Source organism: Epinephelus moara, chromosome 24 (assembly GCF_006386435.1).
Source record: "Epinephelus moara isolate mb chromosome 24, YSFRI_EMoa_1.0, whole genome shotgun sequence".
Classification (NCBI taxonomy): domain Eukaryota; kingdom Metazoa; phylum Chordata; class Actinopteri; order Perciformes; family Serranidae; genus Epinephelus; species Epinephelus moara.
The window spans coordinates 30,535,204-30,675,183 of record NC_065529.1 but is presented as its reverse complement, the minus strand read 5'-3'; the positions used below and the strand labels follow the sequence as shown (position 1 = coordinate 30,675,183).

At 39.9% G+C, this 139,980-nt stretch overlaps 14 protein-coding genes across 21 annotated transcripts in view; 5 read left to right on the top strand and 9 right to left on the bottom strand.

Annotated features, from left to right (window-relative positions):
* Positions 1-5,240, bottom strand: part of LOC126386724 (ADP-ribosylation factor-like protein 8B-A) — a 9,051-nt gene extending 3,811 nt beyond the window's left edge. Inside the window, exons 1-4 of the mRNA XM_050039270.1 lie at positions 5,025-5,240; positions 535-615; positions 322-395; positions 85-178 (exon numbers count right to left, since the gene is read on the bottom strand). Coding sequence (XP_049895227.1) covers positions 85-178; positions 322-395; positions 535-615; positions 5,025-5,147 — 372 coding nt within the window. The 5' untranslated portion in view covers positions 5,148-5,240. The remainder of the gene's footprint in view (positions 1-84; positions 179-321; positions 396-534; positions 616-5,024) is intronic.
* Positions 5,241-7,960: 2,720 nt separating this feature from the next.
* On the bottom strand, positions 7,961-12,074 carry LOC126385553 (tumor necrosis factor receptor superfamily member 5-like). Its single transcript, XM_050037325.1, has 6 exons — positions 11,948-12,074; positions 11,665-11,790; positions 11,392-11,523; positions 8,923-9,018; positions 8,708-8,833; positions 7,961-8,275 (listed from the first exon to the last, which is right to left on the bottom strand). Exons 1-6 carry the CDS (start codon positions 12,072-12,074, stop codon positions 8,103-8,105), a joined length of 780 nt encoding a protein of 259 aa, XP_049893282.1. The 3' UTR covers positions 7,961-8,102.
* A 9,021-nt stretch (positions 12,075-21,095) lies between these two features.
* On the bottom strand, positions 21,096-26,433 carry si:ch73-361p23.3 (tumor necrosis factor receptor superfamily member 4). The gene is made up of 7 exons (XM_050039264.1): positions 26,355-26,433; positions 26,108-26,224; positions 25,774-25,908; positions 25,627-25,693; positions 25,227-25,516; positions 25,050-25,142; positions 21,096-23,189 (listed from the first exon to the last, which is right to left on the bottom strand). Exons 1-7 carry the CDS (start codon positions 26,431-26,433, stop codon positions 23,107-23,109), a joined length of 864 nt encoding a protein of 287 aa, XP_049895221.1. The 3' UTR covers positions 21,096-23,106.
* A 5,928-nt stretch (positions 26,434-32,361) lies between these two features.
* On the top strand, positions 32,362-48,541 carry ddi2 (DNA-damage inducible protein 2). 2 transcript variants are annotated; one of them, XM_050039226.1, is made up of 10 exons: positions 32,362-32,494; positions 32,650-32,821; positions 35,840-35,969; positions 36,571-36,879; positions 36,982-37,108; positions 39,142-39,269; positions 39,738-39,866; positions 41,684-41,787; positions 41,922-42,114; positions 45,920-48,541. In XM_050039226.1, the coding sequence occupies exons 2-10, from the start codon at positions 32,684-32,686 to the stop codon at positions 47,422-47,424; spliced, it is 2,763 nt and encodes a 920-aa protein (XP_049895183.1). In that variant the 5' UTR covers positions 32,362-32,494; positions 32,650-32,683; the 3' UTR covers positions 47,425-48,541. The 2 variants fall into 2 exon arrangements, with proteins under 2 accessions (XP_049895183.1, XP_049895184.1); XM_050039227.1 differs by adding an exon at positions 44,703-44,751 and having other exon boundaries at positions 32,396-32,821; positions 45,920-46,020.
* Positions 48,542-50,393: 1,852 nt separating this feature from the next.
* On the top strand, positions 50,394-55,855 carry si:ch73-15b2.5 (rho guanine nucleotide exchange factor 19). Its single transcript, XM_050039234.1, has 12 exons — positions 50,394-50,726; positions 50,813-50,980; positions 51,058-51,119; positions 51,207-51,505; positions 52,368-52,528; positions 52,614-52,766; positions 52,841-52,970; positions 53,079-53,153; positions 53,396-53,488; positions 53,600-53,748; positions 53,881-54,045; positions 55,076-55,855. Exons 1-12 carry the CDS (start codon positions 50,497-50,499, stop codon positions 55,119-55,121), a joined length of 1,731 nt encoding a protein of 576 aa, XP_049895191.1. The 5' UTR covers positions 50,394-50,496; the 3' UTR covers positions 55,122-55,855.
* Positions 55,133-58,036, bottom strand: cplane2 (ciliogenesis and planar polarity effector 2). The gene is made up of 5 exons (XM_050039268.1): positions 57,655-58,036; positions 56,675-56,827; positions 56,459-56,583; positions 56,193-56,332; positions 55,133-56,112 (listed from the first exon to the last, which is right to left on the bottom strand). Exons 1-5 carry the CDS (start codon positions 57,764-57,766, stop codon positions 55,890-55,892), a joined length of 753 nt encoding a protein of 250 aa, XP_049895225.1. The 5' UTR covers positions 57,767-58,036; the 3' UTR covers positions 55,133-55,889.
* A 1,720-nt stretch (positions 58,037-59,756) lies between these two features.
* On the bottom strand, positions 59,757-61,148 carry LOC126386731 (heat shock protein beta-7-like). 2 transcript variants are annotated; one of them, XM_050039280.1, is made up of 3 exons: positions 61,043-61,148; positions 60,681-60,814; positions 59,757-60,250 (listed from the first exon to the last, which is right to left on the bottom strand). In XM_050039280.1, exons 1-3 carry the CDS (start codon positions 61,056-61,058, stop codon positions 60,116-60,118), a joined length of 285 nt encoding a protein of 94 aa, XP_049895237.1. In that variant the 5' UTR covers positions 61,059-61,148; the 3' UTR covers positions 59,757-60,115. The 2 variants fall into 2 exon arrangements, with proteins under 2 accessions (XP_049895237.1, XP_049895236.1); XM_050039279.1 differs by having other exon boundaries at positions 60,980-61,142.
* A 2,919-nt stretch (positions 61,149-64,067) lies between these two features.
* Positions 64,068-79,953, bottom strand: epha2a (eph receptor A2 a). The gene is made up of 17 exons (XM_050039225.1): positions 79,780-79,953; positions 78,875-78,942; positions 76,513-77,149; positions 70,317-70,472; positions 69,878-70,210; positions 68,671-68,798; positions 68,383-68,560; positions 67,943-68,045; positions 67,618-67,670; positions 67,403-67,528; positions 67,123-67,308; positions 66,953-67,014; positions 66,607-66,816; positions 66,263-66,412; positions 65,809-66,002; positions 64,732-64,887; positions 64,068-64,285 (listed from the first exon to the last, which is right to left on the bottom strand). The coding sequence occupies exons 1-17, from the start codon at positions 79,853-79,855 to the stop codon at positions 64,177-64,179; spliced, it is 2,925 nt and encodes a 974-aa protein (XP_049895182.1). The 5' UTR covers positions 79,856-79,953; the 3' UTR covers positions 64,068-64,176.
* Positions 79,954-90,985: 11,032 nt separating this feature from the next.
* Positions 90,986-110,241, top strand: h6pd (hexose-6-phosphate dehydrogenase (glucose 1-dehydrogenase)). Of its 2 annotated transcripts, none has more exons than XM_050039229.1 (5): positions 90,986-91,030; positions 102,867-103,533; positions 103,637-103,754; positions 105,178-105,447; positions 105,560-110,241. In XM_050039229.1, the coding sequence occupies exons 2-5, from the start codon at positions 102,892-102,894 to the stop codon at positions 106,903-106,905; spliced, it is 2,376 nt and encodes a 791-aa protein (XP_049895186.1). In that variant the 5' UTR covers positions 90,986-91,030; positions 102,867-102,891; the 3' UTR covers positions 106,906-110,241. The 2 variants fall into 2 exon arrangements, with proteins under 2 accessions (XP_049895186.1, XP_049895185.1); XM_050039228.1 differs by lacking the exon at positions 90,986-91,030 and adding an exon at positions 99,914-100,096.
* Positions 110,056-112,917, bottom strand: LOC126386727 (uncharacterized). Of its 2 annotated transcripts, XM_050039273.1 has the most exons (6): positions 112,696-112,917; positions 112,526-112,588; positions 112,347-112,426; positions 111,897-112,027; positions 111,743-111,809; positions 110,056-111,003 (listed from the first exon to the last, which is right to left on the bottom strand). In XM_050039273.1, the coding sequence occupies exons 1-6, from the start codon at positions 112,767-112,769 to the stop codon at positions 110,924-110,926; spliced, it is 495 nt and encodes a 164-aa protein (XP_049895230.1). In that variant the 5' UTR covers positions 112,770-112,917; the 3' UTR covers positions 110,056-110,923. The 2 variants fall into 2 exon arrangements, with proteins under 2 accessions (XP_049895230.1, XP_049895231.1); XM_050039274.1 differs by lacking the exon at positions 112,526-112,588.
* A 172-nt stretch (positions 112,918-113,089) lies between these two features.
* rbp7b (retinol binding protein 7b, cellular) lies at positions 113,090-114,844 on the top strand. The gene is made up of 4 exons (XM_050039277.1): positions 113,090-113,311; positions 113,729-113,907; positions 114,253-114,354; positions 114,612-114,844. The coding sequence occupies exons 1-4, from the start codon at positions 113,239-113,241 to the stop codon at positions 114,663-114,665; spliced, it is 408 nt and encodes a 135-aa protein (XP_049895234.1). The 5' UTR covers positions 113,090-113,238; the 3' UTR covers positions 114,666-114,844.
* Positions 114,845-114,863: 19 nt separating this feature from the next.
* Positions 114,864-120,858, top strand: cenps (centromere protein S). The gene is made up of 5 exons (XM_050039278.1): positions 114,864-115,065; positions 117,358-117,481; positions 119,918-119,951; positions 120,134-120,200; positions 120,400-120,858. Exons 1-5 carry the CDS (start codon positions 115,036-115,038, stop codon positions 120,511-120,513), a joined length of 369 nt encoding a protein of 122 aa, XP_049895235.1. The 5' UTR covers positions 114,864-115,035; the 3' UTR covers positions 120,514-120,858.
* Positions 120,859-122,462: 1,604 nt separating this feature from the next.
* On the bottom strand, positions 122,463-127,106 carry tardbpb (TAR DNA binding protein b). Of its 2 annotated transcripts, none has more exons than XM_050039247.1 (5): positions 126,320-127,106; positions 124,743-124,906; positions 124,503-124,652; positions 124,225-124,395; positions 122,463-124,134 (listed from the first exon to the last, which is right to left on the bottom strand). In XM_050039247.1, exons 1-5 carry the CDS (start codon positions 126,558-126,560, stop codon positions 123,643-123,645), a joined length of 1,218 nt encoding a protein of 405 aa, XP_049895204.1. In that variant the 5' UTR covers positions 126,561-127,106; the 3' UTR covers positions 122,463-123,642. The 2 variants fall into 2 exon arrangements, with proteins under 2 accessions (XP_049895204.1, XP_049895205.1); XM_050039248.1 differs by having other exon boundaries at positions 124,512-124,652.
* A 1,793-nt stretch (positions 127,107-128,899) lies between these two features.
* Positions 128,900-139,980, bottom strand: part of LOC126386715 (guanine nucleotide-binding protein G(I)/G(S)/G(T) subunit beta-1-like) — a 14,531-nt gene continuing 3,450 nt past the window's right edge. For 2 of the 3 annotated variants that reach the window (XM_050039260.1, XM_050039258.1), the window contains exons 2-11: positions 137,248-137,356; positions 137,076-137,114; positions 136,888-136,994; positions 136,524-136,587; positions 134,236-134,398; positions 134,070-134,136; positions 133,754-133,955; positions 133,402-133,618; positions 133,170-133,285; positions 128,900-130,636 (exon numbers count right to left, since the gene is read on the bottom strand). In XM_050039260.1, the coding sequence (XP_049895217.1) occupies positions 133,179-133,285; positions 133,402-133,618; positions 133,754-133,955; positions 134,070-134,136; positions 134,236-134,398; positions 136,524-136,587; positions 136,888-136,994; positions 137,076-137,114; positions 137,248-137,304 (1,023 nt within the window). In that variant the 5' untranslated portion in view covers positions 137,305-137,356 and the 3' untranslated portion in view covers positions 128,900-130,636; positions 133,170-133,178. Of the gene's footprint in view, positions 130,637-133,149; positions 133,286-133,401; positions 133,619-133,753; positions 133,956-134,069; positions 134,137-134,235; positions 134,399-136,523; positions 136,588-136,887; positions 136,995-137,075; positions 137,115-137,247; positions 137,357-139,980 lie in introns of all 3 variants that reach the window. The other variant, XM_050039259.1, reaches the window with a different exon arrangement.

Here is a 139,980-nt window from a genome sequence, read left to right as displayed (position 1 = left end):
CGTCGTCAGTACCCACACACAGTTTTGCATGGCTACTGCAGGTATTGCACAAATCTTACAAACTGGTTTTTGCAGAACACTTACAGGAATTCCTTGCAACTGAGGTTTGTCTAATAAATTATGAAGCTCGTTTCTAGAAGCCTCCACCTTTTCTCGATCTGCTGCGTCAACCATGTACCTAAAAAACGAGAAATGCGAAACAGTTAGTAAAAGGTGTTTTACAGAAATGTACATTATGTCTGGTTCAGCGCCAAGTGCTTACTCGATTTCCTCTCATTTGTTTTTTCAGACAAACATGAAAATTGAAACTGAGATACTCACACGATTGCATTTACTCCCCGACAGTACCGCTCCCACATGCTCCTGAACCTCGGCTGCCCCCCTATATCCCAGATCTGCAGAGTGAAGGGGCAAATTATCACGCAATATCTTTGTTTCAATCATTATCACCTCCATGTAAAACTAGCACGCTACTTTTTTCAATTTTTTATTTATTGCAGTTACACTGTGACAACAGCAAAAAGATTTACATACCTTGATGGTGACGTTTCCTTTGGTGACCTTCCTCATATTGAACCCGACTGTAGGGATCATGTCTTCACTGAAATGCCCAGACTGAAAGAAAACACGTAAGTATAAGTCATTTGTCATAAAATGGTGTGACTTTCAACTGTTGAAAGTATCACAGCAAATCACTGCAGAGAGCTTTGTGGGTTACTAGAGCTGCAACTAACGATTATTTTCATTGTCAGTTAATCTGTTGATTGTTTTCTCGATTAATCGAATAGTTGTTTGGGCTATAAAATGCCAGAAACTGTTGAAAAATGTTGATCAGTGTTTCCCAAAGCCCAGGTGACTTCCTCAAATGTCGTGTTTGGTCCAAAACCCAAAAGGTATTCAGGTAACTGTGATAGAGGAGTAAAGAAACCAGAAAATATTCATATTTAAGATGCTGGAATCTGAGAATTTATTTATTTATTTTTTTTACTCAAACAGATAAATCGATTATTAAATTAGATGGCGATGACTTTACTTGCTGACAACTAATCGATTAATCGTTGTAGCTCTAATATGCACCTGTAGACAATTAATTCATGAGTCTCACAGTATAATCAAGCAACATGTAGCCACTCCTCACATTCTAAAATATTAATACTATATGTTCTGCCCAACTTAAACTAAAACTAGGTGGGGAAAAAACACAAAAGCAAACTGCTTACAAAACTAACTTCAATAAAAATGTACAGGAAATGTCCTTAGTTTTAGTCTTTCAAAATTTGGTGAGATGTGTCAACACAACAAGCATCAGGAGGCACTAGTATATATGTTCATTAAGACAGAGATGTCTAAGTGACTGTGAGTCAATTACCTTCACAAAGTGTTGTGTTTGTATTGTAACACGTATTCTGAACTTCTGAAATCCTGCCCCGACACACCCCCATATTATAATAAAAAACAAACCAGTACTGAAACTAATCAAAACTAAACCACAGCTAAACATTTCTTAATAATAAAAACTAAACCGAAATGAGCAAAGCCACTCTGAAAACTAAATGAAACTCGAATGAAATGAAAACAAAAAATAAAAAATGAAACAAAAATAAAAACCACAAAAAAACACAACACTATAATAATTCTAGTTCCAGCCCAGTAAGATGACGGAAAACAAAACCTAACAGTGTAACCGATCACTTAACTGTATCATACATTCCTATTAAAGTATAAAGAAAGTTTCCAACAAGGAAACAATAAGAGTCATATGCGCAGCTGTTTGTAACTATTAGAAAAAATCAATATAATTATGACATGCTGCACTCTTGTACTCAGAGCATCTACAGGTATCTTCATCTTCTAACCGCTTCATCCTCTTGAGGGTCGCGGGGGGGCTGGAGCCTATCCCAGCTGACATCGGGCGAGAGGCAGGGTACACCCTGGACAGGTCGCCAGACTATCGCAGGGCTGACACATAGAGACAAACAACCATTCACGCTCACATTCACACCTACGGACAATTTAGAGTTATCAATTAACCTAGTCCCCAATCTGCATGTCTTTGGACTGTGGGAGGAAGCCGGAGTGCCCGGAGAGAACCCACGCTGACACGGGGAGAACATGCAAACTCCGCACAGAAGGGCTCCCACGCCCGGGATCGAACCGGCAACCCTCTTACTGTGAGGCGAGAGTGCTAACCACCACACCACCGTGCCGCCACATCTACAGGTATGGGACACTTAAATTTAATGCTTTTAAAAGACATTTTCCAGATAATTTTGATCAAATTTAAGACTGAATTTTGGACAAATCATTTTTCCTTAATCAAGCAGCATAGGTAAGAATAAAGGTAAATAAGGTAAGTGTATTTGTGAGCCCGTGCAGAGGAAGGTTCCTTGTTTTTTGGAAGGTTTTTTTGTTTGTAGGAGTTAGGTCAGTCTAGATTTTGCCAAAAGCTAAGTGCAAGTATAAAGTAAAGACTTTAAATATTTTTAACATCACAAATGTGGACTTTTACACAGAAGAGCTTGATTCATTTTAACAAACAGAAATTAAAAGATAGATTAAGAAGATCAGATAAAATGTTTGTGGTAATGTTACTGACTTTAATGACTTATAAGTTTTAGTATTTTTAAAATTGAATTTAAGACATTTTAAGGCTTTTTAAGGACTGCAGACACTCTACTTTTAGTTTAACAGTTTTAATTACTTTTATGAGCATATGAAGTGGCTGTGCAGTGGCTCATTACACAGTACTTCAGATTTTAATGGTCCCCAGAATCTGTTCATAAAAGTTGCAGACAATATGCTGCAATACATGACTCTAAAAAAGTCTAATTTAACTATGAAAGAGTGGCTTGTTCTCTTTAAGCTAAAACAATAAACAGAATAAATCATTTAACATGAAAGCAAAACATTGTGTCTCCACATGTTCTGGCTTTTTTTTTGGCATTCCCCTTTTAACAACAAATCTCTCAAGCTGTGTCTTTTCCTTCTCCCTGCGCTGCTTTGTCAACCCGAAATCATGCACTGTCTGCTGTACACACATTTTACAGCACATGACTCGCCGGAGTCACCTGATGAAGCTAAGTGGAAATGACTGCAGCGGTCTTATGACCGAGGAAGGAGGAACCATCCCTTTAACAACCATTCACTCAGTCTTTTGTGTCACTGCCTGGTGGTGCATTTTTTTTTATCTTTTAAAAAGGAAAGATCTGGGTTATGTTCCAACCCCAAACCCAAACCCAAACCCAACTTCCTCCACAGATGCCAGCACTGTTACCCGATGCTTAGAGTGCACTGAAATCCAGTTTGACAAACTGCTAACTTTTCTATAAAGAGATCATTGTCTGAATGCACAATAAAATATGCACTGGTGGTTTGCTCTTTCTTACATCAACACTGGTAGTAATAACTCCCGCCTGGTAAAAGTAACACAAGTTTCTAAAGTAGATATTGCTCCTGAGATTTTTATTGAAATTCTGTGTTTCTTTAATTCAATTATCAATTAATCTACTAATAAATTTCTTTATTAGTTGTTCTTTTGAATGCATAAAAATTGCCTGGCAGTTTCCTAAAGCCCATGGATACATCTACAGATGACTTGCTTTGTCCAACTAACAATATAAGACAAAATTATTCAATTTAAGAAACAGAAAAGTAGAAGATCGTATCAAATGAGAAGCTGGAATAATTGAATTTTGGGCATTTTTGATGATAAACTGATTTACAAAACTGCTGCAATAATTATTTTTCAATTAATTTTATTCAGTTAATTAATCAATGTATTGTTTCAGTGTTTTTTATAACACACTTGTGAAAAAACAACAATCACTCAGGCCAGAACAACAGAACAGACTGCAATAGTCTCAACAGAAATTTGAATGGTTGCTGCATGTTTGCAACATATCATCACAACCACAACCCCATAAACAACTTCACAGAAAACCATGAAGCTCACGTTTGCTGCTAAAAACTCAGCTGCTCTCTAGTGATTAGCCAAGGACAAATTGCCCCACCAGAAATGGCCAGTTTTGAGAAATCCCTGCAAAGTTGCACAAAGTTGCTCAAGAGAAACATCTTGCAAAAAAACAGATGCTCTGCAGCCTCAGTCACAGGTCACAGCTAAAGATGCAATCTGTGTGTGTGTGTGTGTGTGTGTGTGTGTGTGTGTGTGTGTGTGCGCGCGTGTGTGTGTGACTTTATCACAAATTTGCATCCAAAGCCTCTGCAGTGTGAGTCATGTTAGATGGTTGCAACAGGAGACATCAACTACTGTTTACATTATATGCAACATTCAACTTCTTTATGCCACTGGCCACCTGCATTAAGGCAATAACTGAGAAAATTAGACGTAGAAGGTTTAAAAATACTTAACCCTGTGTGTGTTTACTGTCAGTGAGCCAGCTCCAGTTTTAACTCTTTGAAACAGCCTCCTAAAATCTGAATTTCCACCTGTTGCAGGACACCTGAACACAACACACACTGGGTTGTAATGTGAAATTGCCTGAGTGTGACCAGTTGTAAATGGTCAGCATGTTTTTAGGTTCACTTCCTGGTGGCTGACAGCTCTGAGCTCAGTGTAAAATGACCCCACTGTTTGTAAGTGATAATCTAACTCAAAACAAAGCTAATATGTGGTGCTGTTTAGCATGCTACATATATATATATATATATATATATATATATATACACATATACATATACACACACATATATATATATATATAGATATATATATAGATAGATATATAGATAGATATATATAGATATACCACAGTATGCGACTAGCCGGCAAGGAGGATCCACCAGCAGGATACTCGTTAGCTCAGCTGACTTGTTGACACAAGTCCAACAACCTGACTCAGTCTCAGGTTTGTTTGCATGGATGCTGAGCTCCCAACAGAGTCACCTTACACCGTTTCCGGACCCGAAAACCAGACAGTTTAGCATTAGCTTGACTCTTATCCCATTATTAGCGCTAATAGTATTAGCACTACACCTAGCAAGGCGGCTAGCAGCTGAAGACTTACAGCGATCACGTTTACAAATGTAGTTTTCCCCGAGTATTGGAGGCCGACCAGCGTCAGCTCCATCTCCTCCTTCCAAAACAGAGACTTGAACCAGTCCAGCAGCCGGTTTATTAGTGCCAGCATCTTGAGGTGTCGGTGTTCACACTCCCCTGCGGTTGTGTCTGTCTCTCCCTCCCTGTCAGATGTGGCGTCTCTCCAGCGAGGAAGGGAAGTGGGACGAAGGCAGCTGTCATATGACCGGTCTGCCGAGACGTGCGCCACAGCGCCCCCACGGCCACATAGGGGAACTACACCCAGTTTCACACAGCATTAAGACCTTCTGGATTTCTTTTTGTTAATGACATTTATTAGATACAGAAATATAACACTTTTCATTAAGAAAAACTACGACGGAGTATTAGGGCCACATTGAAGAAAAAAAAATCGGAGATTTCGAGAATAAAGTCGAAATATTACGAGGAAAAAACTCGTAATATTTCGAGAATAAAGTCATAATATTACGAGAAAAAAGTCGAAATATTATGAGATTAAAGTCGTAATTTAACGAGATTAAAGTCATAATATTACGCACACCTTCAAGCAGGTGGGCCTGCTGTGCTGGGCTGAGGGCTCAAACTAAACCACACCAAGCCAAGCCAGCCCATGACTGTTGAAAAGGGGTATAAGTAGCCTATTTACTCTCTTGATATACTGGCTCCTTTTCCTCCAACATTTCCAGGAACTTTTAATTCCAGGAATTTATTCACCTGGGTAAAATAATTCCTGGTAATCTGTGTGGTTTGCGTTTCCACCACACCTTAAAGTTTTAGAAAATGTACTCAAATCAGGATGATGATGATGAAGCCGACAGGCATGTCAGCTATTCTTCCATGGACTCAGTCGTTTCGAGTCGCCGACATAAAGTCCCGCTGAATTTCTTACCCAGCAAATACGCTCAAAAGAGCCTAGATCTTGTCATCCATCCACTTCTCGTAGCTTCTCTTCTTTTGCTCCATTTTCCAAATGATCAAAACACAAACGAAGTGAAGCTCAAAGAAATGTATAAAGTTTGCAGCCACACTGGCACGGAAGTGCGGAATGCTGCAAGTGTGTGTTCCAGTGGGAACGCGCCGAGGGGATCAGCGGGGGTAGGATGTGGTCAGTGAGACGTCACTGCTACCCGTTTGTTTTTGGAGTGGTTGGAAGATGTTTGTAGATACAACATTTTATAAAAATTATGGATTAGTTAAGACATTTAAAGGTCCAGTGTGTAGGATTTAAAGGGATATATTGGCAGAAATGAAATATATTGTAATATAGTAAGTATGTTTTTTTTGGTGTATAATCACCTGATAAGACATATTGTTGTGTTTTTGTTACCATAGAATGAACTGTTTATATCTACATAGGGAGGGGCCAGTCACATTTTTGTATCAGCCACTGAAGTCAGAAGCCCCTCCACGATGAGAGCGGTGAAAAGATTTTATTTTTACAGGTTTAAATCACTGGGTCCATTTGTAAAGAGAAAGAGACTTCTGCAGATAATGTGTCTCCCAGTAAAAACCTACTGAACATCTGGATCTTAAGTTATCAGAGAAAAAAGGTGAGCACAGGTTAGCAGGGGCTGACCTAGCGGCCCATCTTCAATGTGCTAAACAACGTCCAAGAAAGATTTGTAAAAAATTTGTGAAACAGCTTTATTTGTGAAACTGCTTTATTCGATCTTCTTACCAGTTTAAATCACCAGTTCTGTTCTGTTTTTTTTTTGAAGAAGGGGAGACCTCTACTAATAATTCGGCTCACAGTCCAAACCTCCTGGACGTCTGGATCAGACATGATGTGAGCACACATCACCAAGTTATCAGAGAATAGATAGCACACATTACCCGATGCTGGGCTAGGGATCCGTCTCTGACACTCATCTCGGGTCTCATTTTTAAAACAGTGCATAGGATCCACACTAAATTTGTGCATACAGACAAAAGCCAAAAATGGCGTGCGCCAAAAAATATTTGACAATTTCTACAGTCAGGCTTCCACCTCACCAACTCATCAATTCCCTGTCTCCAAAATGTTGTAAGCATGGGTCAAAGTTTCTCCCATCAAGTCTGTTTTTATAGATAAAAACTTTTCCGTGGGAAGTGGTGTACACCTCTTTCAGGCCTCGTTATGTGTGTATGTAGTGTTTATAATGAGACCTCTGGTGTGTTTGTGTTGGAGAGGAAGAGACCTATGTGGATAATTCAGCTCCTGTCAAAAAACTCCTGAACAATGAACACAGAAGGAATCCTAACTTAAGTTTCAGCTGGTTGCAATCTGCAATCTTCACCACTAGATGCCACTAAATCTCCCTAAATCTTACACACTGGACCTTTAAGTGCACAGCATTGCTTTAAAGCATGTGTTTTACAGTGTTTACATTAGAATATAAGACTGTTAATCACCTTTTAAGAAATTTGTCTATAACAGTAAGCCTTCCGATGAGTATTTTTTTTTAAATCAAAGCAGGCAAAGCTGGCCGCTTATCTTGTTAGGAGTGGCAGAGGAGCTGCAGCTTATTACAGCTGACATTGGGCAAGATGATTTGAGCAGGGTTTTTTTCATAGAAGCTGGTACAATAAACTTTTCTCAATATAAAGATAAGCAGATTCTTTCATGTGGTTTTGGTAGAGTGCAAGTTTTCCTGTTACTCTACATAAAATGCAGGCCCAACAAGAACTGTCTTTTTGATGTTGGTTTTAGAATTGGTGTCACTGTCGTAGTTGTAAAGCACAGTTTTGTTTATAGCACTAGGTCATGGACAGAAATGTTTAATACAGGGAGGATGTTTTTTAGACCACCATAACACCATAATGAGCCCAATGAAACTAAACTTATTAATAGTGCAAACTTTAAACATCTGTGAGTGTATAAATTATTAAATATCAGACACAAAAAAAGAATTAGGAATGTCAGTGTTTTGAAAAGTATTAATATATTTATTCATAGACTTAATAAGTTTTACAAAATAATCTGTACAGTCACACCACAGCCCTCCTTGAGACATTTTTGTGACACTGAGTAGCTCTACTGGAGCAAACAAAGAGTTAAGTGCCACCCTTAAGGGACACCTGAGCAGTTGGAACTGCTGACTTTTTCCAGATCTGTGAGGCTCAAACTGTTGCTTTGCTTGGTTTCATCCTGCATGATGAACGCGACCCCGCTCTCCTCCTTCGACAGGTGAAAGTCACTGGTGTTGGCGGAGATTGCTAAGACTTCCACTGGAGTTTTATCTGGAGCAGACAGAATATTTATATTATAATATATATATATATATATATATATATATATATTATTTAACTGCAAACCAAGGGTGGTTCAGTGACTTTGACATTTCTTTGTATTCGTGCTGACTTGTGCTTCTCAGTCACTTTGTCACAGAGTTACTTGGTGTGTTCCTTTGTCCTCATGGTGTGTGTTTAATCATAATACTAACTGATTAAAAGTTGGAAGTTCAGATACTGTGCAAGTGTATTTACACCTAACCCTTGACTACACAAGCTACTCTGCAGTGATCTGTTTTTACTCAAACATTAAAGAGTTGATCCTTGCAAAAACATGAACAAATATTTATTTACAGATCTGACACTTTTGAAAACTTTCATTGATGTGTGAAAATTTGTTTATCATATTCATCATATGTGTTTCCATTAAGGCAGACTTACATGTTTTGTGCTTCCTCAGGGTCTTTATAAAGGCATTAGACAGAAACACAAGGAGGATGAGAGAGAGCAAAACAAAGCCGATGCCGATGATCAAGTTAACGGAGTCTCTGCCCTCTCTGTGTGTCTCTGGTGAAACATCAAATCAGAGTCAAGTTAGTTCAGCTCAGCTACATACACTGTCATCAAGCAAAAGCATTTATTTTGCACCCACTTACCGCAGATTCCCTCTTTCTCATTAAAACGTGTGTTATCAGTGCATGAAGGCTCACACTGATATGAATACTCTATCAACCCGTCACTCTGGAGACTGGCTGCAACAGACAGATAAACAGTCAGACAGATAAACAGTCAGACAGATAGATAGATAGATAGATAGATAGATGAGTCCACCACCATGTTTTCTATCAACAATTAATTCTCATTTTTAGTGTAATATTGTCCCAAATTTGCTCCAGACTTAAAGTTTATTTGCAATATAGTAGCCAGAGCATGAATTAATGATCCCCTGTTTTTAGTTGGCAAATGTTAGCATGCTAATACGCTAAACAGTACAGTGTGGGAACTATAGCAGGGCTTTCGGGTGAAGCATTAATCATGGAAACATTAGCTGCAAGCATGTGGCCTTATTGCTTTATGTCAGCATATAATAATCAGTTGATCACATAAAACCTCCACATGGATATTGAAACCAAACATCACAGCTCTCCGCTGACACATGTGATACATATTGCCAACTAAAGGCGGGTACAGTGTAGTCTGCAGAGTGATGTACTATATGTTTATCAGCACAAATAACCTATGGGTGGGTCAAATAGGAAATCAGCCAATAAACACACATTTGTGTGAACATTAAATCAAAATCAAGTCGAGTCCTCATCAAAAATGGTTAAACTTACTCATCACAGATGAGAGCAATAATTTCCCACTCATTATCATCAATCAATTTTACATCAATAGTAGCCTAATTTTATGCATTATCCATGATAATGAAGATACAAAGAAAATAGAAATGCATGGCAAAAATAACACACTGTCAATATGTTGGAGACCCCCTAAATCTTAGCAAATCATGTTTATAGGGGAGCTCCTGTCTTATTCCTGAGTTATGAGAACGAGAATCACCCTGGTGATTACCCAATCACAGCATATTCACCTTTGTTTTAATGAGACAGATCAAGACAATCAAAGCAGCAAGAAAATGTGTGTGTAAATGGTATAAGCGGACTTTGTGTGCTTTTTTTTTACATCTGTGGGAGCACCTTGTCTGTCATGTTTGTCTGGCTACAGGCTACAGGCCTGTTTCCACCAAACGCTTTCGGTATGGTACCTTTGGAACCAAAAGTACCCTTCAGACATGGTACCTAGACATCTGCGTTTCCACTGCATGCCCTACCATTAAATGTGGGCGGGGTTGTTGTCACTCACTGCTCTGTCCAGCACTTGCTGTATTTCCTTATTATCAGTGACACAGATGAGCCAGCTCTCCCTGACTCCCCTGCTGTTCGCACTCCAGCATGTTAACATTGTCATTGTGAACACATTAGCATGCTGACACAGAGTGTTCCAGAAATGAGTCCTAAAACCAAGAAATGAGTGAGTATTTTAGCACTCCACTTCCCTGGTCTCAGAATCAATGGGTTTTTCGAATGGGTTTTTGGTTAGATGCCTAAAATAGGGTCTGTGGTTAACACAAGCTTAAGAGACTTTCAGCTTTTAGGTGTCTTAAAAAAATGTGGTTGCCGAACATGGCTTTTCAGCTTCGTTGTGGTAGGGATGGTTATTCATGCGACCATGGTGTAGTAAGTTTATAGCCCAACGTTAGCTTTTTACTTCTCGCGATTGCATTTAGTCTTAAGTTATAAGTCTGAAGTATAAGTATATCTATAGTATCTGTATAAGTTCATTTGTGAAGATTATCTTGCTGGACAAAATATAGGCTTTTTGACAGGGGAACCAGGGCAATGGTAACTCCTGGTCGACCTATAGAAAAACATCATTCCTTGTGCACTCTATTACCTTAACATCTGACCTTTAGTGCAGCCTCAAAGAGCCACCAGCATGACTGCGGACTCTTGCTCAAGTCAAACCACAGCTGACACAACTGGTGAAAAGTCTTGTGATGATAAGTATGTGTTGTCTTCCCCTTATCGAATGCTCCCAAAACTCAACACAGAGATTAATGTGTGATCATGGAGCAGGAACAGCCAGCACTTCTTGCATTACCTGAGACTTCTAAACACTTTGGCAGACACCTTGGGGCTTCCCTGACATTATGAACAGCTCTCATTTTACTCATTAAAAGTCCAAGCAGTCACACAGGACCACTTTAACCCATATTGGTGTTTGAGTGACAGATGTGACAACAATTAGGGAAAACCTTGTGTTAACTGAGATATTAATAGATTTCAAAGTATTGCATGTATACTCAAATATCATTTTTAAAGTCTGAATTAATGATGTGGCTTTGAATTAGATTTACCAGGTGGAAAAATGGGTTGGGTGCATTAATCCAGCCCACAGTTCTAGTACATAGCTGTGTCTAACCCACATTTAATTTCCATTGTGCACCTCAACACCCACAGACAAACACAGACAATACTAATCGACATATTAAAACCAGATTTGTGCCAGCTGCAGTTCATTTTCAAAGCACAGTTTATTTCTTTGATGTATAAAAACCTCACCTGTTCTCATCGGTTTCTCCCCGCTGACGCATTTGTTTTCCTCACACTTTGAACAGACATTGTTGGAGCACAGGAAACCAGGGAGGCACGAACAGTTCGCATTTGCGGTCGGTGTACATTTCTCAGCATATTCTAAAGACAGTCAAGAATTCAAACCACAGGACTTTCAGATGACAACAGTGTGCTTTTCTTCTATCTTCTTTATCCACTATTTCACTAGAGAGCCTCAAAGAGCATCAAAATCAGATCTTTCGTCAGTAACTTCAGCCTTACTTTGTTGACACGTCCTGCATTTCTCACATCTGTCAAACATGTTGGATTGGTCGGCGAAGTAGCCCTCCTTGCAGGGTCTACAGACGGTCTGCTTGTGCTCTGAGCAGAACTCAGTCATATATTTACCTTCAAAGTAAGAAACAAATCGAATCAGTCACTCTCAAGATTATACATAACATTCACTCACATCTGATTAGATGAAACAGATAAACATATTGATATAAAACTATACAACAATACAACATTCTATGTGAGTGTTTTAAATATTAATTATGTGTTCTACCTGAGGGACACAGGTCACAGCATCGACCATCCACCTCATCCTGCCCATCACCACAGCCTGCGGCGCGTTCTATAGTCCAAATACTCAGTAGGCACAGGGCTGCCAGGGGAGAGCTCAGATGAATCATTATGACCAGTGCTCAGCTTGTGTCTTCAGGGTTTTATATTGGCTGTTTGGCTGACGTCAGATGCGAGTGTGGTTTACTCGCCAACACATTGTGTGAGAGAGATGCTACGTTCAGGAAGTGAAAGACCACTTGCACATGATTCAACAGCAGCATAAGGTGAATGACAACAGTAAATACTTAAGTTAAGTTTTTGTATTGTCTAGATGCTCCTTCTGATTTTATTTTCTTGTAAAATTGAATTTTTTATAAATCTAAATTAGGGCTATGGCTTTCACGAGGGGAGCCAGGTGTTTGTTCATTAAGAGCAGACAGTATAGGTGATGCGTATAGGTGGGACATGTTGGAATATAATGATTTTAATGTGTTTGCTATTTGAACTTTAGGTAATGGCTTGATGTTAAATATTGTGATGAGTTCGGCTAATCTGAATGTGAGCACATACCGCAATGCTTAGATAATTAGTTTCATATATGGTAAAAAGAATAGAAAGTTATATACAGATAGTAAGGTACAGCACGTGTAGGGAGTTGTGTTGTTCTCTTGTCTTTCAAAACAGGAACCACGCCCCCACCGCCAGCGGGAAGGAGTCAGATTAACACGAGGCAGGGGCGTGGTGTGGTGAAGGAGGAAGTGGAACTGCCAATGAGAAGAGGACAACGCCTTGCGTGCACAATGACATTCTGTTACGCTCAAATATACTGGGTCGGGAAAGGACAGGAGGTCAGACTTCGCGAACTGACACACCTTTGTTGTTCGTCAGGGACGTGAAGTTGAGACCCAGAGCTCTATAATTTTATTCCTTTACTGCTTAATAAACTACATTAACTGAGACCGAATATCTTCTCCTATTGCTTCATTAAAGAACACGCAGGACTGAGCTCACACATAGCACATTGGAGAGTAGGATGAGACTCTTAGTCCAACAGACAAAACATTACGAAACAACATTATGGATTTGATAGAGCACATGGGGTCGTTGGAGGTGTCATTTCAGGTTCCGTTACGTCGAACACTTCTGCAGAAACTGTGGATAGAGCAGTGGAGGTTAAACCACCAGACTCAATAAGTGCTACAGAAATATCGTCAGACTCTTGAAACTATGATGAGTGTGTGATGTTGTGTGATGTGAGTGTGTTCCTTTGTCCACGTGGTGTATTTTTAACTGTGATACTGACAGATTTGGTCACATAGAAGCAGAGATGGGACCAGGTCATTGTTTTTCAAAGCATGAGTATGTCTCAAGTCTTTGGAATGAAGTCCTGAGTCAAGCCCCAAACCAAGCCCCAAGTCCTTAACTTTGAGTTAACAAGTCATAATGCACTCCTCTCCAAATGTAATGCCATTTTAACAACAGAGTAATAAACTTTGCAAAATCAGTGCTTCTCAATATTTGCATTTGTTGTTGTCCTATTGTATTTAACTCGTCTCATATTGGAAAAATGTCCATAACTTTCTTTTCCCAACGGTAATTTCTGTAAGACGGCTCTTCATTTAAAGGGATATTTTATGTGTCTGCATGGTTTATGTTTGATGTCTAAATGAAATAAAAAGATCAACATTAAGATTAGATCACTCAGGAAATATAAGAAAACGAACTGATTTAAAGCACAGTTTTAAAATAACATATATTTGGGGGAAGGAATCACATATTTTCAAGTCAAAAGGCCCAAAACCAAGTGTTGTCACAAGTTACTGGTGTGAAAGTCTGAGTCAGGTTGCAAGTCTTTTTGATTTTGTTGAGTCTAAAGTCATCAAATTTGTGACACTAGTCTGACTCTGCATAGAAGTACGCAGTCCACTCATCTTTGATTTACAGTGTTGACTACTTTTTGTCCTTGAAGGATCCTCTCCAAAATAGCCGACAAAAATAGTGGCACAACATAATTTTTAAAGTGAAAATCCTTTCTGCGAATGTGGAGATAAGGTTTCACTTGTGTCTACTTGTTTACTGCTGAAAAGCTCATCAAGGTTTATATGAGAGAGAAAGTAAGCTATGCAAACTACTGAATGTGGTTAAAGAAAACAGGAGGAAGACATTTAAAGTGTTGTGCTGAAGGTTTCGATTGTGGGTTTCAATGTGGATCTGTTTCCAAGTTGGTCAAATGCCAGGGTTTTTTAAGGGCTGAATGTAAAGAGTGTTGAATGTTTTATCTACAACCTGTCAGCTAAATGACACGTGATTGAATGAATCTTTTACTTTAAGTTCTTACATTGATAAGTTCTTACATTGATAAGAGTAATTCATGTATTCTTCTGTTTTTTTTCTATATTCATAACATTGAAACATCCATAGATTTAATTTACATAGTTTGAAACTGGACTCTGATAAAATGACATCAAGGCCTTCCAGCAGTCCTTTTCTGACTTGTGCTAGTCCACAAGTAGCACCTGATCACTCCTAACAGACAATAACACTATTGTCGAGATTAGACAAGACTGCAATTGTAGCAGCACAAACCCTTAGAAAAAAATATATTTTCCTACTTATCTGTTATTATTCAGTATTTGGTATTAGTCAGAAAGATGTATTTGCTGAGGGACTGAGACATCCACTACTGTGTGATAAGTGGGATTATATCTCTGTAGGTAACATGCATCGATCTATATTCTTTTATCTGCACCAGGTTGTAGTGGTCAAGATCAAATCTACAAAGCATATACTGGAACATGGAGTAGTTTTATAGTTTTGGAAATTGGGGGGAAAAAATCATTCATTAAAGCAAGCTCAGCTCATATGTCACTTTGCTGTGTGCCTATGTAAATGAATGGTGTTAAACATAAGACACTAAACCAGCACTGATCCTTTTTTTTAAGCTAAATGACAACTAACATCAGTAATCATTAAGCCATACAGTGAACGTGACATTAAGAAGCCAAGTAACTGACACATACCATATTCTGAATATGACTCAGTGTGGTTCCTGGAAAACCCGTAACCTGCAGCAGTGGCTCTCAACCTGTTTCATGTCAAGGACCCCTACATTAAAACACATTAGGTCACAAAACCCCATTTGATAAAGATTTCGCTCCATGGACCTCCATCTGAAAAGACGCTGGTGGTTAGTTATGATTAAGAGCAGGGGCCAGGTGCATACAGGATGTGTATACACAAAAACCACGCGTACGCCTTTTCCCACACATGTGCACACCTCACGAATTCTTCAAACCAGGTGTACACACGGTTTTAGTCAAAACAGCTGTGGGTGATATGATACGGACAATATCAATATACAAAGAGGTGTTTAAGGGTGTTTCCAAAAACATTTATTGCAAACAGTGGGTGTGGAAATGACGCTCATGTCCGACAACTTATAAAACAGAATCAGGTGTATGCACGGCTTTATAAATCTGACATGCGCATTTCTGCCTTTCTGCACACACACACTGTTACTGTAATGAATCTACAGTTTTATGCATCTGGCCCCAGAATTCTAGTCGTCAGCTCCATTTGGGGTGATAACTCTGAAGGAAGTGAAACCTGTGATCAAGGTATCACTCTTATGACGCTAAATAGTGAAACGTAACTATTCCCCATTTTTCAGGGGACCCCCAGAACCCACCTAACCACTGGTCTACAGGGTGAGCACACAATAAAAGCAGCAGCTGTGTAATATAATCTTACTATATAATGACAAAAACACTGTCTGTGGGTGTGTCTGTGTCTGTGTGTCTGTTCCACGTTTTTCTCCTCACTGACTCGGTCAATCCATGTGAAATTTGGCACAGTGGTAGAGGGTCATGGGAGGATGCAAATGAAGCAATATTACATCAACTGGCCAAAGGGGGGCGCTATAGCAACCGATTGAAATTGCAAACTTTGAATGGGCATATCTCATGCCCCGTATGTCGTAGAGACATGAAACTTTGCACAGAGATGCCTCTCCTCATGAGGAACAAATTTGCCTCAAGAACCCATAACTTCCGGTTATGCAGATTTTACGCCATTTTGAATTTTTTGAAAAACACTTAAAATCGATCTCTTCCTAGGAAGTTTGACTGATCTGCATGAAACTCAGTGAACATAATCTAGGGACCAATATCTAAAGTTCCCTCTTGGCAAAAGTTGAAAAACTTACTAAAACTGAGCTTCTATAAGGCAACGAATATTGTGGAGGGCGTGGCTCATCACATAAAGGTGTATAACATCTCAAGGGTTTCACCGATCACCACGCAACTTTGTAGGCATATGACCACACATAATCTGAGGGGACCCCTCCATTATTGACCCGATCAAACAAAATGGGGGCGCTAGAGAGCTAATTTCTTATCTAGGCCTAACCGCCATATCAATTTTTACTAAATGTGGTAGATATGTAGAACAGGATGCCTCAAGGTGACTGGAGAAATTTAACTCTAATTGGCAACTGGGTTGCGCTTTTTTCTAATTTTTGGTATGACTGAGTCATGGTATGGTATGCTGTACATAATCACGGAAACTGTCACTGTGTCATTCTGTCAGTCAGTCATTCTGTCTGTCCCACGTTTTTCTACTTACTGACGTGGTCAATCTATGTGAAACTGCACATAGGCATTGAGGATTGGCATAGGTAGAAGGTGACAAAGCTACCAATGGGTATGGACTAGTATAATTTAATCTAAAAACAAATCCTTGTACTACTAACCCCACAGCATGGAGGGGTTTCCTCAAGGTTTCAGCAGCAACACAGAAAACCACAGATATACAGTTATCAGTGTGAATAAGGGTTCAAACAACTACGTATATATATTTATAGTCCACTCAAAGAGTCAAATGCTGTGAGTATTTCAAAGATGGTAACCCTGGATTCCATTTTTCTTCTGACAAGTGTGAAGTGTGGTTGAGCTTGCACCGGGTCTTCTGTTTGTTTGCAGCACACTGTGTTGTGTGTAGCCCCCCTGTGTAGAGTAGGCAGCCTCAGCATGTGACTGTGCATACTAATTATGTCACTTGCATGGTGCAGGAGGGACCTGTGCATTATGATGTATAAAGAATTTTACTGCTGTCACCTTACTGTAGGTGTAGTGTGATTGGGTTTGTTGACATTTAGTGCGGGAGAGGTGGAGTTTCCTGGCAAATGCAACACGGTAGTCCTGAGATTACAGAAGAAGATTACAGAAAATGAACAATCAACAATAAAAGAAATGATTAAATTATTTCTCAACTTGTAAGATGTGAGAATTGGTCGTTTTTATCTGTAATTTCATTGCACACTGAATGTTTTTGGGTTTTGTGCAGTTGGAAACATAACCTTGGGCTCCTGTAATGGAACATTTTATATACCACATAATAGATTAATCATAACATAATCAAAAGACTGATTAAAAACAATCATTGTCTCCACAGAAACACTGATTAAAATATCTCTGATTATGTGTCCACACTGACTCATTCTGAAAGCACACATAAGTAGGTGATAAATAGTGACGCATGACTTGCGGTCCTGTACGTTTTTAATGGCAGAGCCTGATGTTTGCTGTGGCATTTATTTGGAAGGATTCCAAATATTCCAAGGATTGGGCTTTTTTCTGTAGAATTATGGCTGCGATCGCCTTAGATCACTGGTTCCCAATCCCCCTAAGGATCATCGAAGCTTCACTGGGGGTCGCTAGCCCTTCTGTATTTTCAGGACTGTCATTAAACTTTGATAAATAAATTCAGTAGTTGCTCATTTATGTGAGGAATTCTAAATGAAAGTGTTATTTTTAAAGTTAGGGGTATTTTTCAAGATATAAACTTATCATAAAAAGGAAAAGTACAGAGTTAAAGCAACCAAAGAACGAACTGAAGAAGAAAGTGTCAGGGAGAGGAAAACACTGACTTTGTCAAAACAAAACAAAAAAAAGAAGAAGCCTATTAAGTATGCATGATTGTTTAAAGTAAAAATTTTACACAATAGAGAGAACTTTATAAAAAGTTCCTGCAGATATCAGGGAATCTCATCTCTGATTAAATATTCACAGAAAATAATTTGCTCAGAGTTCATCCAAATCGCTTGTTGTGCAGTTTATCAGTTGTTCTGTACTGTTACTTTACGCATTGAGTATGATATGAAAGATCCATCAGATATATCACTTTGTCAGGGGTCTTCAGTTTAGGCTACTCTCTCTCTGTCATCTACACTCACACAACCACATGGTCGCATGTTTGAAACCTCCTACAGGATGTGAGACAACCATAGACGTACTTCCACGTAGTTCTCAGCAGCGTGAATCGTCACCGTGTAGCCACAAAGGCTGATACAGACACTGCAAACAGCTGGATTTCCCTTTACAATGCACTACACAAGAGCCACCCACTCTGTAGGCTTTGTGGTGAGGGTGGGTGGAAGACATGTGCACTCCTTGAGACTTCAATGTGACCATATGAAAACTCACAAAAGGTTAGCGTACAGTGTGGCATTTAATGGCACGGGATACAGAAGTATAGTAGGCATTGCCCATCATTAGAGATGTTATTTGTAGTATGAAAACACACAACCACAAAACCCACAAGGCTTAATATGAAGATACAGGAAAGTATTCTCCGCCCAAAATGTTCATGTTTCATTGGCTGGAGGGGAACTCCACTAAATTTTCCACAGCACGGTCTGTTTACAGGTCGTGTGCAGTATGACTGCATGCGGGGAAAAGATGTTTGAAGCATACTCTGTATTAAAAAGATGGACGACACAGCTCCTCAAACATGAAGCCAAAACATCCTCACTGCCCCCTGGTGGCTGGCTGCAGTATAGGCCATAAACCCCGCCCCCTTATGTTAGCAGATGGGACATGGGCCAAATTAATCAAAGTACTTCTTATTCCCAAAAATGGTTTCCGTAATTTACTTATGTATGTTCAAGTTTTCATATTTCTGATAAGTTTGGTTATAATTAGTTATTTGATACTCTGAAGATGAGGTTTGATGCCATGATTGACAGCTGTGTGTGCCAGTCGATGTGCTCATGATCAATTGCGCTCTTTGAGTTTACCAGCTGTTAGCGGCCCGAAGCTACATTAGCTGCTATTAGCGCAAGGGCACAGTCACACATAAGCAAATGAATGTTGTTGACTATGAAGCAATATTCACGTTGAATTTTGGAGGTGCTCGGTGTGACTCACACGGAGAGCTAGCTTGCTGGCTAGTGTTAGCTAGCTTGCTAATAAATACCACAAAATATGATGTTATTGGTACATTTTCCATTATCATATGTTCCATGTCTGTCTTCTTCATTGCAGCCAAGCACAGTCTCTTATGTCGCACAGTATTTTTCATTGCCAGTATCATATAGTAGCCCGGTAGTTTTCAAACTTTTTGTGCCCAAGGCACACCAAAGAGCAAGCCAAACTCTCATGCACACCTGTATTTGTATCTGTGCACAATAGCTTCTATAACGTGTGTTATCGCTCTTATCATCATATAAGACAGTAAAAATAAGGAAAATTATAGCTGCTGCGCAGCGATGGGTCGGCTCCGGGCATTTTTAGGCAATTCTGAGCAACCTCTGGAACCTAAGAGGGTCATCTACCGCTCTGAGCTAATTGGCAAGTAGCAACTCAACAGTGGCTTCACAAATTGAGTAAGCCATTCACTGTTGTGTAGGAAAGCAGCCATCCGTGCATGGAAAGGCAGATTTGAAACCACTGTAAAAAATTCAGTTATTAAGACAAAAATCTGAAAATACACATATTGCATCTAGACAGCATGGAGATGTTGTAACAATGATTGATTTGCTCCATTAGTGAAAAAGTGATGTTTAAAATTGCCATTTTTACATTGACTCCAATCGTTCACATTAGAGGAAAATTCAAAATGCTGTCAAAAATTCAGTTTTTGAGATAAAATTCTGAAATTTGCCACACATCATCTACCATGACTCTAGAATTTTGTCATTTTTTTCATGAACATTGAAGATTTATTTAGCAAGAATTTGCATGTATATGTTTACAGTACCGTTTACAGTCAAACATTTTGATGCACTGTGCACTATTGGCTTGAGTTTACAGCTGAGGATATCTGGCATGAGACTGGACCTTTGTGCAAAGTTTGGTGAGTTTTCACCCATGGGAAGTATGATTTCCTCGGAAGAAGAAAGAAGAAGAATACCTAGGATTACAATAGTGTCCTGGCAGCTTAGCTGCCCGGACCCTAAAAAGACAGGTAGCTTTCATGATACTGTCTACTCTTTTCTTTAAGCGGTAGGTTGTCTTCGCTGTTGCTTTGTTGTAATTTGCTCCATACACTAAAGCGATCCATTGTCCCCATCACGGCTTTCTTCCTTTAAATGTTATCATCCCTCACACTGGCACACACTTATAATTCCCATGTGCAAACGTTGCTTTGCTACCTGGAAGCTAATGTTTTATTCACCACTTTGCTCGCATTGAATGGAAATGATTGGGAGAAGAATATTTGCCAAGGTAACATCACACAATCATAACCCACTGAACTGTTGGTGGCCCAGATACATTGTGAGTAATGTAGGCACCAGTTTTTGACAAGGAAGAAGAATGTGTGCGATTAAAAAACGACTCGGACTATCCATCGTGAAAATGACAGTGTTACAGGAGTGCAGTGCCACATTGGTTGAGTACTCTATTAAAACAAAGAGGTGTTTTTACAAGGATGGCATGTGGTGGCACCACCCAGAAATGGGATATTCAGTTTTATAGCAACAGAAAAAAGACACTTTAATGTCAAAGTGAAGACAAATGCAACAGATATGTAGGTCTGTATGTACTATGCACAAAGGATATGTGTTATCTATAATCAGTTGGTGGCGTGTTGTTCACTGACTGAAGGTATTTCTACAAAAAGAGAGGGTTTGGTTAGTGTGTTGTTTATATTTCTTTGAAACCACCCACTGACTTCCTGGATCACTGACATTTACTGAAAGTATCTGCAGGGACTGTTTCCAGTGTGCAATATCTGCATAGCACTTTAACAACTGCCCAGACTCAGTTTATTAGTTTAATTATACAAGAGCCAACTTTATTTAGAAAATCTTTATTCACACACTCTCAGGGTATTATAGTGCAAAATCAAAGAGTGGACAAAACAGAGAACAAATACCAGAGACAAAATACATGACAGAAACAATACGAGTACAATAAGAGTGACATACTAACTCCAGGAACTTAAATACTCTACTTAAGTACAATTTTGAGGCACTTGTTCTCAGTTTGAGTATTTCCATTTTATGGCACTTAATACTTCTACTTTACTGCATTTCAGAGGGAAACACACTTTTTACTATATATATATATATATATGAAAATATTCATGATGAATTTACAAAAATGCAACACACTGTCATCAAATCAAGGGTTTACATCCTTTCTGGGGCTTCTTGTCACATTTCAGATGTCTTGGAGATATTAGATCTAACAAAGGGACACTTCCTCTCTAAACTGTTCAGATTTCAGTGTTCAAATTATCCAATATTTTACACATAAAAAAAATCAAAGATTAGAGAAAGGTACAAAAGCTGACAACAGATTTGCATCACTGATTGTTTGTTTTCTTTTCTTCATATTTCCGAGCCCTTAATAATTTCACAACCCCTACAATTTATCTGGTGACCCCCGAGGACTAAATTAACTGACTGCACAAACAAACTTAAACAAGCTCTGCTTCGGCCAGCAACAACAGTAAAATGCTGCTTACACACTGATACATATATATTAACAATCTCATTAAAGTATGTGATGTATGATAAAACATATAATATCCTTTTTTTTTTTATTTTTGCCGAGTACTTTTACATTTAACATAGTTTGACATTTTTCTGCTATACTTCTGTACTTTTCAGGACTTAAACTTGTCATGGAGTTTTTTTTACATTGTTGTATTGATGCTGGTGTGTGACTGAAGGGTCACAATACCTTGTCCACCACTGTTTTTAGACAGGAAACAACAGTTGAAGTATTCCAGCAGAGGGCGCTGTCAACAGACTCAATCAGGTGGAACAATTAAAAGCATTTTCCAAGTTTCAGTCCCACAGTGCTAGACAGATACCAGACGCCACACCAGAGATTCGAGGGCCTCTGTATCTGATTTCTCAGTGAAACATCAGTGAGTACAAATAACGAGGGCATGCTTTCATAACTCCTCTGACTGAAGTGAACTGGGGAAAGTCTCTCCGGTGAGGTATAAACAACATGAAAGTCTTCACATTTAAAACATCAATCTTTCCAACGGCTGAAGCGAAAACATGACAGGAAGTATCTCTCAGTGGGAAAAAGAGGCATATTTAACTCCACATGGGGAACTCCCCCAACCCCACACACTAAGCATGTTTTTTTTAAAAACTCCTCTACCTTTACAGATCTGCTACCGCAACCCAGCTACCGGTGGAACAGAACTGAATAAACAAAACATGCTAAAAATAGAGACCGAAAGTCTGCATGAAGAGAGTAAAATGTTTTTCTTTTCTAGTAGTTTTTTTGTTTGAATAAGTGGTACTTATTGTCACTACCTATAGCCACCTGCTCATACTGTATATTTCTCAGAAACCTGTCACTCGCCCCATTATATCACATTATATAACACTATAGGGCTTTAAAAAGCAGCAAAACATATGTATATATGTGAATTCTAGCAAGAGTAAAAAGGACTGTTAACATTAAATACTGTAAGGTATTCAGTGGCATAGTTTCTGAGGTTATTATGAAAAGAATCTGCATATCCAAATTTTCAATAAATATTAAGGTTACACAGAAAGTACATTTTTTGAGTAAAATTATCTTACTGAAGAAAGTATAACATCTGAAGTAGTACTATTTAACTTTAAATTGATTTTCAAATGACAAAAAGTGAGGTACGATTTAAACAAATCTTTCACATGATTCTTCTGATATTCTATTAGAAAAGAACAAACAAAAGTCAAATATTGACTATACTGCAAATTACGAATACACCTGCTAAAATACAGATACAGTAGATGTTTTTGTATGATGTATTTTCTGATTTAAAATCAACAGAGTATGGAAGAAATAAGTGATCAGTCTAAAATGATTCATATGATGATTAACTGATCTCACAATTCACAGTCAAAAGCTCACGAGTTTCACCTCATCACTCCACAGGATTCAGTTTGAGAGAGGACAGGCTGCCATCGCCACTTTCCTCAACCGGCCTCCGACACAATGAGTCCTTTTCTGAAAACAAACATTAAAGCATAAATTGAAAAGATATCATTTACAACACATCCACAATTAATATCTATATTACCTGTCTTTTAAAAGAGCAGAGCAGGGGGCAGAGCCAAGAATAAAGGAACACAGGTGGGCAGTGTCATATGAACCAGTAAAAAAGAACAAAATGTTTCCTACAACAATGAAAAACGAAAGAATAATGTATTTCACTTTAGCGTGTGCATGAAGTTTAATGTTAAAAGGAATAATCTGGCAGGAAATATGCTTAATATACCTAATTTATATCTGTACAGCAAATATAAAAACGTCAGCTAGCAGCCTGTAGCTTAGCTTAGCTTAGCTTAGCTTAGCTTAGCAGAAAGACAGTAACCAGGAGTCCAGGAGACCCTGCTGGTTGACTGTGACTGTGGTGGGTTGCTGCAGCTAGCCAAGAAATAGCTTCTAACTCCCCATACAAACACAATGTGTCATTTGTACACTTTGATTTTTGAATTATACAAACAAGATATAAGATGTCAACTAGTAAGCTTTAGAAGTGCTGGTGGAACAGTAGGTTGAGTTTGCTACCATTGAACAGATCGAGGCTGTTTCCTGCTGCTTCCAGTCTTTGTGCTAAGCTAAGCTAAGCTAAGCTAAGCTAACTGGCTGTTGGCTGTAGCTTCATATTTAGCATACAGTAGACTGACACATAGAGACAAACAACCATTCACGCTCACATTCACACCTACGGACAATTTAGAGTTATCAATTAACCTAGTCCCCAATCTGCATGTCTTTGGACTGTGGGAGGAAGCCGGAGTGCCCGGAGAGAACCCATGCTGACACGGGGAGAACGTGCAAACTCCACACAGAAGGGCTCCCACGCCCAGGATCGAACCGGCAACCCTCTTGCTGTGAGGCGAGAGTGCTAACCACCAGACCACCGTGCCGCCCCACAGTGGTAAATTATTTTATGAAATGTATCCGGAAAATGCTTCAAACTAGGAAGCTGAGAAGAACCGCACCCGCAATTATTTTCGAATGCCATATTGAGTGGTATGAGATCGGAGCACCAACAGTTTGGTGAACGGCAGTAAACAGTCGGTGCGTGGATGCTTTGCGAGCCAGACACTCACACTTAAGTTTTGAGCTTTAATTCCGCAGTAAGCAGCTGTGTGTGTCTGACTGTGAATGGTGGAGCTACTGAACAGATTTGTGGAGCTGTTAGTTGCAGTGCTGGCTGTTAGCAGCTAGCTCCGCTTGTTAGCTACTGAACCGCAACAGAGTGAGCAGCAGCCAGCCACCAGACAAAGTCCAGTTTAAATCACAGACCCTGTGAGAAGCCCTCCAGACTTACATTGCAGATTTACAGAGAATTCAAAGTTATTTTTCTGCCTCTTAACAGTGACTGTGATAAATCAGTTTACAGTGAACCTGGGTACAAATCCTAGTTGTCCAGTCGTCTCAAACTAGGTCTCAAAGTTTGAGATTTTGAGCTTTTCAAATGATGGTTAGTAAGTATGTCCTCATAAATCCTCCCTTAAACCTGCTATAAACTCTGCAGAAGAAATACAAGTTTATAAATGTGTAGCAATTATTTGCAGTTGTATAAAAAACATGTCTAAATGGAATTTCAACACTTGATACCCTCTGATACCTGTATTAGCCTGATTAAATGAGTTCAAAGAGCAAAACATTTTGACTAAAATGTAATGACATTTCATCATCAATACTATAACTATGAAGACTAAAAATAACTAAAATGTGACTAAAACATTAAGCATTTTCAAAAATAGTTGCACAAAATTAACATTCTCATGCTAGTAGTAGCAACCTTCTCATAAAACTCCCAGCAAGAGACCAAATTTTAATCTTGCAACATACGTGGTACAGCTGGTTGAGAGGTAATGTTCAGCTTGCAGGTCACAGCGGTCAGTACGAGCAGTCCAATAATTCCCAATATGAGGAGGGTCATACCTGAACAAGAAAAGCAAGCCATAAGTTACCTAATATTACTCATTATGAGGTTGTGTCATAAAAAGATAGCAGCAAATGTTCTACCTGGACCAATGTAGGCGGCTGTGTCTGGCGTGTGGGGAGGCTGCCCTTTGCTCGTTGGGGGGTCTCTGTATCCCAGAGCAGCTGTGGTGATGGAGGTGGGGGTGGTAGTCGGGGTAGTAGTGGTGGTGGTAATTATCCTCGGAGTTGGACGCTGAGTTGTTAAACGTTTAATTAGAGTAACAATTTTGTTTAATGTGGAGGTTGTATTGATGGAAGGGTTACTCTCCACATCTGGATTACAGATGACATCTGCGGTGTTGCTTCCTGCATTTGTCTCTCCTGATTTACATCTAAAATGAAGCATAAAAGATACAGCTGTGACTACTTTAGAATCTGTTGAAGTTACATTTTCATAATGCATATACAGAGTTTTTAAAACACTGGAATACAGGAGACATACTCTTTCCATTTTCGACAGGACGAGTTGATGCGTGTGCTGAAATATCCGTGTTCACATTTTGAACATTCTGGCAAGAAAAAAAAGAATTAATGCAGAGACAATCTCTTCAATATGATGAACGCAGTGTTGTGTGATCCTTCTCCGTACCTCCGGATTTTAGTTCAAATCCAATTTCACATTTGCAAGTGGAAGAATCACTCTCCGCGGGAACGAATTCTCCACGGCACTGACATTTTGTGTTTGTCTCTTTCGTGCACGCCTCTTTAACGGCACTTCCATAATCTACAAACAAAACCAAAAAAAAATCAGATGAAATGGGCCACTTCCTTTTTGGCTCTGATGAAAGATTCATTTGTAATTCTGTTGCCAGAATGTGTGAAATAACACAGTCTGGCTAAGTTGCTCAGCTACTGCTTACAGTATATTGTTCTATTTTATGTATTTATTGTAAAGTAAACCATACCAGAGCCTGAACACTTACTGCTATCACACTTTCTACATGGTTTGCAGATGTGGGAATCGTTATCTTCAGGATTATAATATCCAGTGGGGCAGTCTTCACAAGGTTGTGCAGCTCCACCACGTGTTCGTCTTTGACCTTGATTTCAAGTTCAGAGGCACACAAAGATTAAGAGAACGTTGTAAAGCCAAAAATGTCAGTATATTCTACAGCGTTATGCTGAATGAAGAGGAAAATTACAGCGCGGTACAAGAAAGTCATACTTTACCTTTTGGGCATTTCTGAGCATCCAAAACAACGAGCTGATAAAAAGTTAAAGTGACTATAAGCAGTTTGAGCAGAACCATGTTGAGTACTTCAGAACCGACAGGTGCTACTGAGCGTTTCCTTTGTGAAACAACGCAGAGTGCCTGACACCACAGATATGGGATTCCTGTCTTATATAGAGCTGACACCCACGTGTATTTTCATTCACGAGCCAGCCACTCAATCTTTGTCTATTTCAGATGGAATCCTTTAAGGTTTGGTGTTTGATGAGGACACTAATTAGCCCAAACTTACAATGTATTTTAATGACATGTATAAAACTTTGCAGTGAGAAGAAAAAGCATTAATGTAAGAAAAATTGTTTGTAAGCTAATAAGATCCAGTTTGTGAGTGGCAGTTATAGCCTACATTATTCTGTCTATGTGTGCTGCTTCGGTCCCAGTTCTCTTGTACACAGTTACATATGATAACGTCACTTTTTCTATTTTAATTGTGTTGTTGACAGATTTTGTTTATAACAATGCATGTGGACAGGAGTTTTTTTTAGAACAAATGGAGGGGAAAAGCCTGTTTACACATGTGTGAGCTAGGCCTAATGCTGTGTTCACATGGAATCAGACACACAGTAGACGGACAACGCTTTCTGGATGCATGCATGACAGTATGTTGCAAGAGTGTTGCTGTATTGCTTACAAAGAATGGACTAAAATATTTTGAATAAAATTATTTCATGTTTACTATTTTATGTCATTTTTCTTGTAATGTCTGGTAATTTGTTCCGATGGCCAGTGTTTTTGCCTTCTGTGGAGGAGCTTCGTAACATCCAGTTGTAAATCTAATTGCGGAGGACGACAAAAAACTTGAAAAAATATTCTAACTTTATCAGCAATGTTGTATACCTTTAAAGCGGGATTTATAGTTGTGCGGCAGACCCTACGCTGTAGCCTATGCACGTTGCCTACGCCGTTGTGAGCATTTATACTTGTGCTGGTATGTCTGTGTCACTCTGCAGTTACATCTCCGAAACACTAGTTGGCGACGGACGTTTCTGTGAAGTGCTGTAAAGTTTAGTTGATTCAAAACACACCCAAAAAACACATTAAATATGGCTTAATAGAGACAATTTCAAACACAAGGATTTTTAAATCAGCAGAAAATTTCACATTACTTTTTACAAAGCCTTTAGTCTCTCTTTTCTTTGTCAGAGTACTTTTTCTAATGTCAAGAATGGACTTTGACACTAAACATTTTTTTAATTGTCCTCATTTGCAATGTTGTGATTTGTTTACAGTAGTTCTTTCTGTTTTAAACAATATACGTTAATGTATATTACAATAAATTGCAAACTTGTGTTTATCTACATAACAATATCCTTAAATTAGAAAGAACATTTTATATAACATATATGCATGACATTTTAGTAAAGTGAATCAATTGTGGTTACACATTCTGCTAATTTGATTGTTCAAAAAGCCTTTACATGTCTGACTCAACTTGTAACTAAAATATATACTTTGGTGATGGATCTAATTCATTATGCCAACAGACATCAAAACTTAAAAAGTGACAGTCATTTTCCATCTTTACAGGAGCAGCCTGCTCCATTGTAAATGTTTTTAGGAAACAGAACATTATCATCTATAACAGCTTAGAGCTATTTTAGCATGTTTATTAACCTTTATCTAGGTTTTTTTTGTATTCTTTCAGGACTAATAGGGAAAAAAAAGTCTGCGGTTAAACTATCGGAAACTATGCAGCTTTATGCTTTTTTGCCAGTAAGAACATGACATAGTACCTTTGCATATAAAAGTCAAAGAGCGAATGGAAATAACCACATGCATATGATCAACCTGCAAGATACAACCACACAAATGCTAGCTTGCTTCTGAAAAACGGATGTTGAAAAATCCGCCTCTGCTCAAGTTTTAGCTGGCTGTCGTTTAGTGAAATTACGAAAAACATTTTAATAGAGGGTGGCAAAATTCTTAATGTGTTCTTTATCAAGAGACTGGTTGTCATGTTGACTCAATATCAACAAGAACTAATCTATAAAGATTAAAATTAACGCACATGATGTGATGAGTCAAGCTGAGCTGGCATCACTGAAATGAAGTTCATTTGATGGCAAGAGCTCAGAGTGAATTTCTATATTTGTCAATATGTTTATCAGAAGAGAGGCCCATTGTTTGTGTCTAAGTGACATCATAAAAGGTTATCATCAGGCTGGCATGTCTAACCACACAGGAGATAAACTCCAAGACAAGTTTCATAACATTTCAAGGAAGCACAACTTTAAACACTACTACTGCTACTAGGGACAGTTGTAAAAAAACAAAAAAAAATCAAAAATATACATTTTTCATCTTACCCGTAGTGCTCTTTATCAGTAGGAACAGGACAAATATGTCCAAAAATAGCCAAAAATGGCCATTACAAGTTTCCAGAACCCAGGGGGATGTCTTCGAGTCTCTTGATTTGTCCGACCAACAGTCTAAAACCCAAATAATTACAATTTATAGTCATACAGCAAATCCTTACATTCAAGAAATAGAAACCAGAGTTTGGCATTGTTGCTTGACATTCAATTTAAAGGGATAGTTCACCTCTAAATCAAAAAACACATATTTTTCCTCTTACCTGTAGTGCTATTTATCAGTCTAGATTGTTTTGGTGTAAGTTGCCGAGCGTTGGAGATACTTTCCATAGAGATGTCTGCCTTCTTTCAAATACAGTCAAACTAGATGGCACTCATCTTGTGGTGCTCAAAGCGCCAAAAAAAAATACATTTTAAAAACTCAACAGCAATGTCTCTTTCCAGAAATCATAGCCTGGTTACTGAAGATAATCCACAGACCTTGTTGTGAGCAGATTCATGAAGGAACTATTTTCTTTCTGCTGAACTACACCCAGCAACTGTATCACCATGCAGAAGTAATGGACAAGGGGCTCGAGCTCATGGCAGCACAGGATAGAAACATTAATGCCGTCTTCAAGTTCATAGGCTTTATTCTGGATTCTGGATCATCCCCTCCAAATATGACGTGACGTTAATTACACTGTGTCACCAGACTCTGTAAAGTTAAAAAAATAATAAAAGTGTAAATTGTCCCACCCAAACAGGCGCAACAACTCTAACTGGGGAGTGAAGGAGATGTCAAACAAGCACAGTCTGTACACGCACAAGCAATCATAAGAAGAGGACTGATCAGGCAACATACTGTGTTGGTGGACCATCAGTGTGTAGGGTTTTTATAATACATTCTACCATATATGCTTTCGCATGAACATACACTTTTGCATTCTCCACATTTTGCAGTAAGAAGAAGCATGTGGAATGAATGTTGTTTCCGCGAACACACAAACACATGAGACTGATAAGGTAATAAATGAGCAAGCATTGTGCGATCTTTTCATTTTCATTGCCTATGCACAGAAAACTAACCCTATAGAGACTGGGACTGCACCCAGGTTGAGGTAACACAGAAATGAAAACTGAACATTTTGTGTGTCAGCATGATGAGTAAAATACAGATATACAGCTGAAAGAAAGGAGATAGACAGTAGTTAGTGTCTAAGTCATTCAGGTTTTGTGCTCAGACTTGGCTTAGATACACCCAAATGAATGAGTCTACTATATGTATGGCTACAAGACACTTGATTTTGAGTCATAAATTCTCATCAATATATTTGTACTGCACAACAGTGACTGCAAAACTAATTTATAGATTGAGCTAACGAAAGTCCTCAAAGGGTTTAGAAGTCCTTTAAATCTCAGTTTGCTTAGTTATTATTAAGATGAATTAAGATGCTTCAAAGAAGACAGTTCCAGTACAGTTGTAGTAAACTACCATCATTTGTAGATTTGTTGAGTCAACAAAGTGTTTTACCATAAATTTGACAAAACCATAAACTTTCTGTAAGGGAGGGAGATCAAGTCCGATCATTTGTTGAACGACCTCGATGTGCCTAGCGGACCTCTCAATGAAATATCTTTTTCTTTCTTTTTTGCTCATGGGCTCAAAATGTGTTGCCCTTCAGCTGTATAGTGTTAAAAGTTCTACAGAGCAGATGTTTCATGCTTACTAGAGGAGAAAGTAATGGGATTTTTAACAGATTTTTCCAGCTGCATGTTTCTAAAATCTATATTAAGGTCACCGTCTAAATGATGCTTGTCATGTAAGATCTCTTCACCCTCATCCTGCCAACATATTTAATAGACAGGGACTGCAGACTGGGGTCCCTGGGGACCCTAAGCATAAACTACAGTAAAGTAGAGCCATCATAAGAAAATGCTAACTTATTTCTTCTCAAAATACTATTAGATATGTAAGTAATGTCATCTGACAAAACAAAAAACATACAGATTATTGCTGTTTTGGAAAAGGTATTGTCAATTTGTATATTGTCTAAAATGAAAATATATATATATTTTCTTTAATACAAACTATCTTTTAGCCTACTCTAAATACAATCCACCCTCCTTTTCCGAGCAGATTTTTGGACGCCTACAGCAGCAGGTGCAGTTTTCCTTGAATTGATTGATTAAATTTGATAGTCATAAAACATTTTATACATCTGATTTTAATGCCATCTTACCTCAGAGAAGAGCAGTATTTAGGGTCATCATCAGAGCATATGAGGAAATCTGTGTGCTGCAGCTGTCTGTTTGTCTCCTTAAGAGTGACTGACCTTAACTGAGTGATAAGTGCCTCTACCCCACCTGAGAGAGAGTGAGTGAGGGAGTGATGCACGATATTGGATTTTTTGCAGATATCTAATATATCGATATATAACAACTTATTTGGCTGATAACTGATACCAATATCGATATAACATCTTTTTTCCCTCACCTAATTTTAGCGATCATCGAGTCTCTTCTGTAGTGGAATTAACATCATATTATGCATGCATACTCTTATTGTGATGGCCCACCAGCAGATACAACACTTTTCAATGTATATCATATTCAAAATAAGAAAAAGCATGTTGGACGACTGATACTTCATTTTAAAGCTGATATTGGCTGATACCAAAGATGTGCTGATATTATCATGCATCCCTACATTAAATTAGAACCCATGGCAAACATGAACTCAGTAAATAGTTCCCTCTTTTAAAACTGCATAGGAGAAATTTGGTGCTTTGGACTGGGGCCCCCAGGACCCCAATACATTGGTGCTTTTAAAAAGCAAAACAGAAACAAAAAACACAACGATATGATGTCATTAGGAACATACTGACTGACAAACTCATGACAAAGTGGAAGGATAGGATAAAGCACCTGTGAGATATGAAAATAATATACCCCTAGTCTGCACACAGGACGTGCTCTGATTCATGTTTCCTGTAGTAGCGACATTTGCTTGGAATACAAAAGAACTGGTTAGCACAGTGCTCGGTTACTGCGGTTGAGTACAGAGGAAAAAAACCGAAAAAATCCAAAGAAACATGCAGCACAGTAAAGACCAATTTTTGCATGAAGATATAATTCTTGCCCTGACTTTGAGGCTTAAATCCAGGCTGAACCTGCACTCACATCTTTACTTATTTTTATGTCTTAGTTTTCTATATATATATTTTTTATTTATGTATGCCCTTTTTATTCATGTTTGAATGCTGAAAGTTGTAATATGCCATATTTCCTTCAAAATGCATTATGTAAAGCATTCTGAAACGAGTTACATAAATTAACTTTGGTTTGGTTTTCTGTCACAGTGAGATTAAATGCAAACTCCAAGTCACAGCACTGACTGTTGCCTCCTCAAAGGCAGCTGTTGCAGCTTTTATGTAATGAACTCTGCTGTTTCATAAAGTAGAGATAATACTCAAAACATAACTATGAATAGTTTCATTTATACTAAATGCCGTGAGCCAAATACATAATGTTGCCGTCATATTAATTAATCAAAGTTTCATTATGCCTCGTCTTGATGTGTGTGTAATTCCATAAGGCTCCAGTAGGTGGCGATAGGACTGTGGCTTACAGTGTTTTAAGAGTAGAAGAAGAAGAAGTACTCACGACTGCAACTGCCGTAATGCGACATGTCGAAAAACAAACTGGATGAAATGCGGCACTACTGAGCAATACTTGATGTTGTTTAGTTGTTAAAAGAGAAACTGTCACACCAGGAATTTTACCCAGTAAGTGCAAAGCAGCCACCATCTTTCGGTGTACTATCAGTTTCCCCTTTGGCGCTTTTTGTACTGAAACACGTCTTAAAATTGGGAAAAATCCGAGTAACAGTTGGGTTTTCCTGTGTATAACAAGGAACTACACTAACCGCATTCTGTTGCAGCGGGTTCGTCTAGTGATCCTGCCCCAAAAAAGCGATGCTGGTCACCGTTTTCTGCGCGCCGAGGGATCGCCCAGAAACCACCTTCGCCCTCGATGTGTCCCCGGAGCTGGAGCTGAGAGACTTTGTAGCACTTTGTGAACTGGAATCAGGAATCCCAGCAGGGGAAATTCAGGTAGGACCCGGGCTATCTGTAGCCAGGGAGCTAACGGAGCTAGTAGCTAGCTAGCTGACGTGCTAGCATGAATCGGACTTTTGATGGACGGGGTGTTGCGAAACTTCGTTTATGAACAACAGAGAAATTTGTCGACTTGTTTCCCTAACGGTTATTAACGGCTAAATGCTGTTAGCCACACTTGGTGACTTTAAGCTAACTGAAAGTCAAACTGAAAGCAAATTAACGAAGCTAACTGTTGTCATACTAGTTTACAATCGAAAACGATACTTGTTCAGGCTAACGGTAACGCTTACACGAAGTCAACCAAAAAAAATGATATTCTTATAGCTTTAATGAGACAATTTTTGTGTATCTGGTGCCCCAGTAACGTTAGTTAACGGTTTCGTCATGTTAACGTAAGATAAGAGGGACACGCTATCTTGACAGATTAAAATATGGTCTCAAAAACAAACCTTAACGTTACCCCAATAAACTGCATCCAGTTTGAACAGTGATATAGGTTACAGGGTGTGTGAATAGTTTTATTAAAACCTCAATGAGAGTTTTAACTGCCAGTTTTACGTTTATTGTGAAAGTGGAGCTATCAGGTTTCTAGTCTTAAAATACACTATAACTGAACCATATTCAGTGTGGCCATGCCATTAAAACCAACTCAGAAAAGCCTCTATTTCCGGTTGTATTGAGACCACCCTAAAACTTCAATTAAAAGCCTGGTCCCAATTAAACGCCCAGTCCCTTTTACTGAACCGGTGTGGCTACACATTTTGGCAAATAAAGGCCTGTCTCAATTAGAAGCCTGGTCTGGTTGAAAAGCAGTTCATTTGTATATAACTGGGCTGTTGGTTACCTCAAAGTATGGGTCCATTACTCGATTACTGTGCAAGTTATTCATATTCCTTTAGTCCATAAGGGTCCTCAGATCAAAAGAATCAAAAGGGTTTTTCATAAAAATTAATCCAAGTTGCAAGTATTGTTTTACCAGGATAAAGTGGTGTTTTGTCAGTATGCAGGGTGCCATAAGCCGCAAGTGCCGTAACTCACTTGATTTGCTGTCTGTCAGAGCTAGATCAAATGATTGATTCATAATTGATATATTATCTGAAGCCTAATTTTTATACAATCAATACTCATACTGGTTTAAATAAACATGTTTAATTGTATTTCCTGATTTTTTCAGAGCAACAGTTTTGAGTGAAAGGAACCGAGTTTACATTCAACTCTACTTTTGCTTTAAGAGCAATAGGTAATGTTGGAGTGAGACAAAATAACATGGAACTGAATAGCTGAGGAATCAGCCGAGAGATAGACTGGTCAGTCATTAAAGTTTAAGGGTCCAGTGTATATGATTAAGGGGGATATATTGGCAGAATTGGAATATAATATATGTTTTCAAGTATGTTTTTTTTAATCACCTGAAAAAAAAAAGATCATTTATTCAATACTTTAGAATGAGCCGTATATATCTCCATAAGGAGCCGGTCCTCCATGTTGTTTCTACAATAGCCCAGAACGGACAAACCAAACACTGGCTCTAGAGTGGGCCAGTCACACCATAGTTAGCAGCCTCTCAGTGATGAGCAGGGTTGGAAAAACACTGATTTTATAATTTGAAATTAATTTATTCAGTGTTTTTACCAGCTTAATCACTGTGTCCATTTATATTGGACATGAAGAGACCTCTGCAAATAATTTGGCTCCCAGTAAAAACCTGAACAATGAGCACTGAAGGAAATCTAACCAGAGGTTTCATCTTTTTGCAATCTGCAATCCTCACCTCTAGATTAGGGATGGACGATATTTGATTTCTTTCTGATATGTAACAACTCATTTGACCGATAACAGATATCAGTATATCCACATCTTTCCCTACGTAATTTAAGTGATTGTCAAGTCTCTTCTGTGGTGGAATTAACATCATATTATGCATGCATACTCTTATTGTGATGGTCCACCAGCAGATGAAGACATGAAATACAGTACTTTTCACTATATCTAATATTTATTCATTGTGTAAATTAAGAAAAAGTATGTTGGCCAATTCCGATATTTCGTTTTAAAGCCAGTACTAGGCGATACCGATGATGTGGCAATATCATCGTACAGTCCTACTCTAGATGCCACTAAATCTCACTCAATTTTACACGCTGCTCCTTAAAGTTAATCTGCAATTATGGAAATTTGGTTAATGGTTTAGTTTAAATTCAATTTCCAAGCAAAAATGCCACCCCCCCCCCCCCCCCCACATTAGGATTAGCCACTTTTTCTGACTGTACAGTGCAATCCATTACTACTTAGGGGTGTAAAACACAAGTGTAATCACAACTGGATATTATATCGATTCTTTGAACAATGATACAATATTTGCTGATATCACAATGTCTGCCATGATACGATTTTAATTCAGTTCATTTCAGTGGCTTGCATTCAGTATGGGACGGTATCAGTAAATATCCTCACTGTCTTTTTCTTAGCTGCTTACCTTTGTCTGCCTGGTGCTAGGCAGCTAGTACTGTTTAAATATTTAGGAAGGAGGTGTGCTTAGACAGAAGTGACACAGACACGCCATGGGAATTTAAAAACAAAGGCGTATCTCAAAGATGACAATGTGCAGCGATGTTTTCACTCTGGATCATTGATCATAAACTGGATATGTTACTCCCCTATTACTGCTGTCTTAAAAATCAGGGTTCCAAGATCGCCTCATTTCCCTTCATAAATAATACAGCTTGGTCAGTTTGTTATAAAACGTGTGTGGGTTGGCAGGAAACAAAGTGAGGATGATAAGTTAACCTAAAACAAATACATTGACACCACGACACCAGTCAAGTGGCTAGCAGTAATATAACCTTGTAGATCTGGATTGTAAGGTAGTTGCTGCTGTCAGGTAGATCTCCCAGTTGACCAGCCAGTAAAGCTATATAACATATTTTAGTCTGTTTTACTTACAGGAAAATAGAGCTTGCAAAATGATGAAGACATGATATAAAATTCAAATCTGTATATTTCTGTAAACAGATCACCTATGTAGAACAGCCCCTAAAAGACCCTACTCGTGCCTTGGGGACCTATGGCGTTAAGGATGGAGATGTGGTGGTTCTCAGGCAAGCTGACAGAAGGCCACCACCAACTCAGCCAGCCTTTCCAGGTAACCCACGTGTTTGTTGAAATAATATAAATGCTATTGATTTGGATCTGTTGCCATATTCCCCTTAAGATGTCAATCACTGTACATTAAGTTCCCATGAAATTGCTTTCAGGGTGTAATATTCCTCCGTGGTTTGTTGTTTTTCCACAAGATGACGACTGATGGGTTGGGACTTGACTTTGAGACCAACATAAATTGAGAGTTCAGAAATAAGCAGGACAAGAACAAAAAAAGGACACAGATGGATAACAGCGACTGCTTATTTCACTATTTAATAGTTTGAGCATTTGACAGTGGAACATTCATCTAACCTGTGTTACTGCTGCTAGTTCTAGTTAGTGACAAGCAGGTATTTTTTTTATCATGGGAGGGGTTGGACGGTTGCTCCAAAATCAAGATAAGATAGCAAAAGTATGAGGAAAGTATGTGCAGGTTACAGGATGAGAAATGTGTTGATTTTAAAAAGCAGAGGTATACATCTAGGAGCACAAGACAACACTATTGAAAAGACATGAAGATGAATGCATCATCTATTTAGTGAGCAGAGTTCTTGCACATGCAAAATGCTAACCTATCACCATTTATCCTCCACGCTCCTTAGGTCTGCCCCATATTGACTTTCGTTCGATCACAATCCCCGGCACCTCTTCTTCAACTAGTCAACGCGGTGCGATAAGGCCACAGCAGCAGCAGCAACGGGCTCCACCAGCGCCCTCGTCACAGCCACAGCCTCAGCAGCCGCAGCGCGCCTCACAATCTTCCACGCCAATGGCCTTTCGTGGTTCCTCTCCTCAGGGGCTGGATGACCCTGCCTTACTCCAGCAGATGCTATTATCTAATCCACACGAGCTTTCACTCCTCAAGGAGCGAAACCCACCGCTTGCTGAGGCCCTGCTGAGCGGAGACTTAGGTAAACAAAAAAAAAAAAAAAGAGCTGTTGATTGTCACCTGCCACGATTTATGTTCACCTGTAATCAGATTTGAACTGGTCTTGTTACTGTAACTGTCTCAGAGCGTTTCACCAAAGTGCTGCTGGAGCAACAGCAGGATCGAGCCAAGAGAGAGCAGGAGAGGATCAGACTTCTGACTGCTGATCCTTTTGATTTGGATGCCCAAGCGAAGATTGAGGAGGACATCAGGTATAGTGCTGAGACCATACATTTTTTTTTGTTGAATATTCATTATGCAACACATTATACCTCTTGTCTTTAGCATGGTACAGCCTCAGTTTTACTTCCATAATGAGATATTGTGGTGTAATAATTAAAGGGCTGGGTATCATTTAAAAACATTACGACACAAGCTTAAAGTGATACCGATACCAGTACATTACTTCATGCAGTTCCCATCATGTGAATGAAGTGGCGTGTAACATAGCCATACTTTCAAATGTTTTCATGGCATCTCAGCATGCTGAACTGTCAACTTCTTCAACAAACCACATCAGGGCTTGACGCTAACTTTTTTCCCAAGGAGCACATGTGCTCCTAAGTTGAAAAAGTAAGGAGCGCACAAAGAACTTTAGGGGCACAATGTAAATTGATCAAATAATGTGTTTTCCGTAATAAATGTGATGCAAATAGACATTTACAAGCAAAATTATGTAATGAATTTGTATACAAAATGTACAGAAAGGTAAAATCATCAAGTTTTGAAAAAGTAGGCCTATTGCAATTTAATTTTGTCTTTAATGTTATTATCTTATATATATTATCTTTGCAATATGATTATCTTATATAATGTTATTACTATCTTAAAACATTCTCCAGGTCCTCTGAAACTCTGCAGGACTTAAGCCTCTTTCACACAGAGCTTTCGCGGCGCCCACCACGGGGTAGGGCGCAGAGGACAGGATTTGGGGGAGTACAGGCTCGTTCAGGAGCTACAGCTCCATGGTGACCGCTTCCGGGTCTACTTCAGGCTCTTCTCTGCTATTGGACACGCAGCGCCGAGGTGTCGTCACAACGTGCAGACGCCGCAACATGCGCCCTCTCGCGTGCCGCTCAGCTCGGTGGCAGAGCAGTGCACACTTGCGCCGCGGTAGCACATACACAATGAATGGGTTCATCGGCGGAGGTCTGCGCTTTGCACGCTCTGTGTGAAAAGGGCTTTATTTCCACCCTGCCCAGCAGCGGTACCGTGGCAAACGGTCCCTAAAGACCTCTACACATGATCAGCTGTAAAACCACTTTGCGCTGGCTGTCACATTGTTTGTCTATGGAGAGGGCAGCAACGCCTGACAAAGCGGCACCGCTACCCTTGGCGTCGCGCACCGCTCTGATTTTCCGCCCGAGCGCTGCGCTCAGAGTTGAAATTATTTGAACTACGGGGAGAACGGAGCAGGCTTCCCCAGAGGTCCGCCGCTTAACTTGGTACATCACTTTGACTTATTTCCATGCTGCCAGTGGACTTAAGCCCTTTTCACACGGAGCGCGCAAAGCGCAGACCTCCGCCGACGAACCCATTCATTGTGTATGTGCTACCGTGGCGCAAGAGCGCATTGTGCCGACAGTGGCTTGGAAAACCGCCCATAACCGTGTCACACGGGGAAGAGGGAAGAGGGAAGGCGGCTGGAGTTCCTCCAACATTTGCGGTTAGAGTATCATATTTTTTTATTGACAAAAATATAGGCTGCTTCGGCTGATTTTTTTTTATGCGCACATGTGCCCCTAAATATTTTTTACAGTTCTCACACATCTATTTTTAGTCGCAAATGCGAGTGAAACGCTCGCACTGTCGAGCCCTGCACATACTGTATGGGTTGTAGCTGCTGCTGCAGGAGTGTGAGCTTTTCCCTGCTGACAGTTGTGAGAGTCTGCTCAGCCGCATGCACAATGACGGGACTAACTGTTAGCCGCTGCTGCTGTATTAGCTCGTGCTAACTGGGCAGACATTGAACTGATCGTTTGTCGGAAGGGGAGGGGCTCTGGAAACGGCAGCAACAGAAAGTTTGCTGATTTGGACGGTCCTAGATCAGACCCCTTGCGCAAAAAGGATCGAATGTTGTTATCATTCGATAGTATGATAGTATCATACCCAGCCCTAAATTATTTTGTAATGTAATGAAATTTGCAATTTTCCTGAATTTGACGAGGTTGTTCACCAAAGTAAGGCAGCATGTTTTCATTTGTTTTAAAAAACTCAAGCCTCTTCTTCTTTGTGAATATTCCAGGCAGCACAATGTGGAAGAAAACATGACCATTGCAATGGAGGAGGCCCCAGAAAGCTTTGGACAGGTGGTTATGCTCTACATTAACTGCAAAGTCAATGGGCACCCTGTGAAAGCTTTTGTTGACTCAGGTAATGAGCATTAAATCCTGATCCCATTTGTATACGTAACAAAATTCTGGCCGTAAATGGGAATGGTACTGAAATGTTGGTGTGCTGCTAGATTGTGCTTTAGTTTTTGTTTGTATCTTAACAGATAAATAAAAGAAAAGTGTTTGTAGCTCAGTGATTTGAAAATGTATCAGTATCTGAATTCACTGTACTCGGAGAATACGCTGATGCACACAGGTCTGCATGTCTGTAAATTATAATCGATTTCAGCCGCTTGTGTCTGTGATCTCATTCCCCTTGTGATTGTTACAAGACCAGTGTGACTCAGCCAAGATCTGGAAGAGTAACCTCATCCTGGTGCACAGAAATATGATACATTTATTGCACCATGTGGGCTTACACAGCATTATATTCCCCTTTTCATTGCACAGGCCAGTTTAGGTTTTTGATTAGGTTTAAACATTTTATCTTGACGTTCCTTGTTTTTAGGAGCCCAGATGACCATCATGAGCCAAGCGTGTGCTGAGCGCTGTAACATCATGCGGCTGGTGGACCGTCGTTGGGCGGGGATTGCCAAGGGAGTGGGCACCCAGAAGATCATTGGCAGAGTTCACTTGGGTGAGTGTCGTTTTTTTGTTGTTGTTTTTTTACTTGAGAAACACTCTATAAAAGCGTCAGACTAGTTCCTTCCAAAAAAAAAAAAAAAAAAAAGTTATATACAGATTTTGTTGACTTGTTCCTACTTACAGTCGCACAAAAGCTGTGTGCAGTTTGCAAGCATGCTGAATGGTTAGATAGCCTGTCATAGCACAATGACTGGGTGTTTTTGAGTCCACTTCCTATTGACGTTCAACCATAATTACGGTTTGAAATGAGTAATTCCAAGTAATGATTTAACTGTGGTGATTTAATGCAACTTGTGGTTATGCTGTGAATTGCTGTGAAAGGAAAGACGTCAGCGCAGTTCAACAAACACAGAGTAACTTCCTGCATATCCACACACTAGCAAAGCTTACTACTCAGCATGTCTTTTAAAACTGCAAACAGAGATATAAAATGGTGTCAGAGATTGTCTAACACTAGGGAAGGTGGAATCATTTTCCCTCAATCTAGGGATGAGAACTGATAGATTTTAGTGATGCTAATGCCATCATTGATTCATTTTATCTGTCTGATTCTTTATTGATTCCTGATCAATTTTCTGTGTGGAAAAAAGTAGGCCTACAGAGGTTTTCAGCATCAGTGCAACTGTTTTATTATCAATTAGTTTAAACACACTGTAGAAAAAATTGAAAAAACTAATGCATGTCCTCATCTCCTACAGGCTATAAGATTTTAGCAATCTGTTAAGTTTATTTACACTGTGCGACATGGATCTAATAAACCTAGGTTTGATGTTGATGTAAGCAGACTGTACAATGACAGCGCCTACTGAATCGCAGAATATGACGCACGATGCAATAGCTCCCCATACTGAGTGTGCAAGGATGCTGCACGGGTTTTAACTTCTTCAACTGTGAAGCACAACATAGAGGGTCACATTAGTAACCTTAAGTTTTGTGGGAACAATATAATGAGGTATGTCTGTGTGATTGATTGTGTTTGCTAGCTGCTAGGTTGCTTACCTGGCAGCTGCAACTCCGCCACTATTTCCTTCCGTGCTTAGTCCTTCTTTAGGCATTGATTGTAAGAGCTGGATGACACATCAAACAAGCAAGGCACCTGCTGCCAAAACTCAGCAAGGTTTTCCTCTTTGCTGGAACCCCACATATTGCCTCCATGGCATGCTGGGTTTAGCGCAAGTGCATCATTTCATGCTGCATTTCTATTGGTTGGTTAGTAGACATAGGTGGTAACAGCAGTCACACAGTAAGATGGTCATCCTAAACTTGTGACACCATCAGAATTTTATCCCAGCCTGTCTTTGATGACAAGATTGTGACAACGGCCAACCTTGAACCTCTGTCACTGTGTGAAGGAGGACCATCGTTTAGAGCCACAACCAAAAATATTGCCACATTTCTTTTGTTGGTCATCTTTCATCTGGTACAGCCCAAAATTGCGCAGTGTATACCAGGCTTTGCTTGAAATTCTCATTTTGCAAACATTACAAGCAGCACTGTCATCGTTCTTCATGAAATGAAGCCACACTTTGGACTGTTTTCCCCTCCACTGTTACTCCTTCTCGTTGCAAGTTTCCTGCAGTGTATATGCATGAGTTTAACTGTATTGTTTGCAATGCACAACTGTTCGAAAAACATGCTGGCATTGATAAAAGAATTGATAGGCTCAGAGGCATATAATTCTGATAGATTGGAAAATTTGGAATCGGTTCTCAGTTTCCATCCCTAATTCTCTCAGCTGCGTCCATACTCAATTCTCTGCTGGACATTTCAGTGTAGTTAAAATTGTGCTGTCTCGTTGCTCTCATGTAGCTCAGGTCCAGATAGAGGGGGACTTCCTCCCTTGTTCTTTCTCCATCTTGGAGGACCAGCCAATGGACATGCTGCTTGGCCTGGATATGCTGAAGAGACATCAGGTGTGAGCCCCTTTTATCTGATCACAGTATGCTGTGCAGTATTGGAATGAATTAGTTTTATGTTCTCTGTACACAGAATGTAGAGGAAAGTTGAAGAATATCTGGGAGCATTACTTGTCCTGTTTTTCTTGCAGTGTTCGATTGACCTGAAGAAAAGCGTCCTTCTTATAGGCACTACAGGCACCGAGACTCGCTTCCTGTCTGAAGCAGAGCTGCCAGAGTGTGCCCGCCTGGCATACGGAGCAGAGGGGCGCGAAGACGCCCGTCCAGATGAGATAGCCGACAGAGAACTGGCAGAGGCACTTCAGAGGTCCATACAGGAAAGCGGTAAGAAACAGGCTGCCATCCCTGCTCCTCAGCCTGTTTTTCATTGGGCTTGTTTGAGCTCCGTTAGAACCACATTTGCATGTGCCACTTTACAGCTTCTTACTCTCAACCCCATTTATGCAGTCATCTGAATTTCAGTCACATGATCACTTCATGTCATCACCTCAGCAAATTAAATGTGCTTTAGAATAAGACGAGGTCAGGACATTGAGAGATGCCTGTCAGGAAAATATGATCATAGAAGATAAATTAGGTTTTGGATGAGATCAAGCTCTTTAGGCTTAAAGGGAAACACTCATGATTTGTTTGTTTTGGCTTGGTTTTTTTTGTATTTAGAGTGTCCTTGGGTTGAATGAAAGGCAGTTAAAACTGAATTTATCATCATGATGAAACCACAGAGCAGTCTTCTGTATGCCTTTGTCTAGTTTTTAGCTGCCCTTTGTGGATGTGCTATTGTCATCATTTGCTGTGGTTTTTAAACACCCACTGTATAACAAGATATACTTTGGAGAAAACACCTAACCACTGATGGCTCCATTCACACTTAATGGAGCCTAATCACCAGTACTGAGTGTGTCTTCTTGCAGCGAGTTCAGTGTAGACTGTTAACATTTTGTCAGATTCTGTGTTAGCCAACAGTGCAGATGGATCCTGAAGGAGTGTGAAAACAGCACTTGAAGCCACCTACAGACAAACTGAAAGGGACATCTAGTGCCAGTAGAGCCGTTGGTGGTGATTTGTGCGAGCAGGATTATGCTACACAGTAAATCAGTGAGATATGGCAGCAGCATTACAGAAATGTATTAGAATCAGAATCAGAAAACCTTTATTGTCCCTTGCAAGAAGCAATGGAAATTCGTCTTTGACGTGCTCACAAATGTACATAGAATAAAAACACAAGTTAAAACACAGTTTAAACATAGAACATCAATGCAGAATAAATACGCATACGTATTGCATTTTTATTGTGATTAATTCTTCTCGTAATTATGATTTCTGTATCAAATCATCTGCCATGTGGTTGAACAGTCACTAAAAATGCCTGCACAGTGTTGGCACAGTAAGGATAATCACAATGTTTTAAACAAAAGACTTACTCTATGCATTTAAAATTAGGTAGCGGTGGCATAGTCGTGTTGGTTAAATGGTCGGTTAAGGTTTGTGAGATAGCTTTCTAATGATTATGAGATGACAATCTCATGTGATGTATTATGATGAAATATTGTGTAGTATTACATGAAAGTGTGTTTGTACAGTTGTCAGTCAAAATGCTTGCCCTGGCATAACCGTTAGCATGATGACCTGCTAATAATATTTGACTGTAGCTGGCTGGTGTCACTTTATCTCAGTGTTTGGGCAATCTGATGAGATATACCAAGTGCTGACTAGTCATTTAATTCAGTTTATGTCTCTGTAGCTATTCTATACATATACATATCTCTGAATGTATGAGGACATTTTTGCCAATGTTGAAAATAAATGAGCAGGACTGTTTTAGACAATATTGGCCATTTAGATGATTTCAACATCCATGTGATGAAGTTTTGTGGTCTCTCAGGTATTTAAAGGGATGTGTTGCAGATTTTCAACCAGGTCTGTGTCACTGTGGTTTGGGGTGTATGTGCAGATGAACAATGTCTGGCTTCCCCCCATGCCAGCAGCACCAAGAATCCACTGGATGACACGAAATGCATCATCTGGCAGATTTTGACTGGCAGACAGGCAGGGAACTCCAGTTGCTCATGGCCCGGGAGTGGAAGGGCACCTTTACACCGTTAATGTGCACACACTCCCCACACTGGGGTGACACAGACCTGGTTGGAAATTGGAAAAGTATCCCTTTAATTCACTGGATTAATACAGACATTCTTGTGCAGTTACTTTGTCCATTAACATCATGATATGTAACAATATTGCGATACAAAGTGACACTGTCTGTGATAGATGAGTCTATCCATAGCTCCAACTCCTACTTGGGTATAAAAGTAACTGTTGGAGGTTGACTGTAAGAAGAAATAGTACTTTCTCTACCAGCTGGATCTGTTGTAACATTTGAGATAATCACAGCATAATCACTGAAGTGTTTCCCTTTTAATGCTTTTCAAGGCTTGCATTAACATTTGTGCTATTGCCATAGATGCACTTAGTCTTTGTTGTTGTTGTTTCCATCAGCCAGTCATGTCGGGTAATGGCTGCACATTGATGAATGGAATGTAAACAAAAGCAGCAGCAGTTGAGTCGTAAAGAATTTGTGTGGACTCTGTTGTGTAATCAGGCATTCCTCCACTAGAGAAGAGGCATCAATCAGCTGTTGAATCAGTTTTGGTTTTGATTATCATGGTTAATTTTGATCCAAGTGTCCGACTTGCGTGACCTCGATTGAGCTTTCTGAGGTTCAGTGACAGGTTATGTGACTACACTGTGACCTCTCTGTTAGGACATAGGCTCAAGTTGTTTTTGGATGACACTTTTCACATGTGTGTGTGTGTGAAAAGGCTGATAGGTTGGTGCATGCTCTGTGTGTGACTGCTAACTTTCTCCGTCCCTTTGCATGATGTGTGTGGTGTGCGCCCTAACCCCCTGAGCAGGACAGCACTGATGCATTTGGAGACAGCTGGAGAGGGCCCTACCAACCAGGTACTGCAAATTCACAAGTCCATTGCCAGTGCTAAGTCCATTGCTATTTATGTCTTTTATTTTGCTGTTATTTTGCTGCTGGATTGGTTAATGGATGTTGTACTTTTGTTTCCACACATCATGTATTTATTCTGAATACATATAACTGTTAAAAACAGGGAAATGCAGCACAGGTTACAAACTATATGTGCAGCGGGTATTCAAGAATTTGAAGAGTTTCAGTAAGGACATTTGAGTTATTGGTTGTTTCCTTAAATGCATATAATCCAAAGTAAAGGAATACGTTAAATGGCCACTTTTATATCAGTTACTTTTACTGTGTTATGTTGAATTTGTTTTCCTTGCATGGCTGTTGAACAAAGAATCCAAAAACAGAAAATTCTTCATCAAAACATCTGTTAACAGACTCTCACACAGTTTGTGCAGTATCATCAAAGTCTCAGTTGTCCAGACGTATGCTCCGTACATCCAAAACAGACAGCCCTTTCTGACGAGCCAGACTCCATTGACAAAAACTGTAATTTTACCTCCCTGAACACAGGAGCTGCTTGTCCTCCGCTGCCTTAATTGGTTAGTTTATTTGGTGAATCCGAACTAACCCTTTAAAACACCAAAGTCACGCAATAAAACAAGTAAACTGATCAAGGCAACAACATAGACTGTAATAAAAATTGACGTAGCTACCGTGACATCACCCATTGGTTTGTGGACTCCCTTTTTGAAGCCTCAAGTTCGGCATTTCAGTCCTCGCCATCTTGGTTTTTTTTTTTTTTTTTGGAGCCACAAGTGACCATATTTGCAAGAGGCTGGCGCTGTGAAGGAGTGACGGATGGATCTGACTGAGAAGCCGAGGATGATATCGGCAGACAGCCTGTCACTCAAAGCAGCCCGCCCTTAATTATGTATATAATGTATATAACTATATTTTGTTATAGTTTTGCTGTAATTAAACCCCAACCCCTATGAGTTCAATCCATCTAGAATTTTCATTTTTGGAGTCTTTGTTCACCAGAAGCATATGAGAAAAAACTTTGTCCTCACAATTCCAAGCTAACACATGGTGAGTAATTGATATACAAATGGTCATTTAGGGGGTGCAGTATTCCTTAATGCTTCCAGATGGATCCACACTCTGTTTTATTCTCATTTATATTTTCCTTTACAATAGACACTGCAGATGGACAAACTACCTCACCGCAGCCCCCACCATTTACATTACCCAGAACCTTAGACCAAATGTCCTCATCCACCTCCCCTTCCCAGAGTCCTTCCTCTGGCCAGCCCCAAACTCTGGATCGCTCTCAGTCTGCCCCGGCCGCCATGGAGCAGACCTTAGCACCAGAGCTGTGCCAGGACCAACCTGGCCTCCAGGAGCTTCCTCTACCCTCGTCCTCAGCAGAGGATGCTGTTTCTATCCCTCACCAGGTCCACCCTCAGCCTCTGCCTGTCCAGAGCAACTCCAAAGTGCCCCCTATCCCCAGTCCCTCAACAGACGTCCTCCCTACATTTACCCCTTCTGCGGACATGACGACAGAATCCCAGTGTCCTGATGAGAGAGAGGGGGAGGTACAGCCTGGCCATGCAGAGGGGGATGCTGAAGCAGATGAGATGATGACCAGCCCTATGCTTCCCCAACCAGAGGAACTCTCCCCCATTCAACCCATGGAGCAGGAGGCAACTGAGTCTGACGTCGCAGATGCCACAGAAGCCTGTCCGAGTGCTCCTAGCCAACCTGACTCGGTTGAAATGGACTCCCCCGCTGCCTCCCAGGAAGTAGTGTCCTCTGAGAGGGACCAGCCCGAAGGAGAGCACTGCTCCAGCTCTGACAGCACCCCGTCGCTGGCGGCCGCACTGAGGGAGCTACACGAGCTGCTGGTGTCAAACAATCGTGCTCATTCGCAAAACCGCAGCGCCTCCTGCTCCCCTTCACATCCGTTCAGACAGGAAACAGACGAAGTGGCCCCCGAGCCATGCACCCCGACACCCGAAAACACCCACCCCTCTACTGCCATCACAGCCGGTGCAGAACCAAGCGATGCCAAAGCCAACTATGCTGCTGCTGTGTCTGATGAGGGACCATCTAAGTGTCTTGTGCCTGACCTCTCTGGCCAGGATGAGCATCTGGGCGGGGATACAGCAGAGACTGTGGAGGAACAAGGACCACCGCAGTGTCCAGACGGCTCCGGGGAGAGGATGGTGGATAGATGCGGGCAAGATGAAGCAAATAACATCAGCAGTTTTCAGCCTGAGCCAGAGGCTCCTCCGGATCCTGCAGGGGACCTGGAGGTCAGGGAACCTCCTGAAGGGCAGCAGGGGAGAGGGGTTGCAGATGGACGAGCCTCTGGCACCAACACCCCAGACACTCTTGGCCTCCAGACTGAGCACACTTTCCTCAGCCCTCTGTCTATGGCAGTGGGCTCACCTGAGGAAGTCTCGAGCACCTCCTCCCCTTCAACCCCTCCTCTGGCTCAGGCTCCACAGCTCACGTCTCCAGCCTCTCCCCTCCCTTCTCCGCATCCCTTTATAGAACAATTTCCAGCTGAGCACATCCAGAGAATCCAGGCAGCGGGCTTTTCTGCCAGGGAGGCTGCAGAGGCACTGGAACAAGCCCATGGGGTTGTGGAGCTGGCACTGCTGGCTCTATTAGCTCGCAGTATCACTGTGCCCACCTAGACTCCTAACTAGTCATACGAGTCCCCAGCCTCCCGACTCAGCATCTGTCTTATTTATATCTTGTTACTGATCCAGATGTCTCAGTCCCTTCTTAGCAGGGAGCACGTATAAACACAGGGAAATGCTGTCTCTTGGTTTGTCGTACAGAATATCCAAGAACAAACAGGACAACTGGTAAAACTTTTCTGGATGTTGCAGATCTGTGAGGTGTGTTTGCATGCAGATGTTTTGGGTGGCCACCCATTTCATTGGTTTTTAGAGATTTGGTATGGTAGATTGATTTTTCTTCTGGTTTTGTCGTCCAAAGTTGACACATTAAATGCCCGATGTATGATTTTATTTTATTTTTTTTGACCATTAAACGTTATAAATTTCCCCTTTGATATGTTATAAAACTATTGTTGTTTAAGTTGTGGAACATCAAAAAAAATCTCAAAAGGGAGTAACGTTACTCCTATTCTTGTTCCAGAATAACTGTCTGGTGAGCTTTATATCATTCAGCACAAATATGAATATTTGAAGCAATTTGCTGATGAATAAAGCACCATGTTGATTTTTATGTTTGTAGCCCCTTCAGTTTATATATCAGAACCCAGTGATGAAAAAGCTACATCGTGAGCACTGCTGCAGTTCAGAAGGGTTGATCTTTACTGATCGCGTTTACAAATAGTGAAAAAAGTGAAAGCCCCGAATATCCATGGCCATTATCACACTAAAATATCAAGTGAGCCACAAGTGTGTTTGTGACGTTTGATCATTGATGGCATTTTTCAGTTCAGTATGTGTATTACAGAAGGTATCTTGTACTGTACGTATTATTCTCCACAGTTTGAAAGCTTTGCCATGTGTAGATTACACAACTGTTTGTAGCTCCTGTTCAGACAGTCGTTTTATTTTGTGTCAAATCATCATAGTGTGTGTTCATACCTTTAAAAAAAACAAACACCCATTTTCATTTTGTAATCTGTTAGAATATTGCCATGTCAGTACATCATATATCAAGGATTTTAATGGCTTTATTTGAGTCATATACCAACAATGTTCAGGCAGATTGAATTATCTACTTTTATCTTGTATGAAATTTTAAATTGCAAATAAAATGAAACTAGTATTTGTACACGGTGTGAATTTATTTATTTTTTACTCCCTTTACTTACACAAGTGTGATTAGAGCTGCATTTTTAAAATTAAGCCATTCTGAAATGATAATGTTCTTTTTATACATACAGTGGCAGTGTCAACAAAAATCAGTGTACGCTACTGAATCAACAGTTTAATATGTTGCTTCAATATGTGCACCAATGCATTTCAGACGCTGTTTCTTAGGCTGTGTTCAGCCTGCAGGCAAAAGTAGCCAAAATCCAATTTGTTAGTTTGCTGCGTTCGTTTGTTTTTTGGGGGCTTTTTTCCCATAACAGTGTAAACAGCACAAATCACACAGAATCTGATCTTTTCAGTTCGGATTTGTGCATGTATTTATTTACTTTATTTTTTGTTATGCAACATCAGACTGAACAGTTGTATTGGAATTCATGCAACTTTTTCATGACTCTAGATCAGGGGTTAGCAACCTGTACTACCAAAAGAGCTATTTTTGGCCAAAAAAACAAAAAAGCTTTCTTAATCTGTCTTGAACCACAATACATATTTGTGCCATGAAGTGACGGTAACACAACCTATGTAACTTAAATTAGCCTGTAAACATTTATTAAAGGTCTAAATGAGCATTCATGCATATGTTTTACAATGAAATAGCTACTCTGCAGTGGGCTATTTCTGATTGTTTGGTACTTAAACTTTGCAGCGTCAGTGGTGAAAGCAAACAAATCTGTCCACTCACTATTAAATTCTCTATTTTCCTTTGAGATGTTTTCATTTTTGGATTTGGAATCAATAGCTAGCCTCACTAAGGAAGACTAAGCATTGCTGTTGAGATTCTGCAAAATTTTAGGAAAGATTCTAGGAAAGGCCGTAGATGTATGACCTGCATAGCTGACGAGATGTTAGATGTTTTTATTCAGTGTATAGGCTGCACATTTCTACAACTGGAAAATGTAGGAATCACTCTACTGCTACAGCAATGATAAATGAAAGCCAGCGGGGAAGGGTCAAAGAGCTGTGGGTGGCTCCTGAGCTGCAGGTTGCCTTCCCCTGCTCTAGATCAACATTCATCACAATGTTGCACTGGTGGGAATCGATCTGTGAATGTAAGCCCATAACACAGATGTAGTTAAAAGTAGCCCTTAACATCCAGAAGCTATCAACTGTGAAGCCATTCACGTCACCATTTCACCACTCCTGGCTCCAACCCTGCATCCACACACACGTCCATACAGAAGTAGCAGCCATTGGCTCCAAAAATTTGGCTCTTCTGCCTTATCTTTGTCATCATCTGCTCACAAATTTGCTGGCTTCCACTGAAAATGAAACTGATCGCCGACTTCAGTGACCTCCATGTTTACTTACGAAAGCGTGCTGCGTGTGACGTCTTTGTTATTGTTCTTTTGCGCAAGAAGGTCAGTCCAATACAGTGAACAGTTCACACTGCAATCTGATGTTGGCCACAATCAATTAATCAGTTGACCAGCCAAACAAAAAAAATCAAAGCACTAAGTCCTACGGTGTTATTGTAGCCATAGACCTACTTTGTTTGCCACTTCTTAATGTGGACATAGTCTCAAAACCTGCTTATAATCAGGGCTGCAACTTATTAATTGTTTTGATACATCAGCTGTAAATATCCATTCCTAAAATAGTGAAAAATCTTCATTTTCCCAGAGTCCAATGTGAAGCTGACAATCTGCTTGTTGTGGTAAACCAATAGTTTAAAACCCAAGCCCCCATTCAGAGTTTGCCAGTGCCTTGAAAAAAGAGTCACACCTGGTTCCAGTTTTGTGATTGCTGCAGAGCTCAGACTGCATCTGCCTGAGATCATTAAACTGAGTGTCTCTGGTGCAAACAAAGGATGCTCCAATAGATAAACAGATCCATCACTGCACTTTGGTCAGACTTTCAAAAAAAGGAGTCTTGTTGGCAGACTTGCGTAAGACAACATTTCCAGACTGAAGCGTTATGGCTCAATTTGACTGCACAGATGAAAACAGTTGGAGCAGCAGCATACTCAACACTCTAAAGTCCTACGTTGGAGATCCAGTGAGTAGTTTGATATCACAGATACGAAACATGGAGACAAAGGAGCAGCTTTCTTTAGGGTTTTCTCCTCCAGAAACCGACAGTGCGCAGGACACTGGAGACCCAGAGGAGAGCAGTGACTTCCTCCTGAACCAGCTTGAGGAGTGCAGGTCAGAACCACATGGTGTATGTAAAGACACTTCAGTTACCTTTATATGTAGGATTATGACCAAGAATTATCTTTGTCTTTTTATAGTCCACCCACCGACATATCTTCAGCTCTCAGGTCCGTGGCTTTAATGCGAACATTGGATTTGAAAAACGTACACTGTGCACATGTGTCCGAGTTGTTCTCAGTGCCTCTAGATGAGGTGGACAGTCCAACTTTGTGTCCAGAGGAGGATCAGGATGGAAGTACAGAAGGGTAAGTGAGGCTGTAAATCTTTATTTTCCTTATAACCTCTATACTTTTAACTTATGTGGCCTGCTTTGTAAACCCAGGGCCGCAGATCCAGCTGAGGAGGAAATGAGCATAACATTCCAGTCAAAGTACATTAATTTTTGTGAGTTTCCCTCTCTCTTTGCACTGTTGATAAGTAGTTTAACATTTACAGCTATGTAAAGTCTTCATCTATTCCTTTGCTCTGCAGTCCCACTGTATCAGGACTACTGTCTGCAGGAGGTGAAAGACAATCTGCACAGGCTGAGCAAGAGTTATGTGTCTGAGCTGATAGCACCTCAGTATCTGCAGGGTCTGCAGTCCCGTCTTGTCGCTCAGTGCAGCGATGTGCCTGCTCCCCTTAAGTTAAAGCATCCTAAAGCGACTGAATCCTCATCTCCACCTCAGCCTGTCAGGGTGACTCCGTGTACCCTTTGGCAAGATCTAGAGGAAGTGAAGGCGTCCGGCCTGCTCAGCAGCCTGACCAACAGGGAGATTCGCCTTCAGGAGGTGTGGAAAGCTTTATGTTTCATGCTTTACAGTACATTATAATCAGCGCACTGCAGTCTAATTTTGAACCAAATTACAGTAAAATCAGAGGAAGACAGGAGTGTAGCAACATTATTAAGATGATGGACCCTGTGTCAGTGTAATGCCTGTTACATACCAGAAAAACAACTATGCATTTACCACTAGTGTCATTATGACTGGGAAATTTGGCAAGAGAATGAACCCTATTCTCAGGCTTATGCTTTATGCTTTATCAAGCTAGCAATTTGGCTTGTATGTTGCAATTTACAGCAATACTAAAAAGTTTAACTTGTAGGGTGTAGCATTAATATAGTGTGTAATGCAATAATGTCCTACATGCATTTTTTAAAGGGACAGTTCACCCCAGAATCAAACATACATATTTCATCTCTTACCTGTAGTGCTATTTATCAGTCTAGATTGTTTTGGTGTGACATGCCGAGTGTTTGAGATATCGGCCATAGAGATGTCTGCCTTCTCTTGAATATAATGGAACTAGATGACACTCAGGTTGTGGTACTTAAAGAGCCAAAAAATACATTTAAAAAAATCAATGTGTCTTTCAAGAAGTAATGTCATCATCAGTAACTCAAGATAAACAACAGTTGTGAGCAGTTTGTGTGACCGATATCTCCACTACTCATCAACTCACTCACTGGAAAACAATGGAGAATTATGGGAAAATGGAATGAACTTTGAATACAGACAATGCTTGTTGGTAGAATCAGTTCAGTTTTGATTTTTCATGGACTTTGCTCACAGTGGGAGAATCATTACCCTGGTCTTTGAGGTTTACAGTGACTGTGAAAAGTCTGTTAATTCTTGTCTGCTCCTTCTGAAGTCAACGTTTGAGTTGATCGGCTCTGAAGCGTCTTACCTAAGGAGCCTCGGAGTTGCTGTCAATCATTTCTGTGCATCCAAGGCACTGAGGAAGACCCTGAATCAAATGGAGCATCACATTTTGTTTTCCAACATTCGTCGCGTGATGGCAGCCAGTGAAAAGTGAGAGCTCCACACACCAGTTCCTCCTTATGTTATTTGAACTAGTTTCATTGTTCATGCTAAGCCAGCTTCCTGTCTCTTCTAGGTTTCTGATGGATCTGGAAACTCGACTGGGAGAGAGTGTGTTGATATCTGAGGTTGGAGACATCGTGCTGAAACACTGCCCAGAGTTTCGCAGCCTCTACGTGCCATATGTGACTAACATGATGTACCAAGAGACTCTTGTCAACCAGCTGCTGTAAGTCTCCGTTCTGCACTTGATACCAATGCTGGTACTCCACAACACTGACTTTCCATCTTTTCCTTTTCAAGGCAGCAGAACAGAGACTTCCTGTATTCAATCAAGAAGCTTGAGAGTGACCCAGTGTGTCAAAGACGGAGCCTCAAGTCGTTCCTTGTCCTCCCCTTCCAGAGGATTACGCGTATTAAACTCCTCCTAGAGGTAGGATGCTCATGGCTACTGAATTATATGCTTCCAAATATATATTTTCAATTTATGACACGTGTGAGAAGTCAACCAAGGCTTCTGTTTGGTTTTCTTTTACTTCAGAGCATCCTGAAACTGACGGATCCAGACTCCGACTCCATTTCAAATCTCAAAAAAGCAATAGAAGCCATTCATGAGGTAATACTGTGTTACATTCAAGTGATCAGATGTGTCTCAGCATGAATGTAGTATAGTAATGTATGTTATTGGAGGGTTTCCACTGTGAAAAGTTATGGATGGTACCAATGGCACCGTTCCATACCATCCCCATTCTTGGTCCCCTCTCTGTTGGGGTATCTAGCACACAGATCTGGCCTTAAAATTCAACTCTGAAATTAAAAAAAATAATAAAAAATGACATCACTATCTGCTCTAACCAGATCGTGGCCGAGTGTGATGACAGGGTCCGAAAAATGAAACAAATCGAGGAGCTGGTCTGTCTGGAAATGCTGCTGCATTTTGGCAAAGTTAAGGTGACAACTTTCTTTTATTTTCACTGAGATTTCAAACAGAATTTGTTGCCATCTGCATGTTCATGTAACAGAAGTCTGTTTTAAATTCTGTCTGACTCTTCCTCCATCCAGTCAGTCCCTCTGGTCGTAAGCGGGCGGTTTCTGGTGCACCAGGGTCCCATGAGACAGCTGACTGTGGAGGCAGGTCACAACTCGAGAGTGTCATACACCAGCGTCTACCTCCACCTCTTCAATGACCTTTTGATCATCTCCACGAAAAAGTATTTATCCGGACACCCATTATTTAACACCACACATCCTAATTTCTTATTTGGTAATACACTGAACTGTTGTCACACTTTATTTTGAAACCAGAGTGTGTTCTCTCTCTTTCTCTCTCTGCATCGTGTCAGGGACCGGAGGTTCACAGTTCTGGATCATGCTGACTTCCCCACACATGTGCATGTTCAGAATCTGAAGACTGAGGTCCTGGGTCTACCCCCAGACTCCTTCCTGTTGCACATCTCTCAAAGTCAAACCGGACAGCCCAGCGCCATGATACTTGCTGCACGCACAAGGTATGAGTGGACACCTTCCAACCCAACCTCCAGAATGAACATTGGCATTGTACATTTCTGCAAACCTGATAATGCTGAAACTCTGGTTCTCTACGTTTCAATTTCATGGTTTGACAGTGCTGTAAGTTTAGGCACATAAAACATCTTGTTAGGAAAACATCATGTTTTGACTTTATATACTTGCTTTGGTTGCCACAAACACAACAGCAAAGGTCCCAACTATGACTGAAAACCACCCAAAAAGAGCAATTACACTCATGAGATGGTGAAAAGGTAACCAGATGATGTTCAGTGAAGGAGACGAAGCAAAAAGGGAAGATATGAATTTATCTAAGGGGACACCCGGTGGCTTAGTGGGTGGAGCAGGTACCCTATTCACGAGGGCAGTGTCCTTGCTGCAGCGGCCCCAGGCTTGATTCCAGCCTTCGGCCCTCTTCAAAAAGCCTCTAATAATAAGATGAAGAATAAAAATAATAGTTTAAAATAAGACGGTGATGCAGTGGTTAGCATTGCCACCTCACAGCAAGAGGATTTCTAGTTCAAACCCAGGGTGCGAGAGTCCTTCTGTGCAGAGTTTGCATGTTATTCCCATGTCAGTGTGGGTCACTACGGGTACTCCAGCTTCCTCCCACAGTCCAAAGACATGCAGGTTAATTGGTGACTCTAAATTGTCCGTAGGTGTGAATGTGAGTGTGAATGGTTGTCTGTCTCTATGTGTCAGCCCTGTGATAGTCTGGCGACCTGTCCGGGGTGTACCCTGCCTCTCACCCAATGTCAGCCTGGATAAGCCACGCCATCCACCAACCTCCTGATCTGAAACTCGGCTCATGCATGTCATCTGAAATACTTCACTTTAGAAACGATATGATTCGTATTAAATGTAACATGTCCGTGGTTTGCAGAAACGTACAATGCCAACATTTTATTTTGGTGGCTGAGCTGCATCTTTTATGCATTTTTAATGAGTAATACATTTCCTTTAGCATCACATCTTCCATCTGTGATTCCCTTGTGGTGTTGTTTTTTGCAGGTCAGATAAAGAGGCGTGGATGGAGGCGCTGTCTTCTAAAAAGTGATGGAAACATGATTCTGCAATTTTGATTTTATTATCAAATTTAGGTTGTTTTACTTGCACATTACCAATGTATACATTTTGAAAGAATTTGATAACTTGTTTGTTCTTAAGATTTATCTTAACTTGACTGCACATAATAATCTTGATAGAGGCACTGTAGAGCACCATATAACATAAAATGAAGGGTTAAACATGCACTCACTTTGTCACGATTTGCAGACACACGGCTTGTAATGGGTTACTTTTCTTTATATTACTGGAAATAGATTTTTTCACTTGTATTAAAATGTTGTCCTTTTTTTAAGTAATGCTATGTTTTTTATTAATAAAAATAATTCAGACCTTTTCAGATCTGCCTGATGACACGGAAATGCCTCAGCTGAGAAATGAAGGTAACAAGAGAACTTGACTGAACAGCTGCTGATCTCACTGTGAAATACTGACAAAATATTTAGCATAATACCTCTGAGCAAACAATGTTGACAGAAATCGGTGAAAATCTGTCCCAAATATGCCAGTGATCATACAAACAAACAAGAGGAGCAGGACTGTCTAATACATGAGTGAAAAAAATTCGGTATGTGCTAAAATACAGGCACTCAAATACATGTAGAACATAAAAAAAACAAAACAGTAGCTTCTTCCATCTCCTCCTGTGGGATCTGAATCTCCCCCAAATCAACAAGTGCGATCTCTCAAAGGCACCCAGGGGTGACCCTACCTGGACCTCCACTTCACCTCAACTTACTCTTAAAAATCCAGTTCAGTATTAAAATATAGTCACTGTCTCCTGCTGTGAATGGTGGCTGGCTGATGCAGCTGTAACACAATCCTGATGCCACAGGTTCTCTGCCAGGCAGTTGAGGAGGGGGGCTACGTCACCCAGCCCGTCACTGACCTCCCCGCCCACACGCAGCAGCGGTAAGCTCCACCTCCCCTGGAAGTCCCTCACGTCTCTCTGTGCCACATCACAGTGCATGAAAAGGTCAAATCTGAAGGAAACATTAAGGACAAATGTCTGTCTGTGTATTGATATAGATTTAAGTTTTTATTAAAGAACACAAAAGGATACTTGGTGCCGACCACCAGTTTCACAACATGACCCGCGGACGTCTCAGTCCATTTGGTAATTTGATTCGACAGATCATCGAAGGACGTCCTGTCAGTGAAGGAGAACAGGAAAAGGACAGCGTCCACCTGCTCCTTACAGGCCTGGAAGACACACAGAGCAGAGATTCAATAAAATGTTTGATCTAGAATAATGTGAGTGTTTTCATTTTTCTGTTTCTGGTATAAATCAAGTTGTTCGTGTAAAAACACTTTATATTTCATACATACTGGTAGCAAATGGTCAAATCTGCGTAAGGCGTTTTCTCCACAGTCCCACAGCTGCAGACGGAAAAACAGCACTCTGCCACTTTCTCTCAGCTTCACTGGCCAATACACCACCGTCGTCTCAATACCTTAAGTTGGATAAATAAATTGTGACCTGATTAACCCTTAACTGTACAGATAACTCTAAAAGCAACTGACTCACGTTGATGTTGGACCTACCTGTGGTTTCATAGTGCATGTTAGGAACATTCAGGCCTGCTAATCGTGCAGCAAGAGCAGTTTTACCGACTCCACTCTTGCCAGAGAGGAAGATCTTGTAGTGAACTGTGTCCACGGCTACATGTGGGGGCATCACTGGAGACTCCAACAAGCCTGTGAAACAAGTTTTAGAAAGGTCATCTAAATATTTACTGTCGTGAACTGCTTCATATTTTCCACAATCCTATTCTTTTAACAGCAACAGTCTTTCTACATGGAGCTACAGTTGTGTTGTTGTAGGTAATTTTCTGACACAATATTTGCATGGTTTCCTAAGACAATTTGAGTGTTCACAAATGCTACAATCACTCCCCTCGATCTAGAAGCCAGACTGGCAAAACCAACATCATGTCTTTAACATATTTAATGTGTCACTGCTTCACAACAAAAGCCAGGGTGCTTTACTTTATGGACAACTTTTATGGTACTGATAGTGAGGATGTATAATAGGAAATGCCAGTGGCGTATGGTAGTTAGGATGGGCTCCAGTGCACACTATTATGTGAGGCTCTTGTGCCAGATTTTGTTTATTTATGGTTTAGATAGTTTATGTAAAAATAAACACATTTAATGTTGTTATGGATTGCGACTATTTCTGGGGTGGCAAGTTGAGTCACTCATAATGGCCCGTTCTCTGTTCTCCAACCTCTCTCTCTCTACTGGCCCCCCTGCCCCATGGGCCCCAGTGCAACAGCTCTGCCTGCGCTGTCTTTATTTCCACCCCTGGGAAATGCACATTTTTCTACCAGCCACTTTATGTGACTGCTTCCACCTCAAAGCTCAAATCACGATGAAATGAGAAAAACGTATCTGGTTGAAGTCTGTACAGTGGCAGCATGTGAAGTCTCAAAAATGAACTGTAAAACACACTTACTAAAATACTTGTGTTGTACAATCAAACCCTGGTTACACATGAATGATATGTTTACAGTCTGTCTTACCGAAGTGTTTGCGCCTCTTCTTGTGTAGTATTTTGCTGAAATACTCTTTGCTGTCTTTACTTCGGTGCCAGTCAGCTACAACGACTGACCCGGGAGGAGAAACTTGGGCCATGTTGTTGTCGCTAGTCCTGCTCCTCAGCTAAAGTTAGCATCACACCGCTAACGTCAGTTTTACATTATAAAACGCAGCCTGTGAACCGACAGTAGCGTCAGAGCACAGCTTATAATATCAAAATACTACACACAGCTTCATTTAACCACAAATATATTTAATAACAACACCTGTGGTCGGTTCATACTAGTTTTAAGTCTCACAGAGCAGCCGCTTGGTAAGAACTTCCGTAAACTAAAACATCCCTTGACAACCGCTACCTGACGTCACGTCTCCATGGGCAGGAATGCTGACGAAACTTCCACCAGTCGCTGTTAATTGTGATGTTGCCTTCAGGTGCTTCAAAAACCTTTTGTTTTTCTCCTCTCGTTTTTTTCTACTCAGTTCCATGAGCATTTACTTTGATGATATGATGAACGAGTCTTGTCGTATTTATAAATACCTCCTCAGGTTTCTACCGTTTTTTTCCCCGTTAAAGGGTTTTTTTTGGGGGAGTTTTTCCTTATCCGCTGTGAGGGTCCAAAGGACAGAGGGATGTCGTATGCTGTAAAGCCCTGTGAGCCAAATTGTGATTTGTGATATTGGGCTTTATAAATAAAATTGATTGATTGATTGAAATTGTTCAATAAAGTTTTTTTTTTTTTTAAATTGAGGCTTTATCGGTAACCAAATAAACGGAAAACAAAAAGCCTACATTTACAGCTTTTCTCGATTGTTAAGACACGCTTAAAGAAAGTGGGATCCATTTGACCTTCATCATCACCACCTTCTTAGCAGAGCAGAAGTCTTCTCTTGCAAATGTGATGACACTTTGCTTGGGTTCACACATTTTTCACACCCTTTTCAAATCACTCAACACCGATCTCATAGTAAAACCCAAACTCTGTTGGATTAACTGTTTTTTTTTTTGTTTGTTTGTTTTTTAAGAAAATATCTATTCCAAACTTAAGAAAACTACGTGCATAATTGTGAATCTCTAATACACCTGTGTGAAACTCTTTTGCAGAACTTTAAAAAACAAACAAACAGTCAGTCCTTTTCCACCTACATAAAGATGCCACCTCTGTGTTGCTATTTGTAAGCATGATCAGAGTAGAGGAAGATGCCACGGCACAGGAGCCCGAGCATTCAACATTTCTGAGTTTGATAAATATGGAATCAAGATGAGGTCAAAACCTAAAAACCAAAAATGATATGGCTGCTGCAGCGTACAATAAGGACATGGAAAAATCTGATCAAATACAATGAGGTGAGGGTGCCCACAGAGAGAGCGGGCCCTCTTACAATATGCAGTGCAGAAAACGGGGCCTTGTAGGTAATTCAGATTGCCACCTTAGATATATGTCTGTTTAAAAAACAAAATAACAACTCACATTAAATTAAAAAAATTGTGTCATTTGCTTGACTATATTGAAAAGGCAAAGCCATCACCATCATGGTTTGCTTTTGTTTTTTTTCTAAAACAGTCAGTAGCAATCTATAACAAAATATGTCATTAGATAAATGCTAATTGTACATTAACTATAAATAAGCTTTAAAAAACTTTTCAATTAAATGAATAATTCCTTATTTTCTTTGGTATGTTTTGTATGATTGTTTCTGGGTAGTATGTATGTTGGTGTTATACAATGTCAAGTCTCCATATAATCATATGACGAGACGATAAGATTACACAGCAACTAGTTTAGGCATATAAATAGTAACTAGCTTACACTAGGGCCCATCATAACAGCATGCACTGGGGCCCGTTGTAACTACTTTACGCCCCTTTATTGGTTCCTCAGTGAAGACAGGAGGCAGTACCAAAGATAAATGACAATGAATGTCTGAATTTGTGTAGTCTGGTTGGTTACCGTAGGTTTGACATGTCAACGACAGTTGATGGGCATCGACAAACCTGCATACAAGAATAGAATAAAGACAGTATTCAAACAGGACATCTCAGAAAGTGTTGATTGATGCAAATATTTGATTCTGTTGCATGTTTTTAATGTTTTGTGAGTGTAAAAGCATTTCGCAAACAAAATGTGTCATTTCCAGACTTTCACTTTAGGCCTGTGCAAGAACTGTTTCGACAATTTAACTTCTGAGTGGAAAAATCTCAGAAACTGAGAAAAACTGTGAACAACCATTTTCATGTTTCTGCGACACCCCCTGCTGTTTAACCTCAATCGTCTCATCACGTTAACAGGATTCTCCAAGATAATACCAAACATCTCACAAAGCGTTAAAGGGTTTTCTTCATATTTCCAGTGGTACATGAAGGATCCTTTGGTTCCCTGCGTCCACCGCCAGAGGTCGCTATACTCCAGTGTTAAAACGATAAATGAAGAGCAGAGATATTGGGCATTAAGGTACCCTGAGAGCTCTGACAGTCAGGGTGCCACTGCTGTCTATGCTCATGCTCACAGATGTGGGGTCCACACTGGATGGTAGTTTGCACTGGTGGGAAAATGTGTTTGTGACTGTGCCGTCTTCTCCCAGCTGCATCACAAAAGCAGAAGATATGATATGATTGTAAATTTTACATTATGTCTCTTGAATTTTGCACCATATTTATCCTTATGCACCAAAACACCAAGAAAAATTCAATGTATGTGCAAACCTACTGGGCAATAAAACTGTTTCTGATCCTTAATAACTCGAATTTAAGGCTTTAACTTTGACATGTTCTGTAATCTAGCTTCAGTTATCTATCAGATTCAAGCCATTACTATACATTGAGTACTCAAGTTAATTAATTTCTGTGTTGCCCTCTGTATTCATGTAGGCTGCAAAGAATAATCTACTGCCAAAATTTAAAAATACTTCTATCAAATGACTTAATATATGATTTATCTGAAGTGCAGTAATCAACCAGCAGACCTCTTCACTGTTTTGGGGGTTACTATTACAGCTTTCCTTCATGGCTCACCTTCTCAGCATGCACCTCTATCAGGTTGTTGGAAGATGTAATGATAACATCCTCCGGAGAAAATTCACTCACATCCACTGTGAACTGGAATATGTCTCCGATGACTTGGATCTTCCCCGTAGGATATGAGTGGCCTGAAACAGAAACCACAGCTCGTAAATCTGGATGACTGCATGACACACACTGAAAGACCAGTCATCGGCTCACTAACATTCACTGATTTGACTAAAAATCAGGTGAAACATGCTGCACAAAATAGAAAAAACAAGCATGTATCTATCAGTCTTTGTTTATCTGACCTGTGAATTTGCTTTCTCTGCAGGTCTGCTGAGGTCGTGATGCTGAATCTTCAGAGAAAATACCTCGACCTTTCTCCATGCAGGCTGAGGAAGAGGACCAACTGTATCTACTGCATGGATCCAAGAGAGGTCATTTTAATCTCCTCTGGGTCTGATGAAAGTGTCCTTATAGCCTATATATGAGACCTTTATAGTCTACTGTGTGTCACGTGTGTGTGTGTGTGTGTGTGTGTGTGTGTGTGTGTGTGTGTGTGTGTCTCAGTGATTCAGCTGCACTGGAACATGACACGCATTGCAGATATTCAATGTGTCAGAACGGTTGTTGAACTGTTGTCAAACGCTCCAAAATTTCCAGCCGCACCCCGGCCTGGGACCACATGAGTCTTTGTGTTTGTGTGAGAAAGGGTGTGGAGCTGTTTCTGTGTAAAGTAATGAGCTATAATTATCAGGTGTGATATTAAATGGACTGTCATTCACAACTTTGAGACAATAGAAGTGACAAAAGATGAAAAAAGTAGCTTTTAAATTCAGTTTGTAAAGTAAATGAGATTTTTAAGGCTGGGTATAGCCTCGGGATTTGTCACAGAAATGACAATGTACCAATGAGTTTCCAGTGAAAACCTTCCAGAGGGGTGTCTCAACATGTCTGAGTGACGGTGATATGATGGAGCACAGTTGTGTGTAGGTGTGACATTCTGCTCCACCGTGGCAAAGTCACCGAGGTTGGTCAACTCCATCTGGATGACATGCGTCACCAAAACAAGCTCTGCAAGGCTGGAGGAGTGCCTCATGAAAAGAAAACCAAATTGATAAAAGATAAAAGATGAGGTCTGAAATCTTTGATGATGACGATGAAGTAAACGTACTAACTGGCCAGAGGTGGTGTCAGAAGAAAGGTCTTTAGCAGCATGGAAGAAGAGTTCGTCATGTTTTAAACAGGGAAGTGTTCAGAGCTATGTGTGGCAGTATTACATAGTTTGTGTTAGGATGGTGTGAGCACAGAGGTCATCATATTAGTTCACTTGTGAGATTTCATTTTATCACATCTAGTGTCGGGTGAGTAAAGATGTGAAAAGTGAGCTAGAAAGATATAAGGAATAGTTTTTTCTGTAAAGGGCAAGCACATATAAATAATTTGGGAAATTGATTAACTGCTATTTTCTAATGTATTTAGGCTAAAATTACACTTTTTTTGTCAATTCATTATTTTTCAACAAGAACATATAAAATTATACTTAAAAAAATTTCTCAAACAAAATCACTCCAAAGCATGATAAACATGAAAAAACAACACATACCTCCTGTCTTTGACAACATACGCTGTCATTTTGGATTTTGATACAAATAATCAGTATATTTTTGAATGATGTGAGTCAGCAACTGTCACTCAGGGCTCACGTTTACTGTGTGGTACAGTCAGTGAACGAATCACTGAACATGCACTGTTTTCTCACAGTGAAAAGAGTGAGTCACTGAATCCCTCAGAGCTCAACTGGACTCAAAATTGAGCGGATCACTTCAGGAAGTGATTCAGTTGAGTTTATTCATTCAAAAGATTTGTTCTATTGAATGAAGCAATCTCCTGAGACACAACACTATATGCCAATAGTTGCTCATAAGCACAAAGTACAGCTGAGGCTGATGGGAATGTCAGCAGTTTTCAAAGTATCTAGTCATAAACCAAACTAGTATAGACCCATTTCAATGGTATTGCATTGCTAGGCAACAGCTTGGGTCGGTGTTTACTTCCTGTCAGCTGACGCCATTCAAGCAAAACATTCCAACAGGAAATACAAAAGGACCCATTTAGAGTGTTTATGCTGTCAAGTGTAAAACAGTCTATAGCAGTGGTTCCCAACTGGTCCAGCCACGGGGTCCAGATTTCTTCTTAGTCATTAGTTTAAGGTCCACACAGTTTAATATTTTCAGTGTCATACTTTTGTTTGGCCACGTTGTCAACTTGTTTGCTGTGTCTGTCAGGGATCTCTCCTTTAGTTACTCGCTCTACAACAGAAAATGGCACTTCAAAATAAAAGCTCTGCGCCGGAAATTCACTGTACTTCAAGATAAAGTGTGTTTTTTACAAACTTGTCGAGTTTGAGTCACTTGTGGTCCACTCAGAGTGAACCTGCAACCCACTTTTGGACCGTGACCGACCAGTTCACCAAGCAGAAATGTCAAACTGCTGGTGGTGCTAGAGGAAAAGTCAGGGGATCACCAAAGGGTTCATCCTCTGGGGAACCAAACTGACTGTCCCAAAGTTCACTGCAATTCAGTTGTACAGTAGTAAGAGATCTCAGTCTGGAGCAATTGAGAAACAAATACACGTTGACTACTGAGTACAAGAAAGTGATCCAGTCACAAGGAAACACTGATTTTATTTATATCCGCCTGGCAAATATGTGCCAGATCAGAGTGGTTGCTTTTTTTCTCATGTAACAAATGACATAAATACAAAATAAAATAAATATTAAATAAAACTGAACAGTTGTATTAAGACATGATGTAAACACACAAAAGACTTGAGGAAGATGCGTCATGTGATACAAAGATTAACCACAAAACATAAGAATGTGTGATTCTTTGCCCTGAGTGGAATAATCATTCCAGATTTAAAACTCATTGATCATAAAAATAACAAACAGATTTAAGGATCCAGAAACTCTGGCAGGAAAGAGCGAGTGCTTGGAAGAAAACACGCCCTTAATCATAAAGAGCATTAAATATTTCAGTCATACAGTGAATACAAACCAGGCACTCTCACATTGTCTCACATTTTTCACTTACTTTTATCTTTTTTTAACTACATTACATATTTTTATGTTCAACATATAAAACATTTTTACATAAAGATAAATTATTTGTCTTCTGTTATCATAAAGTACATAAGTGTTTTTGATCTCAGTCCTTTCTGAGTGGCTTGGAGGGTCCTCTTCAGTCACACCACGAAAAGAAAAAAACAAAACTGCAGCGTAGCTCAGTTTCACCCCCCCCCCCCCCCCCCCCCCCCCCCCCCCCCCCCCCCCCCCGGCTAGGCNCTTGGAGGGTCCTCTTCAGTCACACCACGAAAAGAAAAAAACAAAACTGCAGCGTAGCTCAGTTTCACCCCCCCACCCCCCCCCACCCTTGAGTCCTCCTTGTCCGTGAGTGAAATGGCATGGTCGGTCAGTGCACTTTGATTTGGAGGAATGCTTAGATCACACTGCAAACACGCTGAGGGAGCTGGTCTCGTCTTTCAGACCCAGGATGCTGTATGCTATCCTCTTCATGTGTCCGGGCAATCGCACGCCAATATTCCTGATGTCTCTGAAAGGACAAGATAAATGATAAAGTTTTGAGTGTGCTGAAAACAATATGGACGCCATTTTGCATAGAGCGACCACAGCATAAAGAAGGAACTACACACTTAACAACAATATCCATATACTGCAGATAAAAGTAATGCATAAATAGCTTAAAGTAATGAATTAACAATTTAAATAGAGACCTAAAAGTAATGGATAAATTGTTGAAATATCTGACAGGGCTGTGGGGGTACATCTGATTAAAAAAAACAGCTACACTGCTGTAGAAGTTATGGCAGTATGAGAGGAATGACATGGGCAGAGGCGCAGTGGAGTATTTCTGCACCCACAAGTTGGATAACAAATGTTCAAGAGCTGAGAGCTCAATACTTTCTCTGTGTTCCTACAGAACGTGGCCCGGTGCCAGATAAATCAGCAGATCTGCACCTGTGCCATGTGTGCACTTACTCATGCCTCAAGGCGAGCACCTGCTCCATGGTCGTGATCCCGGCGCGGGCAAAGCTTTCGTTGTACTGGCTCATTTTGATGGACTCCAGCCACTCGGGCACCGACCGGAACATGGTGCCGTCACAGCCGCTGGTGCTAGGCAGGCGGATGGACACGCTGCGAGGGACAACGTATATTTGGATTACTAATCGTTTACTGTGACAGTGTGTACACTGAGTGCATGTGATGGTGTTTGAGCAAGGAGGAACCAGTTTTACTGTCAATATACTGCAGACAGTTTCAAGGGATGTTTCGATTACTGATCGTCTTCTTACGGCAAAAACCTTTTTCATATATTAATTCTAATAACTTAATTTAGCAGTTTTCTTTGAGTCAAACCCACACAAGTGTGTCTAAGTTTAGTGAAAAGAATAGTTCAACTTTTCACATACAGTCACAGGCACATGATCCCTTTTACTAAACCTGTTTCCTAAAAGGTCAAACTATTCCTTAAATACACATAATTGTGCATCTTTGCTTACATAATTTTTTTATCCAGTGGGCATCAGACTGTCCGTGCCATGTGTTTGTTTCTTCTAAAAATCTTTTACTTGCACAGTTTGGGATAGCTCTTGCAGGCTTCCTTAGTGCAGCCAAGATCATACAAAGTAGAGTAAAAAAACAACCACACCTCACTATAAAGACTGGATCGTGACTGTTACAGCCTCACATGAGTTAATACTAGCCAAACTGAAAGATTCAGAGTCGAAATTCACCAAAATGTGGGGGAGCTTCCTCAGATTTAATAATGTAGGGAGCATTAGATAGCAATATGTAAAAGACAGCGCTCATGTGTGTCATGTAAGGTGCTGTGTGTTGTGGTGAGGGGGAGATGATGTCACCTATCCTGCTGTGCTGTTGTGTTTGCCTTTAGTCTCGTTTTTGTTGTCTGTCTGTGTTTGCGTACTTTGTTACCTGCAGACTACCACGTCAAAATGTGTTTTGTTATGTAATGTTGCAGGATGTTTGAGAAAAAAATAATTTGTCTCTCACTTTGTCACCAAATCATAAACTTCAATAAAACATAATTGTTCACACCGTGGATCAAAGTCAGCGATGGTTTTCAAAGACTCTGGGCTTCGCAGCAGTTTGTCCAAGATGTTGACGATGTCTGAGAAGCGAGGTCGTTTGGAGCGGTCGTGCTGCCAACACTGGAGCATGAGCTGGTAGATGGCGGATGGGCAGTCCATCGGAGCAGGAAGCCTGAAGGCCTCGTTGATAGCCTTCATGACCTGAGGAAGAGTGAAGGCAGCGCTTAGATCTAAAGTTTATTTATGAGCGTGGTGACAGACGGTCTGAAAAAGTGCTGCGTTCATATGTTGACATGAATAGAGCATTTGAAGGGGACGGTGGGAAACTACTCTGGCTGTCAGGCAACTTTCAGCACACACTCTCAGCGGTCATACACATTAAAGTTTGACCTACGCAGGCCAAAACAATCCTTCATGTTAACCGTGAGGGCTGGGAAGACGATGTGACAGATGAGACATACCTCATGGTTGCTCATGTCCCAGTAGGGCCGTTCGCCAAATGCCATGACTTCCCACATGACGATGCCGAAGCTCCACACGTCGCTGGCTGAAGTGAATTTCCTGTAAGCGATGGCCTCGGGGGCCGTCCAGCGGATGGGGATTTTACCTCCCTGACAGAAGAGAAACATTAACAAATCATATTTAATGGGTGAAGGGAGTGGAAACACGAGGCGCTGAAAGACCAACACTTTAGATTGGACACTTGAGAGTGAAAATACCATTAACAGTCTGACATTTGTGACTAGAAAAAGAGGCCTGCTCTCTCTATGCATATGGAGCTGTGAAATGAAGCTGTTAGTCTCACTCTTGTTGTGTAGGTGCCCTCTGCGTCGTCCTCCAGCACACGTGACAGGCCAAAATCTGACACTTTACACTCCAGGTTGCTGTTAACCAGAACGTTTCTTGCTGCCAGGTCACGGTGGACGTAGCTCATGTCAGCGAGGTATTTCATGCCTGCAGCAATTCCACGCATCATCCCCACGAGCTGATAGGATGGGATCTCTCCATCACGATCCTGAAGGTAAGAAAATACAGTTATTAGATGGTACTTTTTAAAATATTTTAATACTTAATTGTTTAAAGATTTTTAATCTGTCATCTGAAGCTTAATTCACGTGCCCTTTCTGTTTACGACAAAATGCAGAACCTACCTTCAGATATGTGTCGAGAGCTCCGTTCTCCATGTATTCCGTCACTATCATGGTGTGCTTGACTGAAATTAAAACAAAAAGTTACGTTTAGTGAATGTAAAGCACCCAAGCAGTTGATACAAATGCAAAGTGAACAGTTGTTAGACTTCTGTCCGAGGTTATCAACTCACATTTGGTGACAACTCCCTCCAGGCGGATGATATTCGGGTGCGAGAACTGACCCATGATGCTGGCCTCGCTCAAGAAGTCCTGCCTCTGTTTCTCCGAGTAGCCCGGTTTCAGGGTCTTGATCGCGACAGTCACCTCCCCTCGCCTGGGAGTCGTCATCACGCCCTTAAAGACTTCCCCGAACTCTCCTGATTGGCGGACAGAAGGCATGAGGAAATGTTAGAAACTGTACTGTGAGATTTAATTGAATGGAAGGAAGGTGATTTTAAAAATAAGACTTACCAACACCGATGACTTTTTGTTTGCTGATGGCACTGGAGTCGATTTCCGTGACAAACTTCTGGATGGCGATGTTAGGGTCCTCGTACATGTGTGGGTCAACGTAAGTCTTCAGAGGCTTGAGCTGATCTAAGAAAAGGAAATAAAATCAAATTTATTACGCTAAATAATAACTTAAAGAGTTGTTTTTATGATTTTGTACCGAATGTTTTTCTAACCTGTTGAGAAGTAGGGATCTTCAGGTCCTCCCCTGCCACGAGAGTTCAGTCTCCTGAGAGGAAAACATGAATAATCACTTCAGCACCAAACAGAATACAGACTGGCTTTTTAGTAATTGCAGGTCAGTCTCAACTGAAAGAGACCAAGGCTGTATTCAATACCAGCACCGACTATTACTGATAAACCTCCCTGAGCTGTTGTACCAGAATATCTTTAATTTACTTGAGCTTGTGGCACATAATCACACACTTTGCAGGTTTGTAGATAACATTTATCTGCATGACACACACGTTGGATGTGGATATGAAGCATGTTGTTACCAACCGTTTACGCAGCAGCAGGACGGCCACCACGACGAGCAGAATGACTGCTACTCCAAAGACAGCGCCCATCACCATGGTGGAGTTGCTCTGGATCTGAGACTCTGCTGTGGGAATCACAGAAAGGGAAACATTTATTAAGATATAAGATAACAGTTAATACAGAGAGACATTTGTCTTGGCTGTTCACTTTTGTTCAGATCACCAAAGCGCAACTAGCCGCATACGCCATCATCTTGTTGTACTGGTGATGTTTCAACGATCACAAAGCAAAGCACTAAAATTTAAGGAATGGATTTTTATGATTTTTATGAAATTAAAAATAAACATTTCCAGGCCTTGAAAACAGCTTTTCCAATTCCATGACTTTTCCAGGAATTTTCATGACATGCCTGTTTGAGGAATTATTTCATCATCATCTGTAGATTTTAAAGTTTCTGGTACCTAATGGTGACGTATGGAACTCGTGCTCCATGCTGTAGCTGCCAGGGTTTCCTTCAGCACTCAGCGCCTGGACCCTGAACATGTAGGTAGTGTCTGGGGTGAGGTCGTTAATCTGGACTGAACTTTTCTCCAAAATCAGGACTGTGTAGGTGGTCACATCACGCTCCCCCTCATCATCCTGCAAAGAGGAAAATGAGTGGGTTAAAATAATTTTGGAGCGATTTACAGCCTCGGCTTTGACTGAGGGAAGGAGAGACAAAAGAGCACAAAGCAGTCTTTCTTTCTTACTTTTCTGCGGTACATAAGCTCATAGCGGTGATTGATGTGGGCGGGAGGCCTGCGAGACAGAGTCCAGGACAGAGACAGACTGGTGGGGCCGCGATCATCCAGATGGATCAACGTCACCTTGGGGGGATCTAACGGTCGGTGAGAGACAGAAAGCAAAATAATGGTTAGTGACTAATCATAGTCTTTGGAAAGGACAGTTGGAAATGAAAGCCTTTGGGATTCAGTGGGTCAGAATGAATTCCTCCTTGTGTAGTAAGCCCTTCCTTTGGTACAATGGTTTTACTTACAAATAAAATATCGCATGAAATAATGTTTAAATATCTGAAAATGTCTGTTTGGGGTTCTAGAGACAACAGAGACTCTTTAACAGCTTAGAAACAACAGGATTTTAAAAACAGGATTAAGAACAATTTGACCACTGACTGCACATGTCCGGTTACTAAATGCTGCTAATTCAGTTGTTAGATGTAAATAAGCTGTTTGTTTAAAGTCTGTTGTTGTTTATGCCGTGTGTTTTAACTTTGTGCTGTTGTGTTTTAAGTCAGTTTGTTCTCTTATACTAATCTTTTCATGCTGCTGTCTTGGCTGGGACTCCTATGCAAAAGATACCTTGGATCTAATTGGGAATATTTATGGTAGAATAAAGGTTAAATTTAAAAACTTTAAAATAAAATTAAAAAGAAAAACATAATAAAAAAAGGTTTCATTGCCTAGATACTTCAGATTTTTCCAGATTTTATGAGAATTACTTATAAGCAAAATTTTGAACCGAAGTCTGGGACAGAAAATATAAAATCTGAATAAAATATATAATTAATTGGTGTAATAATGAAGTTTGATGGTTACTTATTTACCAAATTTTCATAGCTACAAGTTCAGTTTGTGGCAAAGGGTTGCAACTTCAGTACGTTTCTAAAAATTGGGTTTTAATGTGATCAGAACAAAATCTGGTCTTGTTTTTCTGAATTAACGAGATAATCTCGTTAATTCAGAAAAAACAAGACCAGATTTTTTTGCGTGACCACTTTTCTCATAAGTCTTACATAATAATCTTGTTAATTCAGATAAACAGGGCAAATATTTTTTTCTCAAGTGAAAGCATTATGCTTCTGTACTGTGGGACCCCAAACAATGAGGAAGTGAAACCTCTTTGAGCAGAACACAAACTTAAATCAAAGCAAAAAGCTTGTCGTGTGATCGAGCTCACCTGTATAGTCTAGAGCAGTGGTGATGCTCGCACTGGGCCTCTCAGTACCAAACTGGGACACGCCGCTGTGAGCCTCCACAGTGAACGTGTAGTTCAGATGAGAATCCAGGTCACTCACGATGACCATGGTGTCCTGCAGGTCTGTAGGACCTGGCTCAAAACGGACCTTCTCTCCACAAGGGACGCATGAGGCCCCGTCGCAGTGCTCACAAGCCACGCTGTAGGTGAGATCACTGCGGCCTCCGGTCACCAGTGGTGGGCTCCAGGACAGCTGCAGCCTGCCCTCTGCTGACAGGGTGATGGAGGTCAGGTCACGAGGGGCACTGGGGGAAGCTTGAAGAGGAAGTACATGACACAGAACAGTTAGCGTGATCTTCTGAACTGCCTGTAATGAGCTCAAAGTTGACTTGAGTAATTCGACAGTGAGTGGGGTAGTTACCAGAGCAGGGTGACGTAGGAGGGTCTGACGGGGAGCGGAAGAAACCTTCCTCACACTGACACTCGGTGGCGCCGGATGAGGAGGGCTTGGTGTTATCAGGACAAACCTGACATAACTCGCTCGACACAGACGGCTTGAAGTAGCCTGGCTTGCATGCTGTATGAAAGAAAGAAGGTGTGTGTTAGTTTAAGCTCGACATTAGGAATAACTGTGAAACAGACAAACACAGGAAGGGATGACTGATCTAAATGCAAACAATGAAGCTGTCTTTGTAATACCAGACCATTCCACCCGACAGGAAGCATTTGTTGTGAGTAACCTGTAATCACTGAGGCTTTGTATCTGGAGGAATGAAAAGGGATTTCCCAGGCGATCTGCCTCCACTCGCCCTTTTTCGCCTGAGGGCCTAATCTCAGGTCACACTGCCGGCATCAACCGGATGACACCAGAGCATTAAATCCATCAGGTGATCTGATCTGCCTTTCCCCTGTGAACCCCTCAGCTCATATACTCTGGCAGATAATATTTCTGTTTTTGCCAAAGGAAATGGCACCTTGGACACTGGTGGAGGGTTGTGATGGACATTTCAGCACACAGATAAACAGCCTTCCAGGGCAGGGGAGGTTAATGAACATGCAGAGTGGACAGAAAAGAACTGCAATTCAGTCTAAGGCTGATGTTTCCTCCCTTTCTTCCTTCCTTCCTCTAACCCCAGACACCCGGCGCAAATTACAGCATCCAGGGTTGGACAGTTGGAGGGCGAGAGAATCAGGAAAGCGGAAAAGCTGCTGGGGATGAGGATGATTTTCAGCGTGTTTATGGAAACAGACGTCGCACATACTTCCTGGGGCTCCCGCACAGTCATAAAAAAGCTTTTAAGCTCCAGTTTATAAGGTCTATAGGGGGATCGCACTTTGCCACCAGCTAAAACTTCTGGTTAGAGTTCCTTTAGTGTTCATTGTTCAGGAGGTTTTTAGCCAAATTATCCACAAAGGTGTCTGTCTATACAGAACAAACAGACCCAGTGATTTAAACCAGTAAACACACAAAATGAACAAATGCCACATTAAAAAAATGGTGTTTTTCCAACATTCTTGTGGCAAAGGGGCTGAAAACTACAGTGATTGACACAAAATCACGACTGGCCCTATCTGGAGCCAGTGTTCAGGTTATCTGTTTGGGCTACTGTAGAAAAATGGCAGTGCAACATGGCCATCTCCGTAGACGAGGACTCACTCCCTGTGCAGATATAAACGGCTCATTCTAAGTTAACGAAAACACAATGATTCTTATTTTCAGGTGGTTTTACACTAAAGAAAACATACGTCTTATATTAAATTCCATTTCTGCCAATATATCACCCTTAATCCTACACGCCAGGCCTTTAAAAAAATGGATAGTATGAAAGATCTCGTCTCTCTGCTTTCATTCTGCTGTCTCCCCAGGGACAAGCCTTTCATCTGGCCCCTGCGCTGGTGGCCGTGAGAAGAGGTCGGGTGAATCCTGGACATAAGACGTAGTCGCGTTACTTCAGCATTCAGGCAGAAAGACCTTTGCACCCTAAGTACCGCCGCAGTCGAGGAGAAGGAGCAGGTTGAGTTTGAGTAGGAGGGATAAGGATGAATAGATGGATGGATGGATGGGGGATGGGGGTAAAGGTCTGGAGCACCAACAGAAGTTCTCTCTGGGGAGTCACTTGGCGGCAGTGGGGGTGTAGCTGAGGTCTTTTCGCATAAGAAAAGGGGGCCAGCCCATTTCATCTTGAGCCGCAGCAGCAGGACCTCTGTCACGTACCAAAGAAACTCCAGCCCCATTCATCTATTGTCTCTGAGATTGGACAGAGTGGTGCCATAAATATGTTGCATCACTCATTATACAGCTCGCAAATGGCGGCATGTGTGCAGTGTATGAATACAAACACTATTAATGCAAACTTTAGCTTCCCAAAATTAGTTTGAATTGAAGTTTTTTACATATTTTTGCAATAAAAACTGTTGAAATATTGTTTTTTTTTTAATCAAAAACTTTCTTTCAGCTAACGTTTATTTCCCCTTCTTGATGCAAATTGCTTCTCTTAGTGTCCCACTCTCCTTTTTGACTACGACAAACATGTGAAAAGGACTTATCTTCCGCACCGATGCATCTGTTAATTGAATCTGTTTTTTGCTCTTTGTGTCGGCCCATTGTTCTAATGAGTGGGAACATGGATTAGGGAGCTCGTTGCGTGTGTTAACAACCGGATGAAAGAGCAAAGGGAGGCAAAGCGGGGCATGTCATTGGCTAACAGCTGTCCTGTTGCTCTACTAATCCTCTTGACTAAATTACACTCCACACCTAACTAAGCAGCCACGAAACTAACCACCCTCATGCACCAACTGTCGACTGACTCCCCGCCCTCCGACTCCCGACCAAGGACAACCTTCTTATTTGTGTCAGTCAGCATTCCTCCTCGTTGCGCTTTACTTCCTTTTCCCACAACAGTTGTGCTCTTCAGAGGAATGCACATGAGCCTCTGAGGATATCACTTTCTCTAGTAAAATTGAAAATAGGGAGATGGCTGGAACAAACTTCGATAAAATTGCGTTTCAACTTATGTAATAAAGCGTGTTTCCTGCATCCTAATACTCAGGTCATCCTCCAGATTTTGGAATATCAGTTTTTTCCCCATCATGAATATTTCCTGTCTTCCTCTGCCAGCTTCCGTTTCAGGTGCTCGACTCGGAGTCCACGTGTGGTCAGAAACCTCAAAGACTGAGACATTCCACTGTTGTGACTTCCTCCCTGCCTTCCTCTCTTTATTCTGTTTTCATCTTTTCAACCTCAGTAGAAGAATCAGCCTTTGAACTACTGTACTTGTCCATCAGTGGTATAGGACTGCAACTAACAATCATTTTCATTAAAAGGAGCTCTACAAGAATTTCAGAGCATTAATATTGCAACAAACCACTAATCACCACCACTTTGCACTGCACTCTTACAGCAGATATTGGGTCAGCAGCATGGAAGCACGATGCCAACCCTTTGTGCCCCCAAGGGTTAACACTGTTAGTGTTTTCAGCATTGTTGTTGTTGTTTGCACCGTTAGCAGGTAGCCGTGGGCCACCTCCATGTTGAGAGCCATATGGAGATAATCTCTGAGTAACTGATATACACTGCATAACGTATAGAGCTCCTTTAGCTATCAATTTTGGCTACTAATGGATTCTTCTCAAGTGATACTCAACTTTGTGCTTGTGGAACAAATCTGGCCTCCGAAAGGGTGCTGGGTCGCAAACCACCAACCACTGTCTAATTGACAATGAAAATACATACATATTTTTTTTCTTTTTCGTCCTTTGAATGTAAATTAAAAGTCATCAAAATAGTGTTTATTTAACGAAAAGAAAAATCCTTAGGCCTGGGCTTAGCCCTAAAAACACCCTTGCCTACACCTGGCCTTGTTCCAGATTGCTGCAAGTGGATTTATCCCTTGGCGAAGATGAGTGAGGAGAGCAAACGTCAAAAGGTTGAGGTCATGTACTGATAAATATTATTAATGTTTGATTCTTAACTGGCCCCTGGCCTCCTGTAATTTTGCAGAAGTGCCCCTTGGCAAAGTAAGCTGAGTATCCCTAGTCTATATCATGTCACAAAAAAGTGAAAAATGCTTGTCCCAATTTCCTAAAGCCCAAAATGATGTCATCAAATGCGTTCAACAAGAGTCCAAAAGACAAAGATATGAAGTTTATAGTGATATAAAAGCCAGAGAAGACGACGATCCTTACAGTTGATAAGCTAGATTCAATCTATCCTTTGCATTTTTGGTAAAAAGAACGACTTAAGCAATGAACCATTTATCCAAAAAGTTGTGGATAAATTTTCAGTCAATTCATCCCTTAATTCTTTAATTCCTTAATTTGCCGTCTCAAAGGAAATGACTCCCAGAAGAGACCAAACTCTGCCAGTCAAGGTGACTCGGACCATCAGGAGTCATAAACCACAGCCTGACTCAGTCTAACCTCTGATAGGCGTGTCGGCCTCATCCCTGTAATCTGTGGTTCCTGTCGCCTTGGCAACAGGCACAAAACAAATACTTGTGAGCTGAAGACGCACCACTCAGGTAGTTATTCTGACACATTCACACGGCCCCTTCCTTTAGTCAATCGGTGCTGTAGGTGACGCGAGGGTGAAAGAATTCCTTTCAGAAATCCCTGCAGCCTACAGTGCCCTTCCTCCCCTCCTTCCTCCTCTCTCTGTACCCTCTCTCCTCCCACGTTTCCTCCAGACAGCTCAACACACCACGCCCGAGAAAGCCAAAGACAAATTCCACACAGACAGTAGGAGCACATACAGTATGAACGCCGCAATTTTGCCTTTTACTGTACACATCTTTTTGTTTTGTATATGTGCTCAGGTCTTTCCCGAGGGCAGTACATACTGTGAAGTCTTTGCATACTTAACCTTACTCTGAGTGTCACTCGTACAAAAGACCAAACCTTTTAACAGAATGTTCCCAAATGCCTAATGGTTTTAAAATTATATGTGTCTCTGTTTTGGTCTTTCTTAAAAAAAAAAACTACCTGCCTATAAATATCTGAATAGTGGAAAAAGTTTGCCCTCTTTCAACTATTCAACAGCGGTGGGACCAAGTCACTGTTTTGCATGTCACAAGTGAGTCTCAAGTGTTTGCACTCAAGTCCCAAGTCCTAAACTCTGAGTTCCAAGTCTTTAGCAAGTCATAATGCGCTCTTCACCAAATGTAACAGTATTAAATTTACAAAAATGATGAATGCTTTTTAAAATGTGCATTCATTTCTTTAAAACAAGTTTGTTAAAAGAAAAGCTGTTAAGCTAACGTTAGCTAAACATTAGCTTGCTAAATATGTTAACAATTAGTGTCAACTCTCTGTTGTTTGTGCAAATTCAAATGTCAAACAAAGCTGGAAGTTGTTGCATCTTCATCTGTAATTTTAAAACCGCACATTTTACACACTGCAATTTGTTTTTTGTTGACAAACATGTAGTTTTGGTACATAGTTTGGTATCATTTTCTCCAATTAGTGCTCAGTAATACACCGTTAGCTTAGTTCTCCATGGTTCTGACCTGCAACTTGGCTGGATGTCAAACAAAGTGGATCTGGGGAATTAAGTGTCAGCTTGTTGGGAGTGAATGGTTTTAACACTGGCTGATTCAGGAAACGGGAAATTAAATGATTTGCAGCACATTTCCTAAATAATTGTTTTTGAATCTTTGGCCTTGAGGGAAGGTAACATTTTTAAGTCAAAAGGTTCAAGTCCAAATGAAGTCACAAGTCCTTGGTGTTCCAGTACAAGTAGAGTTGCAAATCTTTTTTGTTTGTTTTTTTCAAGTCGGAAGTAATCAAATTTGTGACTCATGTCTGACTCCAGTCAAAGTCATTTGACCAAAGTCCACATCTCTGCTATCTGTGGAAATAATGTAGGCTACTTCACAATTTTGGAAAGGTGCTGTAAACTTGAAATCTCTCCCAAAGAGAAAGCTAAAATTTTTTCTGAACATTTAATATCTTCCTTTTAACTTTCACCTCATTTCCAGCTCCAAACAGCTCTTCAGTTTCTACAGCGCAGTGAATCGTGGGACAATACTGTCTGTCAAAAGCCAGTCACATTCAGAACACACACTAGCATCTTTGACTACAATTTTCCATTGTAAATAAACTCAAAGTTCACCTAGAATTAGTATGTAGTATGGAATTGGGACACTGCTTCTTGTACTGTACACTATCACCTCCAGCTATCGACCTATCCATAAAACAGCACCACAGCCCATCCCCATTCCTGAGTCCTGAGAAAAAGGCTGTGGAAAGAATGTGCTGTTGGCCAACAGGTGAAGAGATGAGACTCTGTCAGAATTTCCCCAGTGGTTTTTTATCTATATCACACAGGGTAATCTGAGGTTGTCTTAAAAACGAAACAAAACAAACAGGTTTAGACATCGTCCCTGTTTCCTTCCTTTCCAGTGCTCAGTCCTGCTGTTCCTGATCCACTTCAACACACATATGACAGTGATGGAGTGTTTTTATGATTTCCAAACAAACCCGACACAATTAACATTCCTCTGCTCTCATTCCTCACACCTTGCCAAGGCAGTGGTTGGAGGTGCTTGATTTACTACAACTCACATGGCAACACAAACACGTCTCAGTTGAGTGCGTGGCATATTCCTGGCAGTGCTTACCTTGGCAGGAGTCCCCAGTGGTTTCATAACCGGCGAGACACTGGCACTGACCCACGGGAACCACCCATTCACCCTCAGCTGTGCAGTAGATGCGTGGGGTGGCCTGACTGACGGCATTCTCCACACAGGCTCCCTCCACCTCCCTGAGGGCACCCGCCACCGTTTCCGGGAAGGCCGCCAAGCTCTGCACTGTGGACGGGCATGTCTTGTAGTACACTCTCACAGACAGCAGCGCCACACAGGCGCCCATGTCCTGAAAAGCCAGGTAGAAGCCCTTTCTGGACAGAGGCCCCACCGTCTTCGTCTCTGTGTTGACCTTCAGCACTCGACCCCGGGTGACCTCATCAGGGGCGATGGTGGCCACTTTACGGAACTGGCCTTTGCGGAAGTTGGTTCCCACATCGGCATCAGCCTCTGAGATATAAAGGTTGAAGGTTTCTTTGCAGGCGACAGAAGCGCCATCAAAAGTGTTGCAGTCTCGCACAACAAAGCGGAGCTCCACAGAGACTCGTGTAGTCCCCGGGCGCCGCTGGATGAATGTTGTGCGTAACCAGTTGTCCTGTTCAGTAGAATCTATACTACAAACACTATAGGTATAGAAAAGTGAGCCGTTCACCACCGTCTGGACTATCTCCCACTGTAGAACAGAAAAAGATAAAGAGAGACAAGGGGGATTAGTTTGAGGGGCAAAAGTCGTGGTTACAAAGCTACAATAATGAAAGGAGAGGAAAAAACTTTCTTCAGGGAATAAGTACAGGGTTCAGAGGCTTTGTTCTCACTGAGAACCAGTTTTATTGATGAGACACCTCTTCTTTCATGCTGACTGAGAAGCTCATAAAGTGCAGAAGTGAGCTGGAGCTTTTTTTCCACACATTAACATGATTGGCCTGGACATGTGCCGTGCTCGCAACGTGTGTGGTTTTCCACTAACACACAGGGGTGCATGTGTGTGAGACACCCACACACCCACACACACAAATCCAACAAATACTACTGTAGACTACCAACTAACATTTATGGCAGTTAAATGAGCTTTATAAGCACAGTGGCAGCAAAATTGGCAGCAATTAAGAGTTTTTACAAGAGGGAAGCGATGACGAGCAGAAAGATTAAAAGCCTCCATTTGACATTTAAATTTAACACCTCATATGTTGGCAGCACATGAGTGTATCAAGGAATAAAGCAATGCTTTCTTTACCTGTTGGAAAAGAGAGGCAAGAAAAATATATATTTCCACTATTTAAAAGAAAAAATCAGTAAAATTGGTGCCATTAGATTAGAGTAGCACTTTATGAGGCATCATAAATCATTTAAATCCGGATTTTTTTTTATTGTTAAATTAGCATTAGCACCTCTACATTTTCGCTAGGGCTGGACGGTAGAGAAAATCAACTATCACAATGCTTTTTACTGAATATTTTGATATAGATATTGCGAAGATATTACATCATTTTACTGTAATGCAGCCTTGTACTGTACTACAATATCCAAAATCTGAGACAATATCTAGTCTCATATCAGGATATAAATATATTGATGACAATATATTGCCCAGTCCTAATTTTGGCCAAATTAAATACTGGATTTCAGGCAATAACTTAGCTTCTTTTGTCTACATACACAGGTTGCACTACATTTAGAATATAAACTGTTTAAATATGTCTGCTGAAGCCAATATCGCACATTGCAAATAATCGTCCTTGGTACAGATTTAAAGTGTGAGAAAGCTGGATTAGAACAAAGCCAAGTTTGACAGACAAGCGGAAATCCTATCCGATAAAACTAGAACCCTTAGATCTTAGAGAATGAAAGAAGAACCGAGGCCCACACAGTGGAAGCGGCCATGTCCTGTTGCTTTTTTTAGATGGAAAGCCACTGAACTATACATAGAGGGATGGTTCTCCACACATGGACCACTTTCTTTCTCTTTAACTTATGTCTCCCCACAACTGTACAGATCATCTCGTCACTGTTATCTCTAAATCCAGACAGGAAGTTCTGTGTCGAAATGAAAATAATGTCTTGCGATTGTTTAAAATGCATGCTGGTACTGTAAATTTAAATGTAGGTTGAACCCTGACATTTTAATGGCATTCATAAGTTCTTTATGAAAGGGTAGCGTTAACACAAGACCAGCCGAGCTCTGCCAAACCTCATCGAGCTGCCACTCATTCCATCTCTCCCAGAGAGCTTTTTTAGTGGGCTGAATGTGCAGACAGAGGCCTCTGTTATTGTTGCTAAATAGTATTCAAATCCTCACATCAGCTAATCTGCAGCTGCCTTGTTGTCTTGCTTAGAGAAAGACAGTGTCAACTCCTGAACCTGGAGTCTTAAAAATGCCTGTTGAGGTATAAATACTCACTCCGTTCTCAAATGGCAACGTCAACCACCCCAGCTCTGATCCTGAAGCTTTCATATCCAGCAATACTTCTACAGAGACAAACAGGAAAACATGACATGGTTACAACAAGCACAGAAGCAACTAATAACAGCTGGTGCACCAAAAAAGAAAATTAAAATAACATTTAGCTATTAATTAAAGGCTGCTAAATGTTTAACAGGCCTAACGCCCCTTTGGCACAGACTGTGTTTATATTTTTATGTGTTTATAGGCTGTATAATTGGGAAATAATTGGGGAATTACTCTGATATGACTGTACAATTAGATTTTCTGCCTCGATCTCCAGGGCCAACAGCTTTATGGGGGGGCACATGCCAGGCTTTGACAGACTAATCAAGCATGTCGGTGTGATTCAGGACTTCAATGACCGTGTCCTCCAGGTCCAGGATACAGGACTAATAGTGTCTGAGAAAGGCGTGGGCACTTAAATTGCCATGACCAGAGAAGTACATGAATCTGCACCACAAGTGAAAGAAAAAGGCTGACATGTTGAGGCATCTCACAGGTGCCCTTTAACCCTACTGAGAAGGGCCAGTAAAGGAAAAAAGTAAGACTAGTGGTGGGGTACATGTTTAAATTAACTGATATTTTTGAGCATTTAAATTTATCTAAATAGACTGGTTTAGATGACGTTTAAATAGCAAATGGATATTTTCAAAAGAGGTATTTCAAAGCCTGTACTTACTCAAAAAACTAAACAGAAGAAAAAGTCTATTAGGCTATATGAGGAAATTTTAAGCTGGGAAAAATTTGAAAACAGAAGTAAAACATAAAGCAGGCTTTTAAATTCCAACCTCCTGACTCACAATGTAAAGCTAGGCTCCACTTTTATTTCTTTAACGCCAGTAAAAAGTAGGCCTACTTACGCTCTTTCGACTGGAGGCTGATAAATACTTGACTGACGAACAAACACAGGAACAAGTTGACCCGACGGAGCTCCATTATTCCACACAACTTTTAGAAAAAGTCGTGGTTTTAAGTCCCAAAGTCTCGGTGCTCTCCTCCGTCTGTCCCACTGACTCCCCAAATACTTCACTCTACCGGCTGAGTGAGCACGAGCCCGCAGCCCATTGAGAAACAGGTGGCGTCATCGCCCCGCCCCGCGCGCTGTGGAATGTTGGAGTTCTCCATATATGGTAATGAAAGGGGCGGGGCCATGACTGTTGAACCGCACCTGTTTCATTGAGAAGGATGTAGGCCCATATAAAACTGCTCTGTCATTGTAGCCTGTTGATTTTACTATGTTAAATAAATGACTGTACTACACATTTAACATAACTACAAGCAAACTTAACAAAAAGGCCTATTTATTGTTTAAACATTTTGGAAGATATGTCAAGCTGTGACAAAGGAAGGAGGCTACAAAGATCTACTACTTAAAGGGGAACTACGCCCGTTTTCAGATACTCCAAAAATATTACTTAACATGAACAACTTTCTCCCAAATCCAAAAACTATAGTGCTAAAAGTCAAATTTGTGATGTCTATAAGTAGCACTGCTCCATAGACAGTGAATTAGGAAAGATGTGATAGATGACACTGACAGCACCCAGGGGAATGATCTGAGTGTGTGGGTACACTTTCTGTTTCAGAGCTGTGAATACTAAAGAATAAAGCTCATTTGGGTATAAAAAGGAAAACAAACATTCTGTGGGTCCATAAAAGCAGTCTCCCATTCATTGTCTAAGGAGCAGCTCCAGACTTTATACTTCATGACATCACAAGTTGAGACTCACTTCTCTGGTTTCAAATATTGACTGAACATTAGAATTCTTAATTAAGGTGGTTTTTTCCCTGTAAATAAAATTAGAAAAATGCCAATGTTAAGCAGCATTTAAGTAAGTAATTAAAGTAAATGTACAGTAGTTTCACCAAAGTACTTGAAGTATCAAAAGTTTTTATTATGCAAATTAGCCCTCTAGAGTATATTACTGTATTTAATATGTGTTGAAAGAAGTTCTTAGACCCCTTTCTTAAGTAAAAGTTGTACTCCTACAGTGTAAATACTTAAATCAAAAATTTACTTGACTAAAAGGGCATTACACACACTGACAGCAAAATGTCCAACGTTAGGGTACTCATTACGCAGAATGTTGTATTATTATAGTCTGTATATGGATTTTTATTAGGCCTACAGATGTATTGTATCAAGCATTTATGCTATAGCTGGTGAAGTGGAGCTCATCAGTTTTTTTATATAAAATATTATTCTGCAAAGTAACTAGTTACTACAACTACAACAAATGTACAACAAATGCATAGTGGAGTAAAACATGCAGTGTATCCATCTGAACTGTAGTGGAGTATAAGCATAACGTACCTAAATATGGAAATATTCAACCAAAGTAGAACCTCAAATTCAAATTAATAAGGCTACAGTACTAAAATGGAAATATTCAAACAACCACAAAATTGTGTTTCAAGTACAGTACTTTTCCACTACTAGTCACCACTAGTTCAAAACCTGGCAGTAATTAAGATACTAAAATAAACATTAAGCATTTAAAATGTATTTTCTTAAGGTAAATAAAGGTAGTTATCTTTTATGTCTTGTGTCTTGTGCTTTTGTGTAACACATATTTTGTGTTAGAGCTTTTTGTGTTTGCATATGCATGTCCTTGTGGACTTAATTGCAAACTGAACAGAGCTTTAAACATTTTTAAACAAAGCTATACAAACAAAATTTATTCTTTTTAATGAGGTGATTCAGTTTTCATTTAAGTCTTTCCTTTTGTTTCTTTTTGTCTGTCTGTTCTGTAGCTCTGGTGTCGTGAACATGGCATGGAAATTAATTAAAGACGGGGCACCAAGTTGTATTATAGCATGAATGTTAACGATCCATTCAAGTTCTGCTCGTGTACACGTGCACATGGTGTTTAAATATATACATTTAGGAACCGTCTCAGATGTTTTATCTGTGCTGAATTTTAAGTTCAGCTTGTAAATGTTTCAAACAATAAGCAACAATAATACAGTACAAATATGTTTGGGCTTTACTCGCCTTTCAAAGTGAAAGCGTGTTTAAGCTGGACAATCTTTTTTGACCGTCTTCCAAGTAATTGCCTGAATCCTCCACATCTCGTCCAGGACTTGCCTTTCCCACGACTGGTAAAGGAGGGGTCAAGTGGGAGGGGGTGGTCTGGTATGAATATATGACTACTAATGAGACGCTCCTCATAAAGAACCTTACAATTTGGGTATGAATATGTGACCACAAAGAGGATCTGACAATAGCATCACCTAGCAACTCTTATCTGGAGGAATTTCAGAGTCAAGTCTTCTCTGTGAAGCGCTGTGTACTTGGAAAGAAGAGCCCCTCCATTTGAGAGCTAAACACAGCCGGCCACCCTGACAAAGACTACCCCCCTTGAAAAAAAATCAACTGAAGAGGCGGACATTGTCTTGTCCTACGTTACCATACACGGACATTAATCATACAACAGACAGAGTGAAAGATGTTGGTGAAATAATAGATTAACAAGTTAAGTGTGGGCTGAGTTATGGCTCTCTGACCTTCAAATGACAATCACATCAATCGCTTACAAACACAAATTGTAGTTTAACACGATCAGCATAATTTCAGCATAAAACAGGACATTTTGACCCTGTAGAGGAGAAGAAGAAAATTGACCCCTTCTTATTAAATAGTGCACTGCAATTAAAGACAAGATTTTATTTTTAAAGGAACAGTGTGGAGGATATAGTGTAATCTAGCGGTGAGGATTGCTGACTGTATACAGCTGAAACTTGCAGAAACGTGCAGATCGTAAACTCCTGGTTTGGACTGCTTCAGTGTCCATTGTCAAGGAGATTTATATTGGTATCTGAATCATCCAAAGAGGTCTCTTCCTGTCCAACATAAACAGACTATTAAACACTGAATTAAGCAATTTCCTCATAAAGATCTGTGTTTTTCTGACGCTATTCAGCTTGTCACAGATGGGCCTTTTTCCCCTGATAGCTTAAGATCAAGACGTTCAGGAGGTTTTTACCATTAGCCAAATCATACACAGAGGTCTCTTCCTCTACAAAAGAAATGGAGCCGATGATTTAAAGCAGTTAAAACACAGAATAAAGCAGTTTCAGGATTAAAGTCTGTGTTTTTCCGACACTCTTGTACTTGTTGGGGAGCAGCTGAACGGCCCTGTCTAGAGCAAGTGTTTGGTTTGTCCATTCTGGGCTACTGTAGAAACATGGTGCAACAAGGCTGACTACCTGGACAAGGACCCACTCCTTATGTAGATATAAACGGCCCATTCAACAACAATTCTTATTTTAAGGTGATTGTACACTGAAGAAAACATGCCTATTATATTTCATTTCTGTTGTTATCTCCCTAGAACCTTACACACTTAACCTTTAAATACCAAATGATGAATTTCAGCTTGAACTTTTTCTCTAAATGATGACAGACACTACATTTAAACACAATTCCTCAACCAGAAGAAAGATAGCTGTTCAAATATTAGCTCTTTTTAGTAACCAAATTTCAGTTTTATGTCTCTGCTGAGGAAACAAAATGTGATCTTCCTTTCAGTCCCAAAGACCTGACACCACACTTTAAGATCCACATATCCCTCACTTTCAAATGATCCGCCACACTTTGCTTTGAGTGTGAACTGCCACTCGAAGGAAACTTCCATCTTAAGCACTCTCGAGCAGCCCTTTCTCTCCTCTCTTTGCTGGTTTTGATACACGCTGAGGTATGCCAAGGTGTTATTTTCGAGTGTGTTAATGCTTGGACTCTGAGAAGTGGTTTCTGTTGTCATCCCGTTCTCCAAGGTGTCAGAGGTTAACACCCTCTCTAACACACAAGTATGCAAATGCTTTCATTTCAATACAGGCTTCTTTTCTTTCAGCCAACAGTGCATGCGTGCTGCTGGAGAGCAGACCGCGGCCTCACATCAGCCCAAACACCCCCACCTTCCTCTTGTCTCGGGCTTCTGAGGGCGATGACAACACAAAAGTACTTCACACTGGGGGCTGGGCCTGCATTTTGTGGGTCAGTGAATAGCAGGCCGAGGCAGCAATGCCATGTCATTCAGAGCCTGCTCCCTTCACACCCCCTGCTTTCCTTACACTTCTCGTGGTATCAGCAAACAGAGAGGTGGAACACTATTGAAAGCACCAGGGAGTTTTTGTGTACTGCCAATATAAAATGCACCAACTGTTTTCCACCATTCCACAGTCTCAGCGAGGGCCCCAAAACCCTTGTTAAGAAATGATGGATTCACGCCTCTGTTAATATGTTCTGATGACTATAGACATCAGTGGTAGAAGAAGCACTCAGCTTATTTACTTAAGTTAAACAGCAACGCCACACAATAACCAACAGCAAACACTCCATTACAAGTCCTACATTTAAAATTTCACTCAAGTAGAACTGCAACAAAGTAAACTTAAAGGGACAGTTCACCCCTATTTATCAATCAAGATTGTTTTGGTGCGAGTTACCGAGTGTTGAGGATATCGGCCGTAGAGATGTCTGTACTCACTTGAATATAATGGAACTAGATGGCATTCTGCTTGTGGTGCTCAAAGTGCCAAAAAATCAATTTGAAAAACTCAACATCAGTGTCTCTTTCCAGAAATCACGACCCGGTTACTCAACATAATCCACAGAACTTGTTGTGAGCAGTTTCATGTTAGAACTATTTACTTTCTACTGAACTACACCCAGCAACTGAATCACCATGCAGAAGGAAGCGTGCATCTACTCATGGAGAAGAGGCTTCAGGCTTGTGCTCGTGACAGCAAAAAAATGCAAATATTAATGGCGTCCTCCTCGGCTGAGCTGTCACATTAGCTAGCTCAGTGGTGCTACAGGTGACCTAGCAGCAGATGCGCACTTCCTTCTGCATAGTGATGTGGTTTGCTGAAGTGAATGGTCAAAAGTAAATAGTTCCTTCATGAAAGAACTGAGTTTTTCCAAAATGTCTTTTTTTGGCATTTTGAGCACCACAAGCAGAATGCCATCTAGTTCCACTGTATTTGGCAGACATCCCTATACGGCCAATATCTTGGACACTCAAATTGAACTCACACCAAAATAATCTAGATTGATAAATAGCACCACAGGTAAAGGGAAAAATATGTATTTTTATTTAGGGGCAACTTGTCCCTTTATAGAATTAAAACTACAAAAATGAATGATATAAAATAGACTGTCAGTGTTTCATCATTATATAATGAAATCACTATTATTGATTAATTAATATGTAAGGAGTACTTTAATGCTGTAGATGTCAAAGTGAAGCTAATTTTAGCTCCTGCATACACTGCTGGCTGCGTAGTTTAATCCATAACAATGGTTTAAATTTTGTAAAATGATCCTATGTTTTCTATGAACAATAATAATCTAAAAGTATCTGTAGCTGTTAAATAAATTTAGTGTAATAGAAAGAACAAATTTACTAGTACCTCAAATGTATGCTGAAGTACAGCACTTAAACAAATGTACACAGTTAGCCTATGTTTAACCACTGCTAACACTGCCTGTGTACATTTATTTTTTCTTGGTGCTAATTAACTTCCTGCTACATATTTGCTTTTATTGTTAAAAGTATGTGCTGCCATTTGTCTCAGTATGATGTGTGAATCATAATTTGATCCATTTCTAATTAAAAAAAAATCAAATTTCAGCTAACATTTACTATTATAGAAATCACAGTGTGTAGAAGTGTTCTTGCAGTAAAACAATGCAGAACTTTGTGTGAAAGCACTTCTTCTAAGTGATAACCATGTATCTCTGTCATCTTTTAAAGTGTTATGAAACTTGGTGACTTCATCCTGATAATCAGGTCGGATATGAGTGAGTAAAAGAAGCAGACATGTGGGCCTTAATTCAGAGGTCTGAAGCAAGACATAAGAAGACATTGTACATTGTTGAGATAATACCGTGGCTTTTTTAAAAGCCTATGAGGGAGGCGTATTCAACCCACAAAGGAGTGTGTAATCCTACTGATAACGTGAAATCACACAAGGCAAAAACAATCATATGTGACGACAAAAACACTGGATATCTGAGCCCAACGACCACGACATTGTTCAGCTCACTACTGTACTGGTATTGACACCATGTGAAATCATGTACTGATATGCTTTAGACAAATAAACTACAACAGAGAGTAGCATTTGAAGTCACCGATCTCTGCAAGGTCAATATAGGTGCAAAACTGAATAAAAACCACTAGACCACATGTTGTAACGTCTCTGCCAACAGAAGTGTGCTCCAATAATTACACCATAAAACCCAAACCACCATCCTTTTATGTTCCTCACAAACAGGATGGAAGTTACGGCAGCTTCTCTGTCTCTGTTATCTGAAAAGAAAAGCTTGTGCATTGTTTTTTGTTCTCCCCTTGTCCTCAGCCATCTCATTTTAAAAGCTCCACATGCCACCTCTGAAAAAACACTACCTCTCCTCACTGGAATTTGGGGTGGGTGTCTGTTGTGTGTGGCGTAGCGTTCAGGAACAAAAGAAAGAACATGCTCCAACAAGTTTTTGTCTTATGAGGAGGAGAAATCTGAGGATGTGGTAAAAAACACGGAGCATTAGTCATACATGCATGGGATAAATCTATTTGAGGCTTCGCCCTGAGCAGTCATCGCGGCCTGCATTGGCACTGACCTCATCAAAGAGCCGTGAACACTGCAGGTATAGACAGATAATTTAGTAAGAATCCAAAGAAAGATTGGCTCACCTTTGAAATACAAAACCACCACTAATTACCTTTTCCTTTTAAGCCACATATCGAATAACCTGCCAGAAACAACCCTGAAAAATCAGCCTTTGTTCATTGCTGGGTGTTATGTTCTCTTATTAGAGTGCAACAGGTTGTGTATTCAAATGTATACCAGACTGAGGTCACTATAATCCCCCTCGTCTGGCAAGTAAAGAGTGGGGGGCATTACAGAAAGTGAAATCTCCTTCAGTAAAGACCCGTGTTAAATGTAATGGCTGTTGGCAAAGGGGGCCTAATAAAGATGACAGCACACATTCATATGCATTCGTTTGTGTGCTCAGCTTGACGAAGTCTGCCCGCAGGCTTAACAAAGGGGAGGAAGGAAGCCAGGGGCTGTGGGGAATGCCTGGGGGTGGCTGGGGGGGCGACAATACACACACACACACACACACACACACTTAAACACACACAGTGGCCCTCCAGCTTGCATCCTGTGGTCTCTCAAGTCTGAAGTTATAGCAGTGACAGCTGGGCTAGCACGCTCTGCATGGGCTCATTCTCCCTTTAGCGGCGCCCCCTCCTCCTCTCCTCCACACACACACTTACTGTCTGTGACTTACACACACAAACAAGTGCACACACACACACACACACACACACACACACACACACAGGATGCTCCATCCTGTTTACTGTTTACATTTCACAGTGGCCGGCCAACTTGGGAGGGCTCTACAGTGCAATGATTACAGGCATTACAGCTGTTTGTAAGGTAGCGGTGTGGATGGTGAGTGTGTGTGTGTGTGTGTGTGTGTGTGTGTGTGTGTGTGTGTATAGCCTATGTTAGAATTTGGGATTAAACTACAACACATCGTTGAGATGAAAATTTCTTTCATTCCTACCCTTAAACAGCAGCCAACAAAACAATCTCCCTGTCAGGTCCACTACAGCTTTAGTAGCTCAAGAGATGTTTGCCCGGTTGTCATGGCACTGTAGATATTTAAATTTCCATTTTTCAGAGCCCTGCACGGACTTCTTGGCTTAAAAGTTGAAACTGAAAGTTCATTCATTGGAATCAGCAGCTGAGGAAGATTTTGCAATACCAAAAACTCCAGAATAGCTGCTGAATGGACCTGGTGGTGTTGTTTTAGAGCAAACTGTGTCACTAAATACTCAAATACGTCCAGGGGTGTCCTCTAGCTCGCCATCTAGGCTCCTTCAAGGCAGAAACACAGGTTTGTTTATAACCTGCAGCCCTTTGCTGTGTGTCATCTCATCTCCGACTCCCCCCTTCTTGTCACTCTCTAGCTGATCTACACTTAAGGCAGTAAAAACCCTAAAACATAATGGTTAAAAAATGTGAACATCCAACCCAAACAATACAAAACCTTCCAGTAACTCGCATTTTATAATCGCACACTTTTAAGGATATGAACTTTTTTAAAAGGTTAGGGTGTCTTTTTCAGCTGCTAGCTTTCATTATGTGTTTTAGATGGCACTGTGGAGGTGCTGAGTAAAGGTCTGTGCTGTAACGACCACAACTGTTCAGAGGAGGAAAAGGGAGGACCAGAGAGGGCGACTGGCGGTGTGGTCAACAACAATCGAATCATTTTCTGACCAAAAGGGCACCTGCTTTGTTTGAGGTAGGTCTGGAGTCAGAGGGTGATGACACGAGACAGCTGGACAATGAAGAGCAAACATGAGCTAATGTTTATCCGCTCCAGGTCAGCACTTTGTGTTATTCTGGGGGGTTTTTTAAGTTAAAATTGGAGACATTCAGCACACTTTTTGCCACTTGTTGACATTGTGGAGGGCAGCTTTTATTTTTCAGTTTGAGATGGAGCATTCAGAGCTGATGGCATTTGGTTGATGAGCGATACCACACAGACACCAACAGAGGTCCCTCTTACATGGACAGTTCTCTACAGTCTACAGCTGCCCCCATGTGACAGGCAACAGCTAGGGACACTAACTGCAGCTGATAAAAGACGTGCGGAGGGTGGGGATTTATTCATTCACGTCATTCATGTGTGAACTTTGATCAAATTCATTTAGATGTGCTACAGGAATCTGGTCTGTTAAAGTATTGTGCTTAGGTAACAACAAACAGTTAGAGGTATGTTTAATATTCTAAAACTCTGACCCTTATAAATCAAGATGTGAAAGAGTGGCTTCTATCAATAAAAGAAATATTTGTCTTTTCCAGAAAAATTTTGTGACATTGCTTTGACTTAAATTACTCTGATTTTCCCTGCAAGTGTAGACTTTAATACTTTGCAGAGAAAGATGGATGAAAGGAGACTATACCCTTCTACTACCTCAACTCATTACTTTAAATCCATACAATGTCCAATCTAAATATCAACCAGTAATCAATCTAATATCTACTGTGTATAACATACCAAATATGTTGGTTTGAGGTCCTCCACCCCAAAAATGTGAGAATAAAAAACTACATTTCCTGCATTGTGGTGATTTCTACACCAACTTGTGCCTTTCTGCATCAGTTTAAGGTGTAAATGTCTTTAATCTGGACAAATAAAATTCATCTGCTACTTGCATGTCTTTATTGGCAGGGACAAATGCATATGTCCTACGTATTGAGGGGAGTGTGTCCTCTGTGTCCCCCCTTGAAATCTACACTTATGCTGATATCATTTAAAATGTTAGCTTAATAGTTTAATTTTCACTTTCACTTCAGACTGGGCTTTGAACTGTCATATACTCCTCAGTCAAATCAGCCTGCTCTCCACAGTGTCCACTGGCCATAAAGATAAGACTGAACTTTATTTATCCTTAGGGAAATTGTTGCAGTTGCACTATAAAGTAGGGCAGAGTTCAAATATAAAGAGTGTACATATAAAATATCAATAATGGGGCAACTGTATAAACTATAATTACTTACACATTTCACCTTGTAACAGGCAATTACATCATTTAAATTTGTGAAATTCCCTCCTCCGATAAACTTGCACTTAGGTCCAGTGAGAACTGAGACCCCCATGGCAACTCAGTCTTGTCAGTGGGAAACCCCCCTTTTTTCCCCAGAGCTAGTGGTTCTCAAACTTTTTTGTGCCACAGACCCCTACATTGATAGTGGTCACCAACCCCATTTGATAAAACTTCACTTGAGGAACCTCCATTTGAAAAGATTTTGGTCATTAGATATGATTAAGACCAGAATATTGTAGTTGTCAGCTACAGCTAAGGCAACAGACGTGGAGGAAGTGAAACCAGTGATCAGAATAGTCAATCATATGACTTTTACTGACATTGGGCACACCTCTGCTGAATTACATAGTAAAAACAAACAATTCCTCACTGTTATAGGGAATCCTGGAACTCCCTTAAGGGACTCTGGGGTCCCTGGACTGCTGGTTGAGAACCAGTACTCAGATATTTTACTTGAGCAAAAGTATCGATACTACAGTGCAAAAATACTCTATAACAAGTAAAGGTTCTCATTCAAAATGTTCCTTCAGTGAAAATACAGAGGTGGTGACATCAAAATATACTTTGAGTACCAAAAGTAAAAGTACTTACTGTGCAGAATGGGCTGTTTCGAAATCATATATTTCATTACTGGTTTATAATATTGATGCATTAATACACCCATTTTCAAAATTCATACATGTTATTCCTATGTTAAGGACAGTCCAAAATATTAATAAATATGAGCAACTCTCTCACAAGTTGCTATAAAGGCTGGAGCTGCTTAATAGACAATGAATTTTATATGGAGCAGCTCCAGACTTTATACTTGAAGACATCAAAAGTTTGATATTTACTTCTCTGTGAGTAGATTATGTACACAAATATTGATGAAACTTTCTTAACCCATGAAAATAAAATATTGGAATTCTTAATTTAGGTGTTGTTCCCCTTTAATGTTGCAGCTGGTAAAGGAAGGGCAATAGGCTCCTTTAAATAGTGCTGGGTGTCTTACCTTTGATAATATATCATAGTTAATTAGGCTTAGTTGATTTATATTTTGTAATAAGCCCAATCTAAATCTGCAAAGTAACTTAGTAGTATAATATAGTACAAAATCACCCCTAGGGGTCCAACAGTAAAAGTACATATTATGCAGAATGTCGGTTCCTAAATTTGTCCAAAACTGAGCAGAAAGTGAACAACTACAAAACAAATGTACCAGTGTTTCAGGTTCATTGTTGCAAAATGTACACTGTTAATCTGAGTCAGCAAATCCTGACACCATTAGAAGGGCAGAAGGTGTGCAAAATTTAAAAACATATCTCTTTATTTTGTTAGAAATACAGAATTTGAAGATGCAAAGCCTTCTGCCGTTCACCGTCACATACTTGCAATAAAATTTTCCCTCTTGGTGAGATCAGCTGCAGGACCGTGTCACGTGACCGCTGCAGGAAGCGTTTATTGACGGTGTGCAGTCCTTCATGGCACCACGGGACAGGTTCGTATCCAATTAACTTTCTACAGTCTGTCAGCTGCCTTTACATGTGTTACTGTGTAGTTTAGTCTCATGAACAGTTTTAGCTGTATTGCAGGTATTGGTAAAAGGATTGTGTGTTTGTACCGTTAGCGGAAGTGAAGTTTGACAGCTAGCAGGTGGAATCGTTGACGTTTCCTCCGCTGGTCATCTGTCGGTGTGTGTGCTGTGTTTTCACCACACAAGTAATGAATGACTCGTAAATACCAACGAGCTAGCTTCGCTAAAGATGCTCAATATATCACCTGACAGCTTATAGACTCCACTGACTCCCGTGTTTGAGGTTAACGTTAACGGTTACCTACGCTAACGTACAGTCTCGAGCCAATAACCGTTGGTCAAGTTCCTACAACCATCATTACCATAGCTAATGTCGTCCTTTACAACCGTTTGAAAACCCTGACACCGAGAAATCATCACACCAAATGTGTTTCTGTGCTGTTTTGAGTCTTGTTTGGTGAGACTACAGTGACAGGGAAACATATTTTGTAGGAGCTACAGGATTCAGCGCAACACGTGTAAACAGGATGCGTTCAAGGAACCTTTTGAACCGGACATAAGTGTGTGTGTGTGTGTGTGTGTGTGTGTGTGTGTGTGTGTGTGTGGTGTTCAGTGTCTCAGCCTGACCTGCAGCAGTGGCGCACACAGACACTTTGAGGGTCTGAGACACCAACAAACCTGGCAGAAGTTTGTGTTGTTATTATTAAATGAGAGTCACAGATTCAAGATGACATAATCCCTTAAAGAAAACAAACCTTGTATGGCACTGACAAAGTCAACACAAACATGGAAAGAATCACATCTGAGAAAGTAATCAGTATTCTAAACTGGACTAGCGAGGCAAAACAAAATATGTTTATATATTTCCATTCATCCATCCATTTTTATCTGCTTATCGGAGGCCGGGTCACGGGGGCAGTAGGTGAAGCAAAGCACCAGACAGACCCAGACATCCCTCTCCCCAGCAACGATTTCCAGCTCCTCCTGGGGGACCCCAGGGCGTTCCCAGGCCAGACGAGATATGTAATCCCTTAAGCGTGTTCTGGGTCTGCCCCGGGACCTCCTTCCAGTGGGACATGCCCAAAACACCTCTAACTGGAGGTGCCCAGGAGGCATCCTGGTCAGATGCCCAAACCACCTCAACTGACCCCTTTAGACGCAAAGGAGGAGCAGCTCTCCTCCGAGCTCCTTACGGATGTCCAAGCTCCTCACCCTTTCTCTAAGGCTGAGCCCAGCCACCCCACAGAGAGAACTCAATTCGGCTGCTTGTATCTGCAACCTCATTCTTTCGGAGGTTTGGGACGTTAATGGACCAGTAAATCGATAGCTTCTCCTTCTGGCTCAGCTCCCTCTTCACCACGACGGTCCGCCACAGAAGCTGCACCAAACCGCTAATCCATTTCACGCTCCATTCTACTCTCACTCGTGAGCAAGATCCCGAGATGCTTGAACTACCTCGCTTGAGTCAATAACTCTCTAACCTCCATTTGCTGAATTGGGAAAAGTCTGAATGTACAATAAAAAAAAATAAAATGAATATGGTATGTGTAAGAGATAATCAAATTCTGAAGTTTTTCACTAGCTATAACTCTGTTTCCCTGGTAACACCTGAGGGTTTACGTCATACCTGGAACAATCATAATCGCCCCATAAGGTTCTTATGCAATAGAAACGTTATTCACAAGTAGTGAGCTGAATGGGATGTGACATGATCACTGATGTGATACAGAGTAAGTTCAGAGGGCCAGTGTACTTCTCTCAGCTTGGGTGTAACAGTCTCCATCCTGTGGTGGTCAGACGATGAGGCACTGAAGACTACACTCAGTGTGGGAAATAAATTGTAAACAGAGGCTTTGACTGCAACCATGTTGCTATGGTTATGGTTACAGGCTGATACTGTTATGTAGCCAGCACGTTAATTTAGAACGGTGACCCGACAGTGTCATTGGAACTACTTGGTACATGTCCATTATCAGGTTTTAACGGACACCCTGCAGCCAATCAGAACCAAGTTTACATGAAGACCATGGTATAAAAATCAAATAAGGTCCCCACAGAAAGTCGCCATTTTTGTTTGGTGGATGGAATACAGTCACACCTTGTGAACGAAGTTAAAAATGTACTTAAACACCAGAGGGAGTCATTTTTATGCCACCTGGATACAGTAGATGAGGTCCAAAATGTCCACCTAGTTTGTTTGTATTTTGTTAATTATAAATCAGTGGTTTATGTACATGACCTCAGTGTAATCATTGTGCAACATAAATAATAAATTGAGACAAAAGGAAGCCATATGCTCTCTCATCCAGTGTTATCAGTTTGACCGTTGGCTGCATTTGCATGTCTTCACCTTCTCATTCATGGGTTGAGTTTAATGGACAGTTGATAGTGAACCAAGAGGTTGAACTTTGCATAGAAGTGCAAAATTGGACAAGGTGCTGATGACAGGTAAATTGACTACCAAATTAAGTTATTCCAATCTTCACTGTATGAAAGAAAGTATCTTTAGGATGCCTCTATCATTCACAGGCTATTCACAACGATAATACTGCACATCTGTTTCCTTTGTAGTGCGCTCTGTCAGTTGGTTAGTGGGTTGGTTGGTTGGTCTGCTGAAATTTTGCATGGAGCTTGATGATATCAGATTTTCCCAGGGTCACAAGTTTACAGTCATAAGTTGGAGCTGAAGGCTAATGACTTGGCAGGGCCAGGACATGTGCTGCATCTTTTACTGCCTGGAGAACGTGAGGTCAGTGCTGGGAGCTACTCTTGTGCCAGGTTCTGAGGGTGGAGAGGCAGTTTGCGCTTGACATTGCTAAGTAAGGTAAGGGTTAGCTTATTATACGGACTGTTTACTAAAGAAACTTATTTTTGAAATCACAATGTGGCCAAGTGCAATATCCAAATCAAACTTCTTTGATAAAGATAAAATGTGTCACAACATACCTTTATAAATGAAGCGCTGTGGTGCTAGACAGATGCCCTGGCCTACAGATTATATTCCAGATGTAAGGGAACATGCTTTTTTGGTACAGACCCCAGCAAAAATCACATTATCATTTTTAGATGTTATTTTTTCAGTGAAATTGAAATGCAGAAATTACCATTTCCACTAAATTCACCACTCATAATATTTGTCAAAATAATCTCAATGTTGTGTTTTTTGCATATCACGAAGCCCTACAAAATATTTGAAAATTATTTTATTGATTTAAAAGTGATTAATTGCTCCCACAAAGTGTCTATGATCAGAACTGCGTCCATTGCAACGGTCTACTCTTCAGAAATAACAGACCATAGAGTGCTGTATTTGACCAAGTCAGTGGATACTTTTTTTTAACGTCACAATCTCTGCAGAATGACTTGTTTCACTATCAGGATTTGATTCATTAGGTCCAATAACATTTAGAAACTCTAGAAGAGCAGCAAGATTAAATCGTGTTATCACCATTCATGTTAGTGGAGTTCTAAACTGGAAGTTGCCGGCTTGACTGGCCGAAGTCTCTCGTGCGCTTGCTCTGACAGCCCAGTGATGCAGAAGCAGCACTGATCATCCGAGTAATTTCATACCATTGAAATAGAGCTTTTATGGCTTCATTTGCCACTGACTTACTTTTATAGGTATGAACCAAGTCCCATCTCCTGTGCTGTATCCAGGTCTCTTAATACATCCATGAACCAGCACTGAATCATAGCCCACAATAAATCCCAAGTTTGGAGCAGATCCTCCAGGCATTTTAAAAATTAATTAAATTATATATCTTCTGAGACAGTTATCATACCGTGAAAATCTCATACCATTGCAACCCTAGCCCCATGACGTGGTGCACTTTGCTGCATTCCAAAACTTTAACTTTTTTTATCCCAGAGCGCAGCTGTAGCATCCTGAAAAACAGACGTTTGGTCACGCTCATTTTCAAAGTCCAGGTAAAGCAAAAATAAAAATGTGTAATAATGAGTTTGTCGCACCACGGAAAAATTTGCCAGCCAAATTTGAATGAGTTTTTTTTTTGTTAAAAAATCACTAAGTACATAAGATAAGGTTTCAGAATTATGAAAAATGAGCAGTATTTTCTGCTCTGAAGCGCTGGAGCGTGTCTACTGAGGGAGCTGAAATGAGATGAGAAGATTGAGCTGCTGTGAAGTGACAGACTCTCGTCAGCAGCTAATTTAGTAGCACAAAGCACACGTCCCACAAGCTGAAGATTTTTGTGTGAACTGTTGCTATTGCGACTATTGTAGCAAGCTAACTTTCATATATATAAGCAAACCGACTTGCGGCAAGTTGCAAACTCACAAAATTAAAGATTCTTTGTTGGGTGAAAAACAACAATTTGACTACTGTAAAACCTCCAGCACCAGTTATTTATATGAATACATTTTTAAAATTATATTCTACATAGAGGTAGGGCTGATCGATATTTATCACGATATATAATTTGATAATGCTGCAAGTTTGAAAAGTATCCTGATAATGTCTGACAACTGAAGAAACAAAATGATTTTCCAGCTTCCCACAACATTCGCTGTAAAGCTGGGGCGGAGCAGTTTGGGAAAAATACTTCCTCCCTTGGAGCTCATACCTGCAGTCTAGCATTTTAATTAGTTTCTTGAACCTGTCTTTCTCCACGGTGTTCATGAGCATTATGTCCTTGGCTAGAAAGTATGACACGGCGTCTGTTATATCTCTGCTCCTTTTCAATCACTTCTCATACGGGGTTACGCCGGCAAAAGAGGACGCTATTGATCGCTATTTTTGAGCAGCCCTGCTAGCGCCGCCCACAGCAGCAGAGGTGCCAGGCCGTTGGTTGAGCAACATTTTGTTGGAGGACTTACTGCAGTTCTGGCCCAAATTTTCATGCTTTCAGTGTAGTCGCTGGGATGCCACCTTTTCGGGTGATCGAAAAGGTTTGTTACCTTTCCCGTCCATATGGCACCAACCAACGACATATTTTGAAGACCATCTTTGTCCGTGCACCGTCACCTTTCAAGTAACCAAACCACTTCCAAATTATAGACATTGTTCAACCTTTTTTTATCCACAATTTCGTCCATTTTTGAGGATAAGAGCCCTTCTTTAGCTTCACCGCCACTTTGCTCCTCACTCCTTTTCCCCTCTTTTCGTTATGTCCACGCTACTTTCAATTCCTCCTTACCTCGGCACAAACTTTGCAGTGAAAAAGGGGCATGTACAATGACGGGCATCCCCAACACTGCAGACTGACTGACATCTGTCTGTTAACTTCTGCTGCATGACACGAACTTTGGATCTATCTAGGTCTATCCTTATCATCGTCATCGACATACATTGCAACCCCGTTTCGAGAGTATTTTATCGCCCAGCCCTACTTAGAGGTTCTTGGATGTACAGTACAAATGTCAACCCAATTTCAGTGAAAAATCAGCAGTGAGGCTCGGAGCTATAGGATGTTGCACAGTCTCATCAGTTTTCACATAATTTTTCCAAGAACGTCCATGACATGAGCTGGTAGATTGTCCTGGGTGAGCTGGTATAGAATGACCCATAAATTAATCAGTGTGGTGTGTGTAATGAAAGCAGCTTGTGACTGAGGAGGAATCATGTGTTGGAAATAACTGGGTAAATTCTGGGGAGGAAGAATGAAGTCAATAACTAAATGAAGATAGCTTGAATGAGGATAGTGTGCTTTCAATTGATATGCCATTTCATTGATTCCCATGGGGGAAATAAGCACAACAAGAAGAAAGAAAATCCATGACATGAACTTTGAGGTCCTCCTAGGTTAGTTAATAAAGATCAGATCAGATTAAATGGGTACTTTGGAGTGTGTATGTGGTGCACTGGTGTGAGGGAAGATTTTCTGTGGTGGTAAGAAATGAAAGCAGCTTGTGACTGAATTGTGTCTTGGTGTTAACTGGATAAATTCTGGAGAAAAGGAATGAAGTCAGAGGCTGAATATAGTTAGTGTCTTCCCAGATGATATGCCACATTATCGATTCCAGCAAAATAAGTGGAAAAGTAGTAGCCTGGGGGTCAGTAGAGAGAAAGATGAGAAGAGCACAAGTGGTTGGCTATGTAGTTTAAAAGGAGCAACGCAGTTAGGAATGAAAAGACACAATTTGTTGTCAAATAGGATTTTTCCAGTTGTGATGTTATCAGTCTTTACACAAGATGTGGCAAGCTGCAAAGGAAAAGAAAGGACTGGAGCACACGGATCAATCTACAGCCTTTAGTGCAAACAGAGATGTGGAAAGTGTTAATGTTAAGAAAAAAATAAATATTTTCACTGCAGTAATCATTGACGAAGTAAATCGAACGTAAAATTCAGCTGTTTTTGAAACAGTTAGCACTCATGAGGTGGCCTTTGCTGTTTGCGTTGCCACTGTGTAAACATGATTGTGGAATGCAGGGATTCCAGATGTTGCACTCAGTCATAAAATGAGCTTCATACCGTGGGTGTTCTGCTCAATGTGTACAATTTTCAGTCTCCCTAGAGAGGGAGAGAGGAAAATAAAATGTGCTCTGTCATTAATCAGGTTTATAACACCTAGGCCTCTGCTATTACTGTAGCTCCTTATGCTACGCAGCTGCAAAAATACATTTAGAGTCTTTTTTTCTTATGACAAATGTCAGTGACAGTTGCATTGAGATACTGAGGATTTTAAATGCGTGTCAGTGTCCCCTTTGCACTTTGCTGTGCACATTATGATGAGTAGAAGAGGTTTTCCCTCTGACTCCTATCAGTCTTTTGGATATGAAACAGTGTGCAGAGTGTTTGCCTGTTCAAATGTCCTACTAGGTGTTAAATGTTTTTAGGTATTTTATTGGCGGCATGGTGGTGCAGCATTGTCGCCTCACAGTAAGACGGTTCCCAGCTCAAACCTGGAGTCGGGGAGCCGTTCTGTGTGGAGTTTGCATGTTCTCCCTGTGTCAGCGTGGGTTTTTTCTGGGTACTCCAGCTTCCTCCCACTGTCCAAAAACTTGCAGGCTAGGTTTATTTGACTGTGATGCACTTTTTTGATATTGTAGCTTCTACAAGACATTGCTGCCAAACGAAATTTCGTTGTATATTTTTGTGCAATGACAATAAAGCTTCTTATCTTATCTTAACTTATCTTATCTTAATTGGTGACTCTCATTTGCCCATAGGTGTAAATGTGAGTGTGAACGGTTGTCCGTGTCTTTGTGTCAGCGCTGTGATAGTCTGACGACCTGTCCAGGGTTTACCTGCCCCTCGCCCAATGTCAGCAGGGATAGGCTCCAGCCCCCCCCCGCGACCCCTAACAGGATAAGGTGTTACAGAAAATGAATGAATAAATACATGAATGAGATATTTTACTGCATCAGTGTCCTCAGCCTGGGCAGAAGTGTAGGTTTTTGGCCATTTGTGTCCTCTGCATGCCATGCAGTGTTGAAGTTACACTTACCACACAGGCAAAAGTTGACTGCTTTGAAGTAGTGGATGCCACACATACAAAACATGGCTTAACAACAACATTTTTTTTAACATATTTACATTTGCACCTTACTTATATCAGTCTTTACGTTATTATTGGCCTTAAATTTAAAAAAAAAAAAAAAAAAGTTGCCCTGACATGGGTTCCTGTGGCCTGGCAGGCCTGTACAATCATAAAGGAAACACTGGTGTTGCTGTGAACTGGCCAGGTTATCATTGTGTTGACAGTCAAAACACACATGCTTACGGGTGGCAGTTCTTTGCACCGCAGCACGCATTGTGTGTTCTGTGTTTCACTGAACACCCATTGTATGCCTCCATGCTGGAGTCAGCTGTGGTCAGAGGCACCGTGTTTTTGGTATGTCAGGTCTGTCCATCGGTCATCATGTTATTTTTGGCATTAAAAAAATAATTTTTTTGGCCTGGCGGGGGTTCCTGTTGACCCGGTGGCCCGGCAGGCCTGTACAATTATAGAGGAAACACTGGTGTTGCTGTGAATTGACCAGGTTATAATCTCAGGAAAGCCCTGGGGGGAATTTCCTCAAATTTCAACATCCACTTAGACTCACTGTGACCTTACAAAACATATTTTTGGCCATTACTTAATAATTCATACAGTAATCATGACAAAATTTTACACAAATGTATAATAGAAGAGATTACGGACATTATTATCAGAGCCCTTATATCCAAGGGCTCTGATTTTGACCTTCGTCCTCCTCTGCCACCACTGCCTCCACACTGTCCTGTTCAAACCTGATCACCTAGCTGGCCTACCTCAACAGCCTCCAAGCCTTTATGCACAAGCTACTACAGACTGATAAAAGATTTGCAGGAGCCTGTTGCACAAATTTAAGGATCTGAGTGTCCTCAAAAATCCCGTCTGCTCTGTCATGGATGAAGACCTGAACAGGGGGCCTCCTGTTCATCTGGTAGTCTTGCTGATATTGAGCTTCAAGTGATTGGCGTTGCAACATGTGATGAAGCTCTCTATCAGTCCTCTGTACTCCTCTGTAAAAATAGTCTGTGAAGTGAATGCGGCATGTTTCTCACTGGAAATTATTCACTGGAATGATACTTCCATTTCACCAAAGAATACATGTAATACTTTTTTATTAAAGTCCTTCGAAGTCATCTCTACATATGTTATGAGTCTGGACAGACATGGATGTAAACTGCAACTTAAATGAACTGATTGGCAGAGAAATACAACCGCGAGGCAGTAATTCTAGTTTCCAACATATCCCTCTCCCCAACCCAGTTGGTCCATTCCCAGTATCTGACTAAGGAGTATGCCTTTGCTACAGCCTTTTCCTTTCTTGCTAAATAAATGATTTAAAGTTCTTGCAAAATCATCAATCAGTTGGTCTGACATTCCCAGCACACTATCAACAGAACTGTTGTTTTACAGGAAGCCCAGTGCCCCTGAGCAAAGTACAAAGTCTACACCACTGCTTCACCAGTAGTAACTGATCATTACGCTCATGACAATACCACAACACCACATCACTGGCTCCCAGGAGACTACAAAACAGCTGCTGAAGGAGACTTTGCTGAGTAATTTCATTTGGACCATCAGCCTTTGGAGATCTGTGTAAGTTTCAGCATATTTGAAGGTTGTATTTACTATTGCTTTACATTCAGTCTTCAAATTATTGATCTGTATTGGCTAATTTTGGTTGTTTAGTTGTTGTATGTTGATGGGTTTTGGGTGTTACAAAAGAAATACAGCAGTGTCTTTTGCATGTGTGCATTGTTTTAAATGTGAATGGGACTCTGTTTCTCAGTTGTATTTTTTAAGCACAGTTCCCAAATATTTGCTGGTTCTAGCCTCTTAATTGTGATGGATTGCTGCTTTTCTTTGTTGTTTGTGATAGTAAACTGAACATCTTTGGGTTTTGGACTGTTAGTCAGGCAAAACAAGCATGCATCACCTTGGGCTCTGTAAAATTATGCTAAGTATTTTTCACTATTTTTGACAGAACAATCAAGAAAATAGAAGATAATTTGATAATGAACTAGAATTACTGCCTAATGGTTGCATGCCTTTCAGTCAAGTTGCAGTCCTCTGTCTTCATCCATATGATGTAGATGGAATGGTATGAAATTTTCACGGTACAATAACTGTCTCAGAAAACATAATTTCATTGGTTTCATGGTATTACAGATTTATTATTATTCTAAGTCAGAATGACCCTTAAAGGAGTTCAAATGAAGGGTTGTTTTTTTTTTTTTTGGTTGAACAAACGTCTTATTATTTGAAACTTGAAACCATTTTTTAAATAAAAGTATAAAGTCTCCCTTTTTAAAATGACTACAATAATGTTGAGATTTTCTGTCCAGTTGCATTTTATTTTTATCAGTTTCATAGATAAGCAAATGTACACATCAATTTTAATATCACGGTATACCTTGAAAATGGTGGACTGTTGCAGCCATATATGTAGTGAAGACTTTTAGGGAATTTAATAAAATGTATTACATGATTTTATTGTTGTATGATTCCAGTGAATTATTTCCAGTGAGCAACAAGCTGTCTTCACTTGGAGACTATTTGTGGGCATCTAAGATGAGTGTAACCTATTAGATATCCGACCAAATGTCTCCTCTTCTGTTCCCGATTTATGACCTTGAATATGGCCTGAACAGTGTTTTAACAGAACATTATGATGCCCCCATAAAAGTGACCTTATAGATATAAAATGTCATAACTTCATCATTTAATCCTGTTAGACATGCATAAAATTTTGTCAGAATTGTCTCTGCCAGGCATATGCCATGGTTGCAGTGATTCATAATTGTTGAAAAACCCGTTGTATTGACTGTTTCGTTCTGTCACTGACTGCTAAGCCCTTGCTTTTCTTAACCAATTGGAAGGGGTCGCAAGTGATCAACAAAATCGCATTGCAGCATAGAGCAAATAGTATTCCCGGCTAGAAACAGCAAGCCTTTCGGGCCGTTGCGGGCTACATTTTGGCCTTTATCGTGACTCTGCAGACTAATTTCATACCCATATCCTATGATCCTATAAAGTTAGGCATAATACCAGATGAATAAATTCCCATTTTTGTTGTCTTCGCTGTGGCCGCAGCTGAACCGTGCATTGCCTAGAGTGGTCATGATCAGCTCCAGCAGGCACGTGACGGCCAGAACATACCCTTCTGGCAGAGATCTGCACTGTACTGAATTTGGCCCTGATCACACAGAAAGCATTACAGCAGCTGGAGGCGGCTTTTTGCAATTGTTTTAATGAGAATTAAGTTTTTCGCTTGCTGTTTGTGCATTGCTATGTGCTTCGCGTCTCTGCACTCTAGGCACCTGGCCTTTTTGAGTTTTGAGTTCCTTGAATTGACAAAACTTCAACACAGAGCGGCAAAGCGCCCTGCATCATCTCGCTTTTTTCCCATTGTCCAATGGGATGATTTGAGAGGCAGGCCTTCTGTGGTGGTCACGACAACAAGTTTACAGTTGGTAAACACTGGAGGAGAAACTGGTGGTTGCAGTTGCTGGATACCCAGAGCTATACGACTTTACAAACTGCAGTTACCACAGTCTCAATAGCAAACAGCAGGCGTGGAAGCATAAAAGTGCAGTACTTGAAACGGCCATCATTGAGGTGAAGCTCCTGAACCAGCTGGTGGTACTCTCTGTGATCCACCCTGTGTTTTAGGGTCTCATGTACCCACACAGATCTCCGTTTCCCTGTGCCCAACAGACTATTTGCTGACAACCTCTCACCCTCAACCAGAGTTACAGCAAGTACCCTCTGCCTGTCCATTTTAGGAACTAGCTATTAATTCCTGTTAAATAATTAGAATTATAAATGGTAGATTGAGTATACGGGAAGGTTAGGCTAAGAAGGTGATGGGGTGGTTGCCTGGCAACAATAAAAAGCGTTTTTATTACTCGTGGCATTCAGTGAAAAAAGAAAATGGCATTGCGGTGCGCCTCGCATTTTGCAACCTGCAGAACGCTTTCTGTGTGATTGGGGCCTTCATGAGTTTTAGCCAAAAATGTGTTTTCTGAGGTCACAGTGACCTTGTCCTTTGACCACCAAATTCTAATTGGTTCATCCTTGAGTCCAAGTGGACGTTTGTGCCAAATTTGAACACATTTTCCCAAGACCTTCTTGAGATATCGTGTTCATGACAATGAGATCGACGGACGGATAATCTGGAAACATAACGCCTCTGGCCACAGCTGTCATGGAGGTATAAAAATAGTAGTTTGTTAAACCCTACAAGCACCTGTTTTGTTTCATGACTAGTTTCAATCACATATTTAACTTTGATATGATGTCTGTCTGTCTAGTGGTGCTAGATGATTACCTACATGTAATGTCTCTCATTACTGTGTTCATACAGGAGTTTGGACAGTTAGAACCAGAGCATGTTTGTGACTGTGCTCCTGCTATTGGTCACTATATGTGCCCAGGGAGGAAATGGCGAGGAGAAAGCAGAGGCACAGAGACCTGGCCATGTTTCAGTGGTAATAGTGGGAGGCACAGGTGATCTGGCAAAGAAGTACCTGTGGCAGGGCTTCTTCGACCTGTACACTAACCAGGTCAGTAGTGGATACACCTTTTCCTTCTATGCCGGAGGACTGTCACCTGCCGACGTGGCCACGCCTGTCCTGTTTGAGATCCTGAAGGCGGTGTCCTGCTCAAAAGATGTATCAGCGGAGCGCTGTGCTCTGTTGAAAGAGCAGTACCTGCAGCTCTCACAGTATCGGCAGCTGAAGTCCATAGAGGACTACCAGGAACTGGCCAAACATATTAAACAAGAGCTCCAACAAGAGGGAATAACAGAGGCAGGGAGGCTGTTCTACCTCTCAGTACCAGCCTTTGCATACGCAGATATTGCTGATAAGATAAATAATAGTTGCAGACCAACCAGTGGGGCGTGGCTGAGGGTGGTGCTAGAGAAGCCTTTTGGACATGACTTCAGGAGTGCCCAGGTACTTGCATCTCAACTTGGCAGCTCCTTGAAGGATGAAGAAATGTACAGAATCGACCATTACCTGGGGAAGCAGGTAAAAATATCCTACACAATGTGTTCCTTTTACCCGTAACTCTGTAAATGACATGTTTGATTTCATGTAATGGTTTTGGGTTTTTTTTTGCTTTTGTGAAAAGGTGGTTGCAAAGATACTTCCATTCAGAGTAGAGAACAAAAACTTTCTGGATCCCATTTGGAACAAGCACCACATCGAGAGGGTGGAGATTGTAATGAAAGAGACCCTCGATGTCAAAGGTGAATAAAAATGCATTGATAATGTTGTAATTAAAGGAATGCTTCAGCCTCTTAAATGAGCATTTGTATATCAGTTACTCATTTATGTTATCTTAAATTGTGACTAAAATAATTTTCTTGTATCATTCGGTAAATGAAGAATCCAAAAACTGAGAAAATCCTTGATGAGTTGACCTTTCGCTAAGTCCCGCCCCCAAACGCAGACTGGCATGTCATAACGTAGCATCGGGCTGGACCAGATCTTTCAGACCAGGGTCCAACAACAACTCAGCTGTGCTCTTTTGGATCTAATGCAATGGTTTCAGATGTCCTTCTTTTTCAGGCTGGTTTTGTGGATGGTTTTGTAAATGTTGTGCCTGGGGCACGTCGTGTATTAATGATACTCGTTACCTGGAGAGGTTGGAAAAAGATGTACATTTCTTCCCTGTTCCAAAACCAAAATCAAACCCTGAAAAGTGTAGGGTTAGCTAGCTAGCTACTGAAGATATAGCCTACTGAATGTATACACACCTGCCGTACAGGAACCAGTGAAGGGAAGCAGGGAAACTATGCTGATATTCAACCAGCTGTGTGTCATCACAGTGTGTGCAGATGAAGGATGTTTGACTTCCCCTGGAGATCCCTGCCTGTCCGGCGTCTGAGGTCCAGGTGCTGGCAGTGGCACAGGGGGCGAAGCCAAACACCATTCATCTGCACACACTGCGATGCCACACAGCTGGTTCAATATCAGTGAAGTCTCCCTTTATATTCATTGTCTTCTGTGGCGATCAGCAGTGATGTGGTGGTTCACTTTTACACTGTGATCTGTAGCCTATAGTTCGGCTTTAGCTTCTAACTATCTTTGTCTTTTTAACCTGTTTTTGCTGCTGAGTCAGTTTGACATCCTGGATATATCCTTCAAACACAGACTGTAGACCCCTCTGTCTGCTTCTCTCGGGAATCACTGTTTCATTTTTCCAAAAATATGATCATATTTCTTCAGGGAGTGCAGTTAGTTACAGTGTGGGCTCCATGCTTACTCTGGCAGCTTGTTGGACCATCACAAAAGGGCGGGGCTTAGCAAAAGGTCAATTAAAGTTTCCATCCACTCACACAATTCGTGCAGTATAATCCAGGTCTGTTTGTTTGGGAAGTACTGAGCATATGACTGGATAAATAAGACCTGGATTATTCTGCACAAACTGTGTGAGTTTGTAAACTGATGTTTTGATAAAGTTTTGCTGTTATGTTGTCCTAAAACTTAATTAAGAATTTTCTCAGTTTTTGGATTCTCTGTTCACAGTGAAGGCATGTCAGAAAAACAAAGTCTTCATGAATTCAACCTAACAATGGCTGAGTAATTAATATAGAAATGGTCTTTTGAGATATGAAAAAGTAGCAAGAACTCCTAATCATGTGTTCACATCCTCTCTTTCTCCTTAAGGTCGTATGCCCTTCTATGACCAATATGGGGTGATCAGAGATGTGCTGCAGAACCACCTTACTGAGGTAATGACCCTGCTGACCATGAGGCTTCCACTGAATCTGAGCAGCAGTGCGGAAGTCCTTCAGAATAAGCTGCAGATTTTCAGTTCCCTGCTGCCTGTAGGAAAGAATCAAGCCGTGATCGGCCAGTACCAAGCGTACAAGACAGCAGTTCAGCAAGAGTTGAATAAGACAAAAGATCACGTCAGTCTCACACCAACATTTGCAGGTGACCACTTTTCTTTTAATCACTGTGATTTAAGTATTCTTTACTGCTGTTAAACACTTGGTATACAACAAATACACTTCTGCTAATAAGTGATCCTGTTTGTGTCTTTCAGCTGTGTTGGCACACATCGATGAGACCCAATATGAAGGTGTGCCAGTTCTTTTGATCTCAGGGAAGATGTTAGATGAACGGGTGGGGTATGCGCGTATACTTTTCAAGAATGACATATTTTGTCTTCAGAACCACAACAGCGTTCACTGCAAGCCCAAACAGATAGTTTTCTTCTTTGGGCATGGCAACCTTCAATATCCAGCAATTCTTGTAAGTAAGAATTTATTCAAGCCAGTTTTAATAGACGATGAGTGGAAGGAAGTGACGGAGCATAAAGATGTCAGTGTTCTAGGTTTGCCTATTTCAGACTATTATGTGCAAACCCCAAGAGAGCAGAAGGAAGCATATTCAGAACTTATTTCTCATATTTTCACTGGACGTAAGAACAGTTTTATCAGTGCTGAAAACCTGCTGGCTTCCTGGGGTTTTTGGACACCACTGCTGAGAAGCTTAGCCAGTTCTTTTCCCCGCATCTACCCCGGGGGTACTGACAATGGAGACCTGCTGGATGTCCGTATAAAAGGGAAAGACATTAGCTACAACAGTGAGGTGGTGATAATCAGCCCTGATCAGATGTCTGGAACATCAGCAGACGGTTTCCAAGTAATGCAAGGCAAATTTCGTAGTGCTGACATGGTGTCCGCCTGGGCTGAGGAGCTGGTGGAGAGGCTAGCTGCAGACATAGAGGAAGCAGCAGAGGCAGCAGTGCGTGAGGGGGGTGTTTTCCATCTTGCCCTCTCTGGTGGGTCCACTCCCCTCGCTTTGTTCCACAGGTTAGCCCTGCACCACTTCTCCTTCCCCTGGAGGGATACCCATGTGTGGATGGTAGACGAACGATGCGTGCCTCTGACTGAAATGGAGTCCAACTTCCACAGCCTGCACAACCATCTACTGCAACACGTGAGGATACCCTATTACAACATCCACCCCATGCCAGTGCAGCTCAACCAGCGTCTGTGTGTGGAGGAGGACGGAGGAGCACGGCTGTATGAGCAAGAGGTCAGCAAGTTGGTTAATGGCTCCAGCTTCCATTTTGTACTGCTGGGAGTCGGCTATGACAGCCACACTGCCTCTCTGTTCCCTGGCAATAAAGTGGACGAACTTGGGGAAGGTCTGGTGGCCCTCACTGAGAGTCCTGTCAAGCCTCACCAGCGCATGAGCCTCACTTTCAGTGCCATTAACCGAGCTCGCACGGTCGCTGTTTTAGTGATGGGCAAAGGCAAGCATGAACTGATCACCCAGCTGAGCCGAGTGAAGGACAACCCAAACAAGTGGCCCGTCACCGGGGTGAAGCCTGCTGATGGCAGACTTGTTTGGTATATAGACTATGATGCACTTTTAGGATAGGAATCACATTCCTAACTTTCAATCAGACAAATGTTTTTGAAGCTGCTTTAAAACTATAGTTGGTAACTTTTATGAGAATAACTTCCTGAAACTGTCACTACATCCACACAGTATTACATCATAAAAATCATGATCCTCCTTCTCTTCCTACCTCTTCTGATGGCATTTGCGAGAGCCTATCACAGCTCACAATCACTGCTCCTTAACTTCGGTCAAACTGTCAAACTAGGACTGATCAAATATGAATCAAGATTCTATCGCTGCATTGCCTATTTCTCTCCTCAAACATTTTCAGGAACATATTTTAGTGTACTGTTTAGCTGTAAAATGAGAATGCTTGTGCCTTGGCTGCCATGTTGGAAACGGTTGAGTGAAGCACCACCCACTGCCTGGACCAAGTGTCTCATTTTACAGCTAAACAGTACACTAAAATATGTTTCTGAGAACATTTGAGGAGAGAAATGGAGAGAAATCACAAGCTGTGACTGACATGATTGACAGCTGCGTTAGAGACTCCTCAGCTCTGATTGGTTGTTTTCCTTCACATGTATTAATGCCATTAGAAGTAATTCAAGGGAGGCAGATTATCTGTCTTGTACTGCTGTTTGAATATAGTGGCAGTTTCAGTAAATATGACATAAAGTTGTTTTTTAAGAAGTTACCAACAACAGCTTTAATTAGACAGCTGGTTGGTGCAAAAGAAAGTATGAGCCAACTCTTAAAGGACCTCTAGTTCTACATATTGTAGCTTATTTAGCACAAATTATATATATGAACACAGCAGGATTTAAGACCGTTATTTGTCCCTGAGGGGCAATTGGCTTTGCTGCAGCAGCAATAAATTAAAAATAAAAGACTACAACACAGGGCTGTACACACAAGATAAAACCACATATACATAACCACACATATATTTTTTGAAATCACAGCGTGTCATCAGTTTTATTGCAGAAATGTCAAGTATTTGCAATTTATAGTTAAAGCTGAAGTGTGGGACTTTTTCATATAAGATAAAGCTCTCTGTATTATGCAGAATATTGGAGTTGTGGTGTTTGGGGACTGTGGCAACTTTCTTGTGCTGGTGCGCCAAAGTAATGCATTTTATGTCAACCACCCAGAAAATGAAAAGGAATTTTTAATTAAAGTAACAGAAAAAGATTTGAAGAGACAGTGTTACCTACTTGGCAAATTGCCTGCCTAGATTTAGCGACTTTTCAGACCCTCTTACTTTGTTTCTAAAATGCCAGTACCGACAAATTTAGCGACTCATTCAGACCATCAGAGTAGAAGAGAGAAATGTATTGTATTGTAATTCATTCCCATGCGTGCTGCTCAGAGTAATCACAGTCCACGACCCCTCTGCCATCAGCACAAGGTCTCTCCCCGTCCTTCCTCTTGCACCATGCAGTAGGGGAGAGATCGCAGGAGGAGAGGAGACGCCGCTTGCAGCAGGAGTTCAGTTGTGAGTTTCAGTCTTCGTTCTCTGGATTGGAAGTGTGAGAAAATGGTGCTGAAAGCTCTCTTGCCTTTCAAATATTTTGTTGAAGTTTTAATGCTTCCGTTAATGTACAATGACGTCACTAATATGCAAAGGAACAAGTCATCTGGTGACTTTTAGCAACTTTTTGAGGTAGTGCTAGCTACTCCCATTAGGAAAGAGTTGATAACACTATCAAAATGGCGTTTCTAGGGTGTGGGGGAGATGTAGAGAGCTCATCTACAGACATACGACATGAGCACTTGTTGACAGCATTTGTGTAATTACTCTCATTGCCACAGGGGGGAGACAAAAGTTCCTCACTCCAGCTTTAATGGGTTAAAAACTATGATAAGGTCCTTTTATACTGAAGCCTCGTTCAAATCTTTTTTTTCTGGGTGTGTTTGTGTGTGTGAAATGCATATACAGACTTTTTATAGTTTATCTAAACCTAATAATGTGTGAGATGAGTGAAAATCTAGACAAACGTGAAGTATCTGTCTGCAGTTTACTAAGTGCAGGGTATGTAGCACTGTGTGCATATCTTGTATGATCTCAGGTGATTTTGTGAATTTGCAGGTATGCAGCTTACTGTAATCTACACTTCTCGATTGTATGTTTTCTATTGTTGAGTGGCAGTGACCCACTTAAAATGTCCTCAGTGAGTTTAAAAAGACTGAAATGTTACTGGTCCCATTCATTATACATTTTTTGTATGTTAATAATGGAAATACAAACGTGTGTTATTGAAATGTTTCAGATAATTCAAGATATTTGGTGCTTCAAAAAAAAAAAAGCACATTCCTGACCCATTCACATTCCACTTAAAGAGTACTTCATCCACAGATTGACAGTTTCTATATCAGTTACTCACCGTGTGTTACCTTTACCTTCGTGAAGAAAACTTTTGTTTTTCTCACATGCAACCAGGGTGAACAGAGAATTGAAAAAGGGTGAACATTCTTCATAATCTGAAGTAAATGGGGGCCATGTTCAACAACAGTAAAACCATATCAAAACGTAATTTGACAAATGCTCAAACACTTTGTGCCATTATTATCTTAGTGTCATTTATCCAGTCATGCTCAAACATGTATTTTAGCTAAAACATTATGTTTTGTTCTATCTTTGCTGTTGTTAAAGAGCCCCGTCTTACTCCAAAGTCGTCAAAATCCAGTGCTTTGGCAGTGACTTGCGGCGTCAGAAACCAACAAAAAATGGCGTCCTTCAAGGTTGGCATATTACACTGCTGGTTGCCGCTATAGTTTAACGGTGCCTGGCAGCATCAGGAGGAAACGGGGTGGGACAAGGACGAAAGTTAAGGCAGCGAAAGTCCGACTGGGGCAGGCAACTCTTTTTTTTCCTACAGTGCGTTTGTTTTGAAAGACACTGTATGTAAGCGTAAAATTTCCTGTGAAAACAGAAGTGTATCTTGAAAGAAGACAATGCATGTAACAGGCAGAACTTGACACAGTGTCCCAGAACTACAACAGCCAACACACCCAGGGTACCTTGCACATCATATGTGGACGTGGAAAGTCCATGACCAAACGTCAATGTATGACGAGGTCGGAGTGAGAATGTGTTGTGTTAAACGCTGTCCCCGTTTACTTGAATTCACGAAGAATGTTTTTTCTTTTTTTAGATTCTCTATTCAGCCTATAGGTGTGCAGAAAAAACGATTTTTTTCACGAATTCAAGGTATTTGTTATATAAATGGTCATTTTGGGGTGAAATATTCCTTTAGAAAATTCAGTGCCTGTGATCTTGAGGTGCTTTTTGTATGTGTCCAAACAAGAGCAGCTTTATTTCAAGGTTGATTTATACACAGTCTTTGAATTAAAGTGAAGTGCTACTGAGTTTCAGCAGTCATGTTATTGTGCCTTTGTTTGATCCATCTTGACGAGCTGAAAAGAGGAGACTTTGTCCTGCGTCTTGGTCTTATAAGACAAACGACCATATGGGTCTGTGAAGAACATTTTGAAAAGAGTCTGAAGAAGTGTGTGTGATGAGCAGTCACTAAATCTACAAGATATTTCCATGCACTAAAAAGAGGAGCACTTCGATGCACTAGATCATACTGGCACCATGTGATGTAATTTAGGTTATTATTTATTTGATTTTCTTTCCAGTTTCATTAAAAGTTTGGGTCATTAGGTGGGAATATTAAAAACTGAATTTCCTTTTCAGCTTTCCTACCACAACATATTTTATGTAGCTTTACTTTTCTAGTGAGATAACTATCAAATTCAGCACTGTTATAATAATTAAACACTGAATTTATTAACGTCCCATGATTGATTGTTACATGAAACAGATTTCCATCAACAAATAAAAAGCAAACACCATTCTGAACCGAGACAAACACCTGCTGTGTGATGTTTCTCTGAAGTGAGCTTTAAAACGTGAGAGGGATTAAGTCGCTTTCTCTTTTTTTTCTGTTTCCCATGGTTTAAAGTTACCAGCTGCTGTCGGCATGGAAACCACATGAAATCTTAATATGTAAAGTATCGCATGTCAGTGTGGGACAGCTGGACCGCTTTACTGCTCATTGTTTCTGCTCGGGTCGGTCACGGGCTTCTTCTTAGCCAACCAGAGTCCTCCTCTCACCATGAAATAACCTGAACAGACACAAGCAGGTGTTATTCCTTTGAACTGAAAGAATGCAGTGTGTGAATGTATGGAGGATAAAAAATGACACAAGTATCAATATATAGATGTAGAAATAGATACGGGAATAAATAAATATGAAAATTAATAAATAAAAGAATGAATAAATGCTGAAATAAATAAATAAAAGCAAAGGTTAGGACCTCCTACTTCATTTACACACAGACACAAGGATACAAAAAATATACAAAAGTAGAGAAATAAATTTAAGATATTTATTTATTCATGTCCTGTTTAATAATCAACTTTTTATTTATTTATTTTTGCATGTATCTATTATATTTATTTATTTCCATATTTACCTCTTTATTTATAATTTTTTATTTACTTCAGCATTTATATATCTATTTACTTATTCCTGTATTTATTCATACATGTAATTATTTATTTCCATATGTATTTTAAAAGTGATTTATTTATGCATTTATTCATTTATTTATTCCTGTATTTATTTCTACATGTAATTGTTTCCATATATATTTCAAAATTAATTTATTCTTGCATTTATTTATTTAATTATTTATTCCTGTATTTATTCCTACATTTAATGATTTATTTCCATATGTATTTCAAAATTAATTCATACTTGCATTTATTTATTCATACATTTATTTGCTTACAAATTTATTTATTTATTGATACTTAAGTCATTTTTCATCCTCCACATAATTCATAAGAAAAGCACTTCACCTGTGCTGACAATAGCTGCGACTGTTAGAATAAGGGACATGTAGTACAGCTCAGGGGTGGTTTTGGCCTGTGAACATACAAATATATAAATATAAATCATTTTGATGCGGCAGTTTCTCTACAGAACGTAATAACACTGTGGTCTCTTTCTTACACATGCTGCTGCTGTCAGCGTCAGGATGACGGTGCATAGTCCTTGTCCACACGTCAGCAGCCCAAACAGATGATAGGCAGCCCACAAGCTCTGAGGAACCGGGTCTATTAATGTGAATATCACTGCAAAACCTGTTGAAAGACTTGAAGTTAGTCCACATCAGTGATGCTCAACTCACAGCCTGTGGGTCAAACCTTATTCACACTGGTCAATTTTCTGTACTTTGAAGGTGCTAGAGTACATAAAAGGGACAGATGAGTGAGGACAGCAAATGTTGAACAGTTGAAAACAGGCAAATCACTTGATATACATACTGATAAATGTCAATGCTTGCCCTTTAACTGGCAAATGTGGCCCTTTGGCAAAGCAAGTTGACTGTGCCTGGTCTATATAAATCATTCTTAGCTTGTAGTACGCTCGGCTTGTGTTTTTGAAATGTGTCTGATTTACCTGTAGCTATGAAGGACAAGGCGATGGAGGCTGACAGGTTGTTCAGAAGAGGCTGTCTGCAGTATCTGGAGGATTTGGGCCTTTAAAGAGAACAGAAACCATGATTAACGCTGCGTTCCCTTTTGTACCAGTAACCCATGGGCTCTACGGCTCGATGCCAGCACCTCTGTCCCAGTTACCTTCCCAGGATGTAGAACTGAGGAACCAGGACAAGTGCCGCAAACACTGCATTCACTATCTGACTACAAATAGAACAAAGCATCCGTTTTAAAAGCTGTTGCAATGAGTGTGTTTGAATTAAGGGTATTTTTCTGTCAGATTAAAAACAAAAAACATGACTGTCACTTACAATTTTAACCTCTGACTCCTCGGTAGCCATCTGCTGCTATGATACGCCATGAGGATTAGCATGTAGAGAAACATGGATGTTGCACACTCAGGCAGACAGATACTGTAACACTGCTCCTGATGGCTGGACGTGTTCAGCTGAAGAACAGCCAACAGCTCCAACAGCAGGAGGAAGGATTGTATTTCACACTGCACATGCACAGAGACCTCTGCTGCATGTTATTTACCCTGAAAGCCCAACATCTGCACGTACATTTAAACTTTAAGATTATGTTTTTGGTCACAGCTGGCAAGATTTTAAAATACCACCTCGTGTGGAGGCTTTTGTTTGAACAGGAACAGAATAATTTCCTCATATTATGTGTAAAAAGTCCTGTTCCGCCCTACAGTGTGTCTCCTTTGTACAGTATGTGTCTTAAATAGCTGCTGCTGGCGACAACTCATCACCTCTGCCCCAAATTGACACACAATGAAACATCCCACCCATGCACTTTAAATCCGATCACTCCTGATAGTCTTCCAGAGAGTCAGACCAACATCCAAGATGCCTGTCGACTACAGCGGGACGTGGGACATGGTCAGCACAGTCAATTTCGAGGGCTACATGGCTGCACTTGGTGAGTGTCACAGCTTCTTTAAACACACTGAAATTTAAATTAATGTTTAATTATGATATGAGAGGAAACCCTTATGTGTAGCTGACTGAGTAATGTTTCTTTTGTGAATGTTGAATTGTTATCAGCATCATTTGGGTTTGAGTTTTCGAACATTCATGCTCACAGCTGACAACTGAATCAATGTGGAATATGCATTAAGGAAAGTAGAGGTATATCTGTTCATGATTTATGTAATTTGGATAGATCGAGAATTGAGTGTGCATTTCTTTTTGTCAGTGACCTTGAGGGCGTTAAACATACAGTGAAGGTTAATGTTAATTTATGTCCTGATCAGAGCAGGATGGACGTGTTTGCAGTTAACGTGAACTCACAAAGTGAAACCTTGTTCTAACCAGCTCCTCTCATTTTGACACACAGGCATTGATTTTGCAACGCGCAAGATTGCCTCGGTGTTGAAGCCCCAGAAAGTGATTAAGCAAGATGGAGACAGTTTCTCAATCAAGACATTTAGTACTTTAAGAAATTATGACCTTTCATTTAAAATTGGAGAGGAGTTTAAAGAGGTGACCAAAGGGATGGACAACAGGACGTGCCAGGTAATAAAGGATTTAATAAAGTGTAATACTGTAGTAAACACTGCTGTCTGTGACTCTGCGGTGTTCACAAACCATATTTATATGTATTTTTCTGTAATAATAAGAAGAAATGATAATAAACTTAATTTATCTAGCACCTTTCAAACAAGAAATGCAGCAAAAATCATACAATTGTAAAACCATAAGTCATAAAATCAAGTAAAATACAATATTTTTAAAAAGTTGCAGCAGCATGAAGCATAAAAATAAAGAGTTTTTAGGAAAGTCAGAGCTAGTTAAAGCTAAAGTGAACAGATTTTATTTACATTTATATTATATATACATTTTATTTTTGTTCCCTATCAGACTGTGGTCAACTGGGACAATGATAAGCTGGTGTGTGTTCAGAAAGGAGAGAAGAAGAACCGAGGGTGGACTCACTGGACTAATGGAGACGAGCTCCATCTGGTATGACTCTGCATTTTTTATTCTGATAGCCTTTTACAATCCAGTTAATGTGTGTGATCAACACTGTGTCATAAGTTATGCTGATTTAAAGTATTTTGTGGACACATTCACATATAGAATTATATCATTAATGAGTTAAACACAAGAAAAAAATCACTTCTCCATGAGAAAACTTATGACATTGCTTTAATTATGAGCACACTGTTTTTAACAATAAATGTTGGAAAATGTATTAATTTCATGTTTTCTCCCTTCAGGAACTTACTTGCCAGGATCAAGTCTGCAAGCAAGTTTACAAAAGAACTCTGTGATCTTTGAAACCGTGTCAGAACCAGGGAACTTCATCCTCAGTATTTCCATGAGAGGAGCTGGGCCTAATAAACCACATAAAGAGCATGTAATCTGATTGTAATGTGTCATTAAACGCTGCAGCGCTGCAGTACCTCCTCCTGGCCACACGGTGGTGCTTTACATTAAACACTGAATTAAACTCAGGAGTCGTTGGTTTGTTGGTGAATGTGTGCCGCGAGTTTTTGTTTTTCCTGCCAACTGTTACCTTTAGCAAACAAGTTGAAATATGTGTGTACAAACTGCGTCTTGTTTTGTTTGTTAAACCTTGGTTTTGTGAGGACTTTGTTACATAATTGAAGCCGCAGCTGTCAAAAGTTTCCCTGCCTGAAAATGTCCGTTGATAAAGAAGAGACGCAGCAGGTAAGACCGTTTGGCTAACGTTAGCTAGCTAACGTTTCACATCTGTATGCTGTGGTTTAACGTTACAGCAGCAGGCTGGTGGGATACATATGTTTTATTTAAGTAAAAGTAGCGTTAACACAGTGTAGATATACTCGGTCAGGTGAGTGTATCTGGTCCCAGGGTCCTGTCAGCTCAGTATGACACAACAAGGAGACCTGTCAAAAGACATCTACGTTCTCAGCAGTCATTTTACCCATGGTTAATATTCCTTGTATGTTTCGCTGGGTCAGTATAATGACATTTCCAACCTACAACCCAAACCCTAATGATGTTATACTCTTTAAAATCTAACATAAAAGTTAAGTCCTCATATTTGTGGGCAAGACAGTTTCCTTAACTTTAGACACTGGTATCTCCACAAAGGCTCAACACATTTTTACTATTCAAACTGCATTTGTAACCAAAGCCTCCTTTATTTTTTTCAGTTTTAACTGCGAACTTAGACCTTACCAATCTCTTACAATGTTATTTAATTTAACTTTTTTAGTTTCTTAATTTAGACTATGCTCTTGGAAAGTAAAAGTCGAAAAGCACAAGCATCAAAATATAACTAAAGCACAAAAAGTAAAAGTACACATATATTACTGAATTATAATTATTGATGCTTCATATGTACATTGCTTAAATGTTGCCGTTATTTTACTATATATATTGACAGGTAAGAAAGGATCAATAAAGACTTATCTTTAGCCATAATATTAATGTTACATCATAACTTATTTGCTGATTATGTTTTATATTAACCTGAGCAAATTGGCTTGATTTCTTTCAAACACATGGGAAGAAGGAAATGAACCATGAAAGAAGAAACGACCCCAAAAAATTGCAAGAAATTAGTAAAAAGAGAATATTAAAAACAAGAAAATTAATGGGGGGGAAAAGGAAAAAAGAAAGTTAAAAACAAACAAGGAAATGACCTGGTAAGAGTGCTTAAAGGTATAACTATTCTGTATCATGATTTTAAATATGTAATAATAATAATAATAATTGGGTGTTGTTTTTCCAAAGCTTTTTTCTTTTTTCCCTAGTTTTTTTTTTCCTTTTTTATAATAATAATTTTGAAAATCTATACATTTTTTGGAATTTGTGGGACATGTGTCTTCCCATGTTTTTGAAAGAAATCAAGCCAATTTGCTCAGGGTTTAGAGTTTTATATACTTGTGAAAGGCGTCCAGAAGCAGCACAAGAAAAGTGATGTCGCTTCAGGTTTCTGTGCAAAGTAAGGTTAACTAAAGGTATCGGGTAAGTGTCATGGGGTAAAATGTAAAACATTTCCCTCTATAATTTAGTGGAGTAGAAGTCTAAAGTAGCAGAAATATGAAACATTTAATAAAGAAATTACTGTACCTCAAAATCAGTGGCAGAACTGGGGTGGTAGCTTTTGGTGCTCCAGCCTTGAATATTCTCTCAAAAGTCAGATTTTCCTGGGAACAATATACAGACTCATACAGAAGTAATCCCTCTCAAGTGTCACTTATGACCTACAGGAAGTGTGTGGCAGTGTATTTATCTGCAGAGACTCTGCCCTCTGCCTGTATCTTCTTATTGTCTTCTTATTTTCCTGTGTTCTGGAGGTTCCTTGGCACAGCGCACAGGTGAGGTTGGGATGTTACTAAAACTTAGCGACCAGGTGCCAGACTGTAAGCAGCATCACCAGTGGTTTGAAAAATAGTGTATATACAGTCGCCATTAAATCTCCCTTGGAGAAACATGTCCTTGGACTCCCCTGGCTTTGAGCTGAGCCCCCAAATATTTACAACATCTGGCTCTGCCCCTGCTCAAAATTGCACTTAAGTACAGTACTTGAGTAAATGTACTTAGTTACTTTTCACTGCTGGCAGCAGACCAGTAAAAAAATAGGGATGCAGGATATTGGACTTAATGCCAATATATAACAACTCGTATGACCAATAACCAATACAGATATTGATATGTCCTCTTTTTTCTCCACCTTATTTTATTGATCTTCAAGTCTGTTCTGTAGTGGAATTGACATTATATTATACATGCATACTCTTATCATGATGGCCCACCAGCAGATGGAGACATGAAATACAATGCTTTTCAATGTATGTAATATTCATTCATTGTGCAATATAAGGAAAAGCTTGTTGGCTGATTCTCATAGTCCTTTTTTAAGTCCATATTATTGTGCATCCCCAGTTTAGAAAAAAAAAAACTGCGTTAAAGTTGAAAGTGCATAGCATCATGTTAATGTCATGTAATCTCATTGAATGTTTTGACTTTCAGAGGTTAAAGGCAGCAGTTCATTATACTGTGGGTCGCCTGTGTCAGGAGATGGGACAGGATCACCGGAGAGAGTTCAGTCGACAAGTCATAGCAGCAATAGCTGAGACAGCTTACAGACAATGTGGTGGGTGTCAACAAGGATACTGTCATGCACCATCAGAAACGTACAGTACATAAAATATAAATTAAAACTCACAGGCATCTTGTTGTCAAATGCACAGCTTTAACTTGTGAATAGCAGCTAGCTTGCTGTTTGCATAAAGATCATATATGTTTAGATTTGTTTCTTTAGTGTTATCTGTCCAGCAGAGCCTTGGGAATTAAAAATCTCCATTAGTACATGTACTAAAATATAAAAAAAATGACTCACATCATTACAAAGTGTAATACTTCTTGTACAGCCTATCTAGTTGTTTAAATCAACATACGTACGAGTTCATTGGGTGCATTTGTACACTTTGTACAATCCAGTAATAGCTCTGAAACATGCAGTGGTGGAAGAAGTACTCAGATCTTTCACGTTAGTAAAAGTAGCAGCACAGTAAATAATAGTCAAGTGTTAGCGTCAAATGTGCCTAGTACCAAAAGTAAAAGTGCTCACTGTGTCGACAGACCCTTTTCAGAATAATGTATGTTATGTCTTTGGATTATAACAAGTGACGCATTATAGTTTATTATATTTGTAGTATTCAATAATAATTCATCCTCATTTATTAGCTGATTATATTTTGTACTAATACTAATCTGCAAAGTAACTAGTGACTAAATCGCATCAACTGTGGTGGAGTAAATAGCACAATATTTCCCTCTGACATGAAGTAGAGTTAAAAGTATAAAGCAGCATGAAATGGGAGTACAAGTACCTCGAAATTGTACTTAGTTACAGTACCGGAGTAAATGTACTTTTCTACATTCCACCTCTGGTTATATGTAATACTTACAATACATAGCTTTATTGATGCATTGAATTGGCTTATACAGTTATATTGTACATGCATTTATCGATATTTATTTATCAATATACAGTTCTCCACCAACATGCAGCTCAGTACAACAATTAAACCTCACATCCGGAATACCCTAATGCAAAACACGTCATAGATGTTTCGGCATCAACTCATTCTACCATCACAAATTTTATCCACCAAGAAGAAAACGTAGACATCTTGGTGCTCAAAGGGTTCAAGACACTGACCATTTAACTATCACAACAGACCAAGTTTGAACCCAGCCAGCATGATTTGTTGTACCTCTCTAATGTCTGATTGTCTGTCTAATAAAGCCAAAAAAATCTCCCCAAAATAATCAAAACAACCAAACAAAAATTACTTAGTTACTCAAAGAATAATTACATTAATATATTAACAGGGCGGCCTTACGTTTTATATCAGTTATCTTTCAAAATATGTCACAGAAATGAATCAGAAATAATGCAGTAGGCTTCACTGTTTCATTTACTTTTTTCCTTTATTGCAGAGTGAAATGCACAAACTAAAGTAATTCCAGTAATGTAGTACAAAAAATATGTATATACATGCACCGTATGCACATGTATGGGATAGCTGCTGCTGTAATTTATGCAGATTTAGTATATTGAGCAGTGTTAAATAACCCTGTCCTCTGCATCTGGCCACAGCTTACTATTCAGTAGTGCAGTCAGGATACTGTAATTTATAACTCTGATACAATACCTTGAAAAATATCCATATTTGATAATATTTTCAATACAATGGGGGACAAATGACATTGAGGGCATAAGATTTAAAATTTTTATTAAAAGATAAATATGACAAGGCTATATCATGACAACGATGACTTTTCCATCTTTGGTTAGCAGCAGACAACAGCAGAATGACATTAAAAATGAGAGAGGGTGAGAAAGTGCAGCTGGTATTGAGAGATTTCAAATATTCAGAATCGATATGTAGTGATAAATCAGTATTTTTGACAACACTATCCACTTCACACTTTAGGTCCCATCAGGGTTGCTTGCCCGATTCATCTCTGGCAATCTTCTGCAGATTTGTTCAGGCAACCAGTGTTCATTGTATTGTCACCACAAATAGCACACTCTTTTACATATGTATGACATGACATAAGAGTCAGAAACCCCTGGATAGGCCTTCAGCTAAAATTGGAATACGCTCTGGTCTTTTTATAAATATTTTTAAAATTGTAGATGTAAAATGTAGAAAATTGGTGTCAACTTAAATGTTGCAATTTTGTTTAAAAAAAAAAAAGAAAAAAAAAGGTACGTGTAAACATAGCTTCAGACTTTCAGGGTTCAGCTGCTGGTTGAGTTTTAGTATGGAAGATAAATTTGGAAACAATGTGGTCATTTTTCACAATGAAACATTATCCAGCTCAGTCCACACAGACTGCTGCTGTGTTGATGGTGTGGAGTGTAATGAGAAATATGTGCAACTAACCATAAAGAACATTTATGATGTTCCAACTCATGTATATACAAGCATGTACACTACTCATGTATGTAAATAGTGGTGTACAAAATGTTACCAACAGGTCAATCTTAACTTTACATCCCCTCACCTTTTTTCAGACACATTTGCTAAAGACCTGGAGGCCTTTGCAAGGTGAGGATCTTATTTTTTTTTTGGCATATTTACAGATGAATTCACCTTGTTTTGTCTTTCAATATATTAAATACCTGGTGAGGTATTTTGCTCGTGTCTTACACCAACCTAGCAGAACAAATGTAATAATCTGTTATAATTTTCATAAAACATCTGATTTACAATCTCAACTCTGATTTCAGACATGCTAAAAGAAGCACAGTGTCTTCAGAAGATGTAAAGCTTGTTGCTCGTCGCAGTACTGCACTGGTGAGTTACTTCCACTGGATTGTCAGAAAGGACTTAAACAGGATATTGTCGAAAAGTCAAAATCAAATACATGTAGTTTCACCAGTCACCATAGACCACTCATTTCATCCTAGTAATGCAGTATACTGGAGCTATGTAGGGGTATATATTCTACAGCAGACAGCAAACTCAATGTTTAATTTGCCTTTATTTATTTCAGTCCATCTACATACAAAATAAAAGTGAAGAACTGAATCAGGAGCAGAGGGATTTGAAAAAGAAGAGCACTGGGAAGAGGAAGAGCAGAGACACTGAGGAGGAGAGCAGAGAGTAAGGACAGGACACAGGCAGGCCCGCAGTGTCTCACTTGTGCCCAACATTCAAATAAACATGACGGCTGACTAACACATGACAAGAAGTTAAGTGTCAAAGGTGCCAAAGACATTCAGCTACCAATCCTACAACAGCAGATGTCATTTGATGTATCACATAAGTTTAATGTACTTTCTCTGACTGGTATCTGTCCTGGGACCTGCTGATGTAATGTCAAATTACAGTGCATTTGGCACTGGTTCGACAAACAACAACCTGCATGAACTGACTCCAGAGTACTGACTACAAGATCTCTGCTAAATTATATACCTACCTTGTTTCATTAAAATAACATGAGTAATCTAAATGGTTTTTTTTCTTGGGGGAAACCTCACTTGTATTGTTAAGACTGCCAGGCAAACTGTCCATAATGTGTACTCAGTGACCACTTTATTAGGTACACCTGTATAATCTGATGCAATCCAACACACCTGCCATGAAGCCTACTTTTACGATGCCTGTAATTTTTGTTTTTGTTAATACTTAATAAACTATGACCTCTACAGGTAGTGATTAGTCTGCATTATGTTCAGAGGAGTTTAATAGTCTGCCCCACTCATATGTAGATAGGAAGGGAAAAAAAATTAGAAACACGTTAATATAATCCAGTCCAGTATAACGCAAACTACAACCTCAGTGTTAAACATGCTTGCATTAAAAATTTCCGACTGCCTACAAAAATAAGTGGTCCTTTAATTTAAGGCAAGTTAGATTTAAGACTTTAATGCAGAACGAGATTTAAGACAAAATTTACAGTTATAAATATTGAAGAAAAAAACACAAATTGCTATCATTTACTTAAAGATAGTGACAGTTGTGCCCAAATATTTATTATAACATAAAACATAACGTTTGGTGCTGTTAATGTGAGAGACATTTATTGGAAAAAGATAAATGTTACAAATTATTTTGAGATTTTATGATTCATCACAAGAAAAAATATATAAACCTATGCCCCATGTCTTGACAATTAAGACTTTTTTAAAGATTGATTTAAGACATTTTAATACCTGTTCAAAAACAAAAAACACAGCGTTTTTTGTGATTTTACGATTCATCGGAAGAAAAAAATATTTATAAAATCACACTTCCCGTATCTTAACAATTTTAAGACTACTGAAATACTGATTTAAGAAATTTTAACGCCAATTAAGGCCATATTTTTAAAAATGAATCCGGTGCCTTTTGATTTTACGATTCATTGGAAGAAAAATATTTATAAAATACTACTTTCCATGTCTTCACAATATTAAGACTTTTGAAAGACCAATTTAAGATATTTTAATACCAATTAAGGCCTTTAAAAAAAGGAAGTCAGTGCCTTTTAAAACTTTCTAAAGGATCTGAGGAAACCCTTAAAATTTAACATTTTAAACTTCCTGAAAGTGACATTTATGGCTTAACTTCTGTATTAATTTACAATAGAATGTACAGATGTACTTCTGAAGTGGCCACTAAGTGTGTATGGTCATTTAAACTTGCCGAACAAATGCCATAAAATTACCTAATATATTATTAGTTGTCTGATTGTTTAAGCCAAATTAAAGGCTTAAAAAATAGAGTTTGGAGGTGATGCCACACTGCTGAGCTCATCTATTGAAGGATTTCTATAGACAGTGATCCCCTCTAGACCTTCCGTCTAACCTTAAGAGTAGCTGTGAATAATCAAAAAGGGATGATTCACTCTGACAAGCCATCAAAAGCAGCAAAAAGACAGGTACTACCCCATGTCATGTCTGAGAAGGCCACACACTGAAAGTGTTGGAACTTCCGTCTTCGTCCTTCAGAACAGACTTCAGTCAGGGTTCAAACGGAGACCTCGACCAGCAGAGCCCAAGGTCCCTAGATATGTGAATCGAATTAGATGTTTTTTTATTTGACAAACTGACCCAAGTAAATATCAACTAAGCATCTATTCAAATGAACTTTATTAGAGAACTCCCTTCATTTGACATGTTTTTAAACACCCCACAAACAACACAAGAACTACTGGGAACCATTGGACACACCACTCCACGTTCTCACACTATCACTCGCGTCCCCCAGAGTCTTCAGCAGGTTGTCATCCACATCAAGTACACACTTACAGATCAGTTCAATAACATGAAAGCACACACCATACAGCATTCAAATCAGATAATATAAGCAATACAAATATTCATCACAACATTCCACTACATTTGATATTTCTGCACTTGATCGACATACTTAAGAGTAAGGAAAAACTTGCAAAGATATAAAAAAAAAAAAAAAAAAAAAATATCTTGAAGTACTACTTAAAGAATGTCCATGTTAGGGGAGGTGCTCGTAGCATCTGCAGCTTCCACTCTCACACATTCAAAAAGCAGTCAAATTGGGCTCTTTCACTGCACAACCAGTCCGTTTCACGCGTCTCTCCGTTCGCTCACTCATCGCTTCACTCTTCGCCACAAGCCATCCTCAATCGCACTCATCAGTTCTTAAAATGTCAGTTGCGCAGTTCTTTCCATTTAAAAGTGGATAAAAGTGAAAACACCCACCGTCTCTTAGAACATGCGGAGTGAAGCCGTTCTTTGATGGCATAGCATTTACAGGTGGGAAGAGGGAGAATGAAACCGATATCACCCCAAGAATGCTGCCAAAGAGGAGCTTCCTCACAGGAAAATGGAAGAGAGGTGAACTGCAGAAGAGATTTCAATGAAGGCTTTTCCACAGAACTTGACTGCAAATAAAGTTGCACTTAAAACATTTAGGTTTCAACCAGATTCTTCCCAATGCAAGATTGCCTTTTAGGTCGATGACAAAGCCGGATAATGGTGAACCACAAACATTCATGCATTTTCAAAATGGCTATATCACATTTCACAATACATGCATTAGAGAATCCAGTTGAAATGGATACAAACAAATGAGACATCAAAAATAGCACTTTAGTCAGACATCCTGGTAAACAATTCACTTCAACACTTCCTAAATTAAATCTTTAGCATTTTTTCCAAATGTACAAAACATCTTCCACAAAAGTGTTAAGTTCTCAGATACGCATCAACACCAGAAATAAATTTTGAAAAGACTCATCTCTGTCACAATACTTACCATACAAACATTTAACTTACATACCCCACCCAGATGACTTTGACTCCATACTGGTCCCAAAACCTGAGCTAAACCCCGTACCAGTGGTTGTAGAGTTTGACCCTGTTCCCCAGCCGAGACTGGCTGAGCTGGTGCCGTAGTTGCTGTTGCCTGTACTGAAAGACTGACTCTGGTCCCTACTAGAGCTCGTTCCACTGGAGGTGCTGCCTGAGGTGGATGTCTGCTGCTGGCTAGCCAGCATGCCCATCATCCCCCAACTACTCTGCAGAGCAGCCTGAGCGGCAGCCATCATGGCAGGGTTCAGACTGAAGGACCCAAAATTAGCCAGACTACTGTTAGTGCTGCTCCCTAACCCACTACGGCTGCTACCAAATGCTTGAGCTCCAAAACCATTCCCAAACCGTGCTGTGCGATCAAACTGCCTATTGCCATGTTTGGGCTCAGCATTTGAGATGTGAACACTGACGCCTTTGATTATTAGGTCCTCTCCACAGAGAGACTGGGCAACCTGTGAGGACCAAAAAAAAAAAAAAAAGCATGAGTCAGGTCATCTGGATGACAACAACAAGAAGTGCTTTCTACAGATTTAACAGCTTACCTGATCATCTGCAAATGTGACAAAGGCAAAAGCACGAAATGGCTTGGGGATGAAGACATCTGTGACCTCCCCATACTGCATAAAGAACTGCCGGAGGTCGTCAGTGGTCATGTCTTCTGTGCAACGACCTACAAACACTTTCCGGCTCCTCAGTGGCTCATCAGGACCTTGCTGTAAACAAAAGGTAAACAATTAGATACCACAGGTTATAGAGTATTAACGACAATATTAGCATGGTTATCATTCCCAGAGGGTGTGGGTATACGCATGGACATTACCAGATTCACCTTCGAGTTTGGGAGCTTGCAGTCGCACCATCTCCCATCAATCATATGGCGCTGTGAGATCACCTTCTCCTGAGCCTCATACTCTGTGAACCTCACAAAGCCGAATCCTTTGGAGTTTCCAGTCTTGGCATCTCGTTTTACCTGAGAAACAAACATTCGGCAATGGAGATCAACTGTCACCACACACAAACCAAAGCAGTGCGTGCTTTCTGACTGCTGCTAATGTGATACCTGAACCATGATGACTTCTCCAAATGTGCTAAAGTAGTCCTTCAGGTCCTGCTCAGTTGTTTTCCAAGGAAGACCCAGTACGATCAGGTCGGATGTCTTCATGTCTCCTCTCTTCATCTTTACAGCAGAGGAGGCGTCAATTTCCTCCATTTTTCTTTTGTTGTCTAAAATATGATCAACACACAGAGGAAATTATTGTATTTCAACCTGACAGCCATCAGATATGATTTTTCCTGACTTTGTAAATGAGTGCAAAGAGCAAAACTCTGTTCACTTTGTATAAGCAAAATAAACAATCAATATTTTCCACTGTTCTGCTTATTATCTTTTCACAAAGATTTTGATGTAAATATTTGTCCATGGACTTTACTATATCTTACCAGGACTGGGCAACATATCAATACAACATAGTATTGTCTTTTCCTGCACTACAGTAATGTGATTTTCTGAACTTGCAAGATAGTTCTAGCTGTTTTATTATTTGTCTTGACCCCCCAAATCATTGTATCTACCTTAATGATGAGTATTTATCCAAAATATCATTGTGTAAATACTTTGTGACATCACAGATTCTACAATACTGTCACAATATTGTTTTCAAATTATTTGGTTGACAATATTGTGATAATAGATTTCCTCCATAACAATCAGCCTAAAGTGTTACACAAGACCATTATTTTATTTAACATTTTTCAATTTTTTTGTGTGCAAATTCTTTGCTAGTTGAGCACTATTACCAAAAGTGGCTCTCGTAGTCACTTTGCCCTCATGAATTCTTTCTTGTTGTATATAGCCATTGTGAAGCACTTTGTAACCTTTGTTTGCAAAGAGTGCTATATAAATAAATTTAACTTACTTACATCTCTACGAACAGTGATTTAAAATCAGTTAGTAGCAGATGGATGGGTGTTAATGCATGTCTTTCACATTATTGATTTTTAATCATTATGCAATTGCTTGAAGTACAGTTGCACAACTAGCTTACCTTACAACAGCACTACTAAAATAAGACCAACTTTTAAATACATCCTAGGTTTTTGTAGAAATCATTTAAAAATGTGTAAATTCAACTTTATGGTCGTTTTATAAGCTGCAGTTTTAGGTCCTAATAAATTGGGTAGCACTATGATGAGGTGTTTTGGTTAATATTTTGACCAACACATTGTAATCTATGACAGTATTAGGCTTAATAATACAGCATGTCTGTATAATTGAACACAATTACTTAAGACCTAGAGCTACAGCCTCTAACATGACCATAAAGTTCAATCAGTTAAACATGTGACCTAACTTCCAAAAGACAGCATTTCTTTAAGGGTTGCTTTGAAAATTTTTTCCAAAATAAGTTGACAACTTTGCATGTACAAAGCTGTGAGCTTGTTTGCTCAGTTTGTGAATGGATTTAGTGTCTCAAAGCGCACTTTAATGGGCGTGGACAAACTACAGGTCACGTCATTGTCATCTATTTTAGTGCGCTGAAGCTGCATCATGAATTATAAATACCGTTACATATGCCCACCTGTTCTACAGAAGTGTGTTATGTAAAGATTAAAAAAATGCAAAGTGCTCATATCTACCTTTTGGGTAGTTCACCACGTACACGACATTGCCCCATCCGTTTTCTGGCGCGTGTAGGACTCCTTCCACAAGACGCACTCCTCGCATGCACTGAGACACTGGGCTCCTGAACCGTAGGCCACACGCCCCTGGAAACTGAGCTGCCACCGTTGAAAGCAGAACCGTGCCGTCGTCCTCTGACGGGATCTCCATGGGTTCCTCGTTCTCCTCCTCTGCCACTCGGATATAAACTTCAGCCATTTTGCTCAAAAAGAAAACTTCTTTCTTGAATCAAAACAATGCTAAAGTTATAGCAATTAGCTCGCTAGTAGTCCACGACTGCGGCTAACCTTAGCCGATGTTGCTAACACGTCTGAATGACTCAGGCTAACTAGTTAGTTGTGTTTTAGGATAAGACGTCTCAAAATAAAATGCTATAACAAAAAAGGCGTCGGGGTGGGTTTAATTTTAAACGATTTCATAAATAATATCTCGCTATGAATGCGCTAACGAGCGTGCGTCTGCCTCACGGTTCCTTTGTTCGTTGGGACGTCAACACCGGACGACGACCGTTCAACTGTGCCGCGTAATGAAAACTGCGTACGGTCCCCGAGTTAACTAATCCGACACACCGAGTTCCTCAGATATCCTGCACAGGCTGGTGAAGTTATGCAACTTCAACGAAACGATCATCTAGTCTCTGATGCACAATAGGAAATACAACGCGAAATATTTTTTCCACGAGGTGAAATATGAAGCCACCATGTACGGCCTACCAAAATGGCTTTATCCAGGCGAAAAGGGAACTACGTCATTAGATTGGGCCGTTTCATTTCCTGGTGGTTACTGTACCGAGAGTGTGTTGTTAATATCGGCATATAGTTGAATCATTCGTCAATATAAAGTTGTAAAGCCAACAATGCTGCATTAGAATATGTTTAAATGTACAGAAATAGTAATACAACTCAAGAACACTGCATTGTTGCTTATATAAATAATTTCGCTCCCCCCCGTAACTGAGTGTGGTAGTCCAGGTTCAGAACGTCCACTTCAGCAGCTTCCGTTACCGTTAGCTAGTGATGTTGGTTGGCAGAGACGGGAAGATGGCGGGTCCTACGAGTAGTATAAACCGTTAAATAAAAATCTACAACTTTGAGCCTAAATTCGACATTGCTGCGAAACGTTTCTTTTACAATTTTTTGATCAGAATGATTAACTTCCGATTTAAAAGGTTTTAATTTCTGTTATATGACCCTATTTACCACTGATAACCGTTGCACCACCGCAATTCAGTCAGTAGCTGCGCAACGTTCAGGTACATGTAAACACTGATGTAACATTGGTACATCTCAAACCACTGGCATTCAGTGTCATAAAATAAAATAAAAATCAGTGTCAACGCTTTGTTGTAACAACTGGATTTTTGTGATATGCAGAGGAGACTGACATTTTCTATTTCTATTATAAAGTAAATTGTAAGAAAATCCGGTTGATATCAATCAATTTGGCAAAAATGTCTAAAAATCTTGTCGACCAACAAGATTAATTGTTTCATCATCTACTTTCTTAGACTACTTCTACTTTATTTTATTTTTACTTTTTTTTAAACCTAGAAATAAGTAAAATCCTGTAAGTCTGACAAAAATGTGAGGTTTGATTTAGACAGTTTTATTTAATGTAAAACTACAGTATTTTATTGTGCTAGTTTGTGATAGACACCTATTTGTAAAAATTAAATGCAGTGCAAATGAATGTACTTGTTATCAGTTACAGTCACTGACACAAAAAAATATGGAACTTAATTAGTTAGTAATCGAATTGTTTGTGAGTCCAAAGGGGTTTCATCCAAATATTTTAATTAAATTGAATTTATTTATTCATTGGTAAAAAGTTAATATGCAGAATACTTATTCTGTTGCTTTGCATCTTTTCGAACCGTCTTTTGGCAGAGCTTATTTCTAAACATTTTTAATCTTTTTTTTTTTTTTAATTTTTATATTTTTAGCTTTAGCCCAGTTTAACACATTTGTTAGAAAATTAATCAAAAAGTAATCAATGGAATTAGTTACCTTAATGAAGTAATTAAAGTGGTTACATTTCTTATTACATTTACAAAAAGAGCCTTCCCAGCACTGAGTATTTAGTAGTAAAATTATGAGGAAAAAAATTTGAGAGCTGCCACAAGGCAAAAGTAGAGAGTAACATCCAGAAAACTAATTCATTCACTTACAAAACTGTTGCTATGGTAGTCCAGTGGTATCAATGTTTAGTAGATTTAGTTCTGGATAGATGAGGTACAAATCTAATGAGCAGACCAAAAATGTTTCATGGTTTTAAAAAGTAAGTCAGCCAACCCACAGACCTCAGACTCCGAAATACGTAATGCCAAACTGCATTCTTAGAATGAACTAGTTGTTTTTTATTTTTAAATTTGGTCTTGTGTTGCTTGCCTAACTTTAATCCCTGACCCGCCTGATCAATGTTGAAAAAGGATAGCTTTACTTTTTACCAGTCAGAGAGCAGAGAAATGTTAAATCTGTGCGACACATCAATATACATTAACATCCAATGCATCTTTTAGACTCAGCTCGACAAAAAGAGATCTCAAACAGCTTTTTATTACATTTTTCAATCAATAACAGTACAATTTAGTACAGTATCTATCTTGCATCCAGCTCACCGTGTAACACCAACAGACTGAAATGAAATACAAAAAGTGAAAAGGTACATAAGGGTGCAGAGCTCTATAATATTAATGGAAAGAGAAAAGGGAATCCATCTCAGTTGAATTGCATTTTCACTTGTGGCCACACACGAATACATCACATTTATTGTACATCATCGCAGAAAAAAAAAAGAAAAAAAGAAAAGTGAAAATATGTCACAACTTTAACAAAAGTGCTTCTGTATACAGTGAAATGTTGTCATTCAGATGCTCTGATTTTCAATTTAAGACCCAAGAAATAAAAATGTACAAAAGTTTTTAGTATGGACAGTATGTGAGGACGTATTTGTTCCATTGAGTGTGAAGATTTGAAGGAGAGAAAAAGGACTTGTCAAGGATAGAATTCTCACAATGATTGTTATAATTATTACAAAAAATTGGCATCAATAGAACTGGTAAGCATAATTTACACTAAATATGCAGTCAATATTAAGTCTGTCTCCATTCTTGCTCACTCTGGTGCATAGCGTTACCAGTATTAGTACATGATGTATGCAGAATTTGAGCCAAAAAAAATTTGGCTTCTATTAAGTTCAATCAATAGGTTACTCTCCTTTTCAGAAACAAACAAACAAAAAAAATCTAAGGATTTTGCACCATTGAAAGCAAGTCTACAGCATGCACATCTAAATTAACTCATGGCAGACAAAATTAAATGTCTTAACTTAAAACATCAGACCATTATTTTCAGACATTGATTTGTACATTTCATTCACAGAGTTGCAACTGCAGTCCCAAGCAAAGGAAGTGTCTATTTAGTCAGGTGAGGTGTTTCACTCAAAGTGGATACTAAACACAATCCCCCGTCCATATAATAAAATCCAGCCATGCCCCGATTATCTCACCACCTACTTTGCTACCCCACCCCGTCCCACCCAAAGTCAAAGGCATGTACAAGAATTAAGGGGGTTAACTGGATAAGTTACTCGTAATAACTCCTTTTGTACTGGAATGAGCATTCATAACTTATAGCATGTGCTTGGTTAGTTAACATAGTATTAGTTGAGAGGCAAAGCTTCTTCATGTGCAAAAGGCTGTGATGAAACAAAAACAGCTAGTATATAAATACATCATGGACATTTTGAAAGCTGCTCGTGTAATATGATCCAAGCTTTTACTTGCATTACTTGCTGCATGTTTTCTCTCATCTGTCTTATATGATTTTAACTGGATTAGAAAGACAAGCTGTAATTCAAACATATCTAAAACCACTAAAGAAATATGACAAAAAAAAAAAAGAAAGCCATCGAGAATAACAAACCATCAGAATAGAATTCTTAAAAAAAAAAAAAAAAGTTAAATAATTTGTACAATTACACTCCAACATTTGCTTTCAAGACGCACACATTTGCATGGGATGATAGTGTTGTTTTTCTCTTTCAAGGTAACATAAAATGGTCCAAGAAGGAATGCACAAGTTTCTGATTTGATACCACAGGAGATCCTTTCTTAACTAGGTGATAAACAATTGTGCTCTTCTTTGTGTAGGAAAGGCATTGGTTTCCCTTCGTTTTTGTGGTGTCCAAGTCAGTTTAAACAGTGTTGAAGAAGATGCTGTGAACATTCTGAAGTTGTAATGGTCTTCCAGTCAACTTTGGAGTTAAAAGAACATCTGGGAAACAAAGACAAATGAAATTTAGAATTTAGTTTTTCTAATTTCATCTGCTTTTTCACCAATTTAACCTGTTAAGTGTAGTTTAAGACCTAACTATGGACAAAGATCTAACAAAAAGCTATCTAATCACACAGACTGACAGGAGGCTGCTTGTGGTCATTGTAGGTACATCTGCAATCAGCTTACAGTTATTTATAGGGATGTCCTGATCTGATCTCAAAGATTGGTATCGACGCACCATAAACAAAAATGCAGTATGAGAATGTTTATTTACTCTATTTACACAAGTTACATGTACAGGTTTAATTTTCAATGCAGTGTGTTGCATCCTGGTGCTTGGAAGAGGTACAGACAGCCGTGCCATCTTACAACAACCACACTCACCACGTCATTTCAACTGCAACAAAAGCCTCATGAGCAAAATCCAATGTGAGTAATTTATAAATGTAGCCTAATTCGCGCAAAAGATGTACAGAAGACCAAAAAAAAAAAAAAAAACACTCAATGGAATAAAGTCTGCTCAGGTAACTCAGACGCAGGCTGCACCAAATCAATATACACTGGATACTCTCTTAAAAAGGGACAGAGAGATTTCCTCAAGACGGCGACAAGGCTAAAAAGAGAGTTTGTTATTTTGTATAATAATAATAATGATAATAATAAGCTAATAAAAAGCTAATAAATAATAAAAGAACATCTTGGATGCAGGGAATTTTGTTAATGCGTTACAAAGCTGTACATTTATTTGTGTTGTTGTGCATTGGCTATACATTGGATTGAGTTTAATAACTTAAAGTACTTGAAGTGTTCAAAGTGCAGCTGTATTATCTAAGAAAATATAATTATTGGATCACGATTTGGTATCGGCAGATACTCAGTTTTAAATGACTCGTACTGGGATAGAGGGCAAAAAAACTTGATCATGATATCCTTAATTATTTCGCCTTTAGTTGAGCCTGCCAAATCTAAAGCATTATTTGCACAGGACAATTATTACCTGGGAACTTCTAGTAGTTTGAAATACTTGCGGAGGTTGTGCATGATCTTAATCCTGTGCGGATCTGCCATGTCTGTAATTTGTCAGGTAAAAATTCCACTGCAAATTACCTACCATATTTTGCCAAACAGAGTATGTGACCCAGTGAACTGGCATCCTAGTCATTTGGGGTTGTTTTTTTTGCAAGTTTTTTTGTTTTCTCCGCACCTTTTTTTCTACCCTTTTCCATGTTGAGAATTATGGAGGCTGCTCTGGCAGTTATATATGAAAGATTTGACGGCATTTTGAGTGCAGGAGGTTCATCGAGCTACACAGCATGGAGACCCTTGTGTAGAAAGAGCAAGCTAAAGTCTGAAATGAAATGCACGGCAGCATCCTGTAAGAACAGCTGCCACTAACGATCATTTTCATTGTCGATTCATCTTTAGATTATTTGATCGTTTAATTAATGTTGATCAGTGTTTCCCAATGCCCCAAATGACATCCTCAAATATTTTTGTTTAATCAACAACTCAAAGATATTGAGTTTACTGTCAGAGAGGAGTGAAGAAACAAGATCATATTCACATTTAAGAAGCTAGAATCAGAGTATTTTGATGTTTTCTTTGAAAAAAATCCAAACTATTGCTCAACAATGAAATTAGGTGGTGATTAATATAATAGTTGACAACTAATCAATTAATCGTTGCAGCTCGAACAGTAAGAAAAATCTTTCAACAGGCTCAACAGTTATGTGGCAGCCCATTAATTGTGACGTCAGCCCCCCTGACGTCACATTCAGGGGATAATGTCAGTATACTTTGAATAAAATACAGACTTTGTTTATCCCGTGTGAATGCAGACACAGACATCATTTATTTATTGATTTTTTTTATATAATTTGGTATAATGAAAAATGTAAAAATACAAGACCTGAAGGCAGCGTTAACACCACAACACAGAGTTTTTACTGTGGAATATTTCTTTCTACAGTTCTTACAGCAAAAATGTCACAACAGCAACAAAAACGTTTTTCCTTTTTAAAATTATTTTATCGGAGTACATTTGATATTACTGCAATGGCTGAAATGTCTATTTGAGGTGCACTAATTGGCCACTGTAACAGATGCACCTCCACCAGTTGACTCTGTTTCTCTGTGCAGCATCTTTTGTATGAAAAACAAAATCAGCTTTAAAAACATGTTACAGGCAGTTGCAGCTGTCCTTGACGTTTGTCTAGACCACACTGAAAATGCAGGGGCAAGAATGTTATGGTGATCAAATCAAAGAGACTGCCACGATCCATTCAAGCTAACAGGTGTCTCAAATATACAGACAAAGAAACAGAAATAATTCACTGAACCCACAATGCTGTTAAACCTGTAAGAGGACAAAAGTAGTGCAACTCCCACCAAGCAAGCAAAGATGAGGCTTGAACAAACATGCAACTAACCACTGGGTCAGGACACATTCTTTACTAAAAATAGAACAGCCTTAGGTATGAATGTAATAAAATGTGAAACAGTAATAATACCGTAATAATAAAAAAAGAACCTTCAATCTTCAATTCCAGATCTTCAGAAAACTGTCCCAGGATCCCGTTGCAACTGCCATGCCATCATCAGTAACTCCCAGGCAGCTAACGCGGTTGTCATGTCCAGCCAACACACCTAAACAAGCACAATCGTAATTTAGTCTACAAGACAGCAAGTACATTTCATCACTTTGTCTAATTATTAACCCAACGTGTTGGGTTGTTATTTGAGATCGTGCTTCATCTTCTTACCAGCACGGTCAGCTTTTAGTGTGTCCCACACGTTACAGTTGAAGTCATCATAACCCGCCAGAAGGAGACGGCCACTCTTTGAGAATGCAACGGAGGTGATGCCACATATGATATTGTCATGAGAGTAGATCATTAATTCCTGATCAGCACGCAGATCAAACAGCCTGCAGGTGGCATCATCGGAGCCCGTGGCAAAGGCATTGCCATTAGGGAAGAACTAAAAATGACAAAAGATACATCATTCATGAGTTGTGCATGAAAACAAAAACTACTTTTATATAAAATGTTGAATTAAAAAAACACTAAACACATCCCAAGGTGTAATTTTAACTAGCAGAAAAAAATAACTTACACAGATGGCATTGATGTCAGACTCATGGCCAGTGAACGTCTGTCTGCACATGCCCTCTCGAACATCCCAGAGTTTAGCAGAGGCATCACAAGCACCAGAGACGAATAACCGTGAGTCAGGGGCCAATGACAGGCTCATGACATCACCTGTGTGTCCAGCAAATGTGGTTGTCTGCTGGCCAGTCTCAATGTCCCAAAGTGCACTATAAAATAAAATACACAAGTGAGACACCACTTCCATCAGCGTCCTAGCTTTTGCACAAAAATGTTAACGTGATAACAACACAGCATAGCAACACAACGATCCTTTTACGTACCAAGTGGTATCTCCAGAGCTTGTAACAATCTGGTTGTCATCAAGAAAGCGACAACAGGACAGGTATCCTGATATTCAGAGAATCAAAAGAGGAGTTATTAAAATTAAATTTCACATCTGATCATTAACTAGCAGTAGAAAAATAACTAGCCGAGTAGATGATATACCTGTATGTCCAGCGAGCTCACGGCTCACACGTACATTCCCCTCACGTGTTTTCAGGTTGTAAATGGAGCAGATGTTGTCTAAGCCACCACAGGCCACATAATTTCCTGAAGGTGCATATGCACAAGTCATGACCCAGGAAGATCGAAGTGGGATGGCATGAACCTACAACAGAAGTGACAAAACACAAAATACATTAAATTTACTTAAAAGCCCTTTATACAGTATAGGCAGTATCTTTGTAGTAGCTAGTAAACAATCTTTTTTGAGAAAGCTTTCATTAATAAATAGGTAAGATTACTTCTGACATCCTATTTGTGGAAATTCCAGTATGCTGTTAGTGCAAAATATCCCTAAACGGTGTCATCATCTGTGGGCACTCGTCCAATATATACATTTCAAGGTCTAACTAATTCTAATGGCAAAAATACATCAAGCGGCGGTGAATTGTGGTTTGTGGCGGCTGCTCCGAGTTGCAGCCTTTTGATTCTGAGGTGAAGTGCAGTGCACCAAAACTAAAAGTTGGAGATAGCTCAACCTTTAAGGGCGAATTATGGCTGGACAATACCTGCAGCCAATCAGCAAACAGAGTCCTACTCTTTGCCACAGCTTGGTGTGTTTTCAGTGTAATGCTATCATTTTGATGACCACTGCTTTTGTGCACCCAGCCAAAAATCAAAGTAACGTCCAGGCTAGGTCACCAAGTAAAGTACTCACGACGCAAGTAATAAGAGTGAGTGGATTGAGCACAGAATTAGCCGTTCAGCCAGGAGACAGCATCCTGTACAATCATAATCATATTATTTTCATTTTGATGGAAACATGACAGTGTATATCAAATCAATAAGCTGCTACTCAGTGACTGTGGCAGCCTAATTTTAAAAAGGCTGAAACTAGCAGTGTCTTTGTGAGCTCCTATACGCATTAAAGCAAGAGTTGCTAACTTTTATGAAAATAACTTTGGCATATTTGCTGAAACTGTAATTATATTTTGAAAGAGGTACATGAGACAGATAGTGTGTGAAAATAATCCCGTCCCTCCTCTTCCTCGTAGTGCTTGTACTGCCATTTGCTAGAATCTACCGCAGTGCACTAAAAAGAACCAATCAGAGTTGTGGAGTCTGTAACGCAGCTGTCAATCACGTCAATCACTGCTTGTGAACTGCGGTCAAACTGTCAAACTAGGCAGCGCTGATCAAATATGAATCAAAATGCTGTTACTGTACTGCCTATTTCTCACCTAAAATGTTTTCAGAAAAATATTTTAGTGTACTGTTTAGCTGTAAAATTAGAACGTTTGCTGCTGTCGGTGGGCAGTGCTGAGTTTTTGGCTTGACTGCTCCAACAAACTCTCTCATTGACATGGTTGACAGCTGCGTTAGAGACTGTTTGCATACAGTAAGGCGACTACAAGCACTACATGGCAATAGAGAAGCAAGATTATTTGTCTCATTTAGTGCTGTGTAAGTATAGTGACACTTTCAACAAATATGACAAATGCTACGAGTTAGCAACTGTAGCTTTAAGGTATCTCATAAACAACCCTGACCTCAATCTGGCCTGCAATCTTCTCAGTAGGTCTAGAGATACACTGGAAGAATGACCCTTTAATCTTTTAATTCCCAGCTGGATTTATTCTTCCCTTTATCAAGCTCAGTGTCAATGTTTCCTCAGTGTCACCACAAAAGCTTCTTCAGTATACTGGACATTGACAGAGCATAACTCTATCTTAAAATTTTCTGTCTGTGGTGGTGGGGAGGGCGAAGTATTGCCTATTAGGATCACAAACTGCGCACCACTTCCGCCCATCCCACTAACTGCACACCAGATACACCAGCCCCAAGGCAGAGGCCACAAATGCCTCTCTCTCAGCTGATCTGCAACCCTCTTCAATTTATTTCAAATGAACGCAGCATGGGCAGAGTTAGTTTCCCTCCTTCTCCTTCTAGCATAACCTTGTGAGTTCCACAAAAATAGGTGCACGCTGCAAAAATATAGTGAAGCAGGAACAATATGTCAAAGCTTAAGATACATTGAGCCATTGATGCAAAGCACCAGAAATGAGGCCACTATCATTCATCTGTATCTGCTTTCCCTGCAAGTGCCTTGAGTTTTAAAAACATAGACGCTATTACTTTATTTACATGTAGATGGCAACATGGACGTGCCTTCATCTGCAAGTCTAAACTGCCGCTGTTATTACTTTGCTTTCCAATTAGATGACACAGATTGGCAATTGTAGATTCAACTTCATTAATCCCTGTCAAAGAAAAAAAAATACATGACCTACCTTATTTGTGGTATAGCTGTCCCAAATGATGAGTTTGCCATCTTGAGAGGCACTGACCAAGAGCCTAGAAGAATGAGAACAGCGATATTAACACCACCACAACAACAATCGTCACACGAAATCTATTTTTATCTAGAATCACAAGCCAAAAACTGAGGGAAATAGCACTGCAAGAAAAAGATGCCTGGCACACTGCTTGAAAACATATTGCATAAATATGATATGAACTGCATCAGTGTCACAACTTTTACATTTTAGGCATCATCTGACCTTCCTCAACATTTGACATGAGGCAACAGAGTGCAACATCATGAACAAAATCTCCCTATACACCGTAAGCCATAGATTTTGGCAGCTGGTTTACCTGGAATCTGTTCCCCAATGCATGGCATAGATTTTAGCCAAATGACCCCGCAGCGTTCGTCTTGTACGCATCTGGATTCGACCAACGGGGTCAATATTAGCTGTGATCTGCAAAACATTAAGTGCTCTGGTTAGTTCCAGACCAAATGCTTTTCAACCTGAGACACAGATTGTAATGTTGAATGTTACCTGTGATAGTGTGGCATCTGCGCATGCTTTCCTGGCATCCTGAAAACAGAAAAACTCAAATCTTTAGGGGATGTTTTTCTTTATTTTATAGTCTTAACTTTGACTGAACTTGTGAATTGTATGTTTGCATATAAAAAAAGTGTTTTTAAAAATAAAAAACAGTTTTACTCACTCTGATCTGATTTTTGAGCTGCTCTGCCTCTTGGCGTAACTGGTCCAGTTCACTCATTTTATTCTGCTTTTTCAATTACCTTACTCCAGCTACCAGGGCACTTGTTGATCTGAGAAAGAATAAAGAGAAGCACTTTAATCATTCACATAAATCTTCATCATTTTAAATTCAAGGCTGTATTTTCAACCATGAGCAAAGTGGGTCCAACAAAACCAAATCTCGTAATGGCAGAAGGGAATGGTAGAGAGGGATTTTTCCGCCAGCATGCTGGCACTTTCACTGACTTTTCAATTGACTAAATGGTTTACCTGCAATAACGTTCAGGTGGCGGTTCAACCTTACTTTCCCCACTTCAATGTCATTAACGTAATCCTGACACACAATTTAGATTGCCAGACAAATCCTGTTAAGGCATGACTTTCCAGTGATCCGAAAAGCAGTCATTATCCTGTTGACCTCAATCCGTGGGATACTCAGAATTTTAACCAAGTGATCAATAAGCCACTTATATTAATACAGCACCTCAAGGCACTCTCAAATTTCATCTAATAAAATACATTAAAGATGTGCGTCACCATCCAAATAGCATGTTCTTAATATAATAACTATGTCTTGAACAACATTAAGTCTCACTCTTCAAAGCAAAGTAACACATTATTTCAAGTCATTTCAAGGCAGTTATTTTAGGAAAGCCGGAAAAATTAAAATACTCCAGCTATAATGACCCATCCTGTACAAGACACTGACTTTATTTACAAGGACTGTGACATCAGAATACAAATTTATTAAGACAACTACTGGAGAAAATAACACTTTATGGAAACTGCATCTTCACATCACCTTAACCAATACAAAAAGTAAAATTTTACGTATCAATATGTAAATTAATCAAGCCCTCTAATTTTAGTTACATTACTGATCAGCATTTTATATCTGTCAATTTTTGCAGCATATTGTGACACATATGGCAATCGATCTGTTTGATGACACATGCTCAGCCCAAGTCTACTTATTTAAAACAGTAAAAAACAGTTTTTGCAAAGGTAGTCCAGTGCAACAACATAACCGTCAAGCAACAGTTGTCAGCGCCTTAATAAACATATTGTCTTGTCTGCAAGTCAGTGGTTGCAATATTAGTTTGTGAAATAGATTGCCAACCAAGTTTTTCAATTGCTGACTCAAGTTTTTCTATAAAAATGGATAACCTTATGCTCAGATCCATCTGATCAATTATTCTAGTGTGTCAAACAGACATGCATTACAAAACACATTTGTAACTGTACTCTTAATGTGTGAGTTTGTATATGTTTAGTAGGGTTGTACCAATAAAATGTTTGAATGTTTATCATATTTTACGATGTCATTTCCCCTAAAAAAAAACTTAACAATCCTCGAACAAAATTTTCATTTTCTAATAAAGCAATGCATTAGATTACAAGCATTAATCTTTTGAATAAAATTTACTTTTTTTAAATTAATAAATGTAATTTTATGGTGCTGTTAAAATGCCACTTGACCACGTCCTTAATACAGGTGTGTGCCTCCGTTTCTGACTGAGAGCAAACAGTTTTGACCCAAGTGAAAATGTTTTTAAAAGGCTAAACGCCATAAAATGTTAACAGAAGGAGAACATTTTGTAAGCTTTAAAACATGTTGTCAATTTTATAACTGATTACATCAATCTTTTTTAAATAAATTGTGACTTTTGGACTTCACAATGTTCTGGAGTTATTGGCAATGTGTGGATCACACAAGTCGAAAACAGTCCCACACAGCCACCGCTAGAATCCATTAATTCTACAAATGGTAGAATACTAAAAATACTAGTGTGACCTAATTTGTATCTGCAACTGTGCAGAAATACCGCATTCAAATACAATAAATAGACATGAACCAAAAAAAAAAGAAAAAAGGATTTGAACGTCAACGTTATGAATGAAGCTTTGAGTTACTTGGTGCAGCCATAACATTTTAAAATACACCCAAAAACACACCCAGAAAACTAGCTAACAGACAAAAATTGCATATGCTAATATAATTCTGACCAGGATTTTCTACAGATTACCTTCAAAAATTAATTCCAAAAGTCAGCTATTAGATAGATATTCTATGTGACGTTGGGGAGATTACAAAACAGAAATCACATAATTTAAGTACACAGTGAGTCTCATAACTTGTATATATAAAAAAAACTAGTCTGTGCAAGCTGCCTTTTATGGGACATATTGTCCAGTATAACAGATGTTTGCATAATGTGTGTAGCAGCTAAAATTGCAATATTACAATGTTAAAAAAAAGTCACTAGAACACCAAATTAGCTCAGACCACAATAAAATTAAATCCAAGTCAGATGCACCAAGACCAACCATCTCTTCCCAGTTACCTTACCTGGTGTATTTCAGTCAGTAGGCCTATGTCACTGGAGGTTTCAGGACAAGACTGAAAATCCTGTCTACCTGACTATGTTATCCTTTAGGTCCTCTGATTGGTTGACCTTTTTAAACACAGGTTATCCTCTTACACTCATTAATCTATAAGTAAACGTGTCATGGAATGTAATTATTACGCAGTATCATCCAGTGACAGCAGAATGCCATTCTCACCTTGAAAACCTCTGAAAATATTATTCAAAAACAACACTGAACTTAACTCAAATGGACACAAAGTTGTTGTTTTTTACTGTGAGAAAACTAAAGTTCAATCATTTATGCCAATTTGTATTTTCAGATGACT

Excerpts from the sequence above, each read along its gene's own strand:
- LOC126385553 (XM_050037325.1), bottom strand. The coding sequence starts at position 12,074 with ATGATTCATCTGAGCTCTCCCCTGGCAGCCCTGTGCCTACTGAGTATT. Across the intron at positions 11,791-11,947 it reads CTGTGACCTGTGTCCCTCAG|GTAAATATATGACTGAGTTC; the intron begins GTAGAACACATA and ends CTTACTTTGAAG. Across the intron at positions 8,276-8,707 it reads CCTGAGGAAGCACAAAACAT|ATAAAACTCCAGTGGAAGTC; the intron begins GTAAGTCTGCCT and ends TGTCTGCTCCAG.
- si:ch73-361p23.3 (XM_050039264.1), bottom strand. The coding sequence starts at position 26,433 with ATGGTTCTGCTCAAACTGCTTATAGTCACTTTAACTTTTTATCAGCTC. Across the intron at positions 25,694-25,773 it reads ATTTGAACTAAAATCCGGAG|AATGTTCAAAATGTGAACAC; the intron begins GTACGGAGAAGG and ends TTTTCTTGCCAG. Across the intron at positions 23,190-25,049 it reads CTCTCAACCAGCTGTACCAC|AAAAGGACTCATTGTGTCGG; the intron begins GTATGTTGCAAG and ends GTTTGTTTTCAG.
- ddi2 (XM_050039226.1), top strand. The coding sequence starts at position 32,684 with ATGCTGGTCACCGTTTTCTGCGCGCCGAGGGATCGCCCAGAAACCACC. Across the intron at positions 32,822-35,839 it reads TCCCAGCAGGGGAAATTCAG|ATCACCTATGTAGAACAGCC; the intron begins GTAGGACCCGGG and ends TTCTGTAAACAG. Across the intron at positions 39,867-41,683 it reads CATTGGCAGAGTTCACTTGG|CTCAGGTCCAGATAGAGGGG; the intron begins GTGAGTGTCGTT and ends GCTCTCATGTAG.
- si:ch73-15b2.5 (XM_050039234.1), top strand. The coding sequence starts at position 50,497 with ATGGCTCAATTTGACTGCACAGATGAAAACAGTTGGAGCAGCAGCATA. Across the intron at positions 53,489-53,599 it reads TGCATTTTGGCAAAGTTAAG|TCAGTCCCTCTGGTCGTAAG; the intron begins GTGACAACTTTC and ends TCCTCCATCCAG. Across the intron at positions 53,749-53,880 it reads TTGATCATCTCCACGAAAAA|GGACCGGAGGTTCACAGTTC; the intron begins GTATTTATCCGG and ends GCATCGTGTCAG.
- cplane2 (XM_050039268.1), bottom strand. The coding sequence starts at position 57,766 with ATGGCCCAAGTTTCTCCTCCCGGGTCAGTCGTTGTAGCTGACTGGCAC. Across the intron at positions 56,828-57,654 it reads GAAGAGGCGCAAACACTTCG|GCTTGTTGGAGTCTCCAGTG; the intron begins GTAAGACAGACT and ends CTTGTTTCACAG. Across the intron at positions 56,333-56,458 it reads GATTTGACCATTTGCTACCA|GCCTGTAAGGAGCAGGTGGA; the intron begins GTATGTATGAAA and ends TGTGTCTTCCAG.
- LOC126386731 (XM_050039279.1), bottom strand. The coding sequence starts at position 61,058 with ATGGAGAAAGGTCGAGGTATTTTCTCTGAAGATTCAGCATCACGACCT. Across the intron at positions 60,815-60,979 it reads CAGAGAAAGCAAATTCACAG|GCCACTCATATCCTACGGGG; the intron begins GTCAGATAAACA and ends TTTCTGTTTCAG. Across the intron at positions 60,251-60,680 it reads TAGAGGTGCATGCTGAGAAG|CTGGGAGAAGACGGCACAGT; the intron begins GTGAGCCATGAA and ends TTTGTGATGCAG.
- epha2a (XM_050039225.1), bottom strand. The coding sequence starts at position 79,855 with ATGGAGCTCCGTCGGGTCAACTTGTTCCTGTGTTTGTTCGTCAGTCAA. Across the intron at positions 77,150-78,874 it reads CGTTGCCATTTGAGAACGGA|TGGGAGATAGTCCAGACGGT; the intron begins GTGAGTATTTAT and ends TCTGTTCTACAG. Across the intron at positions 70,473-76,512 it reads CACTGGGGACTCCTGCCAAG|CATGCAAGCCAGGCTACTTC; the intron begins GTAAGCACTGCC and ends TCTTTCATACAG.
- h6pd (XM_050039229.1), top strand. The coding sequence starts at position 102,892 with ATGTTTGTGACTGTGCTCCTGCTATTGGTCACTATATGTGCCCAGGGA. Across the intron at positions 103,755-105,177 it reads AGAGACCCTCGATGTCAAAG|GTCGTATGCCCTTCTATGAC; the intron begins GTGAATAAAAAT and ends TTTCTCCTTAAG. Across the intron at positions 105,448-105,559 it reads TCTCACACCAACATTTGCAG|CTGTGTTGGCACACATCGAT; the intron begins GTGACCACTTTT and ends TGTGTCTTTCAG.
- LOC126386727 (XM_050039273.1), bottom strand. The coding sequence starts at position 112,769 with ATGTTTCTCTACATGCTAATCCTCATGGCGTATCATAGCAGCAGATGG. Across the intron at positions 112,589-112,695 it reads AGGAGTCAGAGGTTAAAATT|TCAGATAGTGAATGCAGTGT; the intron begins GTAAGTGACAGT and ends TTCTATTTGTAG. Across the intron at positions 112,427-112,525 it reads CAGTTCTACATCCTGGGAAG|GCCCAAATCCTCCAGATACT; the intron begins GTAACTGGGACA and ends TTCTCTTTAAAG.
- rbp7b (XM_050039277.1), top strand. The coding sequence starts at position 113,239 with ATGCCTGTCGACTACAGCGGGACGTGGGACATGGTCAGCACAGTCAAT. Across the intron at positions 113,312-113,728 it reads GGGCTACATGGCTGCACTTG|GCATTGATTTTGCAACGCGC; the intron begins GTGAGTGTCACA and ends TTTGACACACAG. Across the intron at positions 113,908-114,252 it reads TGGACAACAGGACGTGCCAG|ACTGTGGTCAACTGGGACAA; the intron begins GTAATAAAGGAT and ends GTTCCCTATCAG.
- cenps (XM_050039278.1), top strand. The coding sequence starts at position 115,036 with ATGTCCGTTGATAAAGAAGAGACGCAGCAG. Across the intron at positions 119,952-120,133 it reads GACCTGGAGGCCTTTGCAAG|ACATGCTAAAAGAAGCACAG; the intron begins GTGAGGATCTTA and ends CTCTGATTTCAG. Across the intron at positions 120,201-120,399 it reads CTCGTCGCAGTACTGCACTG|TCCATCTACATACAAAATAA; the intron begins GTGAGTTACTTC and ends TATTTATTTCAG.
- tardbpb (XM_050039247.1), bottom strand. The coding sequence starts at position 126,560 with ATGGCTGAAGTTTATATCCGAGTGGCAGAGGAGGAGAACGAGGAACCC. Across the intron at positions 124,653-124,742 it reads GAGAAGTCATCATGGTTCAG|GTAAAACGAGATGCCAAGAC; the intron begins GTATCACATTAG and ends TTTGTTTCTCAG. Across the intron at positions 124,396-124,502 it reads CAAACTCGAAGGTGAATCTG|CAAGGTCCTGATGAGCCACT; the intron begins GTAATGTCCATG and ends TTTTGTTTACAG.